This window comes from Pangasianodon hypophthalmus, chromosome 1 (assembly GCF_027358585.1).
Source record: "Pangasianodon hypophthalmus isolate fPanHyp1 chromosome 1, fPanHyp1.pri, whole genome shotgun sequence".
Classification (NCBI taxonomy): domain Eukaryota; kingdom Metazoa; phylum Chordata; class Actinopteri; order Siluriformes; family Pangasiidae; genus Pangasianodon; species Pangasianodon hypophthalmus.
This window is the reverse complement of record NC_069710.1, coordinates 9,666,603-9,810,781: the sequence shown is the minus strand read 5'-3', so window position 1 is coordinate 9,810,781 and position 144,179 is coordinate 9,666,603. Positions and strand designations below refer to the sequence as shown.

General features: G+C 38.2%; 6 protein-coding genes and 1 non-coding gene across 12 annotated transcripts in view; 2 read left to right on the top strand and 5 right to left on the bottom strand.

Annotated features, from left to right (window-relative positions):
- The window catches only part of ciarta (circadian associated repressor of transcription a), a 29,113-nt gene extending 26,011 nt beyond the window's left edge, over positions 1-3,102 (bottom strand). For 2 of the 3 annotated variants that reach the window (XR_008302156.1, XM_026947304.3), the window contains exon 1: positions 2,955-3,102. The gene's annotated coding sequence lies outside the window, so the exon portion shown is untranslated. Of the gene's footprint in view, positions 1-2,879 lie in introns of all 3 variants that reach the window. The other variant, XM_053236012.1, reaches the window with a different exon arrangement.
- A 5,298-nt stretch (positions 3,103-8,400) lies between these two features.
- Positions 8,401-36,493, bottom strand: enpp2 (ectonucleotide pyrophosphatase/phosphodiesterase 2). 3 transcript variants are annotated; one of them, XM_026947303.3, is made up of 25 exons: positions 36,342-36,493; positions 35,237-35,330; positions 32,572-32,727; positions 31,926-32,051; positions 30,702-30,762; positions 29,872-29,969; positions 29,677-29,756; positions 29,292-29,411; positions 26,251-26,306; positions 24,999-25,064; positions 24,587-24,659; positions 24,142-24,250; positions 22,888-23,013; positions 22,642-22,673; positions 22,399-22,526; positions 19,852-19,936; positions 19,686-19,773; positions 19,237-19,406; positions 18,355-18,490; positions 17,949-18,088; positions 15,810-15,945; positions 14,560-14,637; positions 10,808-10,940; positions 9,740-9,893; positions 8,401-8,902 (listed from the first exon to the last, which is right to left on the bottom strand). In XM_026947303.3, the coding sequence occupies exons 1-25, from the start codon at positions 36,357-36,359 to the stop codon at positions 8,732-8,734; spliced, it is 2,634 nt and encodes an 877-aa protein (XP_026803104.1). In that variant the 5' UTR covers positions 36,360-36,493; the 3' UTR covers positions 8,401-8,731. The 3 variants fall into 3 exon arrangements, with proteins under 3 accessions (XP_026803104.1, XP_026803102.2, XP_026803103.2); XM_026947301.3 differs by having other exon boundaries at positions 36,337-36,475; XM_026947302.3 differs by having other exon boundaries at positions 18,355-18,400; positions 36,337-36,473.
- Positions 16,792-16,863, top strand: trnap-cgg (transfer RNA proline (anticodon CGG)). Its single transcript has one exon. It is a non-coding gene; the product is annotated as a tRNA-Pro (tRNA).
- A 4,438-nt stretch (positions 36,494-40,931) lies between the features above and the next one.
- taf2 (TAF2 RNA polymerase II, TATA box binding protein (TBP)-associated factor) lies at positions 40,932-74,012 on the bottom strand. The gene is made up of 26 exons (XM_026947242.3): positions 73,544-74,012; positions 73,395-73,449; positions 70,760-70,920; positions 69,955-70,073; positions 67,350-67,491; positions 65,927-66,158; positions 63,676-63,860; positions 62,910-63,023; positions 60,877-60,976; positions 60,712-60,797; positions 60,185-60,320; positions 59,071-59,225; positions 58,658-58,772; positions 57,162-57,271; positions 56,818-56,883; positions 54,891-55,143; positions 53,584-53,724; positions 53,390-53,500; positions 52,314-52,507; positions 51,285-51,424; positions 49,583-49,652; positions 49,299-49,408; positions 46,878-47,080; positions 44,000-44,158; positions 42,616-42,718; positions 40,932-41,648 (listed from the first exon to the last, which is right to left on the bottom strand). Exons 1-26 carry the CDS (start codon positions 73,591-73,593, stop codon positions 41,371-41,373), a joined length of 3,588 nt encoding a protein of 1,195 aa, XP_026803043.3. The 5' UTR covers positions 73,594-74,012; the 3' UTR covers positions 40,932-41,370.
- A 7,163-nt stretch (positions 74,013-81,175) lies between these two features.
- On the bottom strand, positions 81,176-101,301 carry ca14 (carbonic anhydrase XIV). Its single transcript, XM_034307251.2, has 12 exons — positions 101,036-101,301; positions 100,283-100,303; positions 96,133-96,312; positions 94,632-94,777; positions 91,149-91,244; positions 90,735-90,801; positions 89,229-89,386; positions 88,940-89,066; positions 88,048-88,071; positions 87,807-87,891; positions 87,265-87,318; positions 81,176-81,324 (listed from the first exon to the last, which is right to left on the bottom strand). The coding sequence occupies exons 1-12, from the start codon at positions 101,103-101,105 to the stop codon at positions 81,225-81,227; spliced, it is 1,128 nt and encodes a 375-aa protein (XP_034163142.2). The 5' UTR covers positions 101,106-101,301; the 3' UTR covers positions 81,176-81,224.
- A 5,885-nt stretch (positions 101,302-107,186) lies between these two features.
- LOC113547064 (transmembrane protein 241) lies at positions 107,187-123,051 on the bottom strand. Of its 2 annotated transcripts, XM_026947265.3 has the most exons (15): positions 122,727-123,051; positions 122,485-122,531; positions 120,551-120,628; positions 119,218-119,299; positions 119,036-119,113; positions 115,612-115,637; positions 115,229-115,280; positions 114,512-114,560; positions 113,370-113,415; positions 111,880-111,915; positions 111,760-111,794; positions 111,575-111,644; positions 111,221-111,314; positions 108,121-108,185; positions 107,191-107,997 (listed from the first exon to the last, which is right to left on the bottom strand). In XM_026947265.3, the coding sequence occupies exons 1-15, from the start codon at positions 122,796-122,798 to the stop codon at positions 107,934-107,936; spliced, it is 894 nt and encodes a 297-aa protein (XP_026803066.1). In that variant the 5' UTR covers positions 122,799-123,051; the 3' UTR covers positions 107,191-107,933. The 2 variants fall into 2 exon arrangements, with proteins under 2 accessions (XP_026803067.1, XP_026803066.1); XM_026947266.3 differs by lacking the exon at positions 111,880-111,915 and having other exon boundaries at positions 107,187-107,997.
- Positions 123,052-123,235: 184 nt separating this feature from the next.
- Positions 123,236-138,376, top strand: riok3 (RIO kinase 3 (yeast)). Its single transcript, XM_026947264.3, has 13 exons — positions 123,236-123,487; positions 127,293-127,405; positions 128,425-128,567; positions 128,874-128,981; positions 130,055-130,164; positions 130,384-130,527; positions 131,925-132,052; positions 133,412-133,594; positions 134,884-135,043; positions 136,689-136,769; positions 136,869-136,958; positions 137,124-137,231; positions 137,781-138,376. Exons 1-13 carry the CDS (start codon positions 123,452-123,454, stop codon positions 137,886-137,888), a joined length of 1,512 nt encoding a protein of 503 aa, XP_026803065.1. The 5' UTR covers positions 123,236-123,451; the 3' UTR covers positions 137,889-138,376.
- Positions 138,377-144,179: the final 5,803 nt, after the last annotated feature.

The window sequence follows — 144,179 nt, the reverse complement described above, 5'->3', positions numbered from 1 at the left end:
GGTTTATGAGATGGCAACTTGAATAAGAAGAAGGTTTTATATACAGTTCATGATTTCATGATCGTCAGGTTCATTTTCAACCTGTACTGTAGATAGACACACCCCTCAGATGGTGAGGCACTAGTGAAGGGAGTGGAGGGAGATATTACTGCCTTAATCTGTACATTAACTGCTTATGCTTTCAGCCTTTCTGGCTCTCCCATACCTCTAGCTGACTCAGGAGTGCTCTCCATCAGCACTACTCAGAAGGCCTCCTTCTTCAACATGACATCTTTGCTAACCGCTGGTGGCTTCCAGCACACCCAAGGGTTACCACCATGACAGGCACAGAAAACCTTCTTGCAGCTGCCTCTATGATTGAAGTCTTCAACATGGACAATTTAGACTCAATACCCCTGAGCACAATCAGTACAAGGTAAAATCCTTTTCATGTGGAAACTCCAGAGTAGTAGAGAGACTACCCCTGAATAATAAGTTTGCTACTAGGACCTATATTGCGTGTGGACGTAAGGCCAACTATCTGCATTTCATTGGCTCTGTACTCGTACTCCGCACAATGACAATAAAATTTAATCTAATCTAGTCTCTACCATTCCATGTTGCACACTAAATCGCACTCTATATCCAGTGAAGAGACATTCCACGTTTCCAAAGCCAGTTTCCACTGTAAGGGTCTAGTCCATTTAAGGCTGTCCATCACATGTCTTCAGCCTGACTGGCATTTCACCAGATCCCCAGCCTTCATTTTGCAGGTAGTTAGCCCACAAGATGGTTCCATTTCACCTCTTTGGGCTGAACCAGACCTAGTTACATGGGTGGCCTGGTCACCAGGCCAGGCTCCAGGGGTGGGTACAAGGTCACTCTCATCAGATGCTAGATAGGAACCAAAAGAAGAGTGCACTATATGGCCAAAAGGTATAGCATAGAAGTCAGTTTAGAATTTGCTTTGAAGACTGGTTCAGCTTCAACTTCAGCTCCCCTGAAGTTTAGCTAAATAAGCTTTTACTTTTTATATCAATCACTACTCACACATTTGTCTTCACTGGATTTTAAGCCAAGGAGAAAGCCAGGGTGCATAAATTCTAAATCCTTCACTAGTTCCCGGTCAAATGTAATATGGAGAGCTAGTTAGGTAGTCAAGTGCATTAAAACAGATTAAAGAAAAAAAACAAGTATATGAATTCCTGGGGAGGAAACGACTGTGTAGCAATAGTCCGTATCCTCTCCTGATAATGTTTTTGATGTAGTGCATTGACAAATTATAGAGCATCACAAAGACATTCATGAAGGTTTCGACTATGAGCTGTGTTCTCTCCTCGCACTGCAAGTAAGAGATATTATTTGAGTCTGGCTATTGTGTGGAGCCTATTGTGCCATCAGAGTAATTATATGACAACTCTGCAATGCATTTTTTACTTCAGTGTTTCCACATACCTGCATGTTCCTGATTCTGAAAAGATCGTCTGTCATCTGTGCACGTTAATGAATCCATCCAATAAAAATCATTCTACTGTCAGACATATTATGCCTTGGCTGATGTGTGTGGTGCGGCAGGCATTAGGATTTTTAATGAGTAGCATGCATGTGTTAAAATTTATTTGCTGTATGAAAGTTGGGAAGTAGAGTATATTTGCTTCTAGTTTCTCTAGTAGTCTCTAGAGTCTACTTGTCTGCCTGGCAACTAAGAATGAAAAACTAATAGCCCAGACATGAAATCTGCTTGTCTCAGGTGCCTGGTCTAGTGATTTTTCCACACCTCTCATGAGTGGATGCGAGTGGGTTTAAAAATTAGTCCTGTGCACACTAAAGCACATCACCAGCACACCTTTAATTTTTCGCGTTACTTGCTTGCAGAAAGTCCCAAGCCCGGATAAAATTGGGGAGGGTTGTGTCAGGAAGGGCATCTGGTGTAAAAACTGTGCCAAATCAAATATGTGGACCAATGAGCCACTGTCGCAACCCCTAATGGGAGCAGCCCAAAGAAGAACAACAACTTGCTTGCAGAAAGTTGCTTGGTTACTCTGAGGATGTGAGTCTCGGATCAGTCAATACTCAGAGCTCTGATACTGGTATTGGCATGGACATGCAGAGAAACAGTCTTGTAGGCTGTTACAGGATACAAAATCTCAGTGTCAATCTTATTTCCAATAGGTAGTCCGTCCATCCATCCATCAATTTTCTGTACTGCTTATCCTGAAGAACCTGAAGCCTATCCCAGGAAACTTGGGGCACAAGGATGGCGTGCCAATGCATCGCAGGGCACAATCGCACACACCCCCATTCACACAGTACGGACAATTTAGAGATGCCAATCAGCCTACAGTGCATGTTTTTGGACTGGGGGAGGAAACCGGAGTACCCGGAGGAAACCCCCGAAGAATGGGGACATCATGCAAGCTCCTCGCATATATATATATATATATATATATATATATATATATATATATATGACGTTGTGCCAATTACAAATGTGTCATCCCATTCTGATGACACAATGTTGTAATGCATTCACGGTGCCTACGTTTGGAAACAGGATATGACGTTAAAAGCTTTCAAGGGAGCATACTGGAATGGGAAACAAGTTGCAGTGGTAAACAGATCTGAGTAACACCGGAACTTCTCTGAAAGACTCCTGGGAGAGGAAGAAGAAAAGTAAAGTACTGCAGATTCAGCAGAATAAAAGAAAGGGGGGGAAAAACGATAAACGGTTTAACAGCTCAACCAGTCCATGCTGACACTGAACTAAAAGAAAGAGTAAATTCAGCCACGCGAATTATAAATGAAAAGAAGTGCGCATTAATTGAATTCAGTAAAACAGGAACGGAGGACAAAAGCAACCGTTTCTACGGGACTGTTTTTCTCTGCTACTGAATACTCACGCGCTGAGAGTGATGCTTTTTCTGTTCTATTCAAACGGCTTTCTTAATTCCAGGAGTAAAATGCAGTAGCCTCACCTCAAAAAACGGCTGCAAACCAGCGACTCCTTTCAGGCTCAGCCAGACGAGCGTCGGTCAGCGAGATTAACTCGTGTTTCCTTCGCCGCTTTCCACCTCGCTCCCTCCTTCTTTTTTTTTTCTTTCTTTTCTCTCAACGTCAGCATGTGCTCGGATACACGTGCCGAATTGAAGCTCAACCACGCGCGGCCAATCACTGGCTGCTCTCCGGATGCATACTGGCCAGTAATCGAACAGCTTGCCTGTGATTGGCCAGTGACCCCAACACCACGTTTTGACCACGCCCACACGTGTTTGACGTGTGCTTTAGTGTCTGAGAGCCCACACTCCTGGGTTGAATCCCAAATGACTTTATACAGTACACTTGTTATTTTATATCCTACATAGAAAGGTTTACAGTCTTTTGGGATTCATGTGTTGATTGCTTGTCTGGAATTCTAGGCTGTGTGCTAATACACAAAACACACAGTTTAAACACAAGGCTAAACACAAAAGACTTCAGTCTCAGATTTATAGCCAAATTTTATGGCAGAAAACTATTTTCCAGGGTAAAGTGTACAGAAATAGATAGATAGATAGATAGATAGATAGATAACTAAATATAACGCATTTTTCACAGGTTGATTTGAGACTCTATTTGTACTGTCATTCTTGGTGATTTATTTGCATAAGATTATATTCAGATGCTGAAATTATCCTCAGATTATAATAGAAGCAATAAGTGAATTGATATGACATCATTAAAATGTAAAATAATAAGAGAACAGTTACGGAGTCCATGACTATGTCTCAAACAACATACTCATATATTATTCTAGCCAAAGTTTGAGTATACTGACTATACTGTCTAGTGTTCAGACTGAGATATATATATGTACACACACAAACACTGAGAAAAACAATAGATTAATTGCATGCCAATGTTTTATAAGTATAGTAAAGCTTATATATATATATTACAAACTGCACCTTTAAGTACAAAACAGTAATTATTTGAAATCTATGGAACCCTGTTTTTTTTTTTTTTTTTTTTTATTAAACACCTTATCATGTTGTAATGTATCTTGCTACACTACTACCCTCTCTAATAATAGCTTCATTCTCAGTAGGTCTAATAAAGATTATAAAATATTTCCATACTGCTTATCCTACACAGGGTTGCAGGGAGCCTGGGGCCTATCCCAGGGGAGTTGGGGCACAAAACAACCACAGGGCACAATCACACACCATGGACAATTTGGAAATGCCACTCAGCCTACAAGGCATGTCTTTGGACTGGGGGAGGAAACTCCGCTACCAAAATAAAGACTGATTTACTTTACACGCTATTTTCTTATTATCCCTGTTGCCAGATTGGTTCATATGACTCCTGGTTAATCATAAATTTTACTTCTCTCTAAATTATCTACATAACCTCCCAACTGACACACACAATCCCTAAAATAACGGGGATAATAATTTTTTAAAAATAAATCATGGCTTCCGAATTTACAGTTGTAGGCCGTTAAAATAAAAAAAAAAAAAAAAAAAAAAAAAAAAAGGGAATCTTTATCCCCAATCTGGCAACATGGCGTTTATCTTTACACGTGTACTCGAGCTGCAGCCCCAGAGATTTGTGAATGAACCGCGTAACCACACCCACTACTGTAGAGCACGGCGAATGGCGACGTAGCAACGCCACTAGCCACGCCCCCCGATGCACCAACGCGAAGCGCAGTTCCGGGTAGGACAGTTGTTATGTAACCGCTCGCACGTTTAAACGGACTATTTACATCGTGTGGTCCAAAGAAAGGATAGAGTAAACAAACCATGTCATTTAGGGAACAGGAACACTGATTAACTGTAGAACTCTTTGCGCTTAGCTTAGCCCACAACGCTAGCGAGATGCTAACAATGCTAAAAAAAAAAAAAATGAATTAATTAAAAAAAGGAGTCACAGTTGGCTTCATGTGCAGCAGAGTTCAGCAAGGCGAAGCTGGCAACATTCCATTAACGTTCCACTGAACAGAAAAATCAAACAATCATGTAATCTGTTCGAATACTAAACTGATTATTATTTTGTAACTGTCTTAAAAACGACGAAAAAGGTGTTTGGTTAGTACGGGACCGTGTTATAGATTTGACAGAATCAGCAGTCATTAGGAGTTACGTCACAAATTAGAACGTTTTTTTTTGTTTTTTGTTTTTTTGAGGAGTATTTTATCCAAAGGGAACCCATCCTCATCTGGATGACACCGAATAGTGTGATTATAAATAAATCCCTTCTATAACTGTGTACTGCATGGTCAACATGTGGAATTGTGAAATTCATTATAATATTAACATGAATTCTATTTCGTTGAAACTGTTCACTGATGGAGACTTAAGTGCAAAACTGTTCGTGGGAATTGCAGTCCTAAAGCTATCTTCATGGTTTTTAAGTGGTACCATCCACAGTAATCTCAGGTAATCTGTCTGTGAGCTGCTGTGATAAGTGAATTTCCCCACTGTGGGATCAATAAAGTTTATCTTATCTTATCTTATCTTATCTTAGGTATCTTTAGGTTGTCAATATGTTGGGCCATCCAAATGATGAGAACTCCAACCAGAAGTAGGGCATCAGGCTAGAAAAGGCAGGTCCGGAGATCTGAAGGGGTCCCTGGTATCTCAGGAGTAGCATGTGTAGCTCAACAGAGAGAGGGAGAGGGAAAGAGAGAGATTGTTAGGTATGCTGATTGTCACGTAATGTTTAAGGACAATGTACATTTCAGCAATACTCCAGCAATACTACCTATGACAGCATAACTAAAAGGGAGAGCCAGAAGGTAACACAGACATGAGGACATCCTGGGACATAAAGTGGCCAGCCACTCCACCGTATGTTCATCTGCTCATGTGAGATGTCATCAGCTTATATTGTGGTGTGTAGTGTTTAGGTTTGCATCTAAGTCTACACAACCTTGTGTTCACACTGACAAATAAGAAAAAAATGTACTGTACATTTTAACATACACCATATGGCCAAAAGTTTGTGGACCCCTGACCATCAGACTCATATGTGCTTGTTGAATATCCCATTCCAGATTATTCAAGTCCCTCCTTTGCTGTTATAATAACCTCCACTCTTCTGGTAAGGCTCGACGCTAGATTTTGGAGTGTGGCTGTGGGGATTTGTGCTCATTCAGCAGCAAGAACATTAATGAGGTCAGGCGCTGATGTGAGGCGAGGAGGCCTGGCGTTCCAGTTCATCCCAAAGCTGTTCAGTGGGGCTGAGGTCAGGGATCTGTGGAGTTCTTTCACTCCATCCTTGGCAAACCATGTCCTTATAGAGCTTGCTTTGTGCAGAGGGGCATTGTCATGCTGGAACAGGTTTGGAACAGGTGAAGGGAAACTGTATGCAATTGTGTGCTACCAAATTTGTGTCAGTCTGAGGAAGGCCCACATATGGGTGTAATGGTCACGTCTACATACTTTTGGCCGTATGGTGTATGTTTCTAATTTAACCTTTTTCATAATTTGGTAATTTGGGACAGCATGGTTGAGGTTAATTGGGACAGTCAATAAGTGGAGAGAGGACAATTGAAGAATACAATGGTTGCATGAATGGATGCATGAAACACCATGGTTAAATGATTCATTGATGGAATTTATGTGCATAAATAGTGTTTTATGGAATATCTCAAGAATCAGGGGAATAAGGTAGTCTGGGAAATATAGATCATACTGAGTATGATGCAGCCCAAACTTTTCCAAGAACAAGTTGCAACTCCTGGAGATGGTGGGAGAACCAACTGTGTTACCTCAATCACGTGTTGAACCTCCTCCAAAGTCCAACATGACTGTGTATCCTAATGAGGACAACAATCATAAATATTTCATGTTTCCCTCCAACTCCTCCATCTTCAGCCTCACCTCTTAGTCCAAGAGTCTGCTCTTCTCAGCCCTTTGAGCAGCCATCTGTCCATTCTAATGTGGCTGAGAACAGCGGGGTGGGATCTCTTAATGCTGATGTGTTGGGTGGGCTTGTGTTTACCACAAGCTTCAGCTTGTCCCTTTTCACCAAGGACTCACTTTTATGGACCCTGAGCAGCCCTCTGTCCACTCTAAAGTGGCAAAGAACAGCAGTGTGTATACGCACAGTGATGTCTCTCTCTCTCCCTCTCCAGCTCCTCCTTCACTGAACTAGAGGTCTTTTATTAAAAGTGAGTATCCTTGGATGGTCCTGATGAGGTCATGTACATGGAGTTGTTGGATTATGGAGCAGATAAACCCCATGAAGAGTGCAGTAGGGCAGGTTACTGATGTGAATTGCGCTGTTCTATGTGAAGGCACCATGCTTTCCAGCAACTCTCAGAGGTGACCTTTACATCATAAATTGACTAAATATATACCATTGGCGGGCATTCCCAAGTCACAACTTTGTAAAATATTTCTTCTTCTTCTTCTGGCTGCTACAATTAGGGATCGCCACAGTGGATCGTTAATACACATACTTGATTTGGCACAGTTTTTACACCGGATGCCCTTCCTGATGCAACCCTCCCCAATTTTATCCAGGCTTGGGACCGGCACTGTCATGTACAACCTCAGTGGCTGGGGTCGGTTCCCTGGCCAGGAATCGAACGCGGGCCACGGCAGTGAGAGTGCCGAGGCCTGACCGCAAGTCCACCAGAGACTAAATACATAAATACATAGTAAATGAGATGGGTTCATTACATCACTTAGACAATATTAAAAAAAACTGATACGTAAAAATTGATCAATGTAATAATACAAGACCATATTAGCTTGTTTTGCAACGTTTGTTCCACCATCACTCAGCAGTGATAAAAGACACATTGTAAACTCATTGTACAATATTACTAAGGGGAAAGACTGGAGCATTAATTGTTCAGAAAGCATGCAACAAATCAACCTACAAACATGAGCTTTAAACTTCAAGACAATGCATTTGCCTAAGATGAATGGACTAATGTTGTTATACTGGTTTTAGAGATGAACAACATAGACACATAGAATGAAAAACGTTATTGATGTTACAGGAAACTGTTGCAGCATAGCTAGAGTGTTAAAATGTTAAAATCTTTTAGTAAGCATAGACAGTATTCTCTTTCACCCATGTTCAGCTTCTGATAGTCTCTCTGCAGGGCTACAGTGAGACACTACAGGAATTTGAACTGCACAACTCTTAATATACACTTTATATTCAGCCTTTTAAATGTTGTATTTGAGATATTAAGCCATATTTCTTTATTTTAATACGCTGAATTGTTTTGACTATTTTATCAGCTAAATGGAGTATGCTATGACAATTTTGACCAGTTATTACTAATTAAAAGAGATTGTTGTCAAGCTTGCAGTTTTAATCTTTGTCAGAACAACTCCCTCCTGTGGCTAGAAAGACACATTGCAGTTTGTCTAAATTGCCAAATGACCACTGCTGTTTCCCACAAAAATGCTCAGGACATAAGTACAAAACTGTTTTAATGCCATGAAATTCATTTAAGGCATGAACAAATCACAAAAGTGGTACGTGTTGAGAGACAATATTACATTAGATCATACAGTACAGGATTTCTCACTCACACGCTCTCATCATCACACTCACCAAAAGACACTCACTCACAGAGGTGGAATCAAAAAAAGGGACATTTTCACATCCTCATTACAAAATGTTGAAAGGAGGCTTGTATAAAAATATACACCTAACCATCTGATGTCGCAGGGCACAACAGGTCTGGGGTCAGGGTGTGGGATTTGATAGAGGAGGAATACATTAGTGCAGGGAAGGCAGTGGTTCAGATCTCACTCTCGTATGTGTGCAGGTACGTCTTTAGTGAGAGGATCTCTGTGTAGCTTTGGCTGGTACGCCGGTAGAAGTCAAGTCCTGTTAGAATCTCCACATCTCGGACTCGTGCTGTATGCATCTTCATCAGCTCCTCGACCCACTTGGATTCATCCTCTGAACTCTGCAGGAGAAACAAAAATGTTCACTTAAAAAGCAAAAGATCTACTCTTGTGTAATATATTCCCTCATCTGCATCCTCAAGGGGTCATGCAGCTTCCATGATGAAAAGCAACAGGCCAGGCAGTTGGCTCATGTTCAAATAAATAACACAATGATGGCGATCAGATCAACCCTTTACAACAACCCCCTGAAATTAAATACACTTGGACCCTAAAACCACACAGTATCCAAAACAACTGTGTATTTAAAAAGGCTCTAAAGCAGCTCTGCTACTGTTTTTGGGTATACTATTTCTGGTAATTTGAACAATAAGTGATGGCATTAAAGGAATGTAACACAGTAAAATGTGCTTCAGGATGGCCATTACCTTTTATTTCACTATGCAATGTCCTTAACACATATTATGAGGCAAGTGTATGATGATTTACGCAGGTAATTTTCATGATGCTAAACTGTAGGATAGAAGCTTTCTTTATTTTTTAGTTATTAGATTAAATGAAATACACTTGGACACTGGTTAGTAGATATGTTGCCCTTTAGACATTCAACTTCAACTTGTAACCTGATACTCTTATTAAATGGAGGATTATGAATGAGTTGTTTCTGTCCTGTAAGTTTTCATTTGTGTGTTGTAACTTGTAAAATATAGGCTTGGGATTGATGTGGTTCCTGGCCAAATTTAATTGTATGACGACAAACAAATAACTAACTACATATCATTTTTATTGGTAGAGGGGGGTAAGTAACTAGCAAAGAGAAGAAATTGCAGGATGGTGAAAAGTGAAAACGAGAGCAGAGCAGAGCAGAGCAAAGCAGAGAAGAGACTGGTCTGTCTTACATTGCAGCTCTCGTCATTATCCGCTCTATGAGGCAGGATGAAGGAGAACACACTCAGAGGACCGGTGCACGAGTCCACGGTCTGCGTGTAGTCCAGGCAGCTGGTCGCCACAATGAAGAAATGAGTAGGGATGGGCATGGAGTTGCTCACATACCTACAAACAGCCACACAGATTATTCAAACTCACTTTCACAATATGACTTTACAGCATGCAGTATTAAGGATGAACCTGGTGATATGCCAGATGAGTTTAGTGGCTGTCATGTTCCCATTGTTCCCATGTGTTTGCACAGATGTGCTATCAGAAGCATGGACAGAGCTTTTATGGCTCTATTTCCATCAATACTAGATTTTTTTTTTAAATAAAATTGTATTGGGCAGTTTAGGCCACTTAACATCCAAATAAATGACAAGGATATTTTACACTGTGCAGAAATTACTCTGGAATGAACTACATCTGCCACAGCTCATGGGGCAGAATTTCTTGCCTTTAAAGCAGCACTGCTTCTTACGTCTGACTTTGACTTGATTTAGATATTATTTGGGGGGTATATTGCCCCTGGTTTGGTCAGCATTTGTTGGACTTATTTTGGTGTAGACAAAAATTTAATAGCTGCATCAAATCAGATATTGATCATTCATCCAATGCATTCAGTGATAGTCGGAATATTTCAGGTCTACTGTTCAGATTTCTTTCTTAAATAAATGACATGGAACTATTTAGTTGCTTTATATGTGTTAAGATGTGACATGTTACATGTTAACACATACAGCAGTGTTTAGTGTTTTACCTCTACAGCAGTGTTTAGTGTTTCTGGGGCAGTTCTTTACAATGAGGCTATGTTTGCTCATATACACAAAAGAGCTCAGCCTGGTTGGTTCTGTAGTTTCTATGTTTCGGGGCCTTAGAATAGGGCAGGGTGAAATTAGCTTTCACAATGTTACTCTACAAAAGCAACAAACTGTTCTTCAGTAGCTACCTTACAGTACATGCTAAGCAAAAGTCAAAAGGTTATTGGAAAAGCTCCTTCACAATGTAAATGTTCATAATTTTCTCAATTCTCTTACTGTTTCATCTTCTCTTCGGTGTCCCGAAGGCCATCAAAGTCATAGTCGAAGATGGGCCCGACCACCACGTTAAGGCCATTCCTCTCACTGGCGTACTTCTTTACCAGAGTCTTCTGGAAGTATGCCCACACTCCTAGAGTGACAGATGGACAAACAGAAAGATGAAGAGATATTTAGACATAGAGACAAACAATGATCTTACATTTCCTTTTCATTTCTGAATGGCTATTTTCTCACAATATAATCAGTGTAAATTATTTCATGTGTCAAGAGAAGAGGTTAGATGGCATTTCATGGAGATTTAAGAGAGAGAGAGAGAGAGAGAGAGAGAGAGAGAGGGCTCTGGAGGTGGCAACTCTTCAAAGAGAACCTCAGCGCTCCCTGTTCCAGCCCAGCTAATGGAAAACAGACACATAACTCCATCTGTGAAGCCTTTTATACACTCATGTCCTTCTCCAACACTGAAAATACGATGTTGAGTGTTTACGTGTGTATATGTATTTGTGTGAGATGAATCCATCTGATCACCCTAAATATGTGTTGTACTTTTCCATTCAAAGTTTAACTCGATTTCTGTTTCTATTTTTGTGTAGTGTGTGCACTATATGTGTGTGAAGAAATCATTTTTATGCTATGCAATTTGAACAATATTAAAATTTCTGAGTCTCTTCTCTGAGAGCCATGACTATCATCAGGTGTGGGTGCTTATATAACTTTCTTCTATTAGTGTTGAGAAAGTGTTTTTTTTTTTTTTTTTTTTTGTAAGTGTTGAATTGTACAACATAGATTGTTTTCTTGATTTACCCTGAGTAATAATTTAAATATCTAGACCAGCTTAAAAAGAGCTGACACACATAGAGGTATTTGCGCAGGGACGTGCCTTTGTGTTTTCCACTAAACTAGTAGATTTTCTTTACATTTAATGATATTTTTGTGCATGCTTCATTGTTTTGTTGGCATTTTGTAAGCAAAACTAAGTATTTGACATGATGTTGTTTTAGTTGATGAGTATTTCTCTATTAGCATGTGTGCAGAGTGTGTGTTAACTGATTCATTTCCTTTAGGGGATGTGATGTGTGTGACCACTACATCTGAAACAGAGGCACCACTCATACTAGGGGCTGTTTCTAACCTGAGTTCATACCATAGCCCACACACATGGCTTTGAAAGACACCAACACACAAGACTTCTTCCCCCTGGGAATTTGGTGAAGGCCGTGTTACCTTAGAACAACAACTGACTATGCAGAAGACACAATACAACCTGATCATTCAAACCAGACTTCCTTGAGCAAAATCAATTCTATGTGACGCTCTTCCTCATTTACCAAGTACACACTGAATGCTCTGAGCAGCCAACTGCCCTCTGGCCAACATGGCAGACTTCAAGCATTTGCTTTCACATTCAGCTTTAACCTGAATGGCTGTTTTGATGTCTGATGTTTTGCTAGCTTCTATTCTTGCTCACTCTAATGCTCAGCATTGAAAATAACTAAGAATGCACTATATGCCCAAAAGTATGTGGACACCTAACCATCACAATCATGTACTTGTTGAACATTCCAGACTTTGTCTCCCTTTTGCTGCTATAACAGCCTCCAATCTTCTGGGAAGGCTTTACACTATGTTTTGGAATGTGGGAGTGGGGTTTTTCCCATTCAGGCTCAAGAGCATTAGCAAGGTTGGGTGAGGAGGCCTGGCATGTATTCAGCATTCCAGTTCATCCTAAACGTGTTCAGTGGGGTTGAGGTCAGGGCTCTGTTCAGGCCTCTCAAGTTCTTCCATTCCAACCTTGGAAAACCATGTCTTCATGGACCTCGCTTTGTGCATTGTCATGCTGGAACATGTTTGGGCTCCTTAGTTCCAGTAAAGGAAAATCTTAACTCTACAGCATCCAAGACATTTTAGACAATTGTATGGTTCCAATTTTGTGGCAACAGACTAGGGAAGGCCCATAAATGGGCATCAGAGCCAGGTGTCCGCATACTTTTGACCATACAGTGTATTCTTGCCTTGTCTATTCAGTTGGCAGGTTAAATCCTGTCCCTTATCAATTATCAGTGAACCATGTGAGGTTGACTGTAATGAGTAAACTATACTGGGTCTAGATACACTTTACTATCAAACAGAAATCAGACACATGTGTCGAATATGAAGAATGCAGGAGAGTGATTGTGAGGTTTATTAAGGAGTTCAATCACACAATAACAGATTACAGTCACAGTCCATAGCTGTGGTCAGAGCACAGGCAGACAATCAGGAAATGACAAAGAAGTGGAGCAGCGAAAGCGATCCTGCATTCCAGATGATTCAGGAAGTCATTATATAGACGCAGTATTTGTGAGCTATTTGCAATCACATTAGAAAGATGTGCATATTCATTCCGTAGTTGTTTATTTTACAATCACAATGCTGCACTGTTAGTCTGGCTTGTTGTGCCATCAGATCTCTGATTCACCTAACATTAGCTTAATTCCTTAAATTTAACCCCCTACCTTTTTACTTAATTTATTCATATTAAAAATATAATTCAGTAACTTCAATGAAGTATTCATTAACTACAGTTATACTTATAGAAAAGGTATGTAGTTAGGACAGTGAGGAATAGTCTGGAGGAACTGCCAGGTACTGGATGTTTAGAGGCCAAAAAGCTGAGTAAAAACCATGAGTTCCAGACAGAATGGAGAGACAAATAGTTTTATACACCTTATCTGATAGAGTTACAAGTAGCAGCTCATCCATCAGCTGTTCACAACTCCACAAATTTTATATTCACTAATTACCTCTTTTGAGTGATGTCATCCTAATGTTGTCCTGCCCCACTAAAATCTACGGTCACAAGCCGCTGCTGGGGGTTACTGTATAATGAGAGCATGACTACTAGATGTCCTTGTTTTTATGCCATGAAATTAAAAGGATAAATATACTTCTTTTACTCATGTAATATCAAGTCTATTATTTTATATTACAGGACTATGGTAGCCTTTTTTGATGAAACGTTTTGGTCTGGCCTGCGTTTTTCATCGGGCCTTTTTGTGATCTTCGATAGCTTTGTTACATACGTTACATACATACAAGCTTGGACTCATGGGGCTGCTTTTTTTTATCAGTTTAACATGTTTTGAATTTTTAACTACTGAGTAAATGTTCTGATGAGATACAGACTCAGTGTACAGTGGCTTGCATAAGTATTTGATTCTTGTCACATCCATGGACAATTCCCCCCAGACCACCATTGAGTGACCCTCACTCACATTTTGTACGTTCTTCTGTTTGTAGCACTTCCTGTGCTAAGTGCACACCTGCTTTGTGTTCACCTGAATAATTACCTTATATAATTTCTGCATTTTCCCTCCTTAGCTGCTGAGCATTTCTGTTATGTTTATATCGTGAGTTGCTTGCATTTATGTTGCACTAGCCTACCCTTGCCTTGATCTAGTATTTTGTTGTTGTTTTGATAGTTTCTGGTTCTTTTCCTGCCTTTTGGTTGTTTATTAGTTGTTCATTTAATAAAGACTGTCTGCACTTTCTGCCAGCTCAGATTCAGTTCTGGTGCACAAGTCACATAATTAGTTGTAACAAGACAAGCAATCAAAACAAGTCTGGGAAAACAGCATGCAAAGTCACACAGGTCATCAGGCCTTTCATGCTCAGTTCCTAAGCACATTGTGACATCTTTCAATAGTTAAAAAGCATAAAAATGTCTCTGTTTTTCTATTATATCAAACTATGATTATGACTGGATTACTTACGTTTGAATGCTGGGTACATTGGCACTGTGTTGGTGATCAACAGGGCATCGTATCTTGCATCGTTACTGGAGGCCAACTCTGTCGATAATGACACAAGGACCAAAGTGAGCAAACGAAAAGCATTTAACTGCATATGCATTTTTCTCAGTAACATAGTCATTAAGGCTTGTCCCTGGAAGTGGTTAACTGGCTCACAGCGGTGATGGCCAGCATTTTTTGATAACATTTTATTGTGTGTTTGGACAATATTTTTTTGCCTCTGTTGGAAAAAAGGGAATGAAGCAACCAAAATGTTGAATTTCCAACATTTCCAACAATGAGCTGGGATATAAACAAACTCTAGAAAACAAGAAAATGTAGTGTCATGTAATGACATGTGAATGAACCAGGGAGGGAGTGCCAACAGTGACATCCTCCCCTCCTTAAATGAGTTTCAGCAGAGATGTGTTTCATTCCTTTCTAAATCAGGTAGCTTGTAAAGAGTGAAACTATTTTATTAACCAAGTAACAGAGATAACATTGTTTTAATTTGGTTAAAGCTGCTTTTCTTTTTCAAGTCAATTCATTAGAGGGGCTTTATAGATTAATTTGTAGCTCAACAGCTAACTACATTTTTAAGTGGCTTCTTGAAGTTTAAATTAAAACTTTGACAAAGAATCTCTGTCAGGTAGAATGAGCTTTAAGTTTCTCAAAAAGGATTGAGTATTGTTTGTACTATTGTTCTTTTTTCTAAGAATTAGGTCTATTGTATAAGTATTTACCTTTTAGCTTATTTATATGTATTTATATCATATATGCTGTTTCCACAATACATAAAGGCTGCAATATCCATTTATTATAACACCAAAAGAAAAAGTACTGTTTGAAAAGACAAATAATCCACTGCCACGCAAAGATTGAACCATCTATTGTCACTTAATTTCACATTATTTGAACACACAAGCTTTAGTAGTCAGCTTACATGGAAGATGATGGCTTGATGAAATGTCTATATTTGTGTACATAAATGGGCAGGTGCAGTTTGGCTATAGAAATGCAATGTATAACATACCGTATTATGTATCAGACTTGGAGCTAGTGTTTGGTGTTGTTTTTGGCAAATGGAGATGCCCACGCTATATCTTTAGATTTTACAGCAACATGTTTGTAACACTTATTTGAAAATACCCAACATATCATATCTTCATATCAATTATTAGTAATGTTGAGTCAAGTTATTCATTAAGTTTGTTCAGTGTGGTGTGACTCACGAGGTGGGTAGAGAAATGCATAGGAGATCTGTTTGTCGGCTCGGTAGCTGGTGCAGGACTGGCTGGAGGCTGGAGGCACTCTGGCATCAGGTCTCACACATGTATTCAGAGCTTCAGGCAGAACAGTGACGTCAACCTGAAATATGCAAACCATAGGGCCGGCTGTAGAATCTGTTACTTTGACAGTGAGGTTGATAGACATAACTGAAATATCCTGATCAGTATGAAATGCAAGAGTGTGAAATGTGTGGCACTGGCTGTAAAAAGTCAGGTTTTATTTCACCTGTTTTTATGCCATTATTGAAGCAGCATGTAAAAAAAAAATCTGGGACTAAAGTGCTAAAAATATGAAAAATTCCTCTCAACATGACAAGAGTCTTCTTCTTTTCCAGGATGTAAATACTGGTATGTAGATCAATTCAATTCAATTTTATTTTATTTTGTTTAACAATAAACATTGTCACAAAGTGGCTTTACAGAAATCTGGATGTAGATTTCTGTTTCAATTCCTAATGAGCAAGCCAGAGGCAACAGTGGCAAGAAGAAGAACGTCATTTTTGCTTTGAGTGGAAAAAGATTCTAAAAGGAAACTCACTATTTCTCCACAATTGGATTACTATATATTCACAGAATAGTAAGTATATTGAAAGGATGTTCAGTATTAGCTTTCTGTATGATTATAACAGCATTTCTTAGGTAGATGAAACTGTCCACTGAAGAAAGGCTGAGACTTGGGCATAAACTGTTTTTGGGAAGTGCAATCTTATCTTATGACTTATAATCACACTGAGTTGCCGTTTGAGTCTCAAGGTTCTTTCCTCATGTCATCTCAAGGAGTTTTTCCTTTTCCACTGTTGCCTCTCACATGCTCGTTAGGGATCTAAATCGAATAAACTATAAAAAACTGAATTGAAATGAATCTTTAGGGAGCTGATGTGTGACCATCCACAGCGGCAGTGAATAACACCCATACAAGCAAGTTGGCTCGTTGGTCTAGAGGTATGATTCTCGCTTCGGGTGTGAGAGGTCCCGGGTTCAAATCCCGGACGAGCCCAGGTTTTAAGGCAGTGTTGACTCAATGGTTAAGGCTCTGAGTTACTGATCAGAAGGTTGTGGGTTCAAGCTGGCACTTTGGGCCCTTGAGCCTGTTTAGACATGATACAGCGTCTCTGGAGCAGAGAGGGTCAAGGGCCCAAAGAACCAGCTTGAACCCCCAATCGTCTGATCAGTAACCCAGAGCCCTAACCCAGCTTGTTAGGAAGTAGCGAAGAAAAAAATTTCACTGTGCTGTGACATACTGTATTTGGAACAAATAAAGGCTTCTTCTTAAGTGCAGAGGAAGAATCAGGCAGAAGATGAGAATAGAAGATAATGGAAGCATATGCTAAGTGATTGCAGGTTCAGAATATTCACATTGTAGAAGTTACTGTAAACTATTTGCCAAGCAATATAAACACCAAAACGGAGACTGATTTCAAGTTATATGATAACCAGTAATATTGACTGCCACATTAAGTGCAACATTTTCCCTTGGCATCAAGAGCTCATGTATTTGGGTCTCATTGATACCAAAGCATCCAAATACGGCTGTACACTGCAACAGTACTGCAACAGTACTGATAATATTGAAGATTGTTGTGTGAGATATTGAACAACATTTACATCTGCCTGAGAGTCTTTTCACACTAAATACAAAGCATGAAGTAGTTGAAATAAAACTCACTTCAATATCTGTAACAATTACAAAATGCAGATAAGTCTAACACAGTGATCCATGTGTAGATCAAGAATTCTCTCAGCTTCATAAATCAGATTTTAAAAAAGTCTCTAATAGTATTAGCATTAATGCTACATGCTACATCACTTGCTCAAACATACAGCCCTTCATTCAAGAAAGCATAACTGCACCTGTAAATGCAGTGCAAATACACTGTCAGCATTAGTGACTAGTGTATCCTACAGCCACACAGTGTATTAGGTTGTTTAAAATAACATGGAAATCATGCATACAGTAAATTGTTTAAAATATTTTGAATTGCTGAATGGAACCGCACAGTGTCTGAAATCCAGCTCCAGTGTCTTACTAGGCCTGGGTCAGTCCTGTATTCACTTCATGAGTGCTGTACATGAGAATTGTACCTGTTTAGAGACCGTGTAGGAGGTCCATAGAGGCATGGCAAGCGCTTCACTATATCCGCTGATGTAGTCACTGTGGTGCAAGATGCTGTACTTGGTGTGGAACATGACTGCTGGCCGCCCATAAGGAAGATTCTTGCTGTCTGTAAAATGACAAAGAGAAATACCTATGGAAAAGCTATCATTACTAGCTTTAAAAAAATTTATGCTAATTTGATTTGAATACAAATTGAATCTACCAAATTCATTTTCATTGGTAAATATGTATATTAAAATACACAAAAGTACTGAAAAACTATATTCTCGGATTTTGAAACATTGAACAATATCTAGGTCATTGTTCTAGCTTTAGTCCTACAGTAAACAATATGAGTGTTATCTGGATTGACACACAGACAGGGGGCATTACCATCGAAAACTTGTCTCAGTCGTTGATTGAGTTCCTCCACTTTGTTCTGTAAGAGACAGAGCCACAGTGACTCCAGGTTATAGGCTCTTACCAGGGCCACTTTCAAAGCCCTCTGCCCCCTACTTTTTGAACGCAACTGCAAAAGATTAGAGGTGAAAATCTCTAGCAAGACGGTCTAAACAAGAGCACTGTTTGGAGGAAGAACACATTATTCTGCTTGCTTCTTTTAACCCCTGTGTTCTATTCACCGCTTAGCAATGCTGTCTTTGCTCCAGGGCCTCTTCAAAATTTTTACAATCAACTGCAAAATTGATTTTAAAATTACCAATCTAGCTTCTTCATCTCTGATATGACTAATATAAATAATATTAATAATACTGCAACAGTGGCCCAAGCACCTAGCTATTCTTAACTTAAACCTACCTGATCATCTCTGTAATACAAATTAGTTTATGTTCATTAAAGTGAGAATGTACTTTCTGAAATAGTAGATTTTACTACTGTTGCACTTGCAGGAAAAATATACATTTCTTTTGACTAAAACAGAACACAAGGGTTAATATCTTTTACCTTGCAGTTCTGCAGTGCAACATCTTGTAGAAATAATGTTAAAGGCCAAAAAAGTAAAATAAAGCACAGAAAATATAGACAATTGTTTACAGTTGCCTTCCATGTCACTAAGAAAGACAATAATCCAAAACCAAGAGTAATTACTTGGAAGAAGATACTTTTTCATAACAGGTTGTAATTAGGCAACTTGAAAAAGTGGTTTAAGGTTCATATTGTAATTGTGAATACTTTAATGCTGCACTCAGATGGAACCTCACAGTTCTAGTCAGTGGGTAGTCTATGGTGAGGCCCTGAATATGCTTTGTTACTGACTTTTTCATCACAGGTGCAGCCCAGGTCATCAGTTATGGCATTGACTGGCCCAGATGGGGTTGGTTTGGACACCTCTTCAGGCATGCTAGGTTTGTGGACAGGATTTCTCAGCAGGTGGTTCAGGCTACCATGGGTCCCATTGTTGGGGACTGGCTTCAAGCCAAGGAGATCTAAAAACGATAGGTGTGAGAGAGTTTGGCGATTGTAATTCACAAAACATGTAGCTATTGTTTCTACATAACACTATGGTCTGCTAGTGTAGCTATGGGATCTGAGACCTGTCATCTATAAGTAATCATCTATCATTCAGGTATGTAACCATGTTAACACAAAACGGTCTGTATTAGCTTCAAGTAGCCTACAATTTGCAAAATTAGAATTTTGGTTTTAATCTGCTGATGCGTAAAATTAGTGAAGACAACACAAAGATAAAATAATAGTTGTCATACCACACATGACGTTGTACAGCTCAATATTTTCAAATGGTGGTATCTTGGTCTTGAATTTAAACATTGGTCCATATCCAAGGAAAATGGTCTAAAAAGAGAGAAACAGGTGGGTAAGATACATATCATAGCTCTGTACTAAATCCAGCATGGGACCATGGGTGCGTACCTGCATGCTGTTGATCTTGTTATCGTATCCGTGGTCACCCGAGAAGCCGCACTTGCCCGGATGCCTTTTCCCTTCTGGCGGCTTTCTGTGGCAGACAAATTTAACTGGTTCATTACACCTTTTGACATTCTACAAGTTCTTGAAATTTTCTGATGTTGTTCCTTCATGGGTCACATTGAGCTACTTAAATATACAAGTTCATAAAAGATAAGATAAGATAAGATAAACTTTATTAATCCCCGAAGGGAAATTCAGGTAGTCTTGTAGATAAGTAAGAAAGAAAGTAGTGAGAGTAGTAGAAAGTAGTGAAGTAGTAAAGTAATGAGAGTAGTGATTAGTCATCTCCCATTGGCTAAGGTGTTGTAGAGCCTGATGGCAGTGGGGATGAAGGATCTCCTGTATCGTTCAGTCCTGCAGTGCAGTGAGGTGAGTCGTCCACTGCAGCTGCTTCTCTGGTCCATCAGGGTGTTGTGTAGGGGATGGTCAGGGTATTCCAGAATGGCCTCTAGCTTTTTCTGTGTGCATCTCTCCACCACGGCCTCCAGTGATTCAAACCTCATTCCAGTCAGTGAAGAAGCTTTTTGCACCAGTTTGTCCACCCGCCTTGCATCCTTCTGCTTTATGCTGCCTCCCCAGCGGACTGCAGCATAAACCAGCACACTTGCTACTGTAGTTTGGTAAAACATATGTAGCATCTTCCTGCAGATGTCGAAGGACCTAAGCCGTCTTAGGAGGAAAAGCCGTCTCTGCCCTTTTTTATATTGTACATCTGTGTGAAGTGACCAGTCCAACTAGGCTGGCACCACTTCAATGTCTGCACCATAGATGCTGACTGGATAAGGAGGGGGTTTAGCCCTTCGAAAATCCACTACCATCTCCTTGGTTTTAGAGGTGATTACTAGGAGGCATTTTTTGTGACTCCAGTCACTGAAGGATTTTATCAGGGCTCTGTACTCCTCTTCCTGACCATTCCTGATATATGAACAGACACATAGAATCCTGATGAATCTGAAACTTCTGTTCAAATGAAACAGAAAGTCTTCTGATCACTGCTGATAATGACTCCCATTAAATGTTACGTGGAATACTCCCATTAAATACTGTGGTCCCCTTAATGCAGTAAGCACATAGTGTAAATCAGACCACAGCCGGATGCTTTAACACACACCAGCATTCTGCTTTCACCTTATTTCATTCAAGGAGGTGATTTAAACCCCTCCTTCATGCTGCAGCCTCCAACAGCGGAGAAACTGTCCTGGGAAGAAACCGCTGCTTCACAGCTCTAGTGCCACCGATTAGACAGGTCTGTATCTCAACAGGTCGGTGTGAAAGAACCTTTTCAGTTGGGCGCTGATGCATGCCAAGGCAAACAGCATAGGGAGACCCCGCCATAAGTCTTCATCTCCATCTTCTTTATGGAATGTTCTCAGAGGATACCACTAGTGCTGGGAATGACCTCATGGGTTTGCTTTAGGAATGGTGGCTTTCCAGTGTGGGCTGCCAATGAATGTTTATGGGTTTTGAAGGTTGAAGGTTGAACAGCAGAACTAAAAGCTAATGAGAAAAATTTCCAGAGCACCGGTTTGGATAGTTCACATAGTTTAAGGGACATGTTCATCAGAGTTCCTAGAATTCTTAAATTTGCTAGATAACCGAGCAAACTGGAGCTTAGACATGAATAGGTGTACTATCAGTGATGCACGGAAACGAAAGCCAAAATTTAGCAAACTCTGAAAATTGGAACAGAGAAACCAAGTACAAACCAACTGCTGGACTTTTTTTTAAATTATTAATTTGCTTTCTGTAGTGTTGAATAAATTGAAATAATTTAGTCAGCTTTTTACACTTTCAAAACAATTAATAATTAAAATGAACAATGCTTAATATATACTAAGAGTAATAAAAACACTTTTTTACAGACCTTATTTCATTAAAAAAATGACAATAAATTCAACAAATAACAAAATCTAAAACGCTTATGTATGGTTTTCATATTGACCAAGATGACAACTGGTAGTGAAAAAGTCAACAGTGCCACACGGTAACTTTCTGTTGAAATTTTTGTTTGTCATTATTATTTTTTTGGCCAAAAGGAAAATGTGTTGTTTTTATCCATTTCTGATCTCACTCCAGATTTCTCACAGGGCTCCTTATATTTTCAAACATTTTCTTGACTGGATGATAATAAATGCAATCACCAACAGTGGTAGCCTATATGCAATGAAATTGTGAAAAAAATTCTGTAAGCAAACTAACGCTCAGCTTTTGGTGCTCAAAGAGTTGTCAATTACAATGGCTTTCACATATCAATATTACAATTATAAGAATAATCTGTTTTTTTTTTAATTTGATTGTAAAACATTATTAACTCTTGCCAGGCATTGGAGTCCTAATTTAGCATCACATTTTACCTGTCGCATCCAGTTATTAACAGAATTATTAACATATTTGTATTAGCCCAGCATAACTATGCATCTATATTATATTCGTGTTACAGTTATGCTTATCAACATATCTTGATTGACTATTATAGGCGTGTTTATTTACCTTGCTACATGCCATTTTCTTTCCACGATCAGGTGAATCTCCTCAATGCGGCGATTGTTGGCATAGTGGAGGCGTTTGGGAAGATGCTGCTTCAGGTACGGCTTGAAGTGCTGCTCTGGTTTTTTACACTACAACAAGCGTCAGACCCAGCAGAGTTACAAAGCCTGGTTTACACTTGAATAACAATAAGATAGAATGGTACGAAAGGAGAGGGTGCGTAGCTATATGAGCATGTGTACTCACTGTAAGGTTTGCCACTACTGCTTTTGCATCATCTAGAAATAGGGAAATTAAACTTTGTTACAATAAAATAAAATAAAATAAAGAATTCTGAATCCTGAAAACATAACGGCTATACCAACATTCCAAATAACATGTACACCAGCTCGCTCGACTGGCGCTGCAATAGTTACATAATACTGCACAGCCTGACATATAACCTGAGATCTTGTCCAAACCAGACTAAAAAAATTCTCTTGGCTTACTTACATTTGGAGTTGTTGGGATTTCGAGCTCGGATTCTCCCAAGAGAGCCAGGGATCAGGATGATGTCATCAACATTGGACATGTAAGAGCTGAGGAATTCTGTACGGTCACAGTGAGCTTCCTCCATCCCTGAGACAGAGTACAGTTTAGTTGTTTACTTCACTCTAAGGTATACCATGAAGAAGGAATTTGAATTAGTTATACTGTTAACAGTTTGCTATACATATTTACAAATAAATGCAAAAACTTTTTAAATAAGCTACACATTTTTAACAGGCAAAATACTGGGGCAAATTAATACACACACACACACACACACACAATTATAGGCAAGATTTATCATTTTTAGTGTTTCACGTGTTTAGTTCGTGGCATTTCCTCGGAACTACCACAGTAAACCGAAAAGTTTTAACCCTTTCATTCAAACAAACAAACAAAAAAACCCACAAACCATCTGTCCTTTTGTGTAATTGGTAGTTTGATTAGACAATGTGTGCTTAGTCTATATATATGTTTACTTCTTTTTGAAACATTTTTTGGGGAAAAAAAGATGACAGAGGAAATAATCCTTTTCGTTCATGTTCATTACACCTGTGACTGCGTCCATAACATGACTCCTGATCACGTATACCAGTCACTGAAATGGTCTAGATAATATTAGCCCAAATGGAGATTATGTCTAGGGCGTGTGTTACCCTCTGTGGCTGCATGATTCTATAGCGCTGGGCTCATTAAAGTTAGCCAACAGCGTTGCTTTATACCATTCTGTGTGTTTTTCTTATGACCACTGGTGGTGCTGTTGCACTCAGTTTCACAAAATAATCCTTTTAAAAATATTTGTTATCTACAAATATGACAATGTGGGCATCAAAAATGAAAACTACACTGATTTTGTTTTTCTCTTTGGGGGCTTAGCTCTACTAGTTCTTAGATGCAAGCTATATATTGTTATGATAAAATATTGAAGGATACTATGGCCAGTCTGTTTTTAAAAAATATATTCTGTTTTTTTCATTAACTGAATAACTGAATGCTTGCACTGCCACTGCAGTGTTTTCCATCATTAAATAGCATCTACCCTTTACTTATCATTAACATGTCTACTTTTCCCACATAGTTAATATGGAAATTTTGATAATTAATTTTAAAAACTTCCAATAAATTTATTGGAATTTGCAGTAGCTATGTTCTAACTAACAGCTTAAGCCGAACTCTGTTAACATCGATACACATTATCAAAGGAGTGATCAGCGGTACCATGATCCCCAACCATAATGATATTGACACATCGATGGAGATTCATCTGTTTCAGGCCATCCATCAGCTGCCCAGCCACCTTATCAATCTCCTTCAGTGGGTTGCTCATCTGGAAATACAGACAGAAATACAGAAAGACACTTCACACAAACTGCACACAATCATGTCTCAAGAAGTACAACAAAATTGATCTCTACATAGAACAGTTAATCAAGAACATAAATGCATTGAGACATTTCATTTATCTTTCAGAACTCTTCATATAAAGTTAAAAACCTCTGAATATCCATATATATATATATATATATATATATATATATATATATATATATATATATATATATATATATATATATATATATATAGAAGCTGTTTGCTCATGTTTGTCTGTGTGGTTATGCCATGGGGGTTGAAGGCGTATGTTTTTCTTGCAAGCTGTACTCACCTCAGGGCTCTCAGGTCCGAGTTTGTGGCCGTAGGTGTCCGTTTGCTCAGAGTGCATGGCATAAACGTAGGGCCTGTGAACACATACCAATTCATCTGTGAGTGTTCAGTCCAAACAAGAAGGCAAACAGCCTGGAGGAGAGTACAAATATTTCCAAATAGGTGAAACTGGATAGAAAATATAGATGTGAGCTTTTCCTGTGGACTGAAGAATGAGCAAAATTCAATTTCTGTAATTATAATTTCAAAGCAATTAGGGATGTTTCTCTAGTAAATAGCAACACATGGCAATGTGATGGGAATTCAGTTACTGGGAGTCTCATACAGCCAAATAGACAAAATGTTCTGCGTCCTGGTGTTGTCTTTAAACTATTAAACATATCGATTAAAGTTCATACTGTAGGAGCACTGACCTCTCTGCATCAGGGAGGTGAAGCCACTGGAGCATGGTCAATACTCTCCTTTCCAGTGGAATCCCTCTGCAAATGCACACACACATACATAAAATTGAAATATAAAATGCCCATAAATTGAAATATAAATTGCAATTCTATCCATGCATAATAATAATCTATTAAATAGAACAATAATCACCCACTTCAACTCGACTAACATTTAAAACATAAAAAAAACACACTCAGCTAAATTAAACACTCAACTAAAATTAGACGCTTGTTACACTTTTGTTACAGGTCTCATAAGCTTCTGATTGTCTCAGTACGCCAATTTATTAGTACATTAAATGACTCTGCTAGTCTGTGCATACATTTGGTTCAGATTACACGTAACAAGCACCTAAATGGAGATTTTCTGTGTTTAGGATACTTGTAAAAAGTTGGTTTGAATTCTGCAATCTGTTAAAAACCTTTGCACATAAACATATCATATAAGGAAGAATCAAACAATGCATACTGGAAATGGTCCTGAATTATGCTATGAGGCGTCATTTCAGTGGTTGTTAAATGCAAAGCAACAACAAAACATTAAGAAAGGTTATTTGAGATTCAGATTCTCTTTAATTCTCCTTTCTAGGTCCACATCATAGCAAATCAGCTGAGAGTCAGGCATCTTGATTAAGCCTGAAAAGGAAGGGCATTCAGATGCTTATAACCTCCTCACAGGCAGATCAGCATACGATATTCAGATCTACATATTCCCAAAAACTCAGCTGTCTTGGCCTCTTAACACACATACCAAAGCATGATTTAATTTCCCCCCAAATCTATGGCACAGGAAGCTGGCTTAGAATAGTACGTGGGCCTCAAATTAAAGACCTTGGAAATCAGAATCCGCACGGACCACGCTTTGTGTATATAAGCCATTTTTGCACAAATTGCTACCAGGACACTAGAGGGGTCTTTTTCCTCACTCATGCATAAACCCAAGCTGCCCGTGTTTATGCATGTGCAAGGAAAAAAGACTCGAATCTAACAGGCCTCTGTGTGCGAATGTGGAGGAGGTTGTTTTGCAGACATGTTTCATGCGAGCTGGGGGGTTTGCTTGGCATGTTATTTTGAAAATGTCCATGGTGTGGTTAAGGCTTTTTGTTTGGCTTTTCAATGAAACTTGTAAAAGGGTGTTGGACATATTTGCAGAGTATGCATATGTCCAGGATGGGGATAAAGTTACAAAGGGAATTCAAAGAAAGAGCACATTCAAACATACACAGGCCAGAAGAAAGTGCCAGCCTTCACTCCCTGCTCCACAGCAGTTATCCAGATCTGGAGGAAAGAAAAGAGAATCTAAGTGAGATTTATTTTGAGTTTTTCAAAGAACAAAGTGGACCCTGTTACTCTAGATTAGCGGTTTTACAAAAATAGAATTCTAACTGCTATGAAAAAAAAATTCCCAGATAACACTTTGGGTTTGGGACATGTACACAGATCGTACAATATGTCACAAAGAAGAGTTGATATAAATAAGAACATCATAAATGCGCCATAGATCCATTTTGAGTAGCTACCTATTAGCCTGCTTGCTTAGTGTTACTTATTAACTAGCGGTTTGTTCATGCATCAACAGAAGCACACGCCGATGCTAAATGTTAAATATGGCCCTCAGATATGTTTCAGTTTATGATTTATTTCATTTGAATGTAACATACATTATGTAAGTCAACCCCCTGCCATTTCTCCATGATAAAACATGGAGAATAGGGATGGAGTCTATGTATTTTAGTGTTTGGGATGTTTCTTAAAATGGCTGATATTCTAGCTGAACCCCTGACATGACATGCAGTGTTCGGGGCAGAAACTTAAACTTCATTAAAAAAAAAAGAAACATAAAGGAATAGGTTCAGCTGTGCAAGTTTGGAATCACCATTCTCAATAATATAAAAGTTTGTAGAATGTTTGCAGATTTGTTGTGGATACATACATAACATTGATTAATATGATTTCAAATCACTTGTAGGACATTGTTAAAAAATGAGTATATGTAAGATAAGGATGTACAGTATGGCAGAATGACTGAGAAGGGTATACAGCTTTGAGAATTATGTTTCTTGGAAAGTGACGAATAATCGAAAGTTAAATTACTATACATATAATCTTTAATTACCAGTTAATAAGATTTTTTTGGTTTGGCCAAAATATTTCAAATACTATATAAAACATCTAAAAATAGCTTTTGTGTCTGGTTTATATGAATCAGATCTACATTGTGCAAGCTTTAAGGACATAAAATTGTTTGAAAAGATTCGGTGTTGAGTAGAATATGACAGTTGAGCATTTCAGAGCATTTCAGTGATAGAATGTTGCTCAAGTTCTTAAATAAAGACTAAAGACTAAATGCCATCATGGCATTTAAATATCTTCTCACGCCTCATCTGCTTGTATAGCATTGTGTATACTTTTTTATTATTACAGCTATTGCTATTAATATGAACAGATGAATACAACTGCGTGCTTTGAATCATAATTGGGCATGAAAGATGCTCTGAGCTGCCCAGGTGTCTTCCGAACTACATGTACTTTAAATATACAAATAACCTGCAATGAAGAGACTTTTAAATCTCACAGGATGACTTTAATGGAAACCACTCTTGCTGCTGCTGAAGACAATATGTACCATTTTATTCAACCGGCAAAATGTGCAGAAGGAAATGTGCTTCTAAAGCTGAGAGCAGCTAATCAGGACCAGAGATGGAGTTGGCTAAACTGTCTGCATAGTGCAGAACCCAACAGACTCCATGTGTAAAACATTTATAGCTTGCATCCCGTGGCGCTATTACACTTAACTCAGTAGTTTGTGGCTGAAGTGAAAACTAGGATCAGACCCAACTGTTGAGCTAATGCCTTCCAGATATAGTTGCTTTCTTTTCTGTTTGAAGGGGTAAATACTCAGTACAGACATTCATACAGCTGATGTACACCCCTTTTCACCTGGGCCCTCAGTGGCATGGGCAGGAATTAATTTCAAGGGAAGATGAGGAAATGTGCTAAAAAAAAAAAATCACTGCATGATCTGTACAGTTAAACTGATAACAACACTCTCATGTATTGTGGGTGGATGCCAGTAGTTGTACAAGTGATGATGGTATTCAGAATTTGTCATTTAAGTATTCAAAAACACCATCAATCTTCAACCAACCTTGCTACTGTATATTAATAATGCTAATAAAATATCTTTATGACAGTCCCACTGAAAATTATTAAAATAACATTAAAAAGGACATAGGAAGTAAGGGTGCTGAGTGTGCTGCAGCCCATAATAATAATAATAATAATAATAATAATAATAATAATAATGACAAACAAATAAGGATATAAACAAACTTTAAAACTGAGTATTATGAGTTTGTATTTGGATTCCTATTATATCACAAAATATTGCCAAAAATGATTGCAATTTTCAATTTACTAATGAATGACACATCATACTGTTTAACGTTGTGGAACATACGCAAGACTCGAGTCTTCGGACAGAGGAGTTTGTGCTTTCCAGTTTCTTAGTAAATCTCTATAAAACCTCTCGCCACATGGATTTGGCCAGGATACAGTTGGGGTAGAAATTGTTATGACAATTAATGCATTTCAAGTGTCAAGTCACTGAGTTTTCTGTTTTACATTCAGTGTAGCTAGCTGGCTTGTAGCTTTCAAACAGAAATGGGAAAAATCCTGACTGTTTCTCACCATAATACCTGGTAGCCAAGGTGATTAAACAGACCAAGTGATGCATTCATAATGATGATTTCATTGACCTTTTATGGGCATCATTACAGCACAATTACTACTCATGTTTTTAGACATGTATATAATCAACTGCGCTGTGTGTGCTATGTTAACCAGCAATTAATAATCATCTGGAACTGTCATAAAATATTTCAGGGGTGTTCAGACCGGGAATCCACCGCATTAACTATGCCTCTGCATGTCTTGGTGTAAAAGGTTTCCTGAACTGTATTTTACTGTATTGTATCAGCTATGCAGCTAGTCCACTGCTTATAAACCAGCTTGCGTGTGTCAGAGGTCAACACGAGTGATTTCAGTATCAGCATCCTGATTCGCTGTGTACTCAACCAGACCAGACTGTACACACAGTGGATGTACCAAAAGGTTGAAATACTCTATAAACTACATTAAAAAAAAGTCAATAGCAGAAAATGTCACCATGTCAATGATTATACGCTAACATGTTTTTTTTTAATCCATGTAATATTAAGCTTATATTATGTGACTGAGATGTAGAGAGGAGTATGAACTCACAGGCTGTCCTCCCCACCAGCGATGGTTAAGCTTCTCTTTCCCTCGCAGAGTGAACAGCGCATCAAAGGAGGGGTCATACATGGAATTACCCACGATGCCATGCGACTCAGGATAAAGGCCCTACAATAAAGAAAATGCACTGAGGTCATCATACCAGTAAGTACTACCTTTCTTACAATACAGTACATTTATATTTGTTGTCCTTACAAAATAAATGTATTAAAATTGAATATTTGATTTTGTGTTAGTATAGTCTCGTGTCAGTATCTGCTCGTAAAGCCTGTATCAGGATATGTCTCGCATCGTCGCTTTATCATCTCATGCCTACTTCTAGCCCAAGAGTTAACAAAAGCAGCACAAAGTAATAATGAGGTCTGATGCATACCGTTGCAATTGTATATAAATTGGGGTAGGTTTTGGTGGGGTAGATGGGTCTCATGTACGGTGCATGTGTGCCACATGTTCCTACAAGTAAAGGCAACATTATGAGAAAAAATTCAGCCAGACTTCAAAACTAGCCAATCAACACTATGTTACAGTGTACAGAATATGTGCCATTAGAACAGAGGTTTAGTCTTACTCAGTTTTTCTATGTTAGGAATCACCATGTTGCCCTTTTTCATGTAAGAGGCTCTAAAGCCATCGACGGAGAGCATGATGAGTGGTGGGCGAACAAACCTGAAAAAAAATAAAACAAAAACAAACCATGAGAGATATTTGCTAATAATTGGTAAATGTCACTTGCTAGCTAGCGTTAGTCAGGTTAAAAAGAATATCGCTAAAATATAACATGCATTTAAATTAATATGTACTAATGGGAAAGGTTTGTAGCAGTAATTTGAGCTCCTGTCTTATTGCTGAAGTGTCAGATAATGCTAATTTACTTTAAGAGCCTCTTAAAAGACTGACGAAAAAGTCACACATGCAATCAGTCCTCACGCCTTCTGTAATACACACAGTCAAAGGAGCTCATTTGCAGGTGTTTGGTCAAACAGATGCACTTCTCAATCTGATGCTGTGTGACCCTGCAGCATCAGCTCATCATGCCGTTAGCACACTACAGATATGTAAAAGAGGCTTGGAGAGAGCGGAAAAAGAGCCTTGGATACAAGCATTTTAGAGGCGGAGTGCTAACACAGGATCTACTTTTGTGAGGGTATCAGTAGTAGTAGCATTAACATTATTCATTGTGATTAAGTCTCAGAAGCCTTTACAAAACTGGCATTGTAATAAAATTCAACGCAAAAGCTTACGGACTGATAGAAGTTCATTTTCAACATAGTGCTACTTTCATCCAGGAGCTTGATATGTAAAACCTTATCATTATAGACAGAACAATCACTAAGAGTAGACAAGTCAAGGTTACAACCGGTGTGAATCTGTTAAAAAAAAAGTGTGAGGTCCACTTACCCAGCAGGACACTCAGGGCTTTTTATCTCCTCACACTCATCTTCCAACCATGGAGTATCACCTAGAATAGAGGTGGATACTGTCAACTGCCGGCAATTGTATAAGTACACAATTCTTCCTAATATTACATATGTTGTACAGTTACAATACGCTTCAAAGTTGTATGAACTAGCAAGAACAAGAACAAGTTTTATTTTAGCTATCAAAATCTAATAGAGACCTTCTGCTTAGTTGATTCTTGTTAACTATGTCATTTAACAGTAAATGGTAAATTAAACAGCCAAATCCTCATATGGGATTTAAATCTATATGAATATCCCATTCACGCCAAGTTATTATATTAGATCCATCTACTGCACTTTAAATGTATCCCATCTGTTGCTATGCACAATGCGTGAGTCTACACTGTCCTTCAGTGGAACAGGACCACCATAATGCCTCCGGTGTCCAGATATTATTTGGGAGATGCATTTTCAGCACAGCAGTCACATGGTATAGTGTGGCCCTGATATGAAGTATCAGACACAACAGCGTTTATGTTATGTTTAAACACCTCAATGTTGCAACTAGGCTGACGAACAATCCAACAACCTATAATATCCAGCCAATAGTGGTGCTGTTGCACTTCCTGCACTGTGCATGAAAAGAAGTAAACTAACAACATAGGTGACAGCCTGACTTGTTAGTTGAAATAAGAGTTCGACATCACTCTGAGCTTTTCCAGAATGTCGAATGCCTAGTGTCAAAGCAGCCTTAGTGAAGAAAGAACTGAATGAACATGTTCTACAACAGATGAAATGAAAACAAATAGTAAATATGTGTAGTATACATTATCCATCCATTTTCTGTAGCACTTATCCTACACAGGGTCATGGGGAGCCTGGAGCCTATCCCAGGGGACTCTGGGCTCAAGGCAGGGGACACCCTGGACTGGGTGCCAGCCCATCGCAAGGCACAATTGCACAAACATTCACACACTACAGACAAATTAGAGATGCCAATCAACATATAATGCATGTCTTTGGGCTAGGCGAGGAAACTGGAGTACCTGGAGAAAACCCCCAAAGCACAGGGAAAACATGTAACCTCCATGTACACCAGGCACAGGCAGGAATTGAGCCCCCAACCTTGGAGGTAACAGGCAAACATGCTAACCACTAAACCACCATCCCCCCCAGTAAATGTTATACATAGTATAATTGTTCTAGCGTACAATGTTCCTACCTTTGCAGAGTGCCTTGTAGTTTGTACAGCAGTCTCCTTTGGCCAGGCAGTCATCTGAGCAGTGGCAGGCGTGCTGTTCATTTCGAGTTTCTCCACATCGCTCCTTACTGCACTCAAAGCCTCCCTCTGATAGAGACAGAATCAGTCACAACTCTCATGGTTATTGGGTAGAAGCCATGGCTAAATGGCCCTCTAATTACCACAGTAAATAAAACTGGACTAGATTACTGCAAAAGATGAAATCACAAACACAAACAAAGAGGCTCCTTTTTGGAAATAGACTGCCCTTCTGTTACAAGTCTGAATATTATTCCTCAACAAAGGATATGGTTCCATCCAGATGTTTTGCTAATTTTGTTTGCATTTCCAAACAAATGAGAAAATAAAGTGCAGATCATTGTGTTTCTGTCAACTAGTGTTAGCCAAGGATTTTAAACAAAAATAACGAAACAACTCGCTATGTCATCATTTATTCATTTCCATTCTCTTTGTTCAGCTTTCTAGTGTTTTTATTCAACTTTACTTGTAGTCCTTGTCAAATCTCAAATTAAAAACTGATGGATGAAAACTCCATTCTTGAACTTAACATTTGCATGGTCTGCATGCATGACATAAAATGCCAGCATTGGTCAAGAGAGGAACCCACCTGTCTTTAAGCAGTGCTCGTCGAAGTCCGAGCAGCAGCTGTTGTAGGTTTTGCAGAGGTTGTCGCAGCGGCAGTTGGGCGCCTGGACCTCCTGCAGCTCAAAGCACCTGTTTTTGCATGATCCTGAGGTGCTGTCGTATGTGGTGTCAGCCTGGTCTGAGACGTGAAAGAGAAGATTAACGTTTGCATGTTTGCAGAGGTGCTAACGTTAGCGTCACAAGTCATTCACAAGTTCACTTCCTTGATATTTCCAATGGAGAGCTCAGTGATGAAGTGTCTGCCCTGGTGACCAAAAATGTGTTAAATTCAAATACCAGGCTACAACTGCCAGAGAGCCCTTCTTGGTCCAGCAAGGCGAACCCTTTAACCCTAGACAGCTCTGCTCCATTCTTAAATCAGACCCCATTTTATATAAATGCATCCAATGTAAAGAGGTGAAACAGGTTCCTGTAAAAGATATCATGCAAACCATGCAAATCAACATAGGAAGTTGACTGAAAACATCGAGAGCCAAAGCAAAACTTAAAATAAATCAACTATTGGAACATTAATGATGTTTTATGAGACAGATTTAATGTCTGCGATATTCAGACAGACCTGTCACACACACACACACACACCTGCACTATAAATCTCTCCAAACCTTCTGTATAATTCTCTTTTTTTGTTTTAAACTAGAGGTCATTGAATTTGGGTCAAAAAATGGCTGGCACTCACGCCACACATCTCAGTATTGACATAAGGCACAGGAACGCAAACATCGCCTGAATGTGCAACAGACCAATGGCGAAACAGTGAGGGGTTGTTAATTTGAATGTAACCTGGTTTGTTGGGGTCAGAGCTGGCACACAGTGCATGCAAATGTGCAGTCGACCCCCAAAGAAGTGCTTTACGCTGATGAGGGGGGGAAAGTAATCAATTTTTGGAACAAGTATAGCAAAGGAGCTAAAACATCTGCTCTTTCTGGCTACATGGTCTGAGCATTCTACTGTTATGCAAGAAGCCAAATCAAACACATGTATCCAATTTTGCACCAGGGCTCCTTTTTTTCTTTTGTTTTCTTTTTTTGTGAGAGGGAGGGCAGAATGTAGAACCGAGAAATTCTTTGGAATATGAGGGAATTCATTATTTTCTTCTTTTTCTTTTTCATATCTCAAATATACAAACATATCTGCAGGAACACCTTTTTCACATTTGTGGAACAGTCTGAGCTTGGTCTCAGGTCCAAAATGCAACATCTTTCCAAGACACACTCTTTGGAAACTGGAAATCAAATATTGTCCATATTGTTTCTGCTTTACATGGCATAAATGAACACAAAAATGGTTCAATTCAGACTCCCCTTGTGTCTATGCATGTCACAGTGGCACTGATGCTGACATAGTCTGGATAAAAAAGTGGATTCAGGTTTTACGCATCAGTAGGTATATGTAGTTTTTTTGCGAACCAGGCTTATCACCCAAGTCTAGTAGTTTTTGCCACTCAATGTTACCAAGAACCACTTGACCATCTGACTGATATGTAAAATGACTACAGACCAGAAACACAGGGAAGGCATTTTACAGTACATTGGGGGTGCTGGCTTTTCAAGCAGCATACATGTAGCTTGAGTAGCATGGATCTGAATATTTGTGACTGTAACATAAATGATACATTTATATTAATGTGCTCGTTCTAATATGTTATCGTTCCTATAACAGCTCATTTGCAGATGCTCGTGCAGCGGACACTCCACATAATCTAAGCCTAATAATAAAAGGATTAAAAATGTGTTGTTATATAACAAAAAAGTGTGTAATCATCGATATGGTGAAGGTATCTGTCAGGAGATGGTTATTTAACATTTACGGACGAAGTGCCAGCACTTTGTGACAGTCAGTAGGGGTCAGTGCCATTGTTGTGTAGAGGCACAAACTGAAATGGGAACAAATTCAAGATTTGCATAAGTCAACTCGTATAAACTATGATTGTGGCTAAGCAATATGACATCATGACATCAATCGTGGGATAAAGTCGACGTTTCTGACAATACTGCTGGTGTTTTCAGTCCATTTATAATGCTAGATATATGATAGTAAGTAGCTTTGGGCCTATTTTTGGAACCAAACGTTTCCTTTTGTTTGGTGAATATTTTTGTTCAATAACAACAATAATTATTGATTAATGATTTTTTCCTTCTTTTTTCTTAATCTAATTTTGTATCTTGAAAATGCCTTCAGGTATCACAATATGATTTTCACTGATCTCAAGATGTTAAAAAGTGAGGTTTCTTAGTGCTTTATATATACAATAGCCTTTTGTCACAGAAAGAAACACACATGGTTCCAGTCCATATATAAATATCAAAAGAAAAAAAGAAATGAAAACCAAGTAAAATAATAATGTCAAGTATAAATAAATAAATAAATAAATAAATACTGTAGTGTATGTGAGTGTCATAATTAGGGGAATTATGACTTTATGATCTCTTTAACTACAAAGATAAAAATTACATACATTTATTGTTATGAGAGAAAATTAGGCAGCATATCTGTGCTGGCAGTTACCATAAACTTAAAAACACATTTATCAAATGCTGAATTTACTAGAATGAATTAAACCACAAGGTCTGATCATTTTAAAAGTCAGGCTCTGGCTATAAAAAGAAGCAAACAGAAAAGCTCACATCGCAGACGGGACGGGTCCGGTTTTCCGGTCCGTTGTATGACCAACGCCAGGCAAATTCTCGATCCACACAAGAAAGAGACAGCACAGAGCACCTAGAGGACATTTAAAAACAATGAAACACGGATACCAAACATATTTGGTCATTTCTGTGCCAATGAAGTGAACTTTTTTTTTTGCTGCAAACTGAGTCAATGATATAGCTCAGGCAGTTAGCCCTGAAGTAAATGTGTTTCAGCAAGTTCAGTTATTTATTTCATTATCCTGTGATAATGGATGTAAGTGACATAAACTAGACAAAACTAGACAATTTTATATATATATATGTATATGGAAATAATTAACAGTGATTCATTTAATAGCAAACATTTCATCCATCCATCCATTTTCTGCACTGCTACAGAGGGTCATGGGGAGCCTGGCGCCTGTCCCCGAGGACTTGGGGGACAGGGTGCCAACCCATCACATGGCACAATCACACACAAATTCACAAACTACAGACAAATTTACAAATACCAATCAGCCTACAATGCATGTCTTTGGACTAGGGGAGGAAACTGGAGTACCCAGAGAGAGCCCCTGAAACACAGGGAGAACATGTAAGCTCGGCACACACATGGTGGAGGAGGGAACTGAACCAGCAACCTTGGGGATACGAAGCAAGCGTGCTAACCACTACGCCACCATGCCCCCTCCCCTTCCCCCCCATTTAATTCATACATAACCGTGCTACTAATCGACATGTAAAGGAAATAACCAAAAGAATTAATTCAGTAGGTTAGAGTATAAATTAAGTTATACACACTGTATACCAAATTAAAATCGCCAGACTGCAGTTTTTTCTCAAATATATCAACTCGATACCAAATCAAATTAAAATAAAGAAATTAATAAACAAGTATACAATAAAAAAAAATAAACAAAGCACCAGAATACGCAAATGATCAATATTCATAAAAAACATTTTAAAAAGTCGACAAAGACAACAGAACCAACATTATGAAGAAAGAGAGAGAAAAAATAAAGAAAGACACATTTGATAGGCTTTACTGCAAAAAAAAAAAAAAAAAAACTGCATTAAAAGAAAAATCCGGATCTTACCGTACCAGTTTGAACAGCTCCATGCTTCCCCGTGTGCAGCTTCTGCGGCTTGTGCGTTGTGCTGGTGCAGGATCGCAGAGCCACACTGCCCCGTGTCCCACACGCCTCCCTATCGCACATGTAGGGTACTACGTAGCACATACACCGCTATTATGCACAGGCTACGAAGTGTGTTTACGTAGCAAGAAGGCAGTCCGATTGGAATGAGGCCTGAGTCTGACCAATAGGGAGGCAGAAAAAGTAATGCGTGCGTTGCGTCACAACAAAGGGGTGGAGCCGAGTGCATAAATTAGGTAGAATAAAACTGAAATTAAAAAAAGTAAATAAATAAATGTGTTTAATAGAAAATAAAACAATTTAATGAATTGGGATCCTGCAAGAATGTTACTATTATTACTTATTCCTATTACACTTCAGCTGTCCTGGATGGCTACTCAGACACAGTTCAAAGCAGTGATTTTAGGGTCATGTTTGGGCTCAAAGACACATCATTGGTCTTTATCAATATGCAGACATACTCTCCTCTGCACACTACACAGATGAGTCCAGTTATACATGAATCCCTGTTAAAGTGTTAATCCTGTAACACCCTAGAGGTATTAAGAGCTGATAGAATTTTTTGTAAATAATGCAGTCTGATCAGTGGATTTACAATCTAAGATGTTGTCTAGTAAATATTAAAAATCGATTCATATTTTTAATGACAAGCGTTATTTTGTACACTGTATATATATATATATATATATATATATATAAACATACTGAACTACATGCTCTAAAAATCATTACAAGGAAAACCTCCCTGGAGGTGTAGAAAATTAAAGTAAGGTATGGTATTTTACTAAACTGACTACAATCTGGGGTTCAAGTTAATGCTACTTATCTAGATGACAAGAAGGTATGGTATGAGATGGTTTGAGATGGTATGAGATGGTTTGAGATGGTATGAGATGTGATGGTATGGTATAAGATGGTATGAGATGAGATGGTATGGTATGAGAAGGTTTGAGATGGTATGAGATGGTATGGTATGGTATGAGATGAGATGGTATGGTATAAGATGGTATGAGATGAGATGGTATGGTATGAGAAGGTTTGAGATGGTATGAGATGGTATGGTATGGTATGAGATGAGATGGTATGAGAAGGTTTGAGATGGTATGAGATGGTATGGTATGGTATGAGATGAGATGAGATGGTATGGTATGAGATGAGATGGTATGGTATGAGATGGTATGAGATGGTATGGTATGGTATGGTATGAGATGAGATGGTATGGTATGAGATGTGATAGTATGGTATGAGATGGTATGGTATGGTATGGTATGAGATGGTATGGTATGAGATGTGATGGTATGGTATGAGATGAGATGGTATGGCATGAGATGTGATGGTATGGAATGAGATGGTATGGTATGGTATGGTATGAGATGGTATGGTATGGTATGAGATGAGATGAGATGGTATGGCATGAGATGTGATGGTATGGAATGAGATGGTATGGTATGGTATGAGATGGTATGGTATGGTATGGTATGGTATGAGATGAGATGGTATGGTATGGTATGGTATGACATGAGATGGTATGGTATGGTATGGTATGGTATGAGATGTGATGGTATGGCATGAGATGTGATGGTATGGAATGAGATGGTATGGTATGGTATGAGATGGTATGGTATGGTATGAGATGAGATGGTATGGTATGAGATGTGATGGTATGGTATGAGATGAGATGAGATGGTATGGTATGGTATGGTATGAGATGAGATGGTATGGTATGAGATGTGATGGTATGGTATGAGATGAGATGGTATGGCATGAGATGTGATGGTATGGAATGAGATGGTATGGTATGGTATGGTATGAGATGGTATGGTATGGTATGGTATGGTATGAGATGTGATGGTATGGTTTGAGATGGTATGAGATAGTATGGTATGGTATGAGATGAGATGGTATGGTAAGTTATGAGATGGTATGAGATGGTGGTGATGGTATTAGATGTGATGGTATGTGATGTGATGTACCTTTATTGACCCCCGTAGGGGAAATTCAAGCTGACACAGCAGCACATGTAGGAGAAGTAACATCAAAAAAAAAGAATTCCCATAAATACCTATACGATAGAAATATGCTAGGCTTCTATTTGTATTATGCTAGGCTTCTATTTATATTATGTACATGTGCAATATCCTTGGTATTTATATACATGTGCAATATCTGTGGAATGACAATTAAGTGTTGAGTGTGTGTTTGTGAGACTCAGTCAGTGGAGCAGGAGCTACTGGGTGTTGTGGCATTGTAGAGTCTGATTGCACAAAAGAGCCCCCCAGACGTTTGGAGGCATGTGGCTGGATGAATCTGAGGCTGAAAGTGCTCCTGAGCCTCCTCAGCTCAGCATAGAGAGGATGAGAAGGAATGTCCATGATAGTTTTCATAGCTTTTCAGGCCCAGCTTGCTGTCCGAATGCCTCCTCCCCAGCACACCACAGCAGAGAAGATAACACTGGCCTCCACAGTCTGGTAAAACATCCGTAGCAGCCAAGTGCACACATTGAAGGACGTGAGCCTCCACAGAAAGAAACTCCTGCTCTGTCCTTTCCTATAGAGGGCCTCAGTGATGTCTGATCCGTCCAATTTGTTGTTGAGTTGCACCCATAGGAACTTGTAGGCGTCCAATAAACTAAACTTTAGCTACCTAAAACACAACAAAATTGTTATTCTAAATTAAATTAAAACATGTACTGAGACAAACTTGTCTTGTTTGTCTGTTCAACTGGAGCACTGATGGAAGGATGTGATGGAGGTCTGGAAATGAGAATATATAAATGAAATTGCAAAAATAAAGAGAAAGAACATCAGAACACAGGTTCAGATAGTGAGAAGGAGTTTGCAGTCTGTTGAGGGACGCACACTGTGCAAGGTGTAGTGTTGAGTACGGGCAATGTTAAAAAACCCAAATGCTGTAAGTGTGGAGGGGAACATAGATACGGAGGATCTTGCTGCTAATTATTAGCAGCTAACGACCTAAGTTCAGGCTGCTTTATACTTCTGCATGTGCGTCTATGCGAGCACGTCAGGAAGTCATTTAGGAGACGCTGTTGCATGAACAACACCAGAACTGAATTACACAGTGAAGAAGGGCCGAAAACAATGAGTTCCATGTCCCTGAGTGCCTGGTGCCCTTTTATTACTACATTAATATGCATCGAGTAGGAATTAGCCAAATATAGCAATATATAACAATCTATCCAGTCTCTGAGTTTGGCCCACACAACCCTACAGGGATTTGTGTTTACCCTCTTCTAACACACCAAATTCAGCCCACAAAGGTCTTGGGAAATAGCTTATGAGTGGAATTGGGTGTGTTAAATTAGGTAGAAAGCAAACTAGTCTTTAACTAACTAGAATGTTAACTAAATAGTTACACTGCATGTACTAAGCATCAGGTCCTTAACATCACTGTAGAGAACTAGCTAGTTGAATAGAACATAAAAGCTTTAGATACACTTACCTCATTGGGGTTCTTCTTCTTTTCTTTTTACTTTGCTCCACAGCTCTTCACTTCACATAACGGTTACAGCAGACAACTGGGACTGACTAAATGTTGCGCTCTGAAAGCGTCTACTGTCCCCTGGGAATCCAGGACGATTCATCTTTGACCTAATTTACATCAAATCTATATTTCTGAGATTTTCATTTTCGGGATTTATTTAGGGTTCTTTTAAAATTAATTTAAAAAATATATATCTGAAATCTTACCCCTAGCTCAAAACAACTGAATTTCATATAAAAAGCACATTAATTAATTCATATGAAATTCATATTCAAATACTTTTGTCAGCTTTCAGGCTCCATATTTAGGGAACCTTTTCTGTAGTTTCTTTCTTTCTTTCTTTTTTGTTTATGTTATGGAAGTAACATAGTTTATTTAGAAGTAAAGTGCTGGGTTGTGTTTATTATGTTGGCATTACTCACATCCCCGGAGAAACGACTTCCCGTTTGGCTGTACGTATCATATAATAGTCATTTTTATGAAATTTTGTTGGTGTTTTGGTCTCTCCTTCAGATGCAACATTACCCTAGCACATACCACCACCTCACCAACACTAGGATGCTAAGCTAACTCAGCTAACTATATGTTGGGGTTTAGACAACATGAACTATCCTCAGCTAGCTAACTAACATTAACTTGGTTATCGTTAGATATGCAACATTAGCCAATAGCTAAAGTAGCTATCATTATCTAGCTAACCAAAATCAGCAGGTAGTTTAATAATTATTTAAAATGTAAATAAGAACAATATTTTATAAAAGGTATAAGATAATTTATTTCAACTACAAATATTTAGAAAAGGTAATGTTATAAAACCCCAGATCCCTCCCCATCACTCTTCCACCCACCCAGAGGCTGAAGTTTTACCCTTTATGAGACTTCATCTGTGGGGCAGCTGCTGGATGTTGCTGCCGTCTCAATGCAGGAAGGATTATGACAGATCATGTGCAACAACCAGGTATATGTATATGAGGCAGAATTTGAGATATAGTTTGAGTCAACTAGCTATGTTACTAGCAAAGACAGTGCACAATCCCTGTGTTTCAGCTTTGTGCATTTTCATGATAAAAATTCTTAAGAGACAAACATAGGTCATTATTTAACTAAAAAACAGTATTGTATTGCAGAGGTCTGATACAGAGAAGATTTTCATTTGACTAGCTATGCTCTTTGCTGCACACTTGTACCAGCATGCCATCAGGCAATGAGCATGTTAATATAAAATGCATAATGAGTAAACATGGGCTCATGCATTGTTTAACTTTTGTGAGAACAATTTTACTAGTATATGATACCTAGGCTAGGCTCCGAGCATTTCTTGATGCGTGCATTAAGAAAAATGGATGTTTCTAGAGGCACAGATTTCTCATGATGGTGGTTCTCCTTCTAAGCAAGACAGAAGAGAAGCTTCAGGATAAATCAATCCTTCAACATCTTCAGTTAGCTGTTTAGAGATGGCACAGGGTGGAAGTGGTGTCAGTCAGACAGTGAGGGTGAGCGGCCACTCGCTGGGCTGTTAGCAAAGCTGTGGAGGTCACGCTCCTTCTCTTTGTCCTTGTCCTTGCTCTCATGCTTGTGTTTGTGCTTGTGCTTGTGTTTGTGCTTCTTCTTCTTTTTCTTGTGCTCATGGTGGTGGTGGTGGTGGTGGTGGTGGTGCTTGGAGGAGGAAGAGGTGGTGCCCTCCTTAGCGAAGGACGGGACAGGTGTGACTGGCATGGGCATAACAGCCTGCTCTACGACAGGAGGCTCTCGACCTGTGGAGGGAATTTAACATATCATTTTTCATTTCCATAAATATCCAAATCACATTTTTATTACTGCACAGCAGGGTTAAATCCACTGACCACTAACCATGTAAATGACAGCTTACAAGCTTTGATGCCATGATGTTGGAATTTGGGCTATGTCTCTTATAAGAACTGTGTTCTTAAGTCATCCAGAATATCTTTAATCATTTATGGAGAGTGATGTATTATTTTCATTTGGTTACAATTTAAAGCTAACATTAACTGAAAAAAGACTGGCATGTACTCCTGTAAATAAAAAATGTACTCTGGTTGGACAGAAGACACAGATATGATAGGAGTTTTTAGCCCAAACATTGGGTTAGAAGACATTTTCTACTAGCCAGTCTACGGTAGGATTGTATTAAGTATAGATCTAGGGTCTGCTATAATAAAAACGTACAAACAAATTATAAACTTCAATCCTCAACTGTTGTTAGACCAGTGAAACTTCACCAATATGTTATTTCTGTAATTTTATTTATACCCTTTTTGTAACAGACTATGCAAGTCATGAATATGCTTTGAACAATATTAATTTTGGATGCCATATCACAAGTGAAAATGTAGTTGGCTTTAACTGGCTATACAACAACTACATTTTAAAGGTTTTGTTAATGGTTAGCAGGCTTTAGTGTAGTTCCACTGGAACCACATATAAATAATGAAAATAAATATAAATAAATATATATAACATATAAATATGAAAAACCTGTATTTTACGCAGCACAAAGAGATTGTATATAGTACATCATTTTAAAATTGTATTTCAAAATCTGATTGGCTGAGCTACGTTCAAAGCTATTGTAAAATCCTTATTGTAAAATATGCATAATCGGTATATCTGAGACTGCATCACAATGATCAAATTCACCATTTATTAATGTGTCAAGTTTTAAACCAATAAAAACTTTACAATTGTGCATGTGTAGCTTGCCTGGTGTTGACGGTCTATCCAGCATGCTCAGGTGATGGTAGATAAAGGCGCGACTGTCATGAACCGTGTCCATGTCAATATCCTCATCCTCTTGCATGGGAAACTGAGAAAGAGAACAAACAGCATAACAGTGTTATGCAGTTTAGACAAATATACAGTAAATTATTCATTAATAAATTATCAATGAAGATTAGCTAATGGATTCTACTCTAAGTATTAGAGGTCTTAACATAGATCAGCTGTAGCCTGTTTCCATCCAAATCCTGCTTATGGGACTCTCTTTAGTATCAGTTCAAATGAGAAACTACTGACATACAGAAGAAATAAAGACATGTACTCATTTCAGAAGTGCATACACTTAATTTCATGTCATTTACCTGCCAAAAGTCTCAGAACTACACTATATGGCCAAACGTTTGTGGACACCTGACCATCACAGCCATGTGGGTCGTCCCCAAACTGATGCGACAAAGTCTGAAGCACACAATTGTCTAGAACGTCTCTGAGTGCTATAGCATTAAAGCCTTCTCAGAAGAGTGGAGATTATTAAAACAGCAAAAGGGGACTAAATCTGGAATGGGATGTTTAACAAGCACATATGGGTGTGATGGTCAGATGTCCACACACTTTTAGCCATATAGTGTATCTTAGTAAGTGTGGATATAGGGAAAGTATTAAATAATGATGGGTAGCAGGGTACGCCTGATAATCAAATATAAAATACTATAGTAGTATTATAATAGTACATATTACAGATATTACAGATATCTGTACATAGTACATTTGGTTATTGGGACGCTTCTGATTATCAGTTTACGCCCAAGGAGGCATCTTTTTTGGGTAGTACTGGCTCAAGGGAAGGTCTCATTCAGAGAGCAGCATAAGGACAGCTGTTTTTGAAAGTTTATTTTGGACACATTTTCAGCAAGAATCAGCAGTGTCTTACTCAGAGAGGGCAATCTCATAGTTTTGTGAACAGAATTATGAGATTGCCTTCTCTGAGTAAGACACTGCTGAACGTTTGAAAAAAACGGCTCTCGAAACTGTTGCTCTGACTGAGGATTATCCGCAGCAATGTATTATTTAAAAAAATACAATATTGTGATATTGCAAAAATATGAAATTATAATTTTAGGGAGGTTTTTGCGTATTTAAAGAAATGCATGGTTTCATGATAGCAATGTGAGAATATGAGTAGTGACAACATGACTGAAGCATTATGCTTGCTTTTTGACTGAAGTTAAGCTTTGTGATTTTTGGGTTTTATTCAGCAGGATACTAATGCTGCTGGGCCATAAACCCCCATTCTCGAGAAACAGGAAAAAAACCAAAAACGTCTTGATAAAGAGCGATGCCTAACTATTCTTCATCTACAGCTACTCACTCGGCTCTTGGCAGCTATTTTTCCCGTTGGCTCGTCCTGCAGCACCTGCCCAGGTTCAGGGGGCGATGCCAAAGGAGTCTCTGCCTTCCTCTTTAGGCCCTGTGGAGTGAGGGCAATGCCGCCCAAAACTGGCTCCATGACAACATGCTCCTCCTTAACCTGGAAACAACAAACCAGAGATGGAAAATTCAGCCATTCCAAAATAGATTGTATACTGTCGATATAGTGTTTACACCCCTTTACATTTTTACCCACATCTGCCTGTACTTATTTAGCATTTATAAGAGCCACTCACTTCACGTGACTAAAGATTACACTGATTTTCAGGCAAAAACAAATAGTGGAAAAGTTTTTTGTTCGCCTGAAACTCGGTGGACCTGGCTTGTTTTCTGTGAGGAACGTGTACAGGAGAAAACAGACAGGTCATGGTAAATATAAAACGCAAACATGAGTTCATGTCAAAGACACAAGGTAAGGCACTTGTGACCCCTCATGCTGTATCTAGAAGAGAACTAGAGAAGTCCTAAGATCCTGAGCAACTGCAGTCTGCAGTCTGCAGGTGAAAAGGATTCAGGAGGAGGCTCCTTTTACCCCAACTAAATGTCTCAGACAGCCACCACTTTCAGTGCCTAAAGTAAATGTGAGTGACTTTTGTTATTGGTGTGTGTGGTGTGTGTGTGTGTGTGTGTGTGTGTGCATACGCGTGTGTATCAGTGAACATTTTAGGAGTATTAGGTGTCTAACAAAGACTTTTCACCATTGTAGGTTGCAGCTGGTGACAACAAGAGGAAGCTTCGCCAGAAGTTCATACTGACGAAGGACACTGAAACACCTTCTACATGTAGCAAGTGCAGCAAACACATTTTAAATGCACACACTAAGATTTTGTTCATTAGGTGCTGTGTAGACAGACCTTCGAATGGAGCTTGTTCATTATTCTAGTTCATCTACTGTACACATGAATGCACATACTGCTTCTGTTTTATCCATTGTTATTTCAGATGGAGTTGATCCATTTATCTGTAAGAATAAATGATATTTAAAAAAGAACAATGCAATTTTGATTGTGTGTGTTTTCTGTTTGTAATTTATAGCTGGCATTTGTTTTGTCGTAGCCAATACTACTTTGAATATAACAAGATAGATATAAAAATTTAGAGCAACAGTTAAACACAATAGTTATCAATAGTCTGAAGTTTTACAAGAAAAATATGATTTATTCTACAAATATGTAGATTATATTGATTCATTGCTTATATCACACAAAACGGATGACACGTTCATTGCTAGACAGTGATCTAGCAGAGATAAATTTCAAGCATTAAACAGATTTGTCATCAGTATTTTTTGTAAGAGAGTTACACACCCTATATACACACTAGAATTATGTAATCTTTTCATGTCTGTGGTGTTTAGTTATGTCTCGAGTCAATCTGACCCAGTAAAGACCGCTAATGGGAGCAAAAGTGAGGGCCGCACAAGGGTTAGGCACTATTCAGAGGTTAACACGAGAAACGCCCCCTCTTCCCCAAAACTCTTGACTCGTGCAGCTCACTTGCTTTCTGTTTTGAGTTCGTGAATGTTTTACGTTCATTAATGAGAAACAAAAACTATCAGTGTATGTTTGACTTAGCTAACATTAGTTAAAAGTAAGTATTTAACATCAGTTTGCTGTATTTATTAGGGATGCTTAAAAAAAAAAAATAAAAAAAAAAAAAAGTCCAAAAACCAAAAAAGAAAAAAGATTAAATAGGCTTGCAACGAAGTGTCAACTCTAACGCTTTATGTTTTTTTTTTTTTTTAAACCAGCGCCTTCCTAATTTCTCCTGCTCAACACTGTGATCAACATCAGCAGAAATGATGTCGGCTATGTGGACACTAGGCAGCCATTTGTAACCATCCACCAGCTGTATTTTAACCAAAACACTGGCATTATTTTAGTAATTCAACAACTCAAAATAGGGAATTAAAAGCGTGATAAGATAACCTACATCCCATGCACACATTACAATTTCATGATCTTCATTTAGTATCTTGCGGCCACATTAAGAACTGTTAATCTGCAGTATAAAAATATTAAATGCAATGTAATAGGATGTGCTGGGTCAAGTGCTACTTTAAAGGCCACTGCACAATTAGCGTGGAAGTTAAATTAAACCAAATTCTGAGATAAATACAGCTAGAAGTATTCATGCAGCAATAAACTAGATTGCTATTAGATGCTTATTTCAATGCCTGCTATCTTCTCATTCAATCATCTCCATACTGGTCTTTTATATTTTTAATTTTTAAATAGTCTTGTGCTTTTATGTCATCATACACTCAGCAGGAACTTTATATGAAACACCAGTTGTGGCAATAAAAATACGCATATGGTCAGCAGTGATACTCAGGCTGTGGCATTCAAACAATGCTTGATTGGTATCAAGGGGTCCAGTGTGTTTCAAGACAACATCCCCCACACCATTACACCACTATCAGTAGCCTGAACTGCTGATCCAATGCAGGTTGGATCCATGGATCGATGCCAAATTCTGACCCTACCATCAGAATATGGCAGCAGAAACTGAGATCCATTGGACCAGGCAATGCTTTTTCCAATCTTCACCTGTCCAGTTACGGTAAACCTGTGCTCTCTGCCCACAGCAGTGGTCTTTTGCTGTTGGAGCGAAAACCCCCATTTCAGATGCTTCTACTCCAGAAAAATTTGGCAACCTCGGGGGCGTGGACTACATGAAGGTGATTTTCAAAACCTGAACAGAAAATTGACTTCAGTATGTTCATAGCTGCTCTCTGAAAACGTGGAACTTTTTTTGATTTTGACTTAAATCACTAAATCTGAATACAGCCCAATGTGAACAAAGTCGCGTGTGCTCACACTGCCAGTGAAGACCAGCTCAGGTGCGAGCTCAGGACCCTCCTGATCTGATTTGATGGTGGGGTTCAGGACAGCCTTCTTCTCCTTCAGGTTGAGGACGAGGCCGAGTTCTGGCAGAGGCAGACATGAAGGCCTGGTCAGACCAAACAGAGTGTGGTACAGGTTCACAGCGTCGCAGCGCAAACGCCAGTCATGGGAGGTACCTAGGAAAAGGGAAAAATATACATAGCTAATCCAGCTTTGTTTCAGGCCATGTTACTTTTCTTCATGACTCGCATATACGTCACAGAAGTGGTGCAGTGGCATATAAAAATTTGAAGTAGGTGTGTGTGTCTTATTGTTAATAAACCTTAATAGCTTCATCTGACATTTTGTGTTAGTTTAAAAAAATAATAATCAGATTGCAGTGCCTGTCAGAGTGTTCAGATGAAAACCCTAGTGCAAAATGTGAATAAGCACTGAACATGAAACATGTTTCATGAATTGTGCAATCATCATTTTAGGCAATTATTATTGAATATACAACAATTTATCACCTTCAAAACAAGTTTGGAGTGAGTAAGTGCATTTGTCTAAAGCTCTCACAGCCTGTTCATCTCTAACAAGTCACGCTTCCATTATTTATGCCTCAACCTTTTTTGATTCTCTGTACAAATAAATACACAAACCATGTGGAATCATAAATTGTTATTCCTTGACAAGAAGCACAAGTTCCTAATCTGTGAAGTCTTGCAGTGTGCACTGTACCTTTAGAGTTGTTAATGTGCTAGTTCATCTAAGATGCTTGGAGCTTGTAACAAAATGTGAGAAACTGAAAGTGTGAAAACTGGAACACTGCAAATGCTTTCTAACTTCAAAACCAAAGGCAAAAAGGTGCTGGATTTTCTTTTTCTTGGAACATAAACTTCAAAGTGCAGGAGTCAGGCCTCAAAGACTAAAACTGAATACAATAAGGGCAGAACTGTTTAAATCACTTCCAGGAGTTGCGAAAGCGCCAAATTCGTAAGAAGTGCAGCCAGTCATCCTGAGCGGGATATGGAGGGCCTCATGTTTTTCATTAAATCATGTTTTATGAGATTTTCCATGTCGCAGGCATTATGAGGCACATGCATATACTCTGGGATGGCTCATAAAGCAGCAGCATGCATGCGGAAAGAAGATGTTGAGAAATCTGAAGGAAAAAAAAGTGAAACAGAAGTCAAGATGTGTTTTCAATCGTGGCTTTATCAAACGCCTGCACTTAGGGCACTGATGAGCTGAAAACAGCAAACACTAGGCCTATTCACGGTGCGAAATCTCTCTGGAGACCACAAAAAAGAAAGTCAATCTCTGTTTATTTGATGTGTAAAGAACGACTTTTGTGTTTTTGATGTGTACAGAATGAATGAATATCATGACACAATGAACCAATTCAAAACAACTGTGAGTTTTGCACATATATTAATACAGTCCTCTCTCTATTGATACAATCTGATTCTTGCTGATTTTATTTATTTATTTATTTACTTTAACAGATATCAGGCATGTCTGAGAAACAAGGACAGTGCTTGAGTTAAATCTGAAAGATTTAACTCGCCAGAAAAAAATCTGTCTCTAATCAATTGGTTTAAAATGATCATGTGTACAAAGTAGAGGACCTAACCGATTTGCCGAAAGCTAAGTAACATGAAATGAGTGGAGTTGTGAAAAATTAAGTTTGAATGTCTTTAATTTAGGTGGATGTGAACTGGGTCACTTGCTCTCAAAGTTCAGTGGAGAACAGTCTAGAGAACTGATCTTGTGAAGTGTGGTCTGGGTCGCATCAGGTGTGAAAGGTAAACATGCTCTGTGCTGTGTGCCAGGTAATGTGATTTGGTTCAACTTGTTTCGTGATGACGGGAGGAAAGCATTGTCGGAACATCTTATTGATATATATAATCTGACGTTCACAGGATTGGATCACTGTAATTAGCTCACCTTTGTGGTGCAAGTGCTTGCACTGAGAAAAATCTACTGCCTCGTACCGTCTGCATAGTTAAAATCTTATATGAGATCAGCTCCTTTTTTGCAGGTATTCACACAATCACGTCATGCATCCAAAAACCCACTGTTCTTCACTGCTTGAGTGTCAGCACCAAAGAAAAAAAAAACAGCGAACAGATTAACCTACTACGTACCATTTTGCAAACCTGCGCGCACAAAAATGACGTATGGCAAAACGATCACTGTGCACATGAGCTACAGTCTAGAAGGAATTTTTCTATGTGAAAGTAAACCTGCAATTATAAGCCCCTCCCCAAAATGAGCCTAAATATTTTGGTCAAGGGTGAAAACGAGAAATAAAAAGTTCAATGATGAGAGTCTGACTGAAAATTGAGGCATGGCCTCTGACCTTGTGGCCAACAAGTAAGCTTGATTATAACAATTCCCAGTTGGTCTTACCAGAGTTCATCAGTTTCCACAGTTGGTCCACGAGAGCCTCGGTGCACAGAGCAGACTCTGCTGCTTTGGTGAAGGGGGGATTCTTGGACAACATGCTAAGAATCTTGTGCCTGCAAAAAGCAATTATGCAAAGGAGAAAAGAAACTAAAGACCAAATACCAGTATTAGAAAATCCATAGTGGAGGGATGCAAAGTATAGCTAATTAGTCATGTTGTAATACTACAAAAATTGTATATACTCTATGAGGACATATTCATTATATTCAACAAATAACATCATTGACCTCACGTAGTGCACAGGATCATTCTGGACCATGTCCAATAGCCACTGAAACTCCTCAGCGCTCCTGTCGACTGGCAACAAACATAACAAAACACACACACACCATGTTACACAAGGCTCCCTTTCAGTAGCCTTGCAGAGTTAGGTTAATAAATTTGACTTCACGTCTGTGCTGCTCAGCCAGCCTAGATTAACTTTTTTTTTTTTATTAGATTTGTTGACTTCTACTTGCTGTTACCGTCTTAAAGGTCATCTTACTGATTTATTAGCTCAAGTGAAGTTTCTCATATTGCCCTGAGGGATGGAGTCAATATGATTTTGGACTTAAGGATCAAAGCAGATACAATAGGCCCTGAGGTCCGATATAGTTCCCTCTTCAAAACAACAAACAAATGATAATGCCGTCTTTAACTGTAAGCAGGATCAAAAAATATTAAATCCTATGAAATTCAAAGTGTTGTGATTGGACCATGGCATTCTAACATTCATTCACACTATTCCATAGCTTTGCATTTAATGTATTATGATTGGCCATTGGCCATGGCATTCCAAGGTCACACTCTGCAAGGTAGCAACAAGACTGAGCAGTGACATAGATGCTACTTCTGCACACTGTTGAATTCTGAACACCATCAGTATCAATAGTAAGACCAACCTTGAGAGCTAATGGCAATTTCACTATCTTATTGTGCTAGTTAGTTAGTAAGCTGGCTTGTAAGCAAGCTATGACCGTGTACAAGTTGCAAATGCAAAAGTTCAAAGAAAACAGATTAATTCAAACAGCAACAACACTGTTAATACACATCAGTTGACTTAAGATAAGAATAACATAGCAGAAATTAAAAAAGCCAAAGTTAGAGCACTCAGTCCTCCTCTTTCCAAAAACCCCAAAACCTTTGGGCTTTGTTGGCTTTTCAGCCTTGTTTTCCACATAAAACCTAACCGGCAATTTGTCAGCACATCTATAAACTTTGTTGTTTTGACTTCAGTAAAACTTTACGGATACAAACGGCAGGAGGAAATGCCTTGTTGATGGCAGAAGACACTGGAGAATGGCCACACTAGTTCAGGCTAACAGCAAGGCTATGGTAACTCAAATTACCACTCTTTACAATCGTGGTGAGCAGAAAAGCATCTCAGAATGCACAATTTGTCAAACCTTGAGCCTGATGGGCAGCGACAGCAGAAAAGCTGCATTGGATCAGGTTCCACTCCTGTCAGCCAAGAGCTGGAGTCTGAGACTTCAGTGGGCACAGGCTCACCAAAACTGGGCAGCTGAAGACTGGAAAAACGTCGCCTGGTCTTTTTCCAATCTTCAACGGTCCAAAGTCACTGAGATGACATTTTTCCCTGTTCTGATGTTTGATGTGCACATGAACTGAAGCTACTGACCTGTATCTGTGTGGTTTTATGCACTGGGCTGCTGACACACGATTGGCTGACTGGATGACTATATGAAAGATCAGAGGTACAGATGCTCCTATTATAGTGGTGTGGCAGCGGGGGTGTGGTCGAGGGAGAGGAGGCGGGCGGAACAAGCACACCCACACATACACCAGGTTCTACAAGTGGCCAGTAAGTGTAGTTTGGTGTTTGTCAGCATGTTGCACAGCAGTATCATATGTTAATAAATGCACAGTATACAAATGCACCCTGTACTTCATGCTTAGACTGAATAGCAGGTTGGAATTAAAAAGGTAAACCTCTTGTATAGTCGACCACAGCCTCAAGTGCAGCAACTCTCACATCCACAAAATGACCATACTCCGCATAGGCTTTAAACAGGCTCGGGTCGCTGGGTATGTGGCCGTTCTTCTGCAGCATCCTGATGGCCCTCAGGCAGCTACAACAGAGAATAAGGCTGTCTTTACATGTTTACCTGAAGAAATCAAAAGGTCTCCATCGAGTTGCACACGTTACATTTGACCTTTCCACAAATTATTGCACATTAGAGTGCAAGGCCACATGCAATGTTTAGAGATATGAAAAAGCTAGTTTTAAAGATTATTTTAAAAAGTTCATGCTCATTGTTTATAAACTCTAAAATTTCCTTAAGGTTTGAAGTTCCCTGAGGATTTACGTTAAGAAGAAAGCCTTGATAAGCAATGACAAAACAATAGAATACTGACCTATGGGTTCATTCTACAGTAATTTGAATCTACATGTTAACATGTTTTTTGGCATGTAGGCATGACAAAAAAAAAATTGTGGCTACTTAAAACAACCAATGAGATATCCATCATCCAGCAACTACGACAGTTTGTTAGTGTTGCAGAAGTACATATTATACTCATGACACTCTCAGGAAAAAGTATTGCAATATCACAAGAACACCAGCAAATGGCCCATCCCAGATGCTACAAATATTTATAATTCTAATTGTTATAATACATTTTTTATTAATTTAAATTCCTAAGGGGCATATAACTGAGGTTTGTCACTTCAGATTTACACCACCTGTACCAATGAAATCAATCATATATGCACCTAAAAACAACTTTAATTTATTTAAAAGGCATATTATTTTCCAGATATTACTGACAAGATTTATACCAACAGCAACAATAAGTCATCAAATTCTAAGTCACCTCAAAGGATAATTAATTCTTATTTTCATCACAATTACACAATGCATATCATCTTATAGGACTGGTAAGTAAATTTTATAGGACCAGCATATGTGCACATATATGTTCAGGTGATAAATGCACCCAGCTCTTATCTCTCTGTACCTGACAGTGATGGTGTTCCTGTAGCTAGGCAGCAGTTTCTCCATGTTGAGGAAGCGCGTCACTTCCTCCAGGATGAGCTTGACGTCAGCGTTCAGGCTGTCCACTGTGCGCACCTCGTTATTAATGCTGATGGCCGGCGTTAAGGAGTTAGTCAGAGCTTCGATCAGTTCGGCACGGTAGTAATTATCTGAAAACTAGAAGATCAGAAGACAAAGCAAAAGAATGTACAAAATAAAATATTCAATAAATACGCATTGATTTTTCTGATTTGTTCATAAAGTTCCATCAGGTATATGGTGCACTTTGTAGGTTTTACAAGACCATTATGTTATAATCTATGTAGTGAGTATATACAGTTAACAGAAATTCATTCACTGGCCTCACTGTGTGAATTACTCATGCATGACCATGGTGAGTTTTTACATCTAAGAAATGTAAATCCAAAATAAATAACGACACCAAGAACATATTTCTGAGAGGTAATAAACACATATTTGAAAGGTTAGAGTTCATAATAAAATGTAGATTTTTTTTCTCCTCCTTGTGATTTTCTTTACTTAAGAAAGCATAACTGTTTTCACTGTCTGTGGTTTCTGTAACATGAACAAAATTGCTTTCTCTGTGGCAGTAAGTTTGGCTCGTTAACATTAACAACAACCCCCTTCATGTGAAACCAGCCAATGGCATCTTTTTGAAGTGCTGCTCATGCTGTGTCAAAAGGCAGCGTAACACTCTCAGAGAGCACGGCCAATTTTGCTCCCTTGGTTCCCGGCCACAAATGGCTGTGGCATCACGGGTATTCAAACTCATGATCTCACAATGATAGGGTGAACACTTTCCTTAAACAAAAAATTTATGCATAAGCTTATATAAAAGTCTGATTATAATATTTTGTGCATCAATGCAAAATAATTCAAGAAAGAATCACAATGCATCTAAAATGTATTGCCAATGGACTGTGAGGAGGTCTAGTAACAACATATTTGACAAGTTCTACCTTTAACGTTTCTTAAAATGGCTGTTTTTCTAGTAAAAACAAAACAAGACACAATTTTGGGGCGAAGCCACCGTCTCACCTTATTCTTTCCATTATCATTGTACTTGATGAGGTCCAGAATGAAGTTGAGCACCTCTTTGGGACAGAGATTCTGCACATCCCTGAGCAAAGCCATAGCCACTGGCATGGTCTAATAAAACACAAGAAATATGATCTAAACATGGCTTTGATGATAATGTGTCAAAGAGAATACCAAACAGTGTCACCTGGTACCTTCTGCAGGAAGTAGCTCTGGAAGTTAATGAAGTTGTTGGTCTTGACAATGTTGGGGCAGCTCTTGCAGCAGAACATGCGTGTGAAGAGGGACTTCATAGCTGGAGGGCCTTGCCAAGTGCTCACCATGGAGTTGGCAATCTGCAAGTTCACAGTTCATTTCAACAATCCCATCCTGAACCCTGACATTTACGCAAACAAAATGCCAAGCGACTCAAACAACAGGGGCAAACTCAACCAAGCGACTAAAACAACAGGAGCAACTCAACCACGTGACTAAAACAACAGGAGCAACTCAACCAAGCGACTCAAATCACAGGAGGAATGAAGTGTGGCATTTGATACAGCATCCATAATCAGCTGCTTGATGATTTAGTGTTTGCTACTGACTTCAAAAGGTTTGCTAACTGATAAATAAATTAACTTAGTAAATAAACTGTTCTGGGTAAGTTTATAAATTACAGCTCAATGCAAAGGATAGGATCTCTTTTAGGTGATGGGGAAAAAAAAAAATAAAAATGTACCTCCATTTTACAGTTTATCTACAAAACAGAATTTCATGTTCATTTCATTATGCTGAAAACCTGTTAAATTAGGGATGCCCTGACAGCCTTTTTTAGCCTGAGTATGAGCACTATTTTTAAAGGATATCAATACATATAAATAATTAATAACCTACTTCGATGGATCTCAAAATGGGGTCTGGGAAGTGTAGCTAAGGTGTCTCACTCTCACTTGGTCACTTTCAGTAACCATTTCTGTAACCATTTTATTCTGCTCAGGGTTGTGGTGGATCTAGAGCATACATGGATACATCCTGGATGGGGCACCAGTCCGTAGCAGGGCACCATGCACACATACACATTCACACACTCATTCACAACTAGGGGCAATTTATCTTGGCCAGTCCACCTACTGGCATTTTTTGGGAAGTTGGGAGGAAACCAGAGGAAACCCACACAGACACGGGGAGAATGCGCATAGAAACAGTAACCCGAGCTCAGGATCAAACGTGTGCCAATATGACACCTAAACAGCATAGCAATTCAATCTAAAATCATACAGTTATTGTCAAGAGTCATGGAATTGACTCTTAGTTGGAGCTGCTGAACAAATAGTTATGATGTTAATGAAAAGGTGGGTGGGGCATGAGGGGCATGGAATGAAGGCATGTGCATTGAGGTTTTCTGATGACTGTTCACAACACGATGACACCTTGATAAATCTGTACCTCTGGACGAAGCCTGCTGATAAACATTACAAAAAAATTAAGTTTGCTCATGATGACATGACATTCACGCCCTTACCTTGGCCAGGCAGAAGCAGGCCTGCATGCGCACTTTGTAGAAGCACTGCTCGTGCTCGAGGATGTCGGTGAGAGCGAGGCGAGAGGCAGCCGTGGGGAATTTCTCCAGTGCCACAATTGCCTCCTCCTGCGCCACCACATCTCGCTCATAGCGCAGCTGGTACTGCCACATGAAGTCGGCCTGAGCCAGCTCCACCTTCCGTAGCACTGCCATGTCCGGGTCAATCCGGATCCACAGCAGGGGTGAGTCGGCACTGCACGCATCAAAAGGACACAGCATCACATCATTAGAGTATCATCAAAATAATAAGATCATCGGTATATTAAATTTATTATGAAGTGAACTCAATCTCACCCTAAGCCTTTAACCCAAACATAGTCCATAAGGCTTATGTACAAACAAGTAAAGGAAGGTTACAGCCTCTAGTTTAGCATTGTGCAAGATATTGGAAATAAGTGCTGACCTCAGTGTGGCTGAAAATACTTAAACAAACTTAAATTAACAGTAAAATAACACAACTTCCTATTATATTTGGATTATGATTTGATTACATTTCTCAGTTGTGTAAATATTTATACTCAATATGGGCTTTATTGCACTGCTATAGACAGAATGAATACAGTTAATAGTGAAATAGAGCAACTACATTTAACTGTGGTCTGCTCAATTTCTTTGAAACAATTGACTCTTTTACACAAGAGCTGGTGATTTACAGCAACAGGCTGCATAATAATCGCTGGTGAAATAAACTGGACTGGGCCGTGTGATGAGGTAAATTTGAGCAGAGTTTATGTGAAGCCATGTGACAACTACTGAAGAGTTCTCATAAGTTTCCTTCCACCTCCCAAAAACATGCCGTTAGATGGAGACTCTAAATTGCCCTAGATATGAATGATTCTGTTTGTGTGTGTGTGTGCGCATGGTGTCTTGAAATAGACTGGATCCCATTCAGGGTGTATTTCCACTTCGCGCCATGTTTCTAGGATAGTCTCTATAGCACTTACTGAGGATGAGTAAATTAACCTTAGCTGTTTAGCTCATATTGGAAGAAAAACTGGTGCTGCAGGATAAAATCATGACATTACACATGTTAAAAATGGCCATAGAACTACACGATACCAGTAACCATAGCCACTACAACTGCCTACCATTGAACAGCGTATAGGGATCAGGGCAACGTTAAAGTAAGACAATGTAAATGCAGGGTTACACAGCTCATATAGCAGGGGTGAAGGAATAATACTGCAAGGTCACTACAGATTTCCAGGAGGACAGTGTGAAGTGAGGACAGAACCACCACACTACATCTCATAGCCGCTGAGTCATCAAACACGATGTGCTATGTGATCTTATATAGTTATATGATTGTTACACTTGTACAGCTAATTAGTTGGGCATACACTATTACATTATGTTAGCTACCACCTTTTTTTTTTTTTTAGCCTAGGCAATTAGGTTTTCAAAACATGGTAACTTATTTAATGATTTATCAAAAGCTAGGCATGTTCACTGACCAATGTTGGACTGTTCAGTTTTGATTTGAAGCTTTGAGGCTAATGTCACTAATATATACTGGAGGTCTGTCTCACGCAAAAAGTCTTCTGCCTCAAACCACATCCAGTTCTTCTGTGATTTCACCCAGACTTGCTTATGTGTTTGAGGACAGAGTGTGACTTACCGTTTCAAATATTAACACACATACATTACTAACATACAGTTTCCTCTTAATGACTAACACCTCATAATGTTTTAATCAATGTACTCTTCTTTGGTATGTTACACAGGCAGTAGAAACACTATAATACTAGTGAAAAATTATGGAAACCTGTATTTCCTTTTAATAATGGATAAAAATAACAACCGTTCTTGGTAGTGCTCGAACTTTTGTCGAGTAGTGTAAAAGCAGCAGAGACATAAAAACTCTTACTCCATCGCAGACAGGTCCATGTCAACCTCTTCTCCATTCATCAGAGGGATTTTCTTCTTCTTGTTCCTTAAAAAAAAAAGATGGAAACATTTTTAGGGGGAAAAAAATAGCTCTCTGAACTTTTTAATTTCATAAAATTAAATATTTAACATTAATCTCAATCATAAAATTAATGCTGCACATGTCTGTTAACAAAGGGCTTTTAAATTTAACCAATGATATGAAAAAAAAATGCACACTGTGACAAGATCAAAAGATCACATCTATGTGCTGCAGTTATGCCTTAAGCGATTTGTGTTTCGATTTTAAGAGATCTAGTGTAGTCGCTGTTGTGAAAGCTGTACCTCCTGCTTTTGGAATGACAGGGGATGTCATGCTTGAGGCTGTTCTCTTCAATCTGCAGCATGTGGTTGAAAGATCCATCCAGCTCCTGAACAGTCACTTTTATGGGGCCCTGCACAAATTTATCCCAACAAGTACATTTATTATTACTAAAATGCCATTCAATTTTTTTTTGATGGAAGTAAAAGACCACACATGGCTCTATCTAGCTGTTTCTCATTAATCAACCCCTCAGTCCCAATTAATATCTGATATAAAAGTCTTTCTAAGCTTACTAAGGCAACATTATAAATGTTTTTAAAGAACTTTTATTAGTCAGTGTATCCTTTATGATCTAAAACACAAGAAATTATGCCTTCAAAATCTTAAGTTATTCCTAAACAAGATATTTTACTTCAAATCTTCACACAAATCACACACACACACACACACACACACACACACACAAATACATCCTACAAGCTGGCATAAAGTCTGTTAGCTCAGCATCAGTCCTGACTACACTGGAAGGTTCAGGTAAATTAAGCAGAACACATAAAGTAAATAATGTTAATAGTATTTAACACCAGTGTTATCTGACATTAACTATAATAATAGCTTTCTGCTGTGCTGAAACTTTCTAATGTGCTGGAACATATACACACACTGACAAAGCAGAATATACCAATCCTGTTTTACACATTTATATAAATACTTTTTATTACTCTAAATCGACCAATTATCCAACATCTATAGCTCACCGCACTTAAGCTCGTCTGCTTTATTCTGTCAGCATAAAGAGGAGGGGACTTTTTTTGTCTGTTTTTAAAGTAACATATATAACATTGCTCTTTTCTTATAAAAGATATCAGAGAAGGGGGGCAGGCTCAAGTCACCTTACACTGAGCCAGATTACTAGCTTTCAGTCAGCTACAGACATGAACATTGTTTCCTGTCACTCACTGTATAAAATACCTTGGAAATGTTTGTGGGGGTGGGGTTACATCACTCAGTTCTTCCTAGCCAATCCCATCACTCGGGTCTCTGTGATGTCATTTTGCTTCTATTAGAATTCCCTTTTCTCACTTTTTCTGCCGCTAATAACAGAAACCTAGTTATAGCTCTTTAAGATTAAGCGCAGTACCTGCTCTAAGGTGTTACATACATTAGACTTTCTTCATATGATGAGATCATAATAGAGTCCTTCTTGTTTTCTTTCACTTGGCAAGACGTTACATAGGGTTAGGTATTGATGCTTAATGTTTGCTTAGATGTAGAATTTGCATAGGGTTCTGAGCTGTAGATATGAGCTATAGTTATAACTCTTTTCTTCCTGTTTGTTTTTCCTTCAATATATTACACTTTCATTCTACGCACTATAAAAACACTTGCTGCACCAGTTTCAATGAATGAAACTGAGTAGTAGAAAAGGACAATTTTGGCCCATTATTTCTGGAATTTTTCAAGAATTCTCACACATGTACGTAACTGCAGTCCTCTTACATGTGCTTGAACTTACCACATATTTCTGAGTGCCGGAGGACATGTAATCCTGACGGATCTCCAGCTCCAGCACGTTCCTTTTCCTGTTGAAGGCAAAGCTCCCAAAGAACTTAACCACCCCACTCTGGTCTCTGAAGGCAAAGAGCTCAGGAAGCAACATACTGAGGAAGGAGGACAGATCCCCTGTGACAATTCACTGTATGATAAAAAGCTATGGATAAATACTGATAATGGGGATCCATCCTATACCATGCTCATTTATTCAAACTTGCATTAAAAAAAAGGTTCCAATATCAACATTCAATACCACCGATAGTATGAGACTTAAGTTCAAATGCTATAGCTAAGTCAAGTGATGTCTTTTAACACAAGTGAAATGCTTACATGGCTTAATTCTCTAAAACCCTGAAAGTACCATGGAAAGGATACACCCATTGCTTGATCAGGGGCCCAATATCCTTCCCTGACACATTGGAAATGGACTTGAGAAACCCAGAGGTGGACAAAAGCATCTGGCTCCACATGTGCGACTGGTACTTCTGAGACGAAGCCGTGCTGGCCAGGCTTAGCAACTTGTTAAACACCTGAGAAATGAAGTTGCTTTAATGGATAAAATCAAGCTCTAGTGACTGATCTATGAGTATTATATTGGTTATAAAGCAGTACTGAAAAGCTAAGGGCATGCAGATGCGGATAAATGACATTAATGTTCATGTCAAACATTAGAGTGGAGAAAAATGGAATTCGACCATGGAATGATTGGCGCCAGGGCTGGTTTGTGTATTCCAGAAAATACTGATCTCCTGGGATTTTTCATGCACGACAATCTCTAGAGTTTGCACAAAATGGTACACAAAATGCAAAAACATCCAGTGAGTGCCAGTTCTGAAGAAAGCATAGGAGAATGACCAGACCAGTTTGAGCTGAAAGGAAGGCTACAGTAACTCAAATTAACCAGTCTTTACAAACATGTTGAGCAAAAAAGCATCTCAGAGAGCACAACACGTTGAACACGTTGAGGAAGACGAGCTACAACAGCAGAAGAGCATGATGTTGGGTTCCACTCCTGTCAGCCAAGAACAGGAGTCCGAGTTGACTGTGGTCCAGGTTCACCAAAACTAGACAGGTGAATCCTGGAAAAATGTCACCTGGTCTTTATCCAATCTGCCCAGTTTTTGGTTTTCTGCTGTTGTAGCTATTCACATTCATTATTGTGCATTCTAAGAGTCAGCGGTATTGGGGCTCTGACCGTAGCCTCACCAGGTGCCATGTACCCCTCCACCATTGAGCATAGTGTCATAAATAACTGACGTGTCATCCTAAAATTCTCCTTCCACTCCATTAATCAATCTGATTGATTTCATTCCGATTGTGACTAATTGATTTCATTCCGATTGTGACTAATGTGAGATTATATACTGAGTCCTGGGAAAATCTTTAGAGTATCCATGTGGGACCATTCAGAGTACTAGTACTAATATGCAAGCATGCAAACTCATTAACTAGAACTGAAACGGTGTGTGGGTCTGGAGAGTTTTGTTACCTGCAACATGAACTCCATACTGATGCGGTTCTCAATCAGCCTCATGACCAGGTGCGCCTTGCACTGGAACATTTTGTAGTACTCCCAGGACAGCGTGTGCGGGTGTTTGATGGAGAAATGCAAGTGCGGAGTAGGGCTGCAACAAACATATGTATTTTATATTTCACAATTTCCCTCATTCTGGATTGGTGGAGCCACTGACAGCTGCAGCATGAACAAATACATGTCACTACAATTTTTTGTATTATAATCTCTGGAATACGCTTCAGCAGGAAGGTGATTTATAAATGATACATTAACAGAGCAGCCAGCAGGATGTGGACATAGAAACTACAAAACAGTATAAAAATTCAAAACTCAGAATTGGGGCTTTTTTATACACATGAATAGTTAATGGTGATATTATGTTAATTTTCTTTGACAAGTCATGGCAACATATAGAATGCATTATATTTGTTTATTGGTGTGCTTGTGTGGTCTGGTTGTGACAGTTAATGAATGAAGTTTGCACACACAATGAGTGTTACCTGTCTTTTTCTTTTCCTCCAGCGAATGTGGGGTGCAGCAGGACGCCTCCTGTTTTCAGCTCGTATTCCACAATCTTGTCCAGCTCCTGTCCGAAAAATTTCAATGAATTCCAAAGAAACTCATTTCAGGTTAGTACTCAAAAACCCATCCTATCCCATCCTGACCTCCCTGATCCAGTGGCGATACTCATTGACTCCGAACGTCTTCTTCAGGTAGAGGCCATAGATGTAGCCCGAGATGCCCTTCAACACCCATTCATCAGACCTGCAAGTCGAACAGGAGAAGTTTTTAACTCATATTTGATTCCTAAACAAATTTGGCACAGTCCTAACTTAGATAAATGCACAACTACAGTTTTTAAAGATGGCTAGCTAGTGCAACAAATATCCACAACATCATATAACGTAGTCTACTGTATAAGTGATTATTAGCACATTAGCACATGTCAAATGGGAAAATATCCACAGTAACACAAACGGTGTGAAGACTATGATTTTCAGAACATGGCAGAATTACAGTGAACATTAAAGACACTAAGATTTAAGTTGTCTTGTTCCTTATTACAGTCCTGGAATAGGACGTTAACATTATTGTAGAATTTTAAACCAGATACAAGCAGTAAGGCATTTGAAGCCTATAGAAAATACAATTCTCATGCACGAAATGCATGGTGGAAATGTGGATAGATAAAAACGCTTAATAGCGGCCCATTAGCTAAATATATATATTTTAAAGGGCAGGTAAGAGTGCTGGACATACTGTGAAGATTGCATTATTCAGCAGGTCCCTCCACTAAAAATACTGACTTTGGTGTAGGAACCAAAAAGGTCCTGAAACTAGGGCACAAGAACTAAAATCAGCCCCGATTCCTCCAATGGAATCCCACTTAAAGCCGAGAAAACTTCCTATCCCTACCAAAGGTTTGAAAAGGAGGGGAGTTTTGACTACAATTAGGTTTAACGAATAACACACACTGTGCATTGAAAAATATTACATAGTCTTAACTGTTACACCTATAAAGTAGACCAACAAGGTGTATCTAAGAATGTGGCCAGTAATGTCCATTTCCTATTGTATAACGTTATCTGTGAAAGATGGAGAACAGATACTTTGGTTATTTTACTTTAAAATGGGCATGGGATGTTCACTTGTCTCTCTTACAGAGTAAATTTGTTAGCGTGCAGCCCTGCACTAATAGAGAGGAATTTCTCTAAAGGATGACAATAGTTGGTGGAAATTAAAGACATTAAAAACACCAGAAGTTGCTCTTTTTCTGTGGCTGAATCTCAAATGACATTCTATCAGGCATAGAGTGAACAGTGCCCTATACATATCTTGTGTAACTACAAGTTAAGCAATGCAAATTCAGATTAAATATCAGTGACAAGAAGCCATTACTGTGAGTAAATAAATAAATAGCAAAACGAAAAGCTTAAAACATGTTTTATGATAAAATTGCTGTATCATGATATTAAAAAATTGAAAACACCATGTATTTGCATAAGGCTTTCACCAATCTGTCATTTTCCTGTACTGTGGAAAAGCAACGTAAAGCTCAGATGTTGAGGCAGAGGAAATGAAGAGAAAAGGAGGAGGTCTAGCCCAATTTCTTGGACGTCTGTCTCCAATTACAGCCCTGAACAGCATTAAACCACACAATTAACTCCACGCAGGCGACTGTTCTCAATCACAGAGCGTGTCTGGTTATGAAACTGGGCTTGTGCAAGTCCAAATAAAGAAGCAGAACCGGAGCCTGAACATCTGATTCAGGTTTTAGAATAAGGGGGTGCATTGTGTCAAAGCGTTGCACACCTGGTGAAATTTCGAAATCACTGAGCTAAGAGGTTGATTCCAAATGGGTGTTGCACTCAACATGCACAAACACAGAGTACTTTGTATTTGATGCTTGCAAGTAACATAAATCTGCAGAAAGTTGGGAAATAGAGAAAGACAGGAACCAGAACTCTGCTCTGCTTTAAACACACACATCATGCTAAACCATTAAAAATACTTTATGATGCAATGAAGTCACTCATCATACCTATGATTTTTTTCACAATAAGTACAAACTTTCTGACTTTGTAGTGAAAATGGTAGCATCTTCTGACATTCCCATGTACCCTGTACATTTGGTGAATAATGAGCAAAAATAATAATGAGTAATAATCCAAATCTGATGGTGTGTGTGTGTGCTCACCATGACATGCGTGATATGAAGCAGCCAAAGAACTGTTGTGCCAGGCCCTGTGCCAGACAGCGGCGTGTTGCTGGCGTCTGGTCTATAATCATTGTACTGTGCAGCAGGTTTGTACTGCAAAGGGGTAGACCAAATACACAATTATTCAAATAACACACAATTATTTGAATAAAACATGCTTGATTTCATAAATCAATCAATCTATATATCCTTCCAACCATCTACTCATCCATCCACCCATCTATCTGTTAGTCTCTCTGATGGTTTGCCTAGTCACCCACCCACCAATCCATCCAACCATCCATTCACCCACCCATCCATGTCTACTTATATATATCTGTTTGTCCAACTATATGTCTTCTTGTCTATCTATATATCCTCTTGTTTAGGTTATTGCTTAATTTCTCTAATGAACATGAAGGAAAAAAAAAAAAAAAAAACACAGATGTATTCTACAGACCTCATCATTATGAGAGCAACAAGGTGGAATATAAGTATTAAACATGTCCAGTTTTAAAACAAAACCTGAAGTTAAAATCAGAATTGTTAATATTAATAATATTAGTAATTAATTAGTAATTAATAGTTAGAAAATGTTAATATCACTGAGACATGGAGAAAACAACTTGGGGATCTTAAAATAAAACTTAACTGGGTCAGTATACAGAATAGTGAGTTTAATTAAAACACATTATTTAACTTCATTTTACGCCTTTATGTATATCAAAATAGCATAACATTTCTAATATAACAATTTCACCCTCACCTGAAAATGCTCATGGAGGCATAGGAGGAGACCTGCATGTAGGCCTCGTCCACAAACACGGTCTTGAAGCAGGAGTAAGGGTAGCGGCAGGTCAGGATTTCCTCATAGAACTCAAACACTTCATGCAGGTAGGACATGGTGTGTTTAAGTAGCGGCAGCAGCTGAGGCAGGCAGAAATGAGTCACCTAAAATAAAAAAATAAATTAAATAAAATTAAAAAAGAGCATCAATTTACACTTGATACAAAACAATGTTAGATCTGGTTAGTTATTGCCCGTTATGCCACTGGCATGTAGGGCAGCAACAAAGGTCCTCCACTCATGTCTGTTCTGGGCCAGCTTCTGGATGGTGCCCCAAGTGTGGTTCATGTTCTTTAATTCTCCTTCTACTGTCCGTCGCCAGGTGTTCTTTGGTCTTCCTCTCCTGTGTTTGCCCTCCGGTGTCCACTGAAGGGCTATGTGGGTGATATTTTCTGGTTTTTTCCTTAGCAAGTGCCCAATCCACATCTGGCCAGAAAATTCACATGATTCTCCTCAGGTTCTTTGTGTGGAAAAAGGAGAACTTATTCAGGTCACACTGTCTGTTATCCTCCAGCATTCTGAGCCATATAACAGTGTGGAAAGCACACAGCGCTGGTCTTCAGCTTGGTCTTTGTGCTATACTGCTGTGACCTCCAAACACTATTCAGCATTCTGAATGCATTTCTGGCCTTGCAAAGACGATTCTTTATGTCACTGTCCACTCCTCCATCATATCTGACATTACTGCCCAAGTAGGTGAACTCCTTATTCATTGGAAGATTTACTCCATTAACCTGCACTGGTGATGGATTTGGGATGTTGAGTGCCTTCACCTCTGTCTTCTGCAGGTTGATCCTCAAACCTATCTGTTCAGCATATGTATTGAGGCAGAATGTCTTCTCCTGGATGTGCTGGTATGTGTGGGAGATAAGAGCCAGATCTTCTCACACCTCTTGGCTGGTCTTCTGTTGTTCTACGCATCACCCAGTCAATGGCAATGTTAAAAAGGAATGCTGACATTACCCAGCCCTGCCTTACGCCAGTCTTCAGATGGAAACAGAGGTCACTGTTTAAAACCCGGCATGTGAAGTTGTTGTAGAAGCTTTTGATGAGAAGGACGATATCTTATGGTATTCCATATGCACGGAGGATGCGCCAAAGGCTATGTTAGATCTGGACCACCAAGAAACCCTCGTCCTCTCCTGTCCACACACACCTCTTTTTTTAATGATGTGATGCTGTATATTTAATTCAAACGTAACACTTACAGTGCAATCAAAATAAAAAACAACAGAAAATCTGAGTGAAATCTCAATCCAACAGAAAGAGGTCTGTAATCTGTTTAATAAACAAAACAGCTACATAAAAACCAGCAGCTTTTTCTATATGACACACAGTGACCAACATGACCCGCACAAAAATGCTTTTTAGTGAGGAAACAAGGTTCTACAGATTTTAAACAATTCCAAAATAACTGTGAGGCTTTCTTTAATCTTCAATACTGTACTTCTAATACCTGTTGTTGTTGGGCAAAGGTCACAGTTTCTGAATTATATTCAAGGTCATAATAACATTCTGTGTCTATTATATGAGACTATTATATGTCAGTCCCATAACAACAAACTGCTTTGAAAGGGTGCATGAAAGAAGGCTTTCTCAAGAGAAACTCACAAAATGCAATATCTGAATTTTACCAAAAGTCATTAGTTACAAATTGTGAACACCATCAGCATACCCGATGAAATGTATACAGGTATATAAGGTTTTTATTTAAATTTCTTTGTGATGATTGAGAGCTATATAATATATAATGGAGTTTGGGTGTATCCATTTTACTCATTTTCACGAAGGGTGCCAATAGTTCTGGAGATGACTGTACAGCAATACTGATGTTTGACATTAGCTTTACATCGCCATCCAGTGGTTAAAAGTGGAAAGGAAAAAACACATCTGGCTCCACTTTTCTTAATCATGAGATTTTTTTTTTTTTAACATGACTTGATTTTGTTTTCAAGAGTACCTGAATGAAAACATCAAGAACCCTAAAACATCACAAAAGAAATGCTCTGTGTTGAAAACGAGATGATGATGATGATAGGATAATGGAAACAGATTTATCACAACTAGCCCACTTATTACTATGTTACTAAGAGGACGTCAGTGTCAGATCCTCGATAAATCAGAGCAGTGATATAAGTAATGAATTACAAACAGCTGTTTCAAACTCGCACCTCATGCATGTAGGGGTCCACGAGGATCTCGAATGGCCCCACTGCCAGTGAGATGTTGGGGGCGGCGGTCGGGATAGGCAGCACATAATGAAAAGTCTTCTTGCGCATGTCATGAGTGTAGATGGTCTCGATGAGGTCGCCGCATGACACGGCCACCATGGAGGCATCCACAGTGAACTCCAGCTTCCACGTGCACAGCTCTGAGTATGAGTCCACACAGGGGAACCAGAACCTGCACATGACACACATTAACATTATGAGGTGAAATTTAGGCCTCCACTTACTAATCGATAAATCAATAAAATTCAATTTAAAAAAAAAAAAATACAGCTGGCAACAAATTTAATTATGAATTAGTAAAAATGCTGTGGTAAACGCTGCGTCAACTTTATTTAGAGTGAAAGCATGTTTGATGGGAAATGGTGGAGAACGTTAAAACAGAGAACCGAGGTACAACCAAAGTTCTCCAAAATATAGGAACACATTACATTACACTACAATGTTGGTCTCATGACATATCACATTTATAATCATATTTATCTTTCCTACCTTGTCAGAAAACATGATCTTGTGCTACTCTGTCCAAAAAGTCTGAAATCTGACAACTCTAATTAATGTCCTGCATCAGTAATGCATTTATGTGGATCAGAATGAGCATTATGTAGTGTTGAGCAGGAACACTGCCACAAGCAGCTATCTGAATCAATTATATATACGTATATATGTATGTACACACACATACATACATACATACATACACACACATATATATACACATATTTGAATGCTTTGTGTCATCAGATTGCCATCCTGCTTTCAGTTCCCATTGAAGTTACTGATTCCAGGCATTGAGCTTAGGAGCTTAACCATAAAGCTTAGGAATCAATTAAACACAAAAAATGATTCACTTTAGCATCTGAGTGTTTCAGTTTGCGAGACAGTCAGTGGATATCGTGCCTTTATAAAGTGTGCAAAACCAGTTTAAAAGATACTGCGAGTTACTTTGTGGTTTAGGATTTTGACAAGGATTTTAACGTAACATTGCGTCTAAAAATACTGAGACATAAAAACAGCAGCTATATTTCAGGGGAGGCATCTCTAGGATGAGACATTTTTTTTAAATCAGCCAAAATATGAGGCTACAGCATCAATTTTGTCCATTTCATTTACTGTAGTAGGCTGTCTACACTCCCTGAGTAGCATTTAAGAAATGGCTTTAAGAAAAATGAAAAATACTATTGAAGACTGTATGTGTTTATATTAGATGTGTAACGGTACAGCATATCATATCGAACGATAGAAAGCGCTCTATTTGATATAAAGTTGGGGTAAAAAAAAATATGCTGAGACCTGGCAACCCCTGCACACCAACAAAAGCTTGGCCAGAGCTTGTCCGTGGGTTTCCAGACAATTATGCTTTTACCGTGTGGAATTCTGGTATCCGCAGGAGAAGACGTGAGCTCCTCTCTCTGCCATACTGCCCTCCATGTCAGGCACAACAAAGTGCAGCCCTCCTTTCGGCTGGTCCAGCGAGAACTCGATATACACCTTCAGCACCTTCATCTCTGATAAAACACCACGGCACAAAGATATAGAGCAAAATATCTCTGCATTGTTCCTTATAAATTGCAAGGCTCTTCTGGGCATGCAAGAATTATGATCTTTTGGCTGTTACGTGATATAAGTAATTGCAATTAAAAAATTACATAGTATTTGTCTGTTGATTTTAAGCACCTTTTATAATATACACATAATTGTTGTGTAATAACAGAACAGCTATTCATTGACCTTGAACAAGTAAGTAAATTGAAAAGGACAGACGTGACACAAATACATGCTAAAACTATTCGAGCTATTATTGAAATATACAATATGGTTAATGAATGATAAATAATGTACTATAGCAGAAACTGCAAATAAATTTTAATGACTACGTGGATAAGTTATAAAACCCGTAAATATTACAATATATACAACGAAAGAGTTAAAAATAGTTCTTTTAGTCTGAGGGGAAAAAAAAGAAAACAATACAACTACAAGCAGCTCCTCAGGGGCCAAGCACTACATAGCGCCGGCTTGTGGTGAAACAGCACCAATGCTTTATCCACCACACAGCTTTCAGGGTTTTTGTCAATACAATGAAGCACTGCAGAGATATAACCTCATATTCTTTTTTGGCTGTCAATGACCCAGAGATTCATGTGGAAAAAAATTCCATCTCTACACCAATGGTTATCAGAATAAATATATCTTAAACTTTGACTTAATGGTGGTGCTAGAGGCCTTGAAGGACAGAGCCCCAATCACTGTGATAATTCCCCAATCACTGGGTCAAATGTCACAACTTTTTTCTGTACAGTTATATTAACTGCCATAGACTTACATGGCAAAAGAATAATAGCAATTATTATGCAAAGCCAGATTCATTTGTGGTCTGTGACTGCCATCTAGTTGTCAACTGTTGTAGCATCTATTTGAAATAATATTTCACCTTCGTGAAAAACAAGAATTTCTTTAGACACAATTGACAAAGGGCTAATAAATAAATAAATAAATAAATAAATAGTGTTGAGTGTATGCTGTTTATCAACAGAGATAGTAACTGACTGAAATGTTTGTAGTGCTCTTAAAACCACTGAAATATGCATTATAGGGGTTTATATATGGGTTTTCTTGTTAAATGTATAATTTTGTTATGAAATGTAAATGTCTTAAATGTATAATTTTGTTATGGTTAGACATCTGTTGACTCCTATTTTCTTTTTCTTTTGAGAGTGCAAACATACAATTCAGATTTTTTAGCCAGCTAAGGTTTCACCAGACAAAAAAAAAAAAAAAAAAAAAAAAAAAAAAAAAAAAAAGGCTCAGTGTTTTCAAAGTGCCTTTTGAGGGCAATCATATGTTAAAATATCAGGTTAAAAAGCTTGATGTGCTTTGTTTAACATTCTAGCAGGAAAGGCTTTGTATGCTGTGCATGTGCGGTAGGCCCCAGCGTTGGTTTTCCAACTTGCCATGGGTCTACAAGCATGTAATTATATACCGCTGCATTCGATGGGATATCATAATTTTTTTTTTTTTTTTTTACATGATTTTGTGAATTTTCAAACTACGAACAGTTTTGTTCAGCAGATGGAAAATCTTCGCACTCAGTGAGTTGGCATCGTGTCAGAAATCAGAACGGCACCAGACTTACAAATTTACTTCAAGTGTTTCCAGAGTAAAAAGAAAAAACATTTTAGCTTTAGTGCCCCCTAGTGCGTGAAAGACATGAATGTTTTGGTGCACTCTGGAGGCGCGGTGCCAATTAATATTAACATTGGTGCAATGAGTATTGGCCCTATGCCCAATCAGTGTGTCATATTTCACAACTTTTTACTTCATGCAGATGTATGGGCTGCCACAGACTTCCACCATAGAATAATAAGAACACTAAAAAACACAATACGTGCGTACGTACCTTTGGTGCTTGGCCCCTATTGATAATGCAGTGATTTGCTTATTATAATTATCTCATTAAGAATTATCTCACTAAAGATTTATATAAAATGATATGATTGTAGAACAATTAAAGGCAAACAAATTGCAATTAGATGATTATGTAATAAAAGTAACAGTTCACAATCCCACTTTTACCAGATCAAATGGAGAAAATTAGGAAATATGAGTAAGGAAGTGGAAAAAATGTTGGCAGATGCAGTCAAATGTCTTTGTACCCTGTCCATTCGGGGAAAGCTGAACTGTTTCTGCAATGCTGGCTGCTAAATGAATGTCAATACATGATGAACTTATTCGTACTATATCTGTCTAATTATCCCAATAGAAGTTTCAGTGCAAAAACTAAAGAAGCAAACTGTTAGACACCAAACATGATAATCACATTTTCGGAAAAAGCCCTAAGAAAAGTCATCATCATGCTGATTCTGATTGGAGACATGGGTCAATCACTCTGGGCTGATATGAATCACTGAAAGATTATATTTTGGGTATTGTTTTTCCCAGGAGTGGTGCAGAGGTGAACACGAGCTCACCGTCTCCCTGCTTCCACAGCTCAGCAGGCACTTTAATAGAGAGCTCTCCATTTCCAGCATCCGGATCCACGGCACTCACAGCTGCAGAATAAGCACTGGAGAAATAGTTCAGGTTCCGCCTGCAAGACACACATAGGACATAATAGAACATTCTGGAGTCTGATGGCAAGCTTTTTTTTTGGGGCGGGGGCAGGCAAAATGGATGTGCCCTAAATGTGATTTTACACAAATCAAAAATTTCAGACTTTCAGAAAAAAAAAATCAGACTGTGTTGGAGTGTTATATAAAAGAGGTGAAGATGAGTTCAAGATGGTAGATTTTTAGTCCATTCAATTCAATTTTATGTGTATAGCGCATCACAATTTTCACAGTGCAGCTTTACAGAAATATATAAATTCAGGATATAAATTTAATTTAGAAATTTATCCCTTTTACATAGCCCCCGGATCCATTTTGCAGGAAATGTAAAATCGGGCTAAGTATCAGTATCAACACTGTGGGTAAAAAAAAAGTCACATCTGAAACACTGAAACTTTTTTGGCTTTAAAAAAACAATTTTACCTGTACTTTATATCTCAGATGCAATTATCTAACATCTTTTGAGTAATTCAAATTCAAATTCAGTTTGACAGTCCCTGTAAGCAGCATCACTGCACAGCCTCTGTCCCATTTTCCATTTAGGAGAGGATAAAGACCCCCCCCAAATTTGAACACTTGTTTTGCATGATAAAAGGCACATTTTATAACCAAAAATGTCATATCTACAAACACCAGTGTACAGAAGGTTATGAAGTGCAATACTCACTGCTTGGACTCATGGTGGCAGACCTCCAGCGTGGGGTCGTTGTAAATGAATGGCGCTTCCAGGTCGTTCACTCGCACCCTGTAAATGCGGCACTGCTTGCTGTTCAGCTTGATGCGGTTCAGGTTCACCACGGTGGGGAAGATGGTCAGCTCCACGTAGCCCTGATTCAAACATGGTTAATACAACATTTCCTAATTCTGTTAGTACTTTCAGTGCTGTTTCTGGATTGTTTGCAAGTCTGATTCACCACTTCATAGATCATCCACACTGCCAATTTTTAACCCACCAGTCTATCACTCAGTCCACCGGTCAGGCAATCAGTCCATCAGTCAGTCAACTCAGCAGTCACTCAATCAGTCATTCAGTCAATCGACCAGTCCGTCAGTGACTCAACCAGTCCGTCAGTCACTCAACCAGTCACTCAACCAGTCCGTCAGTCACTCAACCAGTCCGTCAGTCACTCAACCAGTCCCTCAGTCACTCAACCAGTCCGTCAGTCACTCAATCAGTCCCTCAGTCACTCAACCAGTCCGTCAGTCACTCAATCAGTCCCTCAGTCACTCAACCAGTCCCTCAGTCACTCAACCAGTCCCTCAGTCACTCAACCAGTCCCTCAGTCACTCAACCAGTCCGTCAGTCACTCAATCAGTCCCTCAGTCACTCAACCAGTCCCTCAGTCACTCAACCAGTCCCTCAGTCACTCAACCAGTCCGTCAGTCACTCAACCAGTCCCTCAGTCACTCAACCAGTCCGTCAGTCACTCAACCAGTCCGTCAGTCACTCAACCAGTCCCTCAGTCACTCAACCAGTCCGTCAGTCACTCAATCAGTCCCTCAGTCACTCAACCAGTCCCTCCGTCAATCATTCAGTCACTCAACCACTCCCTCAGTCATTCAGTCACTCAACCAGTCCGTCAGTCATTCAGTCACTCAACCAGTCCGTCAGACATTCAGTAACTCAACCAGTCCGTCAGACATTCAGTAACTCAACCAGGCCGTCAGTCACGCAACCAGTTTGTCAGACACTCAAACAGTCTGTCAGTCATTCAGTCACTCAATCAGTCCATCAGTCATTCAGTCACTTAACCAGTCTGTCAGTCAGTCAGTCCACCAGTCACTCATCCAGTCTGTCAGTCGCACAACCAGGCTGTCAGTCAGTCAATTCACCAGTCAGTCAACCAGTCATTCAGTCAGTCAACCAGTTCATCAGTCAACCAGTCCATCATCTGGTCCACCAGTCTGTTTGTTATCCAGTCCAGCAGTCCATCAGCTAGTCTTACAGTCTGACAGGCTGGGTGTCAATCTGTTACTCCATCTGTCAGTCAGTCTGAGGGCAAAGATTTACAAACATCTAGACTAAAGACATTCAAACTAAATGTTTCACCACTCCACACATTTCATGTTACCATAAATTTCCTGTGTTAAGTCAATTAGGGCATCTACTTTAAATCATTACATCAGTTTCTCAGATATTCCAGACTGTTTAAAGAGACAGTCACATTGGCATACATAAAAGTTTGACACACTGACACAGTGAATTTCATTTTAAATAAATCTGTCTCTAATCAATTGTTTTAAAAATTACCTCTGATGTAACAGACTAGACGCTTGTAGACGCTTGATTGTCAAAAGAAATGTATGGTAACATGCATGTTGTGAAAAAAAAAAGAGATTGAATACCTTTAGTCTAGGTGTATGTAAACTTTTGGCCTCAGCAGTATGCAGCGTACATGTTGCATTGGACTTATCTCGGAACTGGGAATGGTGCCGTTTTCAACCTCCATACGATCAAAGCTACAAAGTGGCGAAAAAAACATGGACGCATCCATGTTTGTCTTTTGTTAGCAACAAGCTAGCCAGCATAGTTCAACTGCAGTGAGAAAGCAATTTGACTCAGACTGCAGGACGTGAACCAGACATGGCGTGTATTTTTTTACATTTTTTTTTTGTAGATGTGAGCTGCTTAACTGAGCCATGAGGCACAAACTAAGCCAAAGGACAGAGCTGTAGCGCTGCAGAAATGCCTTGTGTTGTGGATATTTGGACCAATGAACAAAAAGAGAAAATAAACGCGGGATGCAATACCGAAAAGTAAACAATTAGCTTATCATTTATTTAGAGCTGATTTCTGTGACTTCTGTACGCACGTTAAAGGTTTGTTTAATGTTTTCCGCCGTATTTCTGACCAGGTACCAAACCAAACAGTAAACGAACAAAAAGTATCCATGTCACGCCGATTTGGACATGGCAAGCAGACTAATAGGTGTGAAAATGTCACTCTGTAGGCCAGGCCATCATCTACTCCCTCAGTCTGTTAGTTAATAGGGCCATCTTGTCATTAAGTCAGTCTGTCTGTCTGTGTACCTATACAATAAGAGATAGTGAAGAAAGTTGCAGATTCTAGAGGAGATATAGCAGCATATTTAATCCAGAAGCAGGTCAAGCTCCATGTTAAACAGAAAGGTTGGGAAATAGGTTTCAGATTTCTTCATGTTGCTTTCCAGTGTAATTACTACTGCTACTGCTACAACCAACAACAACAACCACCCAGGTGCTGCAATGCACATGCATCCACACTCCTTACTCACTATAATCAATGAAACACGAGTACAAAAACAAGGAAGTATTCTACTCACAATGACTGACTTCCTCTGGAAGTTGATGTTGTTGATGCACACCACCTGATGGGTTGTATTAGAGGATACACAGAACCCGTTAAAACAACACACCCGGATGTTAATGTCCTCACTAAATGAATGTGAAAAGAAGACTACTGGATACTTATAATTTATATGGTCGCGGACTCTCGAAGCCCTTGTCCTTCTTGCGGTTCATTTTCGGAGTTTTCGGAGGAAAACTGAAGACTTTCTTGCAGAAAAACAACAATGACAACAACAACGGAATGTGCTGAAAACTAAGTGCTGGTTTTGCTGTGCTTTAGCTACCTGGCTATTTTTTAGCTGCACAGCAAGAAGCCGTCAAGCTTTTACAGCCAGCTGTAGAAACTGTTAGATTAACATCATCAGAGAGAGGACTGCAGGTAATAGAATTCTTCGCGCTTCTATTATGCATTTCAGAACACCCTCCCTTTGGACGACTCACCCAACACTGACCGTCCACAAACCGAGACCAGACATTTTGTTCGTAACCTTTGACCTCCCGCGTAAAACACAGGAAGAGGCACGGCGGTGACCCGGATGTTGTAATAGACTCGTATTTCAGATTCCTGGTCTGAAAGGCGTGATAAATAGAATGTTTGAGAATTGTAACAATCTGCAATAAATGTGATTATTTTAACATGTAAAAATATAAAACTTTGAGTTGTTTTTGTTGTCCAGTTGTAACACGGGGTCAACTCGACAAATCAGATATCGCCTGGACTGATAAAACTACAGAGCTTGTTAAAAAAAAAAAAAAAGAAAAGAAAAAAAAGAAAGAAAAACCTAAAGGCCAAAAAATCGGAAGATTGAACTTACAGCAGTGTAAAAGCAGAGTATGTACTTAAAATTATTATTAATATTCAGAGACACCGCTTGAAGCGCGTTCACGGTCTCCACAGTGCGCATGCGCAAACATTCACAGCTGGTCCTTATACAGGGCTTCTGGCTTGGCTTTGAATATAGGGAAAAGTGAAAGGAGTACTATTTTTTAAAGCCATCGGATAAAACATTATTATTATAAATAATCGAGATGAGATAAAACAATGTATTTTACATAACAATGCAACATGTGTATGTTGGTTTCACCTCTTAGAAGCATGTTGCTTGCACAGATGAAGAATTTTTGCCCAAAAGGTTTCCCTTGAAACTTTGTTTACTTAGCTTAACTTTTAACAATTACTTAAATATAATGAAGTTAGTCTGTGGAAGTTTGTTTAAGTATATATGTATTTATGAATACATAAATGTGTATATATTTATGTATAAATTGAATACAAACGATGCTCACTTGGTATTAAGGGTTCCAAGGTTCCAGTGTGTGCCAAGGAAACATTCCCCACACCAATACAAAACCACCACCAGTCTGAACTGTTGACACAAGGCAGATTGGGTCCATGAATTCATGCTGTTGACATCAATTTTGACTGTGCCATCTGCATGTCACAGAAAAATCAAATTTATCAGGCCAGACAGCATGTCCATGTAGAAAGCAAAGGGGTCCCAAATGTCCCAAATCCCAAAAGGGGGCCTCACATGTGGATGCCCATATTGGCTAATGATGGGGCCCAGACAGCCAAACAGAGTGGCCCCACGTGGGCTAAATATGGATTATTATGGAACAGCAACACGGGTGATTGGAGGGTCCTGCAGGGGCTATGTGTGGGCATCATCTGAGTGTTGTGTGGGCTTCATGGGCTGCTTTTTTTTAACAGCAACAAACAGCAACAAACAGATCAACAATGATAGATCAATACTGGCACACAAATGTATATACACCAACACCAATATAAAGACTATAACTGTTTAATGATCTTAAATTTGACAGTATTATTCAATTATTTTAAAACGTATAGCTAAAACAACTAAAAAGTATTCTTTAAAAGTCTCTTAATCTATTCATGTTCCATAAATCCAGCAAAGAGACATAAATGGCTATAGTTTAAAAACACTCAAATCACTGCGGCCTGAAAAGCCCATCAGAATTCGTAAATGAGGGAGAAAATATTCAGCAATCCCAAAGCTCATGAGGATTCCTGAGGATTCCTAACTGATGTCCAGATAACAGGGAAATTTTGTTGTCAAAATCCAAACTTAATTCTTTAACTTTGAAAGCTATCTGATAGAGTTAAGCTGCTGTGAGCATGGCTCCCCCTTCACAAGCCCTGTTAACCACTTGAACACGGCTTTTTCACCATCGGTGTTAATGCTTTTCACACTTTGCTTTCTTCAAGCACCTTTAAGAGGGATCAAAGTCAGACATTAAGATTAATAACATGTGGTTTCACATATCACATATGCCAAAAGTCTGTAATTTTTAGAATAAAGTGATGGCATCAAAAACTAGTTAATATTCTACACAGCCGTACACAATTGAATATGAAACTGTAGCTTTTGTCACCACATCTCATTATTTAACCCTCTGGAATTTAAGGTATTTTTGAACATTTTGCCATATATTTAGAACAAAGATGCTGCCAAAGATCCAAACATACTTCAAGCCATACTTCATTCAAACACCACCATCAGGCAAAACACAACACATCATTCATGCAATTCACTCATTTGCCTCAAAGTATTCTTTAATTAAAATATATAAAAGAAACAGGATATAAATATCAGTCCCAATAATCCACATTCTCTTAACACAAATTATTTGAATGTATGTCTGCCTCTCCTTATTTTGAGCACTTTAGAAAAATACAATTGATCATAAGACCCTGTTTGATTAGACATTGAGTAATATGCCCATGTTCTTGCTGAATTCAGAGACAAAGAATAAAGGGTCTGTTTAGCAATATGTTGTTGCCATAGCAGAATGCACATATATGTAAAAGAGATATTATAAAGAGATAAAGCAGTCATGTTTTCAGACAAGTGTTATGTGCGTCTCGTCTAGTTTGTTCCCGAATACACAACATGGTCCTTGGCCTCAAGACCTTCAGAACACCCTTAAGAGTGTGCTGATGATTCTCTTGACCCATCTGCAGTGCAGTGGGTTCAGTAATGTTCCCTGCAATACCTTTATAAAGACCTGCACTTAGGAAGTCCTTCACACTTCACAAGATCGGTCAGAATGACAGCTGAAATCAGCAACCAAAATAACCTTTATTTAAATACTGAAGGAGTTTTAAGTATGATGAGTACAGATGGACCAAGTTCCAACTATTCTCTTTTAAGGTCAGAAATAGAGCAAAGCAAGAAAAACACTGGAGGTAAATGTTTCTATAGCTATTGTGTAGCTAATATGATCTGATATTAGCTACTAAACACGAAACTTAACTTAATAATTTTTTTTAGATATATTAATGAGTTAGTTTAGCCATTCAAGCTAACTGCATGATATAGTCTATAAAGTTAGCTAACGTTAACACATACATGTGGAGAGCCTACGTCATTGCCAAAATGGGAACTGTCTGCACTTGTGACTTGACCAATAGCAACAGCAGACATCTGCCATTCAACTGTTAAAAAAGAGCTGTTAAAAAGAGCTCTCAAATGACTTCTACCCCACGCTTCCGTGATCTACAGTGCCTGAGAAAGAGGCCGTGGCCCTCAGACATTGCCAAGGAGCTCACTGTGTTTCAGTAGATCATTTTTAAAGTCCCGGGTTCATGAACTTTGTTTATTCAATCAATCAAATTTTAATTCTATGACTTCAGATCAGACATTCTTAAACAGAGCAGATTCTTTGTCCATACTGAGGTAAGAATTCTACATCTCATACCCTCTTATAGGAATGTTGTGCTATTTTAATCTGTTTTCGTTCTAATTGTCAAAACGCTGTCCTCATAGCACCACTGTACTTTTGCTGCATGATTTCACATCTGCTAAGTACGACACTAAATGCTTGTATTTCATACTGATCACATTGCCTTTTTAGCTTGTATAGTATTCAGCTGTAAAGTAGGTTGTAGCTAGCATTTGTAAAATTCAAAAGTACATCATTTCTGTTCAACAGCTTACATTCATTGTAATTAGCCATGATTAGCCATGATATTTTATATATACACTCACTGTCCACTTTATTAGGAACACATGTTCACCTGCACATTCATGCAATCATGTAATCAGCCAGTGAGTGACAGTTCTGTGGATGGAAGTGCCTTGTTGACGAGAAAGGTCAGAGGAAAATGGCCAGATTCATTCAAGTTGCCAGGAAAGATATAGTAACTCATATAAGCACTCTTTACAACCATAGTGAGCAGAAAAGCATCTCAGCATGCACGAAACAACAAACTTTGCAGTGAATGGGGTACAACAGCGGAAGACCACATTAGGTTCCACTCCTGTCGGCCAAGAACAGGAATCTGAGGCGATCAGGGGCACAACCTCATCCAAACTGGACAGTTGAAGATCAGAAAAAAAAACCCTCACCTGGTCTTTTTCCAGTCTTCAGTTGTCCAGTTTCGGTGAGTCTGTGCCCATGATAGCCTCAATCTTCTGTTGTTTTCCTTGGCTAGCCGGTCCATGTCTGGTTGTTAGTACACCAGTTGTTTCTTTCTTTTTCAGGACATTCCAAATTGTTGTATTGGCTATGCCCTATGCTTGTACAATGGCACTGATTGATTTTCCCTTTTTTCTCAGCTTCAGAATGGCTGGCGTTCTCCCATAGACAGCTCTCTGGTCTCATGTTGGTTAATTGTTTTTAACAACAAATGCTGTCTTCACAGGGCTCAGACCAAGAGTACATATTCAGAGCTATTAACTGTTAAACAATCAATCAGTGCACACCTGGGCAACAAGAATCACCTGTCGGTCCCACGTTCCAATATTTTTGATGACTTGAAAGATGGGTGGGTTCAAACAAAAGGTGCCATGTTCTAAATTGTTTAACACATCTAGATGTAATATACACACACACACACACACACACACACACACACACACCGATCAGCCATAACATTAAAACCACCTGCCTAATATTATGTAGGTCCCCCTTGTGGTGCCAAAACAGCTCTGACCCATTGAGGCATGGACTACACAAGACCTCTGAAGGTGTGCTGTGGTATGTGGCACCAAGATGTTAGCAGCAGATCCTTTAAGTCCTGTGAATTGTGAGGTGGGGATACCATGGATCGACTTGTTTGTCCAGCACATCCCACAGATGCTTGATCAGATTGAGATCTGAGGAATTTGGAGGCCAAGTCAACACCTTGAACTCTTTATCATGTCCACTGTGATGAATTTATTGGTTGCACAATTGCACTATTTGTCCATATAGTACACAATAATAGAAGGGATTTATTTATAATCGCACTATCCGTTGCACCCAGATGAGGATGGGTTCCCTTTTGAGCCTGGTTCCTCTCAAGGTTTCTTCCTCATATCATCTTGGGGAGTTTTTCCTTGCCACCGTCGCCACTGGCTTGCTCATTAGGGATAAATTCACAGTGATAAATTCAAATATTTACAATATATTTTCGTGAATCCATTTATTTCTGTAAAGCTGCTTTGTGACAATGTCCACTGTTAAAAGCGCTATACAAATAAAACTGAATTGAATTGAATTCCTCAAACCATTCCTGAACAATTTTTGCAGTGTGGCAGGGCGCATTATCCTGCTGAAAGAGGCCACTGCCATAAGGGAATACCGTTGCCATGAAGGGGTGTACTTGGTCTGCAACAATGTGTAGGTCGGTGTTACATGTCAAAGTAATATCCTCATGAATGCCAGGACCCAAGGTTTCCCAGCAGAACATTGTCCACATTATCACACTGCCTCCACTGGCTTGCCTTCTTCCCATAGTGCATCCTGGTGCCATCTCTTCCCCAGGTAAGCGACGCATACGAACCCGGCCATCCACATGATGTAAAAGGATACATGATTTATCAGCCACCTTCTTCCATTGCTCCATGTTCCAGTTCTGATGCTCACGTGCCAATAGTAGGCGCTTTCGGCGCTGGACAGAGGTCAGCATGGTCAGCATGACCGGTCTGCGGCTACACAGCCCCATACGCAGCAAGCTGTGATGCACTGTGCGTTCTGACACCTTTCTATCATAGCCAACATTAACTTTTTCAGCAGTTTGTGCTAGATTAGCTCTTCTGCTCTTCTGTTTTGGAGAAAGAAGGGTTGCACATACAATCCCAAGACCACCAGACCCAGAGTGAAGTACTGTATAGAGGTAAGAGCATCATTAAATCAGGCTTTTTCTCGGCAAATGCTACTGGGGCATTACACGTCATCAACAGAAAAATCTATGGAGAGATGTACCGGGAAGTCTGAATCTAGGGAGAAGATGGACATAAATACAGCTAAAATAACTCAAGACTCGTTTCTAAAAAAGAGAAGGTGAAGGTCCTTGCATGGCCTAGCCAAACTTCTGACTTGAATCCCATTGAAACTTTATGAAGTTTTTTATGATTTTGAAATTGTTAATCCATCAGTGTGATCCTTGTAACTTTTGGGAATTAAAGATGATTTGCTAAGAGAAATGGGCCACAATTTAACCAGAATGCTGCAAAAAAAAGCTCATTACCTCTTACCATAGACATCCTGAAAACAACAGCTTTGCAACAAAGTACTAATGTTGGTAAATTTTTGATGTCCAAAGCCTTTTTTTCCCTATCAATTTTATTTATTTTATATGTACTAAGTCAAAAGACATTATGTCTGTAAATTTGAAGTGGGTATATGCCCTGGAAGTATATTAAATAAAAAAAAAGGTGTCTGAGGACTTATTTCTTCTTACTGTTTGTAAGGAGATACCAGACCAATGGCATCTAATCTCTCATTCTGTCCCTTGTCTGCCTGTCTGTTGACACTTATGGTTTGGGGAGCAGGGGATGCTGTAATGAACCGGGCTGGACTAGGAATGAACACTAAAGCAGGGTTTTAATGAATTTAGGAATATGTTGTTGTTGGGCTTTCGGCTGCTACTGTTAGGGGTCACCACAGTGGATTATTGGGCTGCATGTTTGATTTGGCAGAAATCAGGCTCAGGCTTTGTGAATTTCCTGGTTACGCAACTGCACTATTTATCCATGTAGTACACTGTTATAGAAGGGATTTATTTATAATTGCACTATCCGTTGTCACTATACAGCTTTTAAACACAGATCATAAGCATATGTGTTAGTTTTGTTTCATGTATATATTATTTATATTATTTTGTGTATTGCACTATACAGCTTTTAAACACAGATCATAAGCATATGTGTTAGTTTTGTTTTGTGTGTGTGTGTGTGTGTATGAAATATATATATGTATATATATGAAATATATGTATATATATATATATATATATATATATATATATATATATATATATGTGTGTGTGTGTGTGCATGCGTGTGTGTGTGTGTGTGTATGAAAGGTGCCAGTAATTCTGTAGTTCACTGTAAAATTTTGTATATTATCTGTATTGTTGTATAAGGAGTTTAATGAAACAAAGATTTATCAGCAAAGCCTACATACAGTAGCCAGTGTAAAAACAAAACATTCAATAAAAAAAAGACTGGTATCATTATTTTATTACTGCCATGTCTTATCATATTGTCCTATCAGATATTCCCATTCTTGATACCAAGACTTAGAAACATAGCGACACACACATATACACACATATACAGTAAGAGGATAAAGAGGTGAAAGAGAGACGGTTGTGTTGATAGACTCTTGAAAAAGAAAGACGGGTCAAACTCAGGCAGCACAGTGATCTGACAAAAAATGTTTTCATTTCAGAATCAAAGTTTATATATATATATATATATATATATATATATATATATATATATATATATTCTAAAGGCAGTAAATTTTATATAGACCAAAAATGGAGGTCTATTTCGAGTCTGACTCAATGGTTAAATGGGGCAGACTGGGAAAGTTTGTGGGGTGGCCTCTTCATTTTTCCCAGGGTCAGATGTCGTCCTTAATGCCACGTCCCTTGCTGTGTCCTTAGTTCTATAAAGTAGAAAATAAACCAAAAGCATACTATTAAAATACTTTGCTTGTCACTACAGTATTTTTTAGGTCCTAAATGTTAGGTCCTGATCCTAACACATTTAAACAATGCTAACCCTATGCTAACTGTTAGTTTGTAAATTTTACTGGAATGCTCGAAGGTGTTGTAACATCTCTGGAAGCTGTTTGGCATAAATTATACATATCAGTTTTATACTGTATGTATCATATTCATATATTATTGCCTTTCTAAATCTGTGGCATGGTGGCACAGCGGGAGCTCAGGATACTGTCTGTATGGAGTTTCGCATGTTCTCGCATGCAGTTTGCATTTTTTAGCCAATGTAAGTTGAACTGCCAGCTGTGTGTAATGGTGTAATATTAGCAATTATTTAATACTTGGAGATGTTAGAATTTGGCATGTCTAGTGAAGAATTCTAACTTGGACTGGAGGACTCGAATCTGGCCTTGAGACATTTTTTGTATTAACTTGGACTTGTCTTGGTCTTGGGCATTGGTCTCACTAAATATAGTCTTGGTCTCGACTGAGAGTTTGTAAAAATAATGTTTGTGTTGTCTTTTCTTTTCACATGCAAAGTTTGACAATAAGTCATGCTTATTAGCCTGGACTGTAGCGTGAGACTCTGGGTGAAACGGGGCCCCCAAATTGATCAAAACGTATGAATAAATAATTATGTTTGATTTACTTAGTTGTACTTCAGTCATATTTGGCTTGTGTATATTGGTTTATTGGTTTATTGATTTATTGGTTTAGGGGCAGTTGTGGCCTAATGGTTAGAGTCTCTGACTTGTAACCCGAAGGTGAACCTGAAGGTTGTGGGTTCGAGTCTCGGGTCCGGCAGGGATTGTAGGTGGGGGGAGTGAATGACCAGCGCTCTCTCCCACCCTCAATACCACGACTGAGGTGAGACCCCTGAGCAAGGCACCGTACCCCCAACTGCTCCCCGGGCGGCGGAGCAAAAAAGGCTGCCCACTGCTCCGGGTGTGTGTTCACTACTGTGTGTGTGCACTTGGATGGGTTAAATGAGCACAAATTCCAAGTATGGGTCACCATACACTATGGCTACACGTCACTTCACTATTTAAGTTTTGACAAGGGGAGGGAACGCAGGTGCATTGCAGTCACGTGGGCGTTTGATATTAGCTAGCTAATTGTCATAATGTCAGATAACAGGAAATATGATGGTCAAAAATACAGAATTCCAGAAAAAAGAGCTTTTTTCTTGTGATCTCAAGACAACAAAAATTGTTTCCTTGTTTCTTTGCATGTAACATCTTTTTCTCATGGTCTTATGATAAAAATTGCTTTCTCAAGATCACAACTTATTTTCATCATGATGTCAAAATGCATGATTAGGCATGCTGCAATATCCAGCCAGGACATTTCCCCAGAGGGTGCCCTCTTTGGAATTTTGAAATGCTTCTTCATTGATCCTGCTCACATGGGCCTTGGCTTACAGATTTATCTGGATAGTTTTTCTATGTAAGACCATTGCCTTGCCTTGCCTTGTTTCACCTTCGCCTAGCTGTTTTTTTTAATTGTTTAATTTTTTTAATGTGTTTTCTGATTTCTGGCTTTTAAACTCTTGCATTGTCTCTTGACTACGTTTTGGATTACGTTTTGGATTTGAAGTGTTTTTGGTAACTACCTTGACTGTTTTGACCCTGCTTTGCGCATTAATATACCTCAAGCATATGAATCCTTACACTGTCTCTCAGACTTCTGTAGTGAACTCCTGATTCAAAGTTAAACATTTTCTCCCTCTGAACAACTGCCTTGCTGAATCGTTAGGGATCGTCACTAAAGTGTGGCAAACAAGGAAAGTGTGAAAAAGTTTGTCATTTGCCAACCACCTGATTTCAGTAGGGTCTTGCTGCATAGGAGCTATGAAATGTGTGTCATGCTTTCATTAGTTGAATTTTTTTCATAATAATTAGAACATGCCATTAGAACAGTAGCTCCAAAACTACTTGTATAACAAAAAGCACCTTTTACAACACTCAGTACTTATATTTACACTCATATTTGTAATGAACGGGTAATGAATTTTTAAATAATTATTAGTAATTGATACCAATTGAGAAATTTTAATCAGATGCAATTAATATGATGACTGAGTAGTTGCTATTATATCAGAAATGATCTACAAGGTTAATGATGTTGCTCTAAAAATACAATGGATATAAAAAGTCTACACATTCCTGTTAAAATGGCAGGTTTTTGTGAAGTAAATTAATGACAATAAGATAAATCATGTCAGATCTTTTCCCACATTTAATGTGCAATTGCAAAGTATACAAATAAAGTGAAAAACAATCAAACTATTTAGGGAAAAAAGAAAACTAAAAAACCTACAATAACCTAGTTGCATAAGTGTGCCCACCTCTAAACTAATACTTTGTTGAAGCACCTTTTGATTTTATTACACCACTCAGTCTTTTTGTGTAAGACTATCAGTGTGGCACATCTTGACTTAGCGATATTTTCCTATTCTTTCTTGCAAAAACATTCTAGATCCTTGAAACTGTGCGGGCATCTCCTGTGCACAGCCCGCTTCAGGTCTCCCCACATATTTTAGTTGGATTCGGGTCAGGGCTCTGGCTAGGCCATTCAAAAACATTGATCTTCTTTTGGTTAAGCCATTCCTTTGTTGAACTGGATGTATGCTTTGGGTAAGTATCATACTGAAAGGTGAAATTGCTTTTCATCTTCAGCTTACTAGCAGAAACCTGAATGTTTTGCACTAAAATTGGCTGGTATTTGTAGCTATTCATGATTCCCTTCATTCTGGCTGAAGAAAAGCAGCCCTAAAGCATTATGCTCAGACAATAAGACATTTTGCCACATGGTTTGGGGTGATTGGATGTTTTTTGTGAGAAAGGGCTTCCGTCTAGCCACCCTACCCCATAGCCCACACATGTGACGAATATGAGAGATTGCTGTCACATGCAGAGAGTAATCAGTACGTGTCAGATATTCCTGCACCTCCTTTAATGTTGCTGTAGGTCTCTTGGCAGCCTCCCTGGTAAGTTTTTATCTTGTCCTTTTGTAAATTTTGGAGGGATGTTCTGTTCTTGATAATGTCACTGTGGTGCTCTATTTTGACCACCTGTTGATGATGGCCTTCATGGTGTTCCATGGTACATCTAATGTTTTGGAAATTCTTTTATACTCCTCTCCTTATCAGTTCCTTTCAACAGTGAGACCCTGTACATGCTTTGTAAGCTCTTTGGAGACCATGGCTTCAGTAGTCAGATTAAACCAAGAAGTTGTGAAGAAAATCCTACAGAAACAGCAGGTCTTTATTTAAGTTTAATCAGAATAATTTCATTGACAGTTGTATGATAATTACTTTTGAATATGAGATTTAATGTGATTGGTTCATTCTGAACACAGCCACACCCCCAACTCTAAACGGGTGTGCACACTTATGCAACAAGGTTCTTGTAACTTTTCTTTCCTAAAATGTTTCTGATTGTTTTTCACTTAATTTTCATACATTGTAATTTCACATTGAAGGTGGGAATAGGCTGGCATGATTTATCTTGGTTTAATTTTTTACAAAATTACAAATCACAAAAACTTGCCATTTAAACAGGGATGTGTGCACATTTTCACACCTCTGTGCTTAAGTTACTGTCCATACGGTTTGACTTTCCCTCACTCTGTCTCTCTCTGCTTAAAGAATACTTGCTTTTTTTCTGGTTGGAGCAGTTATAAATTCAAATCATGGTGTATGTATAGGGCCCCAATAATGGCTCGGTCCTGACTCGATCTCTGCTACTCCTTATAAAAACCACAAAAAGGAAAAAAGCTTACACAATGGTACATGGAACAGAATTAAACAGTCAAATTCAAACTCATGTTCAAAAGTAATTATCATATACCTGTAATTAATGATATGATTCTGATTAACACTAAATAAAGATCAGCTGTTTCTGTAGGATTTTCTTGACATCTTCTTGGTTTCATCTGACTGTTGAAGCCATGGTCCACAAAGAGCTTACAAAGCATGTAAAGGATCTCACTGCCGAAAGGGATCAGTCCGGAGAGGGATACAAAAGAATTTCAAAAACCTTAGATGTACCAAGTGGAGAAAATGGGGCACCACAGTGATATTACCAAGAACAACACATTCCCCCAAAACTGATGAAAGGACAAGATGAAAACTTATCAGGGAGGCTGCCAAGAGACCTACAGCAACATTAAAGAAGGTGTATGAATATCTGGCAAGTACTGACCATTCCCTGCATGGAACAGCAATCACTCTTATTCTTCACATATCTGGGCTATTGTTTAGTGTGGCTAGATTGAAGAAAAAATACAAGCCCACATAAATCACCCCAAACCATGTGGCAAAATGTCTTATGGTTTGATGAGACCAAGGTAGAATGTCTTGAGCATATGTCAAAAATATACTATATGTGGTGCAACAAGACACCTTATCACCCAATGGACACCATACCCATGATGAAGCATGATGGTGGCAGCATCATGCTGTCAGGCTGCTTCTCTTCAGCTGGGATTGAGGATCTAGTCAAGATATAGGGAACCATGGATAGCTCCAAATACCAATCTATTTTGACACAAAGCCTGCAGGCCTCTGTTAAACGGCTGAAGATGAAAAATTCCAGCATGCCAACGAACCAAAGCACAAATCCATGTCAACAGAAGAATGGATTCAGAAGAAGCAGCTCAAAGTTTTGGAATCAGCCAGTCAGAGCCCAACTCTAAATCCTATCAAAAGCCTGTGCAATGACTTGAGGAGGGCTGTGCACAGGAAATCCCCTCATTATCTGATAGATCTGGGGCATTTTTTGCAAGGAGTGGAATAAAATTGCCAAATCAAGACGTGCTAACATGGTAGACTCTTATCCAAAAAGACTGAGTGCTGTATTACAAGAAGGTGTTTTAACAAAGTATTAATTAAGGGGTGTGCACACTTGTGCAACCAGGTTTGTAACCTTCCATTTGTAACCTTCTATTTGTTTTTCACATGAATTTTTTTGGTTGCTATATCACATTATATGTGGAAAGAAATCTGCCATGATTTATCTTAGTTTCATTTTTTCACATGACAAAAACCTGTAATTTGAACAGGGGTGTGTAGCCCTTTTATATCCACTGTACATATAGCTAGAGGTCATATATTCATCTCTTTTCAGTTTTCTTGATGACTTAAGTTACAGTGAATTCTAATAAGAACTCCTCTTTCAAACACTAACATTTGAGACACTGCAAACCGATAAAGATTATACAGCTGACTCAGCTTACCTAATTAACAAAATCTTTGTGAAGTGTACATTGGTCATCAGTTGTTAAACCCTCCATTGTCTCTTCATAATTCAGAGTAAACAAAAAGTGTTTTAGTAATGGCTTTCCTGAACCATTGTTATAAATGCACTGGATTATATAGTGAGGAATTCAAGAGCTGAACAAAACCTAGTGAATGTTGTATTGGTCACTTCAAAATCCAGAACCTCTGTTGTGTTTGATTTTCTAAGTTTGGAAGAATAACTGTCATTTTTTCCAGTTGCAAATGTGTTAAAAGTAAAGTTTCCAAGTATGTTAGGTATCATTTGCTATTTATTGTTGTTGCGATATGCTATATATTGTGAATAATAATATATGTGTATGAGGGTGCATTTGAAACTCAGTTTACGTCTAGGGACATTTTATTAGACATTTTAACATAACTGTTGTTATTGTTGTTATAATTGTTTAAGTTAATGGTCTGGGTGAGTGGAAAGGACCAGGTGAAGAAATTAATCAAAGAGAAAAAATTATCCATCAGTATCTAATTTTATAAGAACTAATGCAGGTGGCAAGTCTAGAAAGTTGTAAATGGAGAAAAATGTATGGAGTGTCAGAGGTGATGAAAAGAAAAGGTCAAAGGTTAAATGTTGTATAAATGTGACCTGTGCTGGGGAGGCAGTTGAACGCTGGACAGGACGTCCCAGCTTGACATCGAGCTGCCAAGGGACCGAGAGACAATCACATGACCAAAAAATTAAACTCTACGTATGTGATTAATAAAAAGCAATCAGGTAATCAAACATGACAACATTCACATAGAACATACATGATTGGCTAATCAAATGACTACTTCATTTTTTTATGTCTTGAACATATATGATTAGATAATCATCATATGATCACTGCATTGTGTTATGTTATTAGCATTATGCCACACCAATATAGCACTGAGTGACATCTGCTGAATGGGGTCAACCCTATGTTCCCAGGGTCCTGTGTTTACATTGTCCTATATTTCCAGGTTTCTATGTTGCCAGGGTCCTATGTTTCTCTGGCCTGTATTCCTAGAGCCCTTTATGTTGCCCGATCCTAATATTTCATGAGTCCCACAGTACTAAGAGTGTTGAAAGGGTTTTTTTTTTTTGAGTGTGAGAGACAGAGAGTGAGGAAGGGGCCACTAAAAAGCCATAGAAGAGTTTCTTACCGAATTTTCTTTAAGATGAAGTGAACAATCACGGCCAAGCCTACACAGCCACACAGACAGCCCACTACAATGGCTGAGATTTCACCTGTCACACACACACACACATACACACACATATTATGGTTACAGATGGCTCAAACCCAGAAGAAGAGCTCTCTAATTAATATGAACTGAAATAGAAAAAAACTTTGTATGATCAGACATATGTAAATGTAGTGATTTAGTGACTCTTCTTTCTTACCAGCTGTGTAGATATTTGCAGAAACTAGAGAGCGTAAAAAGGAATAACATTAGAATTATGGATGTGTATTGCTATAACAATACATAGTGATAAAAATTTAATATAATTGCGCTGCTAAGATTATGTTAAAATGATCAGTATAAATGATGACATCACATGTGAAATTTAATCGTTTATGTGTTGCGTGTTGTATGAAATATCCTATAAGATGTGTAACGTTTTTTAAAATGAAAATCATTACATAAAACAGTACACTGTTATCATTCTGTTCCACCTCTAATTAGAATAATATTTTGAATGTATGAACCCTAATTAGTTATAATTTATTTAAAGGCCTCTGTCACAGGCTACAGAAGTACTTTTTCTTTGGCCACAAGCCAGAGCAGCCCAGGTATTATTAAAACATTTACTTTAAGACACATTTCCAGAATAAAAGATCACTTCTGTGTGCATACACAGAATTATTCCCTAGTCATATTTAATATAGCAACAACACAAATTAACTCTCACCTGCCATACATATAACTCATATCAAACTTGCATACACAAGCAAGGTTATTTTTACATGTTGTTGCATTTTGTTAAGTCTTATCTTATTCAGTTTACACAGAGCACCGTCTTATGCCTGTCATCCACTATGTTTGCTTTGGGCAAATTACCACAATAATTACATAAATGTGTATGTAAGTAGAAGAAAGATACTTATGTGATCAAGCTATTTTCTTTTAATAAGTAAGCATGTTTTGCGTTGTTAATATTTTGTTTACAAAAATTGTGTGCACATTTGCTTTTTCCAACACACTTTCACTGTCTCTTTTTTCCTCTATTACATGAGCACAGTGAGCTCTGGGTCTAGCCATTACATCTTCCTCTCTGTCTCCCCCTCTCTCACCAGGGATAAAGGAGGAGAGCACTGTTCTGTTGTTGAGTGGTTGTGTGGTGCGATAGTTGTCCTGTAGTGGCTTGGGGTTGGGAGAGCCAGGTCTACTGGAGTACAGCACTGTCTCCAACTTCAGCAACTGCAAAGACAGAGAGAGACATGAAGAGAAGAGAAAACATGAAAGAAAGAATAAATAAAGTAGAGGATAAAATTAAGCAGGGAGAAGACAGGTGGAAGAGGTAAGGAGAAGATGAGATGGGAGATCCTCAGGAGTGGTAGTAGCAAGAGATATTATCAGTACCTGGGAGTGAGAGATCTTGACCTTCTCACCGAAAATAGTCCACAGCACACTCTGGTGGCATGGAGGTGTGGTGAGTGAGCCAGTGTAGCGGAAATAACAGCTCAGGTCTCTGGGGAGCAGGGTCCCCACGTCAAATGCTGGAATGAGCACCCTCTGACCTGAGGACCATACCAAGAACAAACACTTGTCAACAGATCATCAGTGGTGACTTTGGGTATTGAGTCCCAATCCTGTGCATTTATTTCTTTTTTTTTTTCATTTTGTGTTTTTGACTGGACATACCTGATCCAACACATCTTTTCAGTGTGTTAGTGTCCCAGAAAATGCTAACATGTCCAGTAATTAAAAAAAATAACAGACACAATTTTCCTTTTGGAGATGATCAACCAAGACATTTTTATTTCCCCTGAGACCTTCAAGTGACAGTGATGCAGTATTTGCTATAAATATCTTTCACCTTGTGCACATGCCAGCTCTGCACAGGTGACCGCATCACCACTGAGCCATTCACTCGGTGCCATAATTTTGCTCCAATTCATCGGAGAGGAGCATGCACAATTTTTTCCCCCCTTTTTTTCCTTCTTTTTTCCTTACTACCACTGGAGCTATCAACACTAACAGGGCTGGAGTGTGTGTCTATCCATTACCCTCCTGCTGCCATCCACACCTCCGGCTGGCTAGCAGGACTGTACTTAGCTTGTGTTAGCAGTATTCACAGAGCTGAAATATGCATGTCCCTCTATTCACTCTCACTCCAGCAAATTCTCTGTGTACAGACTCAGAAACTGCTCACCCACAAACCTTGGCTTCCAGCTATCTCAGAGCTGCCACGGTGACCATGCTAGTGGACCAGAGCATGATGCACCATAGCTTCACCAGATGAAACGTTATACTCCGAGGTATGCTGCCCCAGTGCTGAGTGCAGATGTGCTGATGACTTGCCGATGTAAGCTTATGATTTTGATTATGATTATGTGTGTTTGACATGAATAAATAATTCTCTCCAATGTCCTTATAGATCCACAGGCTTCATTAGAGCCGTTGCACATGGAATGTTACCCCTGGTCCACCCTGTGAGCCTTAAGTGGCACCCTCCCACCTTGAAAAAAATCCCACAGAACTCAACAATGAGGGGCAGAAGCTGCTTATGGGATGCTTCACAACCAGAAAACATCACCTACCATCAATGATTAATCTGTGCATTAATCATGTGGCGCTTTCCTGGCAAATGACCAAATTGGGAGAGTTTGCATTGAAAAATTAGCATTGGTAAATCTTTTTCCTTTGGCAATTTATAGAAGAAGATTCTTCCCACAGTATGTGTCAGTTTTGTAGAACAAGAAGTAAAATTTAAAAACCTCAAAAGGAAGACAAATATTGTTTCCAAGAAGACATAGATTATCTAGCTAATAAAGTAGTGTGTCAGTTAGGTCTGCAAGTCAATAATACAGTCATCATACAATGTTATATATAAACTTACCCACAAGCATACACACATTTACTCACCTGCATACCTGATGCGGCCCAGGTAGTTCAAGATGTTAGCATATGCCTGATTGGTCTCGTCACCTGCCTAGCAGAGAAACAGGAAAAATATTTGTTAACCCAATCACAAAACTATAGTCATCATATATTGTTTACTTACTTAGCCCAGGATAGTAGCTGCAAGATAGTTAATTAAGTGGAGAACATTATTCCAGTACTGCATTAGTAGTAGCTGGCAGGCTAGTCATGCTGAATTATGATAATACAACCAATATTTTAACTAATCAGTATGTTTATATAAAGTAGTAAATATTTAATAATAATAATAATGATAATAATAATAATAATAATGTTTAATTTTTTAACTTAAGTAAAATAAGGTAGAATACAGATGAATAAAGATGAATAAATGCTTATGTTCGTAAGGCTACACACCTCTATAAGCACTGCGAGAACAGCCAGGCCATTTTCTTGGGTTTTAGCTTCAGAAATATTAGAATACAACTCGGAATTATAGTGGACTACATGGAGCTGTAAAGGAAGAGAGTAAGGGCTAAAGAGGGAGAGAGAAATTGCATAACAAAGCAATAGCTTGGTATAAAAAAAATTCATACAATTTTCCCCTTTTAGTCAATCAGCTAATACATGCGTGGTCTGAATTGCTTATTGGGACAGCTAATCTAGCTAACAAGTAAGGAAAACTTACTATGTAAAATGAGAAGAGCCAATCTCTGCTAAAACCTACATTACATTTTCTCCCACCCATCCAACGGGTGAGGCTGACTTTTAAATTTTAAAAGCTAAGATTTGCCTACAAATGGTGTCACAGTGTGTCGCACTTGGATGTAGGTATCACACAACTCATAGATGGAAAGCAAGTAAAAGACAAGATATGGGAAAAAGTGTTCAGAATATGTGTCTGTTGGTCACAGATGGAAAGACAGTCAAAGACAAGATTTGCCTATGCGCAGCAGCTGAAGGACTCCTGTTGCTGGTGGTTGATGGCTGAGGAGCAGGACACAGAACAGATCATTGAGCAGGTGGTACTGGACCAATTCATCATTCGACTCCTGACAGGAATGGTGGAGTGGGTTCAGTGCCACCGGCCCGCATCCCCAGACAAAGCCGTACAGCTGGGGGAAATGCACAATTGGTGAAGGTGAGGTGGGTGCATGAGGATGTTCATGAGTATCCTCTGGTGCTAGTCATCATTAAATTCCGGGGGCAAATACATAAAGTGCAGGCAGCAGTTAGTCAGTTAGTTAGAAATATTGGCCAGGGCTTCAGGCATTAGTAAGAGAAATGTTTGTGGAAGGGTCCAGCTGGAGCAAGGCACACATTGTTGGCTGGGGAGGTGGTGACAGGCTGTCAACATCAACTCCACGTCAGGGGCACAAGGAGGGTGGGGATGGTTCAGCCCCTCCACCCATTGTGGAGATTCCCCTTGGGGATTTCCCTATGGAGCAGTCGCATGAGACCCTGAGGCACAACTTCGACAAAACTGACAGTAATTGATGGTCAACACATCTAGCCCAATGTTGCGCTATCCCACTCATACTTTTCAGTTATTAAAAATAGGTTATATCGAGTGATGCACGACACTCAAACCAACGAAGAAGTGATGCAGTTGTTGGCACAGAAGAACTCCTATTCCATGCAGGTCAACATAATCCCATGGCTGGCATTTGGGATAGGGCAAAACACTAAACCGTCCCGTTTCTATTGGCTGGGCATTTGTGATGATGTTTGCAGGTGGTGTGCCGCATGTTGCGAATGTCAGACGGTGAATCCCCCTTGCCACCCCAAAAGCACCATGGCACCTGCTTCCAATAATCGAGGTCCCCTTCGTTTGTCGGGGCATTAGAAAGGACTGCATGAGGGCATTTCTTTGTGTTAGTTTTAGTGGACTACGCAATGCAATACCCAGAAGCACGCAGTGTTGTGTAGGCACTCTTCCGTATTATCTCCCAAGCTGGGATGCTGAAAGAGATCCTGATTGACCAGGGCATGTCCTTTATGTCATATGCTTTTCGTGAACTGTACAAATTATTAGGGATTAAATTGATTCACACCAAAGTTTACCATCTGCAGACAGATGAGCTGGCCAAACAGTTTAATCAAACACTTAAAAATATGATTCATATATTTGGTCACAATGATGCTTGGAACAAGGGGACAAGTAGCTCGAACCTCTGTTGTTTGCAGTGTGAGAGGTCCCACAAGCCTCCATGGGGTTTTCCCCATTCAAATGATTGTATGGGCACAAGCCTCGTGGTGTCTTAGACGTCATCAGGGAAAATTGGGAGGAGGGACCTTCTAACAGCAAAGACAAAATTCAGTACGTTCTATGGCTATGGGAATTTGCACCGGGAGATAACGTACTTATTTTACTACCCATGTTGAGCTCTAAATTACTCGTGTGGCAAATGGCAAGGACCCATTGAGGTCACATGGTGAGTCAGAGAAGTCAATTATGAGATCAGGCAAATGGATAGAGGTGATGCACATAAAATATACCACCTCAATCTCCTGAAACGGTGGAGAGAGGTGGTTCCTGTAGCTCTGGTGATGTTGGTTCCTGAGATGGAGGAGCTGGGTGAGAAGGTAAGTCTAAAAAGCATGGCCCAATTCACCCCAGTCCTCTGTGAAGACCACCTATCACAGTCCCAGACAGCACTGGTTTGCAGATTGCAAGAGGAATCTTTTTCAATGTGTTTTCTCCTCTACCCGGTCACATGGACCTCATAGAATACCACATTGACACATAATTTGACACATACCCAATGCCATGCCCTGAGCAATAGGCATGGATCACTTTTATTTGACACTGGACTTAACCAAGGGGTATTCGCAGATTCCTTGACTCCCATATCTTGAGAAAAAACAGCCTTTTCCACTCTATTTGGGTTACACCAATTTGTCACCCTTCCGTTTGGTTTGTTTGGAGCTCCAGGAACATTTCAATGTCTCATGGACAGAATGCCTGCACAATGCATATGCTGCTGATAATTTAGATGACAGTCATTTACAGTAATGATTGGCTGCGGCATTTACAACATCTGAGAGCTGTCCTGAGATCCTTGAGACAGGCGGGGCTCACAGCAAATCCAAAGAAGTGTGCAATTGGACAGGTGGAAGTACCTTATCTGAGCTTCCATTTGGGCAATGAACAGGTGCATCCCCAAATTGATAAGACAGCAGCGATTGCGGCCTGCCCGAGACCCAAGACCAAAAAGGGGGTGAGGCAGTTCCTGGGGCTGGCTGGCTACCATCGTAGGTTTTCAGGTTTAATTTTTTGGATGTCACCAGCCAGACCGCCAGGTGGTCAACAGGCTCCCTGGCCCGAGTTGGGCAGTGGGGGTATGTGGCAGCGGGGGTTGGTCAAGTGTCAGCTGTGGACAGAGAGTTGGTGGGCTGAACCAGCAGGTAATGATTCTCTTATATCTTATTACCACCAGTATACTGTTTCTTTTGTTTCAGGGCCTGCCGTAACGAGAGTGAGAGAGTGGCATAGCTGGTGGAGTTTCTGAAGGGCTACCCTGGCTGGGCTGGTGTTTTACCATATTTTTTAACCCATGTGCTTTTAAATCAAATATTCTCCCCCACTTAGGTAGCTGTTCTATTCTCTGTATCTAATGAGAAAATATAATCTAAAAAAGGAGAAAATAAATGACTCAAACTAGACAGAATTTACTTTAACACACAAGATGTGGTAACACTTTATATCCAGGAGGTGCTTTACTTTAATAGTTTTTAAAGGCAGCTAGAAACATTTATCAAGTTAATTCAGTTAATTGAATTAATTGTTTAGATTTTATTTTCTTTCTTACTGTTTGATTTTAATAATTACTTTTAACTGGTACCAGACAGGTAATTATTTAAATATTTTTCCCATTTAACACACACATACACACACACCTCTGCGGAAGCACTCTGTTCATCAATGCTATGCTCGCTTCCTGTAGCCACACTCACTCCATTTCCCCAGTGCAGGTGGAGCTGAACAGCACTAAATTGCCATGGCAAACCAGCCAAGCCCATCCAACTTGGCAATGGGATCTCCACTGACAAAATAAAGAGAGAGCAAGAGACTCTAAAAGACAGTAACGAGAATGTTCATGTGTACAAAAAGAAATATTCTCATAATAATCACATTATTTAGACTTCCTACCAAAACCTGTCCTCATTCCATAATTATAATTTTTTTCCAAACTCAATTCCAACAATCTTTACTTCAGGAATAAAGTGTGATTTTGACTGAAACACACAAAGAAGTGCAATAATTACTTATAACAGTGAGGAACATTAAGATAAATAAGAGTTTAATAAAGCGTTAATAAGGTTAATAAAGAGTCAATAGTAAAGAGTTAACTTTAAGATTTGTTAATGGCTAACACTTAATTTTAACTCAAAGTGTTAACCATTAAGATACAATTAAAATTTTGTATTAGGAGAAATGTATGTTTTTTAGTGAAATATTTTTGAGGGAAAATAGAGAGACAGACACACAGAGAGACAGACAGACAGATGGATTCAATAAATATTGACCATGTATAGCACACCAAAACTATGAACAGAAACAAACAGACAGGCTGGCTGTCTGTCTTTCTTTTAGAATCATTAAAAAAAAGATTTGCTTACTGGGTTTTAAAGCTCTTAGTAGTTTAGCACCCTTATACATATCTGAATGCGCTGTGCCTATCAGGTACAGGTAAGATAATCAAGTGGAGCTTGTTGCAAGTTTCAAGAATGCAATACAGTAATGCTGATGAAACAGCTTTCTGCCACTGTGCACCAAAGGCGTGGAACAGCTTACTAGTCAAAATCTAGAAGGGGGTTACGTTTTAATAATAATAATAATAATAATAATAATAATAATAAAAATATTCATTCATTCAGTTCATTTCCTACTAATTTTGTTAATTGAATTGCTTGTTTATTTCTATTTTACTTTAATAACACCTCTTGATAAGGACACCAGTTTGTGTGTGTGTGTGTGTGTTTTGTGTATGTGTGTGTGGACAAATAATATATAATTATATATATAATTTTAATTTCATCATGTGTTCTTTCAAATATATGTAAACATGTATATATGAGTTTGTATCTATAAATCTCTTCATGAGGATACACACCAACCTCATGCAGATCAAAAATGTTATGTTAATGTCCCTATAAGGAAAATACACTGTGATGTATATAGGAGACTGTAACTAGGCAGTGCATGGTCATTTTGATCCATGGGAAATGCTGAGAGGTTTGTGTGTGAGAGATTATGCCCTTGACAGTAAATGTATGCAAACTAGAGGACTAGGAAGGCACCCTGTGGAAAGTCTAGGAAAGTCACTGTGTTTCCAAGCACAATTGTTACCAGCAAGAAAAGTTTGTATGAGAGTTGTATGTATGAGAGCTGTTTTACCTGTATGGCCATTGTTGGAGAGTGTGAAAGGTTCATGGCCATACTGCTCATATCCCAGAAGCCGTAACTCAGGAAGGGATGGCTCGTACCAAGTTTTGGAAGTGTTCACGTTGATGGGGGACTGAGAGGACCCACCACACTCAGGGAACAAAACTGGCCATTCAGACTGACCTGCATCTTCTGAGGAAAAACAGAGTAAATTGTGTGTACATGTAAATTGTGTTACTAAATATAATAAAAATGGAAGCATTAATGATCATCATCATCATCATCATCATCATCCATCCATCCATCTATCTATTTCAGTAATCAACATGCATAAGTGGATCTGGAGCCTATCCTGGGAACGCTGTTGCACAAGACGGGAATATACCCAGGATGGGAGGCCAGTCTATCACAGGGGATCATGTACACTCATTCACCTGTAGAGGCAATTTAAAATCACCAATCCACCCACTGACACTTTTGGAGGCGGGAGGAAACCAGAGAACCTGAAGGACCTGGAGGCTTGACCTCAAAAAAAAAAAAAAAAAAGATGTTTTTCTCTTGGAAAAATATGTTAAGCTTAGTTGGTGTAGCATTGTTTATCTACAGTAATATACAAGTCAATGAAAATACTTCACAAAGATAACAAATCCTATGTGTGTCAAATAAGGTCATTCTGAAATATTAGCTCAGAGTTTAGTCATGCACAGTTAATGAGGTGATGCATGGTTGCCAAAATACACACACAGAGACACAGAGATTGTGCTGTTCATTTTAGCACAAAAGCATTATTCAACATCGGAGTGGATGAAGTAGTCAATGGAAGATACGAGAGGTGCAGATAAGGTGTATAATATTGTAACAAACGTGACATTTACCATTTTTTACATTTAAAAAGTTGAGAAAAGAATGACCTGTTTAGCATCCTTGCTATAAAAAAACAGTACAGTTTTGAAATAAGATTTACACTTTTTGTCTAATTTCAGCTTGTTCGTGTGGGTTGACTGGAGTGTCTATGTAGGTAGGTTTTTGTGTGTTTGTAAATGTGTTTGTGTCTCTCATTGTACCTGTGTGTATAAATTTATATAGTATAGAATAGTCATACTAAGGTGTGTGTGTGTGTGTGCGCGCATGGTTATGTGTGTTTGTATATTCAGGCATGATTTTTCACACAAAAGGATTAGCAGAAAGTATTGCACAAACACACACAGGGAGAAATCATGCCTGAATATACAAACACATACAACCATTCCTATGCATGCATACCCAATGCTTTTGTGTGTGCACGCACACACACACAGACACACACACGCACACAAAGAAAGAAAGGAAGGAAAGAACACTTTTTGTAAAATGGCTCAGCAGTTGCCCTGATGATTGCCATGACAACAGTGGGACAACATGTCCCTATACTGTGCCACTCAGGCTGTCCCAAATACAGACGAAGCAAGAGCATAGAAGAAAGATACACTAAAAAATCACACGCGCACACACACACACACACACCTGGGTATGAACATACCAACACAGGCCTAGTATTAACATTTCTGTAGGTATAAAATACATAGTCCTAACTATTAAGTCTCAGCTAGCATTTGCTTTAGTTTCATTGTTCAATGAATACACACATTTCAGGTCTAAATTATGTATAGACAATGTTTATAACTCAAGGAAAAAATGTTTATAAATCAGACAAATGTACCTTTACAATCAGCTTTCGCAGGTAAGGTTTTGTCCCCACACTGCTTTAGACCATCACTAATTAACTGTTCCCGGTCAAAGAGCCCCTTAATAAACACACAACAGCCTATGAGTGCCCTGTAGAGGGAGCATGATCGAATGCAGTGGGAGCTCACAGGATCTCCACAGACCTGCTTGCCCACTCAGTGGCCTCTTTAGCCCTTTGGGCCTCTATTGTCCAGTCCGATGTTTGTGGCGAGGCCTGTCCTGTCTAACCTCAATGGATTTGGATTATGATTCTGGTATTTTTCCTAATAAAGCACACACAAGTTTAACAGTTTACATCCTGTCTCTCACCACACTTTACAATTACAGACAGCCATTTCATATGTATTGTGTCTTTATAAAATATGATTGAAATTTAGTCATTTATTAATAATTGTTTGATCCTTTTTTTGTCTGTTTTCATGTTTTAATATTGTAGTAAAAGAAATGCTGATTTTATGCCAAAATGCTCCTTTATTAATTCATAACTAATGGTACGAGTTAGCTTGTGAGAATGCTTATGCATTTTCAGTCAGGATGTAGTGTTGTATCATTAACTCCAGTTTAATGCAAACATCAGGTTTAATGTAAACTGGATTACAGTCTACAACATGCACTTTGAGGTGTGTGTGTCACGCATGTAGATGTATGGGAACCACTAAAAAAGAAATCATGTACCAAGCAGAACAGTCTCCTTTGTCATGACTCCACCATGCATCCACCATATTCTCTATTTCTATACTGTCTACATCATTTTTTTCTGCTTTTCTTTCTTACTGACTTTTTGTCTCTCACTCTGTCAGTCTGTTTCTAGCACACATTGTCTCTGTCATTGTTCCACTCCATCTCTCTTTCTCTCCCTTTCTCTTTTCCCTCTCTCCACCCACTTTCTCTCCTTCACTATTTGATCTACTACTAGACTTCTATCTTCCTATCCTATCCTTCTATGTCCAAGTGATAACAGGAACTTGTTTTAAGGATGTTCAATGAAATTAAACACAACCATAAACAGATAAAAATTGTGATGTGCTGTTTATTAAAGAAAAATGTGTATTTGTTTATTTACATGGATAAAACACCTCAGGACATGCTGTCATAGGAAATGAATCAAGTCCACACCATTTGTCATTAATTATTTTCCTATAACAGCACCTTTTTGGTGTTTTTTTTCTTTATATATACGCCATACTGTTTTAATGACAGAACATCAAATCTGTCCCCAAAAATCCACTTCTTTAGCAATCCCTGAAGATATGGCAAGAAATCCACTGTTCTATCAAACAAGGAAATTCATTACCACAATAACGCCTGTTACACAAAATAAAAATTTACTGCTTATAAATTTGTAGACTGAAATATCCAGCTTATAGAAATAATGGTATAGATGAGATAAGACACCTATACATTTAATTAGTAATGACCATTTTCGAGGAACTAAGTGACACTTTTTTTTAGATACTTGCAGCTAAGTCAGTACATCCAGTCGGCTGAAGAAGGCTTCAATAAGCCTTTGGTAAATCTTGGGCCAGTTATAAACAAACACATCTCTCAAACATATAAATTGTTACTGAGATATCCTGGGGCTGATTCTGTGAAAACAAATTAGGAACACAACTCGAAATCTCTACCTTGCAAGTGCAGTGGTTAAAATTAAAATGAGTATCTTATCTCAGCTCTCGGTACAAATCAACGTAATTACAAAACGCTGCTCAGCACATACATCACACAAGAATGGCTATGCCTAATGCCAGTACAACAATTTAGAATGCCCTGAAAAAGAAAGAAACCACTGGTGTACTAACAACCAGACATCAAACAGGTTGGCCTAGGAAAACAACAGCAGCTGATGACAGAAATATTGTGAGAGCTGTGAAGAAAAACCCAAAAACAACAGTCAGTGACATCACCAACAACCTCCACAGGGCAGGAGCGAAGGTTTTACAATCCACCACTCGAAGAAGACTTCTACAGCAGAAATATAGAGGCCATACCACAAGATGCAAACCAGCCATCAGCAGTAAGATTCAGAAGGCCAGATTGGAATTTTGGTAGATTAACCGAAGTCATGGAAAGGCCATAGAAAGGAGAAAGAAAGATTTGCTCATGACCCAAAACATACAAGCTCATCAGTCAAGCACAGTGGAGGTATTACCATGTATAACCCTTGCCTTGTTTTCCTGTTTCTTCATTTGAAATTGCCCCTCCTATACTGATTTACTGTGTGCCTACCTCTGCCTGTGACTTGACCTTGATTTTGGATCCGTGTGTTAGACTGAGGTGGCCAGTGCCCTTTTTGTAGATGACCTGGACTTGCCTACAATTTTGGATATGTCTCAGTGTTGTTAATAAACCTTTTGTGAATGGATCCTAACTTCCTGCTTGAGTCTGCTTTTTACAGAATTATGGATGAAAAAAATAAAGCAGTAAAATTTTTTCTTACCTGCATATGTCCATTCCTTGGCTAAAGATAAAAAAAAAGGGAAAAAAATGTGTCATCAGATCACACAGCATAATAATCTTACCATGATAAATTTCAATAATGAATTGAATTAGGTGGTAGTATGATACAATACTGCAAAATTGTTGACAACAACTTTATTAAAGTTTTATTAAAGTTGAATCCTGTTAGTGCCAAAGATAAAAAAAAGGAAAAAATTGCATTTAAATAGGGAAAATAAAGGCTTGTTTATTATTTTTAAATGTGCATTTATTTATTTATTATGTATTTATTTAAGGATTTACTTGCACTTTTACTTGGAGTTCATAGATTTTTCTGTTTATTTGATAAATATTAATTATGTGGGGGCTCCTGTAGAGCTGTATCCTATCTAGGGCTCTAATATGCATACATATGGTTGTGTCCCTTGAACAGGATTGCCCCCTTTTTAAAATCTGAGAAAATGGCATTTCTCAATTGTTTTTATAAACCAAAGGCTTACTGAAGTCTTAGCATGATCCTCTTACCAAGTTCCCATGAAAATGGATTGTATGTTATACAATTTATTGTTATACAAGTATCATAACAATATATTTTTTTATATAATTCTGCACCTAATTTGAATTATCAAATGGATCCAACAGAAACCACATGTTCACATTAATTAATTAGGAATGTTACAATATACTTGAATAAATACAGTCATAACCAACAGCATTACCAATATAATACTGCATATTGGAATTTTGAGCTTACCAGCTCCCACGCCTTCTATGCACTGCCACAGTGAGAGCAAAACAGCCACAAGCCAGGTCACCAGGTCCATGCTGTCTCATCTGTGTTCCCACACATACAAAATGTTGCTTTGACTGGGTGTTACCCTGGATCCACAAAGTAGTACAGAGAAAAGAAAAGTCTTAGATGCTTGTCAGGAGGAAGGTTGAGGGATGGTGATGTAGACAGAGAGAGAGTCCGACAGAGAGGTAATGTGGTAATGAGTGAGAGAACAGCAAATGCGCCTAGTGTTGGTCCCTGAAAAAATGTGTTTGACCTAACCAAACAGAACATAGTGCAGGTTGGGAAAGGGGGGGATCAGTGGGGATTGACTGAAGGGGGTTATTGAAGGGATAATAGAGTGCGAAAGAATAGAGAGAGAGAGAGAGAGAGAGAGAGAGAGAAAGAGAGAGAAAAAGAGAGAGAGAGGAACAAATTTGGACATGCAGTAGAAGATTACTATCAACTTTAATAATAGAAAAACAGTGGAAAAATAAATTTACACATTTCTCTTTTACCTTAAATGTCAGTCAGTAAAAACATGTTTTGATTCTTCTTTTTTTTAGGCACGGGAGGTATGAAGCTACTGTAGCTGAAAGTATGGTACTGTAATTTCATATCACAACCAAAACATATCACACCCAATAACATTTCTGTAAATATGTGCCTCAAACCATATTCAGATTTTTTCAGTGATGTTGCTTAAAGTTGCTGCTGTGGTTTAGGAATGAAACTTCACCAGGTGAACACTGGAACATCTTGAACTAGAATCACTTTCCTTAGTGCAATTTTGTATCACCCCACTCATGTATTTTACTCCATTATTACATTATTATTACATGTATTATACTCCACCATATTTTAGTAACTTAAAATTGCCTTAAGGCCAACGTTTCCCATTAGTGATGTAACTCTTCCTGCATGCCACCATGTTAGCATGACATCACCACATTGTCTTGTGGTGAATTCGGGGTTGATGAATTTATGACTGGTATTGACTGGTGTTCCGTTAGAATATTCTTAGTAGGAGGTTTGATATTCCCACTTTCTGAGTTGAATAAAATGTAGCATATGAACAGACTAACATCTGCTTGCTGCTAGCTGGCCTTCTGACTAATTTGCAGCAGGACATTCTTCCTTTTGTGTGTGTGTGTGTGAAGTGACATTGGGACATGCCAACAAAAATTCTAGGCAGCAGTGGCTAATAAAGGCCCTATTTACCTACCTACATTTCCAAATTCCTTATTTCTGAGTTCATTGTTTTCTAGTTCTTAGTTCATAGTTGCCCCTGGGTCACTCAGGAGGCTGACCTGTGCTCTGACCTTGAACTTTTTTGTGTGTGAGAAGGCATTGGGATATGCAAAGAGAAAAATTCCTATGTGGCAATGACTAATAAATATTCTATTCCTTAGTTCTCAAAGCTCTCAGGGTCTTATTTCCCACATCATTGTTTTTGAAAATCACCCATTCCTAGGTCCTTTGATATTGTTTGGATGTTTCCTGGTACTTGACCCTGTGACCTGACCTCCTGCTAAAGTGTCCCCTGCAAGACCCCTGCTGACCATCATCAACTCCTCAAGTCCTGACAATCCATATTCATCCTGCCATTCACAAACTAGCTTGCATTTTTCACAGGGCAACATTTAAATCTTGATTTGTTTGATCATATTTTCAGCGATTTGATAAACTGCAGACAAAATACAACATAACAGCTATGATTTTATTCATCATTAGCATCATCTAAATTAAATAGCTGGCTAGCTGAGCATGAGGTTCTTTGATACCAGATAATCGACTAATACAATGTATATCATTTGTGACAGGTTCAAACTGGTGGAGCTTATTTAGTAACATCACAAACTCAGATGAGAAATAATATTCCATAATCATTTGTATACAGAAGTACTCAAAAACTTTGTTTTAAATTAAAAAGAAAATTTGACTTTAGTTAATCATATGATAATAATATATGCAATAGTGCCTCAACACTCCTGCATTCACGCCATTTATGACTTGTAACCATATATACATATATATAAAGGTATGTGGTTTAAATGTTCTTGAAAGAAACTGAAGGTGAGAGACTAATTTAGCACAGTCTTAGATTCACATATACATTGTTCAGTCCATTTGAAGCAAACTCTGGAGCATTTTCTAAATAGTTCATTTGTGCAGCTAAAAACATAACAATCGCCACTCATCCCAGCCTGGTTACAAACTCTAGTGTGGTTCAGTTGCAGTGACAATGTGATTTGATCCTGAATACATGAAGTGGACCAAACGTCATATTTTACATTGCCAACAACATTTTTCTGTAGATGTGAGCTGCTAAACTGACCTAAAAGGCACAAACTGAGCCAAAGGACAGTGCGCACCAGAAAGTGTGATGTGTTTAGAAGGTCTGGACTGGCAAAAAAAAAAAAAAAAAATATAAAAAAATAAATAAATAAACAGTGGAAGTGCTACACAAAATGTTTTAAACTGCACATTTACATGTTTTTTTTTTAATCCAGTGATCCACTAATATATTGAGAGTAGCTCTGTTTTCTCTGTGCTCGGGTGATTTTTATCACTTAACTGTTTACATTTTTTGCTTGTCATATTTCTGACCAATGAATGAAGGAGTTTTACGCATACTTTTTTTTTTAAGCCCTACACACCCCTTTTGCTTTTTTATTGACATATTTGGGAGTCCCAGTGTTTTATTGCTTTTCATGTTGCTTTAAAAAAAAAAGATGTTGATGCATTATCCTTCATACTAAAACACTGCATTAATTCATAACCATAGCTTGACATACCATCTTTCGGTATTTCAACTCCTCAATTTGTAATTTCAGTTTCTTTTTTTTTTGCCATACTTTAATCTCATAATCCTGCTCTTTGAGCTTGCAGTCCAGCTCTAGATTCCTCTTATAAATTGCTTTGACAGAGTCTGTTTCCATCTGAAGAAATAACAGACTGGTTAGAATTTTATTGTACACAGTTGTAACTTCTGTATGTGGAAGCATGTATTACCCTTTTTCTTTGTCCTGTGAATCTGTGGGATGAAGAGGGTTCAGGTGTAGAATGCAGTTCTGAATAATAGAATAGACATGAGTGAAAAGGCACTAACTTGATGTTTTTTCTCATTGAAATGTATTATAACTTAAAGCACATTTACATCTGCTGCTCTCTCTGAGCACACTGGTAGTATGTCCTCCTCACAAGCTTCACCCTACTAACCAAATAAGGCCATGCAATTGATATACTGGCAATAGCAAGTTCTAATATGGTATGTTGTATGCTGGATACTAACCTCTGTATGAGACTCTACATGTGTGTGCTGGCTCCAAAAGGTAACTGAAAAATACCTTCAGTAAGTCATAAGTGAATCTTAGAATTATTTTTAAGCAGATCTCAGTCAAATTCATGTACATATATCCTGTACACATACCCCGTTTGGAGGCACCAGCACCTGGATCTGAAGACGCACTGCCTTTAACACCATCCATGATGGGTCTCCCCCGGTTGGACAGGCCCAAGTCTGCTGCCACTGTGTATTCCTGAAGAGGTGGCCCTCCTATTGTTTTCTTAAATTAACACTTTCTTCTCTTTGCTACAGCAAATACATTTTATTATAATATGCACACAAGGACAATAAAGAGGACATTGCAATTACTCACCACTTTGAATGATGTTTTTGTATTTCATTTTAATCTGCTGCCAGGATCGTTTGGAGTTTGGGTTGCATCAAAATATTAGAAAGAATTAGTTAAATACTAAATTTTTGTCAGGACCAATTCATTATTCCTGTCCTAATATATTTTCACAAATTTATATTTATTTCATTAATATTTAATTAAGACAATTTACATTTATATAAAATGAAATTACATGAAATATGATGGGGTTATACGTTTATTCTCATTGTGAGCCGATAAAAGTAAACTTACACATTTACACAATCAGGAATATTCCACCAGCATTTTTCCTGAGCTTTGGCAGCTGCAACAGTGTAGTTTTTTGTGGTTAGTGTAAGTTTATATTCCTCATATTTCCGCATAATAATTTCTTGCTCTTCAACTGAAAAGTATGCACACCTGCTTTTTCCATGTTGAACATTATTGGCTGTTTGCTGCAAAAGTCTGGATTTCATGTGCACAATGAGTAATCATTGATTCAGGGTTAAAGCCTGGGTTGACTGAGAAAGTTGATAACCAGCGTCATGAAACCTATTAACCTTAATTAACCCGGGTTGTTTCGTTTTGTCAACTTAAAACTTACAACTTAAAACCTACAACTTACAACTCTGCAACTCCGAATTTGTTCAACTCGCTTCGTGCAACAGGCCTCACATGAATAAAAAACAAAGAAAGAAAACAATCAAATAAATAATAAATAATAAAAAAATAATCAAAATTTTAACAGCTTGCTTACACTAAGCAACTTTTTGTGCACACCCTTACAGCCATACCACTCCGAGAACATCTGATCTCGTCTCATCTTGGAAGCTAAGCAGAGTCGGGCCTGGTTAGTACTTGGCTGGGACACCACCTGGTAATACCAGCTACTGTAAGCTTTTCAGTTAGGCCTTCATTTGCATTAGGGTTTTAATTCTCTCAGGACATCATACTGTTATGTGGGAGAAAGATAGGCTACAATTTTGAAAGGGACCAAATGAAAAAACAAACAAATAAATAAATAAATGCAGAGACTCTGAGAGACTGGCATTTCAGAGTTGGTACAGTTCAAATCCAGGAAGTGAGTTGGCTGCAGTTGGGAGAGAGAGGATCTCCCACTTATTTTGTTTGTTGGTTTATCTTTTTTTGTTTTTGACTTGATCTTTTTTTGTGTGTTTTGTTTTAAACCACTGACCAGCAGCTTTAGCTGTCTGGGAAATGATTTGTTGTTTATACAATGATGGATACAATGGCAAATAAACAAGGACTGGGAAAGGAATATGAGTTAAAGGATAGCGACTTTGTTGGAAAAAAGAAGTTGGCTGAAGGGAACATTGATTTCGACAACAAAAAGGATAATAATAAAATTTGGGTGACTGTGGTGTCAAAGAGAAATCAGAATGGAAACGCAAGGTACAGAAAATGTAGAAATAATTGAAGAAAACAGACACAAATTAACTCAAAGATAAAAGACTGAAAAACCAAACAAGACATGAAAGAGAGTAAAGCAAAGAAGCAATACAATAACTGTAAAAGACCCTGAAAACATTATGGTGGTAATGATAATCAAAGCTGTTGAGGACAAAACAGGAATTGGAATGCTCTTTGGACTAGGGAAGAAAACAAACTTTGAATTTGAACTGACTATGGAAAATGAGATGGAATGTGAGAATTTGATGAATGGAGTAGTGGTTAATGGACAAACCTGTGAAATAAGAAATCTGTGTACCACAGAATGCATGATTTCCTTCCTGCCTTTACCTCTTTACCTACTTGTTTCCTCAAACAGATAATTCCTGAAACAATCAAACCTCTTTTAAAGATAATCAATTCTTCCCTTAGCATTGGCTATGTACCTAAATCTTTTAAATTAGCAGTTATCAATATAGTTCGCTCGCTGCTGCTGGGGGTGGCCCCATATGGACTGCCTGAAGAACTGTTTAGATTGCTGGGGATGGCACCACCTGGGGGCTGTGGAGATGGCTTGGGGATCACATATGGGGAGCTGTACTGTAATGGCTTGGGACTGCGATTGCTGTAGTGGCTTTGGGGCTGCAATTGAATTGAATTGAACATAGAAGAAACCAGCACTCTGGAATAGTTTTGCAGGTCACTTTTATAATCAATAGAGAATCAGGGTGAAAAGTAGAAACAGATACATTTCAGCACTAAGCCATCATGAGCGTTCGTTTCACCTCGGTCGACTTGCAGCCTAAATGCACAGATGCCTCCACTCCACTAATCATCACATGTGCTGAAACACTGACCAGTAACCAGCCAAATACATGACGGTGGTGAAAAAGATCTGCAACTGATTATACTGCATATGAAATACATATAAATAAATAGCCAATAATAAATGTAAATACCAAAGCAAAAACACCTTTTTACAAATATCAAAGCACAAACAATTTTAATTTTTTAATATAATTTATGTATATGTTGTCATGTAGTCCTATGAACAATGCCATTCAGGAAAGTTTTTTAAAATTTTTTATTTCAGTTCCATTTTTAAAAGCAAGGAAAAACAGTATTAACCAAGCATTATGAGATGATGGAAATCATTTATATAATTTCCCTAGACAAAACAGTACTACATATGTTTTTGAGCACTCATAATGTACACAAACACAAAATTAAAATCAAAGTGCCATGAACAATACACTTATGTAATATAATACTGAGCATAGCTGAGAATATAAAATGTATAGCGGCAAATAGGAATTGCTGAAAGTGGCGAAAGCATACAGCAATGCTATGTAATGATGAAATGCTAACTAATAATATACTAGTTACCAAGATGGCTAGTTTATAGTTACAGTTTTAAGCTGAATCCAAAGTAACTCAAAGTTTCCTAATTTGAAAATGAAGTTTACTAACCCCAGAATCTATTTCTGTATTCATCATCCAGTTGTTAATACAAAATATATATACCTACTAAGGATAGATACTGTTTTTAATCCATATTTAGACACAGCATATTGCCTGTGTAGACCATGCCATCAGCAATGCCTATTACAGTACAAAATAAAATTTCCTGTGATCACAGATATGTAAATATGCAAACACAAACATCTGGAAATTACATTCTTTGATATTAAATGCTCCATGCTCCTTTAAACTGTCATGATTGTCAGCTGTTATATTGTATAATATTATAAAGAAAAGAAAGATAAGTCAAGGCGAAGTATCATTATGTAATTATGTAATGAAATTTGTTTTCAGCTCTCCAGAAGTCTGTTAGCGTGAATTGATAGCGCCTCACCAACATGGTTTGTAAGGATGCTGTAAGGAGAAAAATTTAATGAAGAAGTATTCCATATTGTGTACAAAGGGCATTTATTAATTTCATAGAACACTTATCATCACAATAATTAATGATGACAGTTCCTGAAGCTGTCACCTCACCAGCATAATGTTACTGGTCCGATTTCTGTGCTGAATATGAAAATGGACAGACCAGAAGCCAGTATCTGTAAGTGAGATAAGACAAACATTTTAATAATACAAGACACAACAGAAGTGAATACTCCCTAGTTAAATATCACTAATATTGTAAATAGTACAAATTTTAATTCAGAAAATACTGTATATGCTGTTATACTTTATATTTAGTCTATATATATAGACTAAATTTAAATTACAGACTTCACTGTAGAAACTCAGTGAAACAAATGTGAGTTCACCTGCAATGCAATTTTCAATTAAGGCAAATTACAAAAGCCCTTTTACATTCTTTTTAACATATGTATAGCGTACATATTCACATCTTTTAATAAATTACATAGCTAGCTTCATTTAAAGCTAGGTACTCATTTGGTCCAATCCAAGTGTCTTTTAAATAAAGTTCTGTTAAACAACTGACATTGGGCCTCATTTATCAATCTTTTAGAAAACTTGTGTGTAAATGTTTGCAAGTCAAACAAAACTAAAGTTTTCCGCTGGATTTACAAATATTTCGGAAAGGCTGATTTTCTTTGTACTCGTGTGTGTGTATGTTGATCACCCAAACATGCAAAACGTGTTCAAAACACAGCTCATTTGCATTTAATTACACCCACAAAAATCCCTTAAAGTTGACGTGCACAGACAGCTGGGAGCACGAAATGAACAATCAGGGTAAAGCCTGAAATAAAGATATGGAAGTTATTTTGATTTGAAAACAAATGATCAAAGTAAAGGCTGAAAGACAGAAGTGGAAATTATTTTGGTTCTATGCCAGTAAAAATAATTAATATTTGAATGACTCATTTTTTTTGTTTTAATGTATGGCTTTGTGTTGGCAAGTATTGTTTATTTTTTTTTATATTCTTCAATTAATGCCAGTAATATAAAATGACTGGGTTTCACAAAATCTTCTCGACAGTATTCTTAGTCTCTGCCCTAGTGAACTAACATGAGGCTGTGTTTTTGATAGATACTCCAAAGCACTTCTACAAGTCACTCTGGACAAGGGCATCTCCTATATGCTAATAAAATTAGCAACTTAAACAGTATATTCCACAGATAAAAGTGCAGTAATCCATGTAAATTATATGATCTGAAGTCAATCAAGCTGAGGTTTACATTAGTTAGTTTTCTTATGTGTAAATTTACAAAGACTCAGGAGCATGAGAATAAAATGAATGTTTACCCAAATTTACAGAAATTTCATGAATAACAAATCTCATGTAAACACTCCTATGAATGATTTGCACATAAATCCATTTGTACCCAGCTTGACAAATAAGGCCCATTGTCATAAAGCAGCTTTACAGAAATCCTGATGTAGATTTAGACCACTAATGAGCAAGTCAGAGCCATGACACTCCTTGCGTAGGGCTAGCGCAGGTGGGTAATATCTAGACTATTGTTATAAATAGTTGCAATGCCTGCTCTTCAGTTAATTAGACAAATGTAGTATATATTTAGCTATATTTAGAAGGCCTAGCCTCATTTAAATCTAAATACTCATTTGGTCTAATACAAATTTCTGTTAAAGTACATTAAATCTGTAACTGTGGGTCTTGGTAGGCTCCAGAAATTTAGTCAAGCATGTGCATCAGTCAGGACCTGTAAAAACTACAAACTAGCTTACAACAGTAACACATAAAACTACATCACAGCTAGAACGCCTGTATGATTTCACTTTGCGCCCATATTCAAGGCAACTCTATTTCTGATTTGTGTTCACTGTTCTAGATTAACCTTATTAAAATATAGTCAGAGGGAATGCGTATTTGAGACAGATCTTTAATTTAAATATTCTGGATCAGTCATGTGTCTAGGAATTCTATGGATCATCGTAAGTTTAATGAATTTTAATGCTGTTACAGCAAACCATCTGAATAAGACAAAACTGATCTCTTGATAAACTAGTGGGGAAAACACTGCATATCACCCAGTGTTGTAAATCAATCAATTGGCTTTGCAGCATTCCATAAAGGCAAGACTGCAGTGTTCCTTGTTGTGCTCAGTATGCTCCATGTAGTACTAGTGAGGCTGGATGACAGCCAACTGATCCTCAGACCCAATGTTTATTTGTCACGGAGGAAAGACACAAGGGGTTCTCTTGTCTAAGCAGAGGCTGGCCCAGTGGGTGGAGGATGTCATAATCATGATCTAGATTGATGGGCCACTACCTATGAAATGCCCCTGAAATATGTCACCTGACTGGAATGCTACAGAAGATCTTTTTGGATTCTTAAAACAGTCAATAAAAGAAATGTAACATCTCCAGCAAAGACAAGGTGAAAAGTGAAGAATTATTTCTTCATTATTATTTAATCAATAAACATCACAATATTAGACAAACACAAATTAAATTCCATTAGTGAAGGACCAGTCTTTGTTGCAGTTGCTTTTAATGTATGGACCCTTTAATATAATTTTGAATAGCCACATACTGTATTTGTGTGTATATATTAATCATATGGTTCTTTAACTCATTCTTTAACTAAACAAATAAGGTTGTATTAAATTGGAATACTCTGTAATTTTTAATAGTTTGTACAGTAATTCCTAAGATTGTCGTAATAGTAAACAGGGGTGTACTTACTTTCATTGTATACTGTATAATATCCTTAAGGCTATTACATTAGGAAATTGTAATAGTTCTAACTGACTGTAGCATTTCTGTCATGAATCTGCCAGGAAGAAATAATCTGGCATAAAAATTTTTAATGTCCCAGGTTTCTATATTGTTACTTGAGCTAAAGCCTTTTTAATACAATACACTGTAATATTATACTATATTTTTTGTACACACTACTTAAAATGTCATAATTTTACAAAATGTTGAAATGTCTGAGGATGAATGTGGCTATTTGTAGTGAAAAGAGACTTCATTAGATTTCATTAAATGTTTTTCCTTAAACTGTGAATATCGTTTAGATATGTACAGAACATTTAAAAAAAAAAACAATAATGTCTTATAAACTGGATAAGAAACTAGGCACAAAAACTCTACTCATTTATCTCATTCATTTGTAATGAATGAGCATGAAGGAAGAATGACGAAATCTCTGACCTTGGCCAGGAACAGCCAGACCGCACAGTGCACCAAAGAAAGTCCACTCTTCAACTTTACTGATGCTAGCGCCAGAAAAAAGCCAAGTATAGCGCTGTTGGTAAGAATGGGTATTTCATTAGTACATCATGGAGCATTTAATAAGTCAATTAATACATCTTTGGCTTATAGTTATTAGGATTTTCTGTGTGTGTTTATGGTTACTTTCTTTATATATGACTTGATGTATATATCAGCGTCCCAAATTATTGGTCAATCACTTATAAGAAATGATGGTTATTTCACTTTATATCAGAAACACCATATAAATCTAACAAATGCAAAGTTTATTTTGGTTATGTGGAAACTTCCTACCTGGCAAAACAACCACTATAGAATTTATAGGACCTACGGAAGGGAAAATCCAGAGCACCAAAAAGATCACCTAAGAAAAAAAAATTATTATTTGAAAAATAAAAAAAGCTATTGGATATTCATCACAACACACTCTCCTGACAAGACAAAAATTAAAAGTCACTGAGAAAGAGATGTTGGATTACCTGTTGGATGTGCTGCAGTAGCCAACAGCAAGATGCTTTAAAAAAAAAAAAGTTTAATAGCAAATTAAAAATAATAGCAAATTAAAAACTGTAAAATTAAGTACAAGTCAGTTTATTTACCTGACCACGTAGTTGATTAACTGTTGTTCAAGATCGCTGTAAAATCCCCCCCAAAAAAAACACCTTACTAACATAAATGACCTTTTCCACACTCTGAAGACATTTGGGTTTGAGATCAAAAGATGAATATCAGATGATAGATCAGAATTACAGTTTTCATTTCCTGATATTTACATCTAGATGTGTTAAACAACTTAGAACATGGCACCTTTGGCAACAGACCATCCAGTTTTTAAGTGAGCAAAAGTATTTAGAAAAAAAGTAAATAATACTTATATACTTAATAATACTTAATAATACATCAACCCGTGACCCAGTGACATAAAAGAAGAATGCAACAGTTTGGTTGTGATGCTTTTCCAGTTGCTGTTTGTGGATTGTGATATCTTCACCCTTGCCCTGTGGAGGTTGTTGGTGTCTCACAATGTTTCTGTCGTCAACTGCTGTTGTTTTCCTTGACCAACCTGTACAATGTCTGGTTGTTAGTACACCAGTGGTTTCTTTCTTTTCCAGGACATTCCAAATTGTTGTAATGGCTGACACCAATGTTTGTGCAATGGATCTGACAGATTTAACTTCTATTCTCAGCTTCAAAATGACTTGTTTTTGTCCCATAGACAGCTCTCTGGTCTTCATGTTGGTTTATCCTTTTTGACAACAAATCCAGTCTTCAAAAGCAAAATCGAGGACTCAAACCAAGAGTAGACGTTCAAAGCTATTAATTGTATAAATAATCGATCTAACAGGACACACCTGGGCAACAAGAAACACCTGTCAGTCATGTTATGATATTTTTGATCACTTGAAAAATGGTAGGGTTCAAACAAAAGGTGCCATGTTGTTTAACATCTCAGTTGTTTAACACACCTAGATGTAAATACCAGGAAATGAAAGCTAAAATTCTGATCTGTTGTATCATTCATTTTTAGATCTCAAACCCAAACATCTTCAGTGTATAGAATATACACGAAAATAAAGGTATTGACCTTGCCAATACTGTATAAATATAAAAATTTATTACAGGTCCATAAGTATTTGGACAGTGACAATTTTCAAAAGGATAGCACAGCATCTATCAGAAATGTGGAGTCAGTGTAAGCACCTCATGGGAGGAAACTCAGCATTTGGTGATATCCATGGGTTCCAAACTTCAAGCAGTCATTGACTGCAAAGGATTCCTAAACAGTTAATGTTAGGAGAATTCCTAAACAGTTAATGCAATATTTTTGTTTAACTCCTTGAATTAAAGCTGAAAGTCTACACTTCGATCACATCTTGATTGCTTCATTTCAAATCTATTGCGGTGGTATACAGAGGCAAAATTGTGTCACTGTCCAAATATTTATGGACCTGACTATATATATTATTTAGAAACCGCAATTAAAAAAACTAGAGCAACTGTTCACTGTAAATAGCACAAATATCATAATAACAAACAATTCAGTAAAGCACTAAAAGATCAAAAGAGCTAAACTGGTCAAAATAGCAACCTCAGATGGCTAGACTTTGAATTCCTCTGGAACACTTTATATAACCCTGAAACACAGGAGAAACAGAACATGATTACATTTTCTATATTGCATTGTACTTATTATTCTTATACAACAGTTAGTTCTGGTCCACTCATTTGATTGGACAAGCGGTGCTCCAAGAGTGTTGATATTTAGTATAACAGCACTAGTACACTTCACTGTTTGTAACACTCCACTTGTCTGTATCACTCCACTTGTCTGTGTTGGCTATATTAAAATATGAATTCTAGCAATAGTGTGTTATATTAAAACAGCTACTACATTTATTCCAGGGCATCAGTCACTCTGTGCGTTGCATGGAAACATGCATCTCGCAATCCAGCCGTGGCTTTTTTGGTAACTATTTTTGCTGATGGAGCAAAAATAAACAAAATATTTGGTCATACTGTGTCTGACATGGCAGTTGCTGAATATTAATTTCTTGTTTATAGAACTGTTTATTAAAGCAATATCATACTTGCAATCATGAGGTTGAATATCAGCAACGCTGTGATTACCACTGCGGCTGAATCACAGTAATAACAATAAATAACTGTTATTTAATAACAGTCTATAATAGGGCTCCTGAGTGGCGCAACAGGGGGGAAAAAAAATCCTATCATTCGGAGATTATGAGTTCGAGTCCCAATGATGACGCAGCCATCCGTGGCCAGGAGCCCAAGAGAGCAAAACTGGCTCTCTCAATCATCAATCAGTGACAACAGCCAATCAGGGGCGTCTGTGAGCTCATGCAGGGGGAGCAGGGGGTGGACAGCGCTGCCGCGCTCCACGTTGCATGACATGCTTCATCATGCAGTCAGCAGTTTGAAGCATGACGTGCTTCACAGGGACATGAAAGAGGAAGTGTGATATGATAGCCTTCTCTGGTTAGTAGCTGTTGTATGAGAATTCATATGAGAAAATCCAAATGAATAAATAACAGTCTATAATTTGTCGATTTATGCACACATAGCAAATTCCTGGGTACACAATGTCTATGAAACTAATTTTTTTTAATCATAAAATGATATTGGATATATGGAGGAATCATTAATAACTAAGTAACTAATGTTCTAGATGTAATAACTTTCAAAACTACAATATTAAATAAACAGACTCACCAACACAGCAAAAGTGGATGACAGCCCATACATAACCATTTAGCCCAAACTGAAATGGAATCGGATGAGATGAAAGTTTTGCAAACAAAGGATAACCAAAAGGCAGGACTGACATCACTAATGAATAAAGTTCAACATAAGTAAATGTGGTATAATTTGTGTCTGCTGTATGAATAATTTGGCTACCAAGAAGGTTTAATTTAAATCAGTAATATCCAGTACAAAATCTGACCTACTTTGGCCCCGTTCATCAAAATAGTAACAACACATCAGGATAAGATGTAAAAAATTCCTACTAATCCTCAGAACAATCAACAAGATGATGTCTATCAGAAAGGGGTTGCAAAATTTCTATGACACAAGAAATAACCTGTTTCTGTAACAGGGAGTTCTCAGGGAGGTTTTACATTCTGAAATCACTTCATGCTTTTTAATATGCATGTCGCTCTTTTTAAGCAGTTCTTCATTGAAGTGTTGGCCAAAAAACTTGTTTCACAATGGACACACTTGGCGTTACAGTTTCAGAAATGAATATTAAGATTATATACATTTTTACTTGTTAAGAATCTTTTGAGGTCCAAAATCAGGTGTAGTTTGGAGATCTGATTTCCTTCACTGTGAAAAATGTTTGATAATGTGATTGGAGGTGGAGGTGTAAAAACACCTGTAGGCCTTTAAACAGCTTGTTTTGTGTGTATAATTGACAAGTTATTTTACCTGACGATTTTGAAGTGCAAGAGTAATAGCTGACATCAGCATCAGGTTTTCACTTGAAATAATTATAAATCAAAATTACTTGGAGAGAACAGCAAATAAATTCAATTCAATTTTATTTGTATAGCACTTTTAAAAAGAGACATTGTCTGTCACATGAGCAGTAATAAAAATATGAATCTCTTTGTAAATTCCATAGAAATGGACTAGGTTATGATTTTGCCTTTTCTATTTTTTTCTTAAAAATGAAAAGAGCTCTACATGTGATAGTCTACATTTGATACAGCAAATGCTTGTATTTTTATTGTACCCTACTACCACTTTTGTAAAATAGTCACTAAGAAAGTTCTATATTCCTGAATATAGACAATAAAATAAATCCTTACCTGAATGTCTTCATCCATGATGACCTCTTCATAAAGTAAAACCAGAAAATACGAAACACTAAATTATTTCAGGGGTTATTATTACGTAAACTTACTTCTAATATATATCTACTTGGATATTCAGCAAACTAGATCCATCACGTTGGCAAATGTTATGACAAATTCATATTCTGTTGCTTTGTTTACATCTAATAATGTCTAGTCATCTAATAGCCTGATGATTAGTCTGGTACTCTGACAACTTCTATAACCTCTGAAACTTTAATTAATCTATAGCATATTTGCGCATAGTTGTTTGGTGTAAATTTTAGGTATATTATTTCTTTCCAATAACTATTTAATATTGCCATTCATTTCTGTGTAATTTCATCGTTGAAATTCCCAGAAAAATTTGTATTTAATGCTTTGCATTTTTTTAATTTTAAAACCCCTTACATTCACCGTAACATTAATTTGACATGCCGATTTTACCTGGAGGTAAGTCTCTGGCAGAGGTTTTTTCTTTGGTGTTTGAACAGAGAGGAATACAAAAAGCCAGTTATATGCTCCACAAGTCCATCAACACAGCCAAGCATGCATTCAGAGACAGAGTGGATGCTCAGTTCAACACCTGCAACGCACGGAGCCTGTGGCAAGGACTGCAGACCATAACGGATTTTAAAACCAGAGCCGGCTGTGCTGCGATTTGTCCCGCCTCTATCCCAGATGAGATAAATGCTTTCTACACCCGTTTTGAAGTAATTAACACCGACCTCTCAGTGAGAGCACCCACCATGGACGCAGACAAAGTATTATCGATCTCAGAGTGGGAAGTGTGTCGGCTCTTCAGGTGAGTAAACACCTGCAAAGCAACTGGCCCAGATGGAATCCCTGGACAAGTCCTCAGAGCATGTGCAGGGCAATTAGCTTGGGTGTTCACTGACATTTTCAACCTCACCTTAACTCTGTCTGCTTTACCTGCTTGTTTTTAAAAGTCAATCTCTGTGCAAACACAACAACGTGACATGGCTAAATGACTGGCACCCTGTTGCACTTACTCCCATCATCAGTAAGTTCTTCCAGAGATACATCAAAGACATGATCTGCTCTATGCTCCCAACTATACTAGACCCACGTTAATTCACCTACCGCCAAAATAGAACTACAGATGATGCAATTTCTACTGCACTACACACTGTCCTCGGTCATTTAGAACAGAGAGATACCGGTGAGAATGCTGTTTGTAGATTACAGATGAGCGCTCAATACCATAGTTCCCTCAAAACTGGTTATTAAGCTCAGAGAACTGGGCCTAAATGAATCCTAAATGAACTGAATAAGTTGCATAAATCCTCATGCAACTTATGCAACTGGCCGACAGCAGGTGGTGAGGATGGGCCCAAACCTTTCCTCTCCACTATCAGTACAGAGCTCCAAGGACGTGTGCTAAGCCCTCTCCACTACTCCCTGCATACTTTTGACTGTGTGGCTACGCATGACTCCAAGTCTCAAAGATCTCAAACAACCATGAGACAGCATGGAGGGGGTCACAGCACTGTCACGGTGGTGCCAGGACAACAACCTCTCCATTAACATTGAGAAAACAAAGGAACTGGTCACAGACTACAGGAAGCATGCAAGAACACACAGTGCACTCACAGTAAACAGGACTGTAGTAGAAGGAGTCAGTAGCTTCAAATTCCTCAGGGTTCACATCTCTCAGGATACCACATGGTCCACACAAACACTGGAACTGTGGTGAAGAAGTCACAACAACGCCGCTACCACACATGGCAGCTAAGAAAGTTCAGTATGAACTCTGTAGTCCTCAGGTTGCTCTACAGCAGTACCACTGAGAACATCATGACCGGCAATATCACCTGCTGGTTTGGGTACTGCACAGCTTTTGATAACAGAGTGCTGCAGGGGGTTGTACGAACGGCCCAGGGCACCACTGGAGGTGAACTTTCCTCCCTCCAAGACATCTCCACTAGGAGGAGGGCTCTGAGGATCATTAAAGACCCTAGCCACCCAAGCTACAGTCTCTTTTCACTACTACCTTCAGGTAGACGGTACTCCAGCATCAGAGCACTCACAGACTCAGGGACAGTTTTATCCCACAAGCGATACAGCTGCTTAATAATAACCACTCACTCCACTAAAGAACATTTACATTTTCACTCAACATCTAGGACTGCTTGAGGGTGTGTAATTACACTACACCATTGCACTCTGCACTTTAACTGACTGCTGATAACAGCTTTGTTCACATACTGCATTCCATCCAGAATGTCATATTTGCACAAAACAAATATTGCACCTTAAACATTTTCCATTTTTCTATTTTATTCTATTCTATTCTTATTCTTTAAGTAACTTTTATTGTGTTTAATACATAAACAGTATATGTGTATGTGCGTGTATGAATGTGTGTATGCATGTGTATACAGTATGTGCATATGCAGCGCAATGCAAAAAACCATGCAGATACTGCTCAAGAGCTTCACTTCACATCAAACATCAGAAACGGGAAAAATGTGATCTCTGTGATTTTATCATGGCGTGGATATTGGTACCAGATGGGCTGGTTTGAGCATTTCAGAAACTGCTGATCTGGGCTGGATGGGCTACAACAGCAGAAGACCACATTGTGTTCCACTCCTGTCAGCCAAGAACAGGAATCTGAGGCTATCATGGGCACAAACTCCCCCAAACTGGACAGATGAAGATTAGAAGAAAAAAAAAAATCACCTGGTCTTTTTCCAGTCTTCAACTGTCCAGTTTAGGTTAGTCTGTGTCCACGAAAGCCTCGGCTTCCTGTTCTTGGCTGACAGGAGTGGAACCTGATGTGGCCTTCTGCTGTTGTAGCACATTCACCTAAAGGTTTGATGTGTTGTGCATTCTGAGATGCTTTTCTGCTCACCACAGTTGTAAAGAATTGATATATGAGTTATTATAGAGTTCCTACCTACTTCCTACCAGTCTGGTCATTCTCCTCTGATCTCTCTCATCAACAAGGTGTTTCCGTCTACAGATCCTCCGCTCACAGGATGTTTTTGTTTTTCTCACCATTCTGCGTATATTCTAGAGACTATTCCCAGGAGATCGGCAGTTTCTGAAATACTCAAACCAGCAAACCGTAGCACCAACAAGCATGCCATGGTTAAAGTCTCAGAGAGCACAATTTTTGATGTTTGATGTGAACATTAACAGAAGATCTTGGCTTGTATCTGCATGATTTAATGTCTCACACTTTTGCTACTTAGGTTAATAATATTACGATACATTTTAAACATCTTTAATGAGTTTAAGCAATAATAATATCTTAAGCAATAATCAAACATTATGGAAGTATGAGTTTATGTATATAGTAATACATGTGTGTATTAGTATTTACAGGGTTACAATACATTGTAATCTACACAAGAATGGTTTTTGTGCTTACCTCTTTTTGTGTGAATCTAACAAGAAGAGAGAAGACCACTTCTGACACATTTTGCAATACAAAAAAGAATGGGATAGGCTAGCCACAAAACAAACAAACAAATCAGTAAAAAAAAATGTGAGACACCAAGGGTGTAATTCAGCATTACGCTTCCATTATCTGTACAGAAATTACAGACATACCAGGATGGACAAGGCTCTGGATCCACCATATATGTTCCCCAAAAAAAGGACTGATCCTGGAAGCCAGGACACTGCTGCAGATCTAGTCATTTTAATAAGGGATTACACATATTTGATGCAGTAGTGTTGTTAATGCTCAACTCATACCAACGATAAAAAACAATGGGCCTCCTTTATCAACCTGGATACAACAGGATTTATTCACGAATCATTCATATGAGAATTTACACAAGAAATTTGGTATTCATGGTAGTCAGAAAAACATTTGTATTCTGCTTGTGCTCTTGGGTGTATCTAAATTTACATACAAAAAGACTAACCTTGCTTGATTGGGTGCAAAATCATATAATTTGCAAAGGAGTTACTGCATTTTAATACACAGATTATGCTCTCAAATTTAAACTGTTTATTTATTTAAATTACATACACAAATTTAATATTTTTTAACCTGTCAATGATATTAAAGAAATATTAAATAGAAAAAAAATTAAGACAGCATGCCAACTCAAATTCATTTTAAAGATAAATAACACTAGTCATTCAACTAAGATGAAATGCCACCATATAAAAGGAGGTTGGGGTTATACTCTCTAGTGTGCTGCGTCATAATCTGGCCCTAAACAAAGACGCCAGTGAGCATGCGGTTAAAGCATGTCAGTGTCTCATCATGTGTCTGTAAAGCAAAGGTTTCTGGCATAAATGGGAGAAATTCAGCCATCCATTTAATTTACAAACTGGAGCCAAAAGTACTTCCAGTTCTGCCTCTGAGAAATTCTTCTTTTTTGGCTGTTTGGTAGTCATTCTGCACTTTCTGCTCTGTGAGCTTGGCCTTTTATGGAGTTTTGTGGGTGTCACTAAATGCAAATCAGCTATGCTGTGTATTTACTGGTGACTGCCATTTAATGACATATGCACCTGAATACAAAGAAAATCAGCGTTTCTGAAACTTTTACAAATCCAGCAGAAATTTTTAGTTCAATTTGGGTTCCGCAAACATTTACACGTAACTTTACTAAAAGATTGATGAATGAGGCCCAATGTTGGACTTTGCAGTGGAAAGCTATCTGAATTTCATTTTTCTGCCATTTTCTTCTGGCTGGTTTGGGTTGAGAAGAACTATACTGGTTACACGTGATGTCGGATGACCCAAGGCACAAATCAGAGTCACACATCTGCCAGGTTTATTCCCACCACAGGAACTAAGGTTACTTATTTCTCACTTACTCAGTCTCTTTCCCCATAGTTAATCACGAGTGAAACTACAACTAGCTAGAGTTTTATAATTATTTTATACACTACCAGTCTAAAGAATTCTGCAACATTATTTTGTTACCTGGGGAAACCTTTTATTTCCACCCATCCCAGTTTCCCAGTCACCCAAAGCAGAAGAGCTCCAGTGCAGGTTTGCCACCTAGTAGTCAGAGAATAACAGGTGAGTCCAGAGCAGCTGAGCATAAAGTTAATTACAACCCCTGGCAAAAATTATGGAATCACCACACTTAGAGGATGTTCACCCAGCTTTTTTACTTTATAGCAAACAAACAAATCACAGATATGACACAAAAAAGGTTTTGTTCAATAGCTTAACATTCTGGTTTGTGAAATATACATAAAAAAAATTCAAGGACATTTTTTTTTTATTAATGGCATGTCTTTTTCCAAATCAAGTAGAGGAAAAAATTATGGAATCACTCAATGTTGAGGAAAAAATTATGGAATCAATTTTTAATTTCCATTTCTAAAACAAATACTGGGACAAGTCTAAAAATGCTAATAAGTCAGCAGTTAAAAGGGAGTGCTTACACACTTTAATGGGCTGTTGGACTTGGCTAATTGAAAGGAAACATGGCTCCAATGAGAGAGTTGTCAGTTGAAACAATGGAGAGGATTATAAAACTCCTTCAACAAGGAATTTCAACATGGAGTGTGGCCAAAGAGGTCGGTTGCTCCCAGTCAGCTGTGTCTAAAATTTGTTGCAAGTATAAACCTAATGGGAAGGTTATGAAAGGTAGATATACAGGCAGACTAAGGAAGATGTCAAAGCATCAGGATAGAAAACTCAAAGCACTATGCCTTGAAAATAGAAAATGCTCAACAAAACAAATGAAAAACAAATGGGCAGAAACAGGAGTCAATGTTTGTGACAGAACTGTAAGAAACCGGCTGAATGAAATGAGATTTACATATAGAAAAGCCAAAAGAAAACCAGCACTAACACCAAAACAGAAGAAAACTAGGTTACAGTGGGCTAAGGAGAAGCAATCATGGAGTGTGGATGATTGGATGAAAGTGAAATTCAGTGATGAATCATGAATCTGCATTGGCCAAGGAGATGATGCTGGAACTTTTATCTGGTGCCGTTCTAACAAAACATATAAAGATGACTGCCTGAACCAATCAAATTTCCCAACTCATTTATGATATTGGGTTGCATGTCAGGTAAAGGACCAGGGAAGATGGCAGTCATTACGTCAGCAGTCAATGCACAGTTGTACAGTGAAATTTTGGACATTTTCTCATTCCATCCATAGAAAATAGGTTTGGTGATGATGAAATAATTTTTCAGGATGACAATGCATCTTGCCACAGAGCAAACGGTTTTAAAGCTTTTTTTCAGGAAAGGCATATCAACTCAATGACATGGCCAGCAAACAGTCCGGATCTCAATCCAATTGAAAATTTATGGTGGAAAGTAAAAAAACTGGTCCATGTTAAGGCTCCACCCTGCAAAGCTGATCTGTCAACTGCTATTCGAGAAAGTTGGAACCAGATTGATGGGGAATATTGTTTTTCATTAGTGAGGTCTATGCCTCAAAGAATAAAAGCCAGAGGAGGAGCAACAAAGTATTAATTGTGTTTTTTTGTTGATGATTCCATAATTTTTTCCTCTACTTGATTTGGAAAATGACATGCCATTAATAAAAAAAAAAACGTCCTTGAATTTTTTTTATGTATATTTCACAAACCAGAATGTTAAGCTATTGAACAAAATCTTTTTTGTGTCATATCTATGATTTGTTTGTTTGCTATAACGTAAAAAAGTTGGGTGAACATCCTCTAAGTGTGGTGATTCCATAATTTTTGCCAGGGGTTGTAGTTCATTTAAACTGGGTGTGTTCAAGAACAGCAAAAGAAAAGAAAAAAAAAAGAATTAAAAAGAAAATGTGATTATGGAGTGAAGAATATGGGCAGAACCGAGTTAAAGAAACACACATCTGCTGCTGAAGTGCATGTGGATGCTTTTAAAGCAAACTGTGTCAGACTTACCCCTGGAAAAGAGTGGGATATGTAAACTTCAGGACAGAAAGTACATACTGCAACAAGAGAATAACTGTTTTAGCATTTAATGTCAAGTCTGAATATCAAAATATAAACACCCATACACAATAAAACAATGACATAATCAGAGATAATATTGTTAGAATCAGAATACATCAGTCAATCACATTATCTCCTTGAAATGATGTATTCTTTCACTATGTTATTATAGTATTATACTTTTTTTTCACCTTATTTGTGAAACAGGATCCCACGAAAAAGATACAGAATAAAAGCCCTGGAATGGCTCGTGCTAAATTCATCGGTCAGAAATCCTCTGTATTCTGGAAGTCATTTAAAATATATAAAAGAGAAACTCGAATATGCAGCGAATATTCTATTAGAAACCAAACTTCACCGCGAGAAAGTTTGATCAGCCCTCCACGTAAAGCGTTGATGAAAAACTACTTCCTGTTTCCGGGGACGACGCGCGTGACGTCAGGCTGCGTTCTACAAACTTCATGTTATAAGCACAAGGGAATTATTAGAGGCTTACCGTTCAACGATGAATAAATTATTAAAATATTGTTGCTAAGAAGAGAATAACGTATTTTATACTATTATATAATTAATAAATACTATACTCTGTAAAATGGTAATACAGCAAATATTTTTTAATAGCAAAGCACGTAGGATGACTTTCACTTTGAAGAGTTGTTGCTTGGCCGGCTCCCGGGGTTAAAGACGGCTGATCGCAACAAGCGGTGGCTGAAACTCAACACGAAAACAGCGAGTGAGCACTGCTCTCTTATTGGCAGGTTTTAAGTTCAGGTTTTTAACAGATATACGAACCTAGTGAACACCATTTGTGTGGTGACAAACTAGTATAAGCTCTTTCTCGACTGTTAATTAAGTAATTTATTTGAGCTTTCTTCAGTTTGCTAAGTGTCGCCTATCTCCATCGTAAGCTGCCATTATGGATCAGGTTGACGTAGTCGCAGAAGAAATAAAGGTGGGTCTTCCTTATTACGTAACTAATACGGTAACCTAAGTAAGCGTTAATGTTGGTGTTAATTAGCCACTTTACCTAGCAATAATATGTGGATGTCCAGGCTGTAATACACTAACTAACCTTATGCTGCCTTCACGTGCTACCGGAATTATCGTTAATACGGAGATAATTTTGATACCGGAGTTTCCGAGATGGGAGGAGTCCTAAACTGTCAACATGGCGGAGGAGAGGACGGTTTCTGTACTGAATGAGAGATTTTGTTCATTTTTCTAAATGCAGCTAATTGTTAGCGCTTGCCGTTTTGCTCATATTCATTTATATACTATATCAGCAACCATTCTATACATGATGTACGTTTGTACACCGTTTAAAATAGCTTGTATTTGACCAAATACAATCGTATTATCGTCAGCAATATGTACTACTAAGTACGTTATATGTGTTATGGTGTCAAAATAAAAGGAAAAGCACAAAAGGAATATGTATGAATGACAACTGGTGTCGTCCATGTTTCATGTCCTTTCCGACGACAGAGCACGTGAACACGACATGCTCGTAATCACCACGTCACAAGTGGAAAGTAGGAGAATGACGCACGTGAAGGCAGCGTTAGTTATAATGGTGATGATTTCCTTGGGTTTAAAGGATTACAGATCTTAAGTGTGAAGGTATTATGTACACCTTTCTTTCACTTTAACATGTCCAGTGAAAGGTTTGAAAATAAGTGAACTTGTCATGTCTTACTGCTCTCACTTGTTTTTTTATATATAAAAATATAAATATATCTATACACACACACACACACACACACACAATTATATATATATATATATATATATATATATATATATATATATATATATATATATATATATATATATATGGTAATTTATATTTGTTTATTTTTCGTCCTTACTGTCATGCCACTGCAACACTTTAATTTCGACATGAGGGATTAATAAAAGTATATTATCTTGTTTGGACATTGACCCACAGTAATAAAGTGACATCATCTTCAAGACCGGTTGCTCAACGACAGATTCCCATGTAATTAATTACAGCATGAATGCGTTTGTTAAGGTTTTGGTTGTCATTTCGTCCACCACAACATTAATATGTCGTTGATAATGTTATGTCGACAAAGACGACATTAACAGCAACAACAAAAAAATGCAGACATGCTTAAAGAATAAACATGGAGTGCTTAAAGCTAGTCAATTATGAGTTGTACAATTAATAATAGTTCATACAAAACATTATACACTCACTGAGCACTTTATTAGGAACACCGACGCACCTACTCATTCATGCAATTATCTAATCAGCCAATCATGTGGCAGCAGAGGAATGCATGAAATCATACAGATACGGTCCAGCAGCTTAGGCTAATGTTTACATCAACCATCAGAATGGGGAAAAAATGTGGTTTCAGTGATTCTGACCGTGGAATGATTGTTGGTGCCAGGCAGGCTGATTTGAGTATTACTATAACTGCTGATCTGGGATTTTCACACACACCAGTCTCTAGAGTTTACTCAGAATGGTGCAATAAAGAAAAAACATCCTGTGAGTGGCAGTTCTGTGGATGGAAACACCTTGTTGATGAGAGAGGTCAACAGAGAATGACCAGACTGATTTGAGCCACAATTGTACAGAGTGGTTATCTCAGAATGTATGATATGTTGAACTTTGATGTGGATGCGCTACGACAGCAGAAGACCACGTCGGGTTCTGCTTCTGTCATCCAAGAACAGAAAGCTGAGGCTGCAATGGGCAGAGGTTCACCAAAAATGGACACTTGAAAACTGGAAAAATGTAGCCTGGTCTGATGAATCTTGATTTCTGCTGAGGCACACAGATGGTAGGGTGAGAATTTGGTGCCAACAGCATGAATCCATGGGCCCAAGAAATGAAACATGAATAGCTTATTTTTAAAATGTTAAATAAAAATGCAAACCAGCTCTGCTAATGTATTCAGTATTTAAACATATTTAAATGCCCACTCACCTGTCAATCACCCTTCCATACAATGCAGTTTTAAGACATTAGTAGAAGTGATCTATATTTTTATTTAACATGCTTTGTTGTTTGTAATTTTAGAAAGTATTGTTTACATTTTGTTTAAGTGCATTTTATTTGTTGGAAAAGATACTTTGGCACAAATGGTCTGGTTTGCTGAATCTATGTGCTAATCAGTAATTGGATTTTTGATAATGACCTAATTGGTAAAAACATAGCTGTCATTGGCCAATCAGATTTCAGCAGGCATTTGATGGGTTTACCATTGAGCTGTTGCCACAAAACTTGGTTTAGGTAGGAACGCACTAGTATCTAACGCAGTCTCACTAAAATTGGCCACTGAGGGGTGCTGTTCAGGTTTTTGCACACAAAAGCAAGCATATATTTTGGAAAGTTACAAGATTTTTGTCCTATGTTGACTAGATGTTGATCGATAGTGGATTTTACAGATACCGATAACTAACAGTACCTGCCGATAATCGATTAATCAACTGATAGTTTTTAAAATCGAGACCAAATGAAAACATAACACACAACGAAAAATATTGCTGAACTTTATTACAAAAATAAACAGTACTGGCTGTACAATGAAAATGTACTGTACTTTTTAAAATTAAATAAATATTATTTATTATTTAACTATTAATAAATATTAAAGTAAATAAAAAATATGTCCGAACTGAACCAGCTCGAATGTGTGTGTTTTAGCTGTAACCTAGAAACATGGCATGTAATTTTCATAGGTGACACTTTACAATTAAGCCCCATTTATTAGCATTAGTTAATGCATTAACTTACATGAACTAACAATATGCAATATATTTTTTTCAGCGTTTATTAATATTCATACCTTTTTGTTGTTGATGTTTTAAATCCGCATCTGAAGTATCCCGCTCTGTGCAGAGTATAGTCTTGTTTCAAAACAAGCACTTTTATTTAGCTTCTAGAGGCTGCTGTTATACTGTATAATGACAATGGACCCTTCTGAGCCACTCCCACAGCGGACGCAACTGGGAAAAACTATCGGTGTGGATTTTCGCAGATAACCGATAGTTCCAGCAACCGATCAAACGGTCGACCTCTAATGTTGACAAAAATGGTGTCAAAACGCTCAAGAGAGTGTCCATCCATCCATCCATTTTCTGTACCGCTTATCCTACACAGGGTTTGAGGAGCCTGGAGCCTATCCCAGGGGACACCCTGGACGGGGTGCCAACCCCTTCGCAGGGCATAATCACGCAAACACCCCATGGACAATTTGGAAATGCCAGTCAGCCTACAATGCATGTCTTTGGACTAGGGAAGGAAACCGGAGTCCCCGGAAACCCGCGAAGCGCGGGGAGAACATGCAAACTCCACGCACACAGGGCGGAGACAGGAATCGACCCCCCAACCCCGGACGTGTGAGGCAAACGTGCTAACCACCAAGCCACTAAAACCAATCAGTCCACGTGTGGCATAGCCGGTTTACTCAAATAGCTGGAATTCATTATTGTTGGTGGTGGTGGTTGTTGTTATTATTATTATTATTATTATTATTATTATTATTACTTTATTTAGGAGCCTACGCATCCTGTTTTAAATGCATGTTTTCTTATTATTATTACAATTATAATACTTCCACATGGGAATGGCAGTCTTTTTTTATTAAACGTTTAAAAGTTTTTATTAAATTTGTCAGAGCAGTCTTGGTGTACTCTTTGCAATAGGTTTAAAATAATATCTTTTCATATGCAATGTTGTAATACTTGATCTATTTCTTTCTGTCTTTCTTTTTTTTTTTAAGAGCCCATGGGGTACTGTAAATGTGACTGCAACCACTTCCCTGACAGATGTAATGAGTGAACAGCTGGCCAAGCAGCTAGATGAGGAATGCAACCCCTTCCTCACCTGCACTGAGTGAGTCTAAGATCCATAGGTCTTTTTATTGGTCTACTTTACTCTAGTAGCATTTTATGCTGCTTTAGCACTGGCTCTCTTCTACAGAGCCTAACCTTGGGCCTCATTTATCAGTCTTTTAGTACAGTTGTGTTTAAATTTTTGCTGAACAAAAATTTTCTGCCAGATTTACAAAGGTTTGGAAACGCTGATTTTCCTCATACTTGTGTATGTATTTTTATCACCTGTAAAGTCACACAGCTCATTTGCCTTAAGTCATGCCCACAAAATTCCATAAAAGGTCAAGCGGACAGAGCGCTGGAAACATGCACGATGACCGCACAGACCGATCGTCCTGTCCTCCATTTATACGGCGGCACGTCATAATTGAATGACTAGTTTTGTTTATTCTATTTAATGGGTTTGCTTGCTTTCTTTTTTTTCAGGATATTATTTAATCAATGCCAATAATATAAAATGTCTTTTTATAGTTTCTCGATGGTATAGCATAATTCTAGTAACCTAGCATGAGGATGTGTTATGGATAGAGACTACAAAGCACTTCTAGTAGCTCTGGATAAGGGCGTTTGCTAAATTCTGTAAACGTAAATAGGTAAGCAGTTTTTATTATGTATAATCCATACATAAATGTGCAGTCATCCATGCAGATTATTTGATTTGTAGCTGAAGAAGTTGAGGTTAACATTACTTAGTTTTCTTATGCATAAATTCACTCAGGAGCATGAGTAGAATATGAACGTTTTCATGAAATTAAGGGATTATAATGAAAACCAAATTTTCGTTATGAGTGAATTATGAATAAATCTGTTTATATCCAGCTTGATAAATGAGGCTCATTGACATCAATCATAAATCCTGTAATGCTGCTAAAATCAGTAGAACACTGCAAGCTAAGTCAGAAGAGTGGTATAGAGACTCTGATATGTCTTACATTTCTGACAGTTATATGGACATATGTAACCCAGAATCATCTCCAAATTAACATGCTTGCTTGATAGTTAAAGTTTCGTTCTTTTCAGTGAGTTGGACCTTGCCAGTATACAGCAGGATACGGATACATCCAGTGACCTGATGTTGGCTCAGATGCTTCAGATGGAGTTTGACAGGGAGTTTGACACACAGTTGCGCAGAGAAGAAAAGAAATTCAATGGAGAGAGCAAAGGTAAATCTTTCTTGAATCCATATATTGACCAGTGACTGATCAACGCTAACAATAAGCCACAGTTCTGCAGAGGACATCTATTTATTAGTCAAAGTCTGCATGTTTATCACGCAGTACATATTCTGTATGAAAAGACAAGAGCGAGCGTGTGGGAGTTTAGTTTCTCCGATTTTAATAAATGAATTGAACCTTTCTTCAGTTGCCTAAATGGAAAAAAATGTAATTTATCATCTAATTTCATTACAACCTCTTTTCTAGCACAATGTTGTTAAGTACTTAAGTTAATAAATTATTGGTCTTGTCTAGTGTCGATTTCCTTTGAAAACTACCGCATGGTTCACCCATTTGAGGATAGTGACAGCTCTGATGACGAAGTAGATTGGCAGGACACGCGCCATGACCCTTACCGCCTTGGTGAGTGTTAGTTTTTCATGGATCAACAATTCATTGCTTGGCTGAAGAGATGTGGCCTTACCTAGACATGCACTGTTCTTTGTGTAAAATCAGTATTCCTGTAACTTCATGCTACTCATGTAGATCATAAGCTACTGCCCGCTGAACAACAAATCTAGGACTATACTGTTCATTTATTTAGGAAGCATACTTGCAAAGAGATCCAGACTTGGAAGCTTTAATCACTTCTTATTGTTAAGCTGCATATTTTGTTGTGATAGGATATCCTGCAATAAAAAACTATAGCCAAATGAAATATAATCTAAATCATTGTAGGTATTAAGATATTTAGGTTAATATGACCAAACAAATTTTGTGCGTATGGTAATTGCTGTGGTGGTGGGTGGGGCATGCCTGGAAACAAGGAACTGTAACTGTAATTATGAATATATGGTAGAGTCCATGAAAATGAATAAATAGCACAGGCATTTTCAAAGTAGCACATTTTAACAGTAGTTATGTACATGCTGTTTAGCTTTTGAAATATTACCAAAATCATAGTCAGCTCATCACTAAAATTCTGTGATGGTCATTGTAGTGGGCGGACTTTAATTTTAGAATTTGAAGAGGCAGGGTGTGACTTGAGGGACGAGCTGAGAAAATGATAGCTGTACACCTTGCATTAATCCCAGTGCCTTTTTTGTTTACTTTCTTCTCATTGTGAGTAGGGTGTTGGTGAGCAGTTGTGTGTAAATGTCACTGAAAGCGAGAGCAAGTTGGAAGAATTCAGTGTTTGTTTTGTCTGTTTTTAATTTGTTCTTCCATCTGCCCAACAGGCAAACTGTGTGAGCCAATTAAATAAAAGCGCAAAATCAAAACTTAACCTGGGTCTGATGCGTTCTCCAGCCAGAGTGCTGATAACTTTAGTTGTCATCATTATCGTACTAGCCTGTAATGTACCAAAGTGCAATACTGAATAGATATATTATGTATTCCTCTTTTCAGTGTTTGAGTCTACAAAGTGAGATGACACTGTACTGTCACTTTTGGGAAACTAAACCCCATATGGCCTTGATATTATGTCTGATTAACAGAAAAGCCAACCACTACACCAAAGAAGGGTTTTGCAGGGAAAGGCAAGAACATTACCACGAAACATGATGAAGAGGTTTGCGGACGGAAAAACACTGCACGCATGGATAATGTAAGTTAGTTTACTCTTACTATATTTAGAATATACAGAATAGGTCAAGACAGTCAATAGGTTCCAACAGTCTTGCTGCTTTTCCTAATTTCGAATAATAGTAATTATTGTAGTGTAACATTTTATTAGACAGTATATTTGTTTCCATTTTCTGGTTTTCTTCCTTACTCTGCTTAAGTATTCCTTCTCAGATGTCCCCTGTTTCTTTATGTTGCACAGTTTGCCCCAGAGGTGCATGTAGGTGATGGGATAAGCATGGACCTGAAGTTGTCAAATCATGTGTACAATGCTCTGAAAAGACATTGTCAAACTGAGCAGAGACGGAGTGCCCGACTTCATGAGAAAAAGGAGCACTCAACTGCTGTGAGTCCTATTCAGTAATGGAGAGTATATTCAGAGATGAAAAATTATCAGTATTCACCAGATATTTACACTATTTTATGATGTGTATTTACACTGATTGTCTCCAATCTGTCGAATCTGTCTTTGGGTTGCATTAACCAAGAATTTCTCATCATTTACTGAATTTTAAAGCATTGGTGAAAAAGTCTAACAGTCATGTAATTTTGAGGGATATAAAATAAGGCATTCAATTTAGGTGTGCTTGGTATTCGTCTTCCACTGTAGACATAGAACATCAAAACCATTCTAGTAGCGCTTTACCAGCAGAAAATCCATCTGCATGTTCTCATTTATTACCAATGGCAGAACTGCGCACCTCTGTGTTTACGAATAAAGAAGCGTTAAGTGGTAGCGTTTCAAATCTTCATGCGAGGTAGTGAACAATTGCAGCAAATACAGCTTGTAATCATTGCAGTGTCCCTAAATACACAAATAATTCAAGCAAACATCTGTACTTGAGCGGTCACTCATTTCCCACCAATGGATGTCACACACATTTCACAGGTGAATAATTTATGCTGGTTCAGGTGTTTTGTCCAGTCTTTTAAATATACAGCATATGCCAAAATTATGTGGACATCTGACCATCACACCCATATGTGGGCCTTCCCCAAACTGTTGCCCCAAAGTTTCTAGACACAATTGTCTAGAATGCCTTAGTACGCTGTAGCTTTAAGATGTCTCTTCACTGGAACCTAAGAGGCCTAGCTCAAACCTCTTCCAGCATGGGAATGCCCCTGTGCACAAAGCAAGCCCCAAAAAGACATGGCATGCCAAGGTTGGCTTGGAAGAACTCAAGTAGCTTGCACAGAGCCTGACCTCAAACCCACTGATCACTTTTAGGATGAACTGGAATGCCTCCTTGTCCAACATGAATGCCTGACCTCACTAATGCTCTTGTTGTTGAATGGGCATAAATCCACACAGCCATTTTCCAAAGTCTAGTGAAAAGCCTTCCCAGAAAAGTTGAGATTATAACAGCAAAGGGGGACTAAATCTGGAATGGGATGTTCAGAAAGCACACATGGGTGTGATTGGTCAGGTGTCCATGTACTTTAGGTCATGTAGTGTATTTTTTTTTTTTTTTTTTTTTTTTTTGAATAGTAGTTCAATGTACTTTATAACAAAAGGTAAGCATTATAGGCAGGTTTTATCTAGTGTTTTATTTAGCCTCGCATTTGTGACAGCAATAAAAAATAAGGATGTTTTAAAGGTAATTGACTAATTAAATTCAAAAATAAGCAATAAAAAAGTAATTGCATTATATCTGTATAAACTGTAAAACCTAGTTTTCTAAAATTTTCTAAAATTTTACATTTACAGATGATTTGATAAATTTTAATTGTTTCCATCCACAGGAGCAAGCAGTGGACTCCAAGACCAGATTGCTCATGTACAAAATGGTGAATGCAGGAATCCTGGAGAACATTAATGGATGTATCAGCACAGGGAAAGAGTCTGTGGTGTTTCATGCTGATGGAGGGAGGTGAGTGCAGGCTCTGTATGTGAAAGACAAGTACCCAGGTTTAGAGCAGAGGTTCCCAAACTACATGTTGCTTTATTTACAAATGGGGTTGCAAGAGAAACTTTCAATTTCCTCTTTTGTTTCAGTCATTTATTTTACAAATTATTATTACAGATATTGAAGATGGATTTTGTGTGCTAATATTTTGAAATGTTTCTGTAAGCCACATTCAGACAAGCCGCGTATAAACAATGGTACATACATATGGTACATTTTTTTTCACTATTTTGACACTTCACTAGCATAGTTCAGCAGTAAAAACTGACAAATTTCCCTATCCATCTACCGCTGTTAAACAAACTGTTGTATCTTAAATCACATACTTGTGCACTTTTCTTGACTGTTATTGAGTACTAACACTAACCAGTTTTCCTATTACAGTTAGTGTTTTTTTAAAAAAAACTTTTCATGAAGCCTTTAAACCTACTAAAATGTCTTTTTTGCCTACCAGCCTTCTAGATTTTCTACACTATTAAATACTTTTAAATGTAAAGAGTTTTTGACTCTCAGGCGCAGCCCAGACATTTATCACAATAGCAGCAGAAAGTTTTAAGAGACAAAGGTTGTTAGTGTGTATAATATTGCTGTGCATAAAATTGTTAAATATGTTACAAATAACTGGGAAACCAAACAGACAGGGATGTTTTGGCTCTGACATGCCATCTAGTGAACATCACTTTTAAATCATCTGGATATAGAGTTGGGTCCATAAATATTTGGATTTGGAAAACATTGTTATTTTATCTGGGGGGTACGGTGGTGGTTCAATTCCCGCCTCCGCCCTGTGTGCGCAGAGTTCGCATGTTCTCCTCCGGGTACTCCAGTTTTCTCCCCCAGTCCGGAGACATTCATTGTAGGCTGTTTGGTATTTTCAAATTGTCCACAGTGTGCAAATGTGTGTGCGATGCCTTGCAATTGGTTGGCCCCATCCATCCAACCAGGCAAAAGATGAGGATGGAGAAGGGAAAGAACTATGTAGGAAGGGAAGCATGCCACCTCATCTTATGGCTGCCAGTGGAACTGGTTCCCTTTTATTTATTGATATGACTACTGACAATATCAGCAGGATGAATTCTGAAGTGTGTAGGGCTATATTATACATATTATTATTATATATATGTTATACAAAATATCTGTTTTGACAAATGACTAATGATGATTCATGAGTGCAGTTGTAAAAAATTGTTTCAGTTTTGTTGTTAAATACCTATTTAACAAAGACCAGTTTTGATTCACTTGTAAATGTTTAAAAGAAAGTTAATATCTGATTTGTTTATACATTGAAAAATGGTTGTAATGTTGCTCTAAATGATCTCTTAGCTTTGAGGAGATGCTAATTCCAGAGGAGTGTGTCCTCAAGGTCTTCAAGACTACATTGAATGAATTCAAGAACCGGGACAAATACATTAAGGATGACTACCGCTTTAAAGACCGTTTCAGTAAGCTGAATCCTCGTAAGATCATCCATCTGTGGGCTGAAAAGGAGATGCACAACCTGGCCAGGTAAGACTCTAGCACCCTTGTACTATTTTTGAGTATTATATCTGCTACTATCCTTAAACTTCAATTTAATACTGTTGTTCAATATTACATATTAAATTTATAGTGCTGTCAGGTCCATAAATGTTTGGGCATTGGCAAAGATATTGTTATTTTAGCTGTCTACCACAGTATATTGAATAATAGTGAAATAATATATATGTGCAGACTTTCAGGTTTAATTTAAGGGTATTTGCACCCATAAATTAATTGTGCCTAGGGTGAACGCTGTAGGAATTACAGCACTTCTTATATGTGGTCCCCCCTTTCTAAGGGACTAAAAGTAATTGGACATAGTAGCATAAATATAAATTAAAATAAATATAAATTCCTGATATCTGGAACCCACAGACATCACCACAGGCTGGGTTTCTTTCCTGGTGATGCTCTGCCAGGCCTTTACTGCAGCATGTCTTCAGTTCCTATTTGTTCATGGGTCGTTGTACCTTCAGTATTTGAAATGCATGCTCAATTGGATTCAGGTCAGGTGATTGACTTGGCCATTGCACTTCTTTGCCTTAAAAATTCTTTTTGAAGCATTTGGCTGAATCTGAGTAGTTAATATAGCCATATACACATCAGAATTCATCCTGCTGCTTTTGTGATCGGTTACATCAATAAATTCATGGGAACCAGTTCCACTGGCAACCATATATGTCTATGCCATAAGATGAGGTGGTATGCTTCGGATCATAAGCAGTTCCTTCCCTTCTCCCTACTCTTCTCTTCCCATGATTCTGGTACAAGTTCATCTTTGTATCATCTGTCTGTACGATGAACTGTCCAGGATTTTTTAAAGATGTTTTTGCTTAAATCAAATCTGATCTTCCTGTTTTTCAGGCTTACCAATGTTTTATATCTTGTGGTAAACCCCCTGTATTTACTCTGGTGAAGTCTCTCTTGATTGTTGACAGATATGTCTATGTCGTGGAGGGTGTTCTTGATCTGGCCAACTGTTGTGGACGGTTTTTTTACAGCATTAGATTCCAAATGCAAATTCCATGCTTGAAATCAAATCTAGACCTATTGTCTGCTTACTTATTGGCCCATTAAAAAGGGGAGGGTGGCATATATAGTAAGTGCTGTAATTCCTACACCATCCACCAGAATTGGATGTAAACTCTCTCAAAGTAATGTCAAATTAAATTAATTTCAACACTGATATATTGTGTAGCTAAAATAACAATAACTTTGTCAATGTCCATAATATTTATGCACCTGACTATATGTCTTTCTCTTGGATACATACACAGGATGAAGAAAGCTGGGATTCCCTGCCCAGAAGTGGTGATTCTGAAGAAGCATATTCTTGTGATGTCTTTTATTGGTCAGAACCAAGTGCCAGCTCCTAAGATAAAAGATGCCATGCTGACTTCTGAGGACTTGAAGAAGGCATATTACCAAGTACTGCAGGTATACTTTCTTTTCAATTAACTGTAGTTAGGACATTTTCCATTTATTTGTTGTAAATTACTTTTGCTTTTTGTTTTTTTTTTTTCAGAAAGATGTAGAAAACAACTCCCCTTAATAAACTATTCAAAATAAGTTGGCTGCTATTTTAATACTGATAGCTAATAGTCTCTTAGTCAACACTTTCTGCATAAGTAACGGCAAACTGATTTTTAATGAGTTTCTGTCATTCAGACACACAAGACACATGAAAATATTAAACAAAATAATGGAGTCAATGACGTTTATTTGCATGGTCAAATCTGATTGTGAAACAAGTGTACGCACATTCCACCAACAGTTTTGTTATTCATCAGTTTCATCACTGGACCATCTGTATCAAACTTGTGTCTGGTCAGAGTGTGTATAAAGTTGAGCATAACATTTCAACAACCTAAAAAATGCTTGATTCAACCAAATCATCAAATAAATATATATTATTAATTAATGTACACGTTTGACACATGTGATATAGGTGTATACTGGTGTTATTGGTCATGAAGAAAATGTTCTTAATAAATGAAAAAAAAAAAAAAAAAAAACAGGTTTAAAAAATTTCAGCCTGGTTTAAGAAATGTTGTTCTGACAAATGTATTTAAGATGTGTATTGACTTTTTCTAGCCATGTGGAGAAGTTTGGTATTTTTGCGGTGGTTAGGAAATCATCACTGAGTGTGTTTGGGAGTGTTTGGTTAGGGAGAGTGAAAGCTTGGTGATCATTTTACAAGATCACAAATTCACAGAGTTGCTGCTATTGCTGGGATTTTAAGCAAGAGTGGTGTTTGATTCCTGGGCTGATGAATGGTAGCTCTGAAGTTCTAATTTCTTTGCATAGTGTTTCTTCTGCTTCTAACCATAGTCTGATTAGGCTTTATCCATCTGATTATATATTGAAGTTGGTTGGTGAAGATGTATTATTTGAAGTTTACGGATTCAAAGCCTCCATGAATTTTGGATCTTTGTAGGTGTTTAATTGTATTCAGGGTAGTTTGTTTTTCCTGTAGAATTTACAGATGATAGTCAAGTTACATAAACCAGGTAGAGGGTGGTTGAATTGGGATCATTGTAAACAAGCCATTTATTTTTGCTAGTATTGTCATTTTTAATCAAAATTCTGCCTGTGAGAGAGAGGGGAAGGTTTATCCGGGATTGGCGGTCATAGGTTATAGTATTCAGTAATGGATTAAAGTGGGATTTGTGTAGTTCTTACAGCTGGGAGGAGATACCATATCATGAAGGTAACATATTCTGATGGTTCACTTCTGAGACAGTAATGGACAGCACTCATAAATAGTGCTAATATCATTCTTTATGATTCTCTGTGAGAATCACTCAAAGTTCTGAAAATGTTTTCTACTGAAGAAGAGAACAACACAAAGAACATGGGACACTCCCCATCCCTCCCACTTCCGCTACCCAAGCCTCTCTGAGAGATTTCTGTTGTTGCAAGTTCCCCAGGAGAAAATGTGTGCTGGAAAAATGCCACAGGGTGTCCGCACATCCCCTTTTCACTACTACTGACACATTGCTCTAATGATATGGCTTACAGGTGGTGATCAATCAAAATAGTTATTTGTAGGGCACTGTAGTTGACTTCTTTTTCTCCATAGATGATGCAACAGCTTTTTCAACAGTGTAACCTTGTTCATGCTGACCTGAGTGAATATAATATGCTGTGGCATGGTGGACAGGTGGGGAAATTTCCAGTCATTTTCACTTTCAATTCTGTCCATTTTAAAATGCTTACTTAATTATTGTAAATTATTAGTATTAGTATATTTCTTTTATAGGTATGGTTAATTGATGTGAGCCAGTCTGTTGAGCCCGCTCACCCTCATGGTCTGGAGTTTCTATTCCGGGACTGCAGGAATGTAACCACAGTAAGTGTCTCCCTACATAATGTTATAGTGGCCAGTTACAGTTTTTATTTCTACATATTCAAGCTTATCATAACTTTTACAACATTCTTAATTGATTCAGCTAGGGCATTCACAGTGGTAAATAATTGCAGTAATTTATTCACATGCCTTTTTCCTTTTCTCAAGTTTTTCCAGAAAGCTGGAGTAACAGAAGCTATGAATGTGTATGATCTGTTTAACACTGTGTCTGGACTGAAAATCAGGAGTGACAATGAGGCAGATTTCTTAGCCCAGGTAAATGTGCAATGTTTAAACTGTTAAAACTTGAGCTTTTTTTAAAAAAACTCTACTCAAGTACTATGTTTTTGGTGTAGACCAACGTTTTCCACATCAATCCATATAGAATTAATGGAACTGGTAGATTTAGAAAAAAAAAATTAAACTCTTAACATAGTGATGTGGCATTTTATCACTGTCTCCATTGCCTTGTGAGCTTTGCAGTACCTGGGTACCCATGCTCAATTTGGATACTCTTATTGCCCAGGTACCATGCGAGTCGAGCTGGAACTGGCAAAAATCTTCTAGCAGGTTTAAAGCCAACATCAGTGTTAAACAGCAGTTTCACTGAGTAAAATCTGCCGCCATCTATTTAGGGCACATACCAAATTTATGGAAGGAGTCTCACTTTGATTGCATGCTACATAGGATTTAACATAATGGAGCTGTACACACTACCTATTTAGATATTTCTGTATGTTCACTAGTAATTAAAGTATCGTAATGCTTGACTTTGTTTGGGTATGTGGGCAACTATTAAGTAAATGTTTACTCCTATCCTTACAGATTCAGGAACTGGAGAAGATGAATGAGGACCATGTCCAAAAGCGAAGCAAGAAAGCCTGTACCAATACATGTGAGAATGGCCCACCCCTGTTAAATGAGGATGATTAACCATAAGATAATACCCAGAAAAGGCAGGTCAAATCACAAGTTGAGAGGGGTAAAATGAGAGGATGTTTGAGTGCATTATACAGCATTTTTGCTGGATAGGTAGCTGAAACACCCATCTTTACCCACCTTCTTTTGATGGATTGCTTCAAATAGCAAGTAAATGGTGTATTAATATGTCAACTATATTAGTACATGGCAGAATCAGAATGAGCACAACCTGTTGTTGATCAGTGTTGCAATATGGGTTAATAATGGGACAGAATGACATGCGTACAACTAGATTAGTAAATATGGCATGGTGTCATATTTTTCTCTCTACATGAAATAGTAGTTAGCATGGATTGAATGCTTATTTAAAGCATTTGTTCTGTGCTGAACATGCTTGAAATGTTGATGTGTTCTGATTTTTGTGGCTTTGTTGCTCTATGCTGGCTTCATGTGATCTTTAAAACTCATGGAGAAAATTAATAAAAGTTGAACTTGGTAAATGGAATGTGATTAATCAAATGTTTAAACACACATGTTACTAGAAGGTTACTATCTATGCCTTATGAATCCATAACTAGTGATGGCATGATGAAGACTCTTGAAGCTTTCCAGCCAACTGAAGCTTCAAGTATCTATTTGGAAGTTCAAAAATCCTTCATGACTTCTGCATTTTAGTGCAGTATAATGGATGTAGGCATCATATCTCTATTACTGTGACATTTTCTTTGATTTCAGTTCTTCAAACACACCTGAAAACATGATTAGTAGTATTATTACATCACCAAAAAATATAACTTACTTCCATGTGGATAACTCCAGTTGCACTGCATTGGTGTAACAGAATTATCAGAGTTGTTGTTATTATTATTATTATTATTATTATTATCATTATTATTGATTTATTTAGCCAATATATTAAAAAAAACTTCTGTTAATAAATAAACAAATAGTCAGATATTGTGTACCTTTAAATACTGACAGTTTGTGAAACTTGTCTCCAGTGTTAATATTAGCAAACCTGTTCTTTCATGTCAATCACTTCCCATAACAGGACCATGTGTGTTTAGCACAGACTTTTTTAACTACTTATTTTAAGTTACAAAAAGTATGGATCATCTTTTTGTATCATCGATTAAAATTGATGGGTAAACTAAGTTAAACTTGTCAGACTGATATGCATACAAGCAATGGTAGCTGGGAGGGTAAAAAGGTAAACTTATTAGTTTAGTAACATGGATTGATGGTTTTAAACTCATCACTTTTTCTGTACTTTTAGCAATTAGAAAAGTTCCAAGTCACTTGTAGCCCATGTACAGAAATGAATGAGTATATGTAGAACTACACTAAGCCAAAATGTGATAACAGTCTGTCAAACCATGGAACATATGCAGCTAATAGTTATAGTGCTCTCATTGTTGTCCAGTGATTTTAATCATGTTTGCCTTACTGTGTTATTGACAATTAAAATAAGCACATGAATATATTTTAAAGCATCAAACATGCACCCCTGGAGCACCTGTACACCTACTCATTCATGCAATTATCTTATCAGCCAATCATGTCGATCAAAATCATACAGCAGCTTCAGATAATGATGTTCACATCATCCATCAGAATGGGGAAAAAATGTGATCTTGGTGATCATCACTGTGGCATGATTGTTGGTGCCAGACAGGCTAGTTTGAGTATTTCTATAACTGCTGATCTCCTGGGCTTTGACAAAATAAAGTCTCTAGAGTTTACTCAGAATGGTGCAATAGAGAAAGAAAAAACATCCAGTGAGCGGCAGTTCTGTGGATGGAAACACCTTTATATTTATATAGGTATATAAAACACACCAAACCGATCAGTCATAACATTAAAACCACTGACAGGTGATGTGAATAACATTGATTATCTTGTTACAGTGGTACCTGTCAAGGGGTGGGAAATATTAAGCAGCAAGTGAACAGTCAGTTCTCAAAGTTACATGTTGGAAGCAGGAAAAATGGGCCAGGGTAAGGATCTGAGTGACTTTGACAAGTGCCAAATTGGGTCAGAGCATCTCCAAAACGGTAGGACTTGTAGGGTGTTCCTGGTATGCAGTGGTTAGTACCTACCAAAAGTGGTCCAAGGAAGGACAAACAGTGAACTGGTGACAAGGGTCATGAGTGCCCATGCTGACCCCTCTCAACCGCTGAAAGCGGCTACAATGGGCACGTGAGCATCAGAACTGGACCATGGAGGACTGGAAGAAAGTTGTCTAGTCTGATGAATCATGTTTTCTTTTACATCATGTGGATGGCCGGGTATGTGTGCATTGCTTACCTGGTGAAGAGATGTCACCAGGATGCACTATGGGAAAAAAGCAAGCTGGCGGAGGCAGTGTGATGCTCTGGGCAATGTTCTGCTGGGAAACCTTAGGTCCTGGCATTCATGTAGATGTTGACTTGGCCTCCAAATTCCCCAGATCTCAATTTTTTCAAGCATTTGTGGGATGTGCTGGACAAACAAGTCTGATACATGGAGGCCCCAACTCACAACTTACAGGACTTAAAGGATCTGCTGCTAACGTCTTGGTGCCAGATACCACATCACACCTTCAGAGGTCTTGTGGAGTCCATGCCTCGATGGATTAGATCTGTTTTGGCACCACAAGGGGGACCTACACAATATTAGGCAGGTGGTTTTAATCATATCTTGATTGCTTCATTTCACATCCATTGTGGTGGTATACAGAGGCAAAATTACAAAAATTGTCACTCTCCAAATACTTATAAATTTGACTGTATACAGTCAGGTCCATAAATATTGGGACAGTGACACAGTTTTGGTAATTTTGCCTCTGTACACCACCACAGTGGATTTGAAATGAAGCAGTCAAGATGTGTCTGAAGCGTAGACTTTCAGCTTTAATTCAAGGGGTTTAACAAAAATATTGCATTAACCGTTTAGGAATTACAGCCATTTTTTACAGAGTTCCTCCATTTTCACAGGCTCAAAAGTAATGGGACAATTGACTGATAAGCAGTTTCATGGCCAGCTGTGGCCTGTTTCCTCCTTATATCATGATAAATTAAGGAGATAAAAGGTCTGGAGCTGATTCCAAGTGTTGAATTTGCATTTGGTAGCTGTTCATGGGAACTCTCAATATGCCGTCCAAAGAGGTGTTGATGCAAGTGAAGGAGGCCATCATTAGGCTGAAAAACCAAAACAGACCTATCAGAGAGATAGCAGAAACTTTAGGAGGGCCAAATCAACAATTTGGTACATTCTTAAAAAGAAGGAATGCACTGGCGAGCTCAGCAACACCAAAAGGCCTGGGAGACCACGGAAAACAACTAAAGTGGATGATTGCAGAATTCTTTTCTTATTGAAGAACAACCCCTTCACAACATCTAGCCAAGTCAGGAACACTCTGGAGGAGGTAGGCCTATCATTGTCAAAGTCTACAATCAAGAGCCACCTTCATGAATGTAAATACAGACGGTTTACCTCAAGATGCAAACCGCTGGTAACACTCAAGAACACAAAGGCCAGATTAGACTTTGCTAAAAAACCTCTAAAAAAAAGCCTGACCAGTTCTGATGCAAGATTAACTTGTACCAGAATGATGGGAAGAGAAAAGTATGGAGAAGGAAAGGAAGGGCTCATGATCCAAAGCATACCACATCATTCGTCAAACATGTGGAGGCAGTGTTACGGCATGGGCATGTTTGGCTGCCAATGGAACTGGGTCACTGGGGTTTATTGATAATGTGACTGTTGATAGAAGTAGCAGGATGAATTCTGAAGTGTACAGAGCTATACTTTCTGCTCAGATTCAGTCAAATGCTGCAAAACTGATAGGACAGCGCTTCACAGTACAGACGGATAACAACTCAAAACATACTGTGAAAGCAGCCCAAGAGCTTGGAAATTAAATGTTCTTAAATGGCCGAGTCAGTCACCTGACCTCAACCCAACTGAGCTGCTTTTCACTTACTGAAGACAAATCTGAAGGCAGACTGACCCACAAACAAGCAGCAACTGAAGGTGGCTGCAGTAAAGATTTGGCAAATCATCTCAAGGGAGGAAACTCAGCATTTGGTGATGTCCAAGGGGTCCACACTTCAGGTAGTCATTGACTGCAAAGGATTTACCTCCAAGTAATAAAAATAATCCTAATATTTATGATTATATTAGTTTGTCCCATTACTTTTGAGCCTGTGAAAATGGAGGAACTCTGTAAAAAATGGCTGTAATTCCTAAACGGTTAATGCAATATTTTTGTTAAACCCCTTGAATTAAAGCTGAAAGTCTACGCTTCAGTCACATCTTGACTGCTTCATTTCAAATCCACTGTGGTGGTGTACAGAGGCAAAATTACCAAAACTGTGTCACCGTCCCAATATTTATGGACCTGACTGTATATACTGTGTACATGTGTATATACAAACATATGCCAACAGTAAAGTTTGAGGAGGGATAATGGTGTGGGGCTGTTTATCAGGGTGATCAGCTTGGCCTCATAGATCCAGTAAATGATAATGTTAATACTATAGCATACAAAAACATTTTAGACAATTTTGGCTTCATTAAAGATCAGTTACAGTGTTTTAGTATTTAGTATGCCATCCTTTATTTCACAGAACTTTTTGACAATGTCTGGGCATGGAATCAGCCAGTTTCTGTAAGTTATGGTGGAAGTTTCCTCCAGGTTTCAGCCCAAAAAACTTTCAGTTTGTCCACATAGGGCATCAACAATCTTCTCCATTGCATCCCAAAGATGCTCTATAGAGTTTAGGTCAGGGCTCTGGGAGGGCCATTTTAAGTCTTGAACTTTCTTTTTTGGCAATATAAGGGCAGCTGGTATGCTTTGCATCATTATCCTGCTGAAAAATCAACTTCTATCACTTGAATAATTTCTTTGCTGTAGCAAAAACAGCCCCAGACTTTGATATTTTCACCTCCATGCAATTCTTCTCCTGGCTTTCTCCACACAAACACTCTACCATCAGATAGCTGCAAGTTAAATTTGGATTCCTCTGAAGATAGTTCTCTCAGAAGCTGCTATCTTTCTGTGCATGTTCTTTGCAAATTTCTTATTCTTGAGGCTGATAAATTGTTGTAATCTGGCTGATAAATTGTAATCTGCTACATTACTCACCCTCTGTACCTATGCTTGTTGATCCTGTTTTGAATAGTTTGTGATCTATTTGTATCTGGCAATTTTGACTGATGACTGAAGCAATCATTGCTGCTGCTCCTTTTCCTGTTTTTCCTGATTTTACTCACAATTAGTCTGCTGGTGGCCTTACTGGGTCTGCCTGTATGTTATCAGTGCTGATCTGGCAAATAGAGTGGCCTTCTTTTTGCAAAAGATGATGCTAGATTTCTTCTCCAAACTTTTTTAGGCTGTATAAATCCACTATAATTTACCTTGTGAAAGTCAGTGAATATCAAACATTTGTAAGTATGGCTGAAGTGTCCAAATACTTTAATCAAGTTCTCACTGTGCCCAGATTTGTTCAACATATTGTGTGTAAATGTCCCTAGCTCGTTGGCTTGTTGATTAGGCTATCTAGCTAGCTAGTCTTCGGTATAGTCTGGTTGCTGAAAAACAGATTTGATGGTAGATGTGCGCAAACCGCTAAGTGAATTAATTCAAATCTAACAAACAAATACAAACAGTATTTTATTGCAATGCTTAATTTGTTTTCCAGTTTATACCGATCTATGTCCCAGTTTATTTGCAGTAGTGCTCCTCACCCCATCCACCTGAAGTGTGGGCACTTGGCTGGCTGGCATAAGATTTTTTTTCATAACAATTGTGTTTTTTCTTTATGTGGCATGAGATCTAGCTGAAACTGCGACCTCCCAGTCACTGTCAGAGTTATAACACCTTCCAAATATGACTTTAACCCGTGGTGGCAGCCATTAGAGGGTGTCGTAACACTGTGCGTGGTGTCTAATTGGGAGGTCATAAACTTGTCATTTCTGAAGGTAGTAAGGCACCCTTGTCCACCATGTTCCCTCAGTGCCCAACATGGGATCTCACCCTTGTACTGCAGTCCCAAAAGACCCCCCTTGTGAGCCCATGCAGGTTGCTTGACTGAAGAGGGTCTCTCTAAAACCTTTTTGCTAGCGATCACTTCAGCAAAAGTGGAAGAATTACATGCCTTGGGGATAAGCTCGTCTTATGTCACATGGTGGCCAGGGTGACCTTGTGGTTGAACCCTGGGTTTCTGTCCAAAGTCATATGACCCACTTTTGTTAACCAACCTACTGACCATTGTATGAGCTCCTGCTTGGTTGGTTCTGGTTCCAAATGACAGAACAACA

Coding starts and splice junctions, on each gene's coding strand:
- enpp2 (XM_026947301.3), bottom strand. CDS start 36,456: ATGTGCGATAGGGAGGCGTGTGGGACACGGGGCAGTGTGGCTCTGCGA. Junction 24,660..24,998: donor CACCTCCCTGATGCAGAGAG/GTCAGTGCTCCT, acceptor ATGTGTTCACAG/GCCCTACGTTTATGCCATGC. Junction 24,251..24,586: donor TCGGACCTGAGAGCCCTGAG/GTGAGTACAGCT, acceptor CTGTATTTCCAG/ATGAGCAACCCACTGAAGGA.
- taf2 (XM_026947242.3), bottom strand. CDS start 73,593: ATGAACCGCAAGAAGGACAAGGGCTTCGAGAGTCCGCGACCATATAAA. Junction 42,719..43,999: donor AAATAGCTGCCAAGAGCCGA/GTGAGTAGCTGT, acceptor TCTCTTTCTCAG/TTTCCCATGCAAGAGGATGA. Junction 41,649..42,615: donor GGATAGACCGTCAACACCAG/GCAAGCTACACA, acceptor TTCCCTCCACAG/GTCGAGAGCCTCCTGTCGTA.
- ca14 (XM_034307251.2), bottom strand. CDS start 101,105: ATGGACCTGGTGACCTGGCTTGTGGCTGTTTTGCTCTCACTGTGGCAG. Junction 91,245..94,631: donor AACAGAGTGCTTCCGCAGAG/GTGTGTGTGTAT, acceptor CTTCCTTTACAG/CTCCATGTAGTCCACTATAA. Junction 87,319..87,806: donor TTCATCTTAAAGAAAATTCG/GTAAGAAACTCT, acceptor GTCCCTTGGCAG/CTCGATGTCAAGCTGGGACG.
- LOC113547064 (XM_026947265.3), bottom strand. CDS start 122,798: ATGAATTTAGCACGAGCCATTCCAGGGCTTTTATTCTGTATCTTTTTC. Junction 115,638..119,035: donor TTAGATTCACACAAAAAGAG/GTAAGCACAAAA, acceptor TACTTTATGAAG/AGGTCATCATGGATGAAGAC. Junction 111,315..111,574: donor TATAGTGGTTGTTTTGCCAG/GTAGGAAGTTTC, acceptor TCTTACCAACAG/CGCTATACTTGGCTTTTTTC.
- riok3 (XM_026947264.3), top strand. CDS start 123,452: ATGGATCAGGTTGACGTAGTCGCAGAAGAAATAAAG. Junction 132,053..133,411: donor TTTCATGCTGATGGAGGGAG/GTGAGTGCAGGC, acceptor ATGATCTCTTAG/CTTTGAGGAGATGCTAATTC. Junction 137,232..137,780: donor AGGCAGATTTCTTAGCCCAG/GTAAATGTGCAA, acceptor CTATCCTTACAG/ATTCAGGAACTGGAGAAGAT.